This window comes from Vulpes lagopus, chromosome 8, assembly GCF_018345385.1.
Source record: "Vulpes lagopus strain Blue_001 chromosome 8, ASM1834538v1, whole genome shotgun sequence".
Classification (NCBI taxonomy): domain Eukaryota; kingdom Metazoa; phylum Chordata; class Mammalia; order Carnivora; family Canidae; genus Vulpes; species Vulpes lagopus.
Genome location: NC_054831.1, coordinates 105,190,220 through 105,314,696, shown reverse-complemented (window position 1 = coordinate 105,314,696; position 124,477 = coordinate 105,190,220). Strand labels below are relative to the sequence as shown.

General features: G+C 39.7%; 1 protein-coding gene across 3 annotated transcripts; it reads right to left on the bottom strand.

The window, feature by feature from the left end:
• Positions 1–16,209: 16,209 nt before the first annotated feature.
• Positions 16,210–112,326, bottom strand: TNPO1 (transportin 1). Of its 3 annotated transcripts, XM_041765831.1 has the most exons (26): positions 112,217–112,326; positions 111,855–112,078; positions 72,152–72,265; positions 69,711–69,786; positions 65,686–65,835; positions 61,933–62,039; positions 59,894–60,027; positions 53,727–53,808; positions 50,478–50,600; positions 48,312–48,430; positions 41,359–41,419; positions 40,576–40,744; positions 36,862–37,014; positions 35,896–36,121; positions 33,650–33,821; positions 32,140–32,226; positions 30,696–30,803; positions 30,403–30,561; positions 30,236–30,323; positions 27,761–27,859; positions 27,457–27,552; positions 24,531–24,606; positions 23,551–23,650; positions 21,302–21,376; positions 20,242–20,384; positions 16,210–17,850 (listed from the first exon to the last, which is right to left on the bottom strand). In XM_041765831.1, exons 2-25 carry the CDS (start codon positions 111,867–111,869, stop codon positions 20,277–20,279), a joined length of 2,697 nt encoding a protein of 898 aa, XP_041621765.1. In that variant the 5' UTR covers positions 111,870–112,078; positions 112,217–112,326; the 3' UTR covers positions 16,210–17,850; positions 20,242–20,276. The 3 variants fall into 3 exon arrangements, with proteins under 3 accessions (XP_041621765.1, XP_041621766.1, XP_041621767.1); XM_041765832.1 differs by lacking the exon at positions 112,217–112,326 and having other exon boundaries at positions 111,855–112,186; XM_041765833.1 differs by lacking the exons at positions 111,855–112,078; positions 112,217–112,326 and adding an exon at positions 72,379–72,539.
• Between the last annotated feature and the right edge of the window lie 12,151 nt (positions 112,327–124,477).

Sequence of the window (124,477 nt, the reverse complement as noted above, 5' to 3'; positions counted from 1 at the left end):
CAAGAATTTCTGTGAATAAAATTTCAAGGAATACGAGAGCAAGGGTGAACATCACAGAACACAAGCCAATCAGGCACCCGCAGTGAGAGATATCAGAGATACCAGAGTCAGACACACAATACATTCAGATATCGAAATGATCGGATAGTGAAATGAGTATGTTGAAAGGCAAAAACAACAACAACAACAACAACAACAACAAAAACTGATTGAAAATAATGAGCAAGGAATTAGAGACTATGTGAAATGACCAGATTTGAAAAAGAGTCAAGTAGAATTTTGGTCAAGACTATAATTATTAAAGCTTAAAACTCAATTGGAGGCTGGGGCAGGCGCCTGGTGGCTCACTCAGTTGAGCATACAACTCTTGGTTTTGGCTGAGGTCATGGTCTCAGGGACATGAGGTGGAGCCTCGCTTCGGGTTCCACGCTCAGCCTGGAGTCTTGCCCCTTCCCATCTTGATGTATGTGCTTTTTCTCTCTCTCTAAAATAAATAAATAAAACCTTTAAAAATTTTTTAGAAAAATATCAATGGGAGAATTAAATGGCCAATTAGACAGAACCAAAGGTAGAATTAGTGAATTGAAAGCTAAAGCTCTGAAGACATTGAGAAAGAGCTAAAATTGTAAAAGAATATTAAAAGATATAGATGATGGAGTATGTTCTGACAAACATTTAATGGCAGTTCCAGAAGTGAATAAGAGCTTTAAAAAATGAAAGTGAAGTTTCAATAATTTTAAGAGAATGGATTGGGGGTGGGTGAATGGGCAACGTGGGTGAAGGGGACTGGGAGACCTACATTTCCAGTTATGGAATGACTAAGTCAGGAGGGTGAAATCCTCAGCATAGGGAAGAGAGTCGAAGGTAGGAGAATAGTGTTGTGTGGGGACGGATGGCCGCTGTACGTGGGGAGAGCATGGCATAGCATATAGGGAATCTGAACCACCATGTTGCACATTGTGTGCCAGCTCTGCTTCAATAAAAATATAATAAAGTCATTCGTTTTAACAAAGAGAATGGATAAAAATTATTAGTAGATATTTATCTTCAGACCTAGCAAGTCCAGTGCATTACGAGCAGGATTCATTAAAAATATTTCCATGTGCAGATTCATCATGGTGAAAGGAGGCACCAAAGACAAAAAAAGACCTTAAAAACAGGAATAGATCACCTAGCCCACCACCTCTTTGCCTCAAAGGCATTTATACTGAAGATTGATGTTTTAACAGCAACAATGTAAGGCTCAAGAGGGTGAAAAAATACCTTCAATGTATGAAGAGGAAATAAATGTCAGTCTATAATTATCTACAAGGCCAAAATATACTTCAAGAAAGAAAACAAAATTAAGAGGTTTTTTGTCTTTTTTTTTTTTTCAGACAAGCAAAAATAGAGCTACTACAACTAAAGGAAATTCTAAAATATATACTTCAGGCATGTAAAAACTGACTTTAGGCAAAAGATTGGAAATGACAAGGAAAGATGATAAACCCAAAGAAAAGTAAAATATAAAAGTAAATATAATGTATACTTTATAGTTTTTTTTTAAAAGAGCAAGAGCTTAAGTAATATTCAATAATTGCACATAAGTGGGAGATGGTGAGGGCAGAGTGGGCAAGATCCTAAGGTCCTGGCACTGTTCCCCTCCACCTCAAAAATACTAGTTAATCATAGACAGCCTTGGATGACATATTAGGTATGCACATTAAAATAGCTGAAATCACCGTAAAAGAATGCAACTTTCAAACTAATAGGGAAAAAAGGGATTAAAGAAAGAAGAAAAATGTTTAATCAACACCCCCCCCAAAAAAAAAGTCAAGGAGAGAAAGAGTTGAGACAGATATAGAGATGAATCCACACACAGCAGTAATCATAATATATGCAAAAGGATTAAACTCTCATGAGACAAAAACTGTCAGACTGGATTTTAAAAGCAAATCCAATATGCTTTCAGATTGCCATTTTCTTTCCCTTTTTTTTAAGGTTTTATTTATTTATTCATGAGAGAGAGACAGAGAGAGAGAGACAGAGACACAGAGGGAGAGGCAGGTTCCATGCAGGGAGCCCAACGTGGGACTCGATCCCAGGACCCGGGGTCACAACCTGGGCTGACGCTCAACCACTGAGCCACCAGGCATCCCTCGATTGCCATTTTCAAGTGGTTCATATAAAGATAAAGAAAAGATTAACAAAAGAAGTGGGATGCCTGCGTGGCTCAGCGGTTGAGCGTCTGCCTTTGGCTCAGGGTGTGATCCTCCGCCTGGGTCTTTGCCTCTGTGTGTCTCTCATGAATAAATAAATAAAATAAATAAAAAAGAAACATAAGAAGAAAAAAGATGGAAAATATACATCAAGCCATACAAGCCAAAAGAAATGTAATTAATAAGTAAGTGTATTTACTTGCTTATTTAACAATTAAGTCAATCGTAATTTATTTATTCGTTAAAATCATAACATTTTAATGCCCCGGGCAATCCTGACGGCGTATGATTGACAGGACCTAAGGACCTAAGGACCTAAGGGCCTTTCTCCGACGTGGGGCAGCACTGCCGGCTGAGCCGTAGGAGCCCCGGGAGGCCAGCGGCCGTCGCAGGAGCCGCCGTCCTGTCCCCAGGGCTGTGACTCGGGCAAGCTCCCAGACGCGCACCGGAGGGCGGCAGCAGCACCCCAGGGGCCTGGGCCGGGGTCGCTCCCTGCTCCCGGGGCACTGCTTCTGACTGTCGGGCCTGCCGGGGACATCGTGCCCCTCTTTTGCCTGCGGGCCTAGGAGGAGGAGGTCGGGGTGACAGCAGCTTCTGAGCCGGGCCGATCCACCGCTGTGCGACAGCGTCTGGGGAGGGGACGTCCAGGTCCATAGAGCCCAGAACCTGGGAACCAGGAGCGCTGCCCTGGGGGCACCCGACTGCTGGGGGGACCGTCCCCACGGGCACAGGCGAGCGGGGCTGGGGGACCATCCCAGCAGGCACAGGTGACTGGGGCTGGGGTGACCGTCCCCACGGGCACAAGCAAGGGGGGCTGGGCGACCGCTGCTGCGGACACAGGCGGGCGGGGCTGGGGGACCGTCCCCACGGGCACAGGTGGGCAAGGATGGGGGACCATCCCCACGGGCACAGGTGACCGGGGCTGTGGGGACCATCCCCACGGGCACAGGCAGGTGGGGCTGCAGGACTGTCCCCAAGGGGAACAGGAGGGTGGAGCTGGGGGGACTTCACCCCGTGAGGAGGGCACCAGGTCGCTGAAGGGGGATGGACGGGGCGGCCCGGCTCCTCCTGGTCTCCTTACTGACGTACCGAGTGTAGGGCCCCACCTGCCCCCCTCTTCTGCGGCTCGTGGACCCAGGACACAGCAGCAGCGGTCACTTCCGACCTCAGGATGCAAGACAGCGGGTATGGATGACACTGGGGGTAAGAGAAAAAAAATCTGTTCAGAAATCCACTCGGGGGACGCCTGGGGGGCTCAGCTGTTGGGCATCTGCCTTCAGCCCAGGGGGTGATGCCGGAGTCCCAGAATCAAGTCCCACATCGGGCCTCCTGCTCAGGGGACAGCCTGCTTCTCCCCTTCTCTCCCCACTGGCTCCCTCTCACTATCTCAAATAAATAAATAAAATATTTTTTTAAAAAATCAATAAAATGGGACACCTGGGTGGCTCAGCAGTGGGTGTCTGCCTTCGGCCCGGGGCGTCTACTTCTCCCTCTGCCTGTGTCTCTGCCTCTGCCTCTGTGTGACTCTCGTGAATAAATAAAGTCTTAAAAAAAAAGAGAATAATCAATAAATGCTGAGATGAAGGAGTGAATTCTCATTAAAACAGAATATGTGCATAATTTCGTGCTATCGGCCCACAAGATATTTATCAGTTACAAAGGGAAAAATAGTGACTTGATGGTTGAGAAATAGAGCAAACATCACCTTAATTAAGAGATCAAAGTTGGTGCCCCTGGGTGGCTCAGTGGATTAACTGTGGGACTCTTGATTTCACCTCGGGCCATGACCTCAGGGTTGTGGGGTCAAGCCCCAGGTGGCCTAGCATGGAGCCTGCTTCAGATTGTCTCTCTCCCTCTGCCTCACCCCACCCACCCCCTGTCTCCACTCCCTCTCTCTCTTTAAAATATAAATAGATAGATAGATGGATAGATAGATAGATAGATAGATAGATATAGATAGTACAATTTTGTCGGCCACCAGTGATATATATAAAAGCACCCTAATGCTAAAAGTCCCAAATCTGAAAGCATCGTTTAAGCAAATCTGTAAGTTTCCTTGAATGTTTTTGTGTGCTCTCTAAAAAGAGAGAGAGAGAGAGAGATGAAAGTTGACATCACTAATAGCAGCACAAACTGGCATCTGCCAAAAATGCATATTTCTGAGTCCAGTAGTAAGGAAGCAGTAAATAAACCCAAATTGTGGGACATTTTATAAAATAATTGGTTTATCCTCTTCAAAAATGTCAATATCATGAAAGACCATGACTGTGGAGTGGTTCTCGATTAAAAACAGACACATACCTGCCTGACTATAAGGAGGGATACGGACATTTTATTTTGTTATAAATGACATTATTGGGACCATGGGTAAAACTGGAATCAGCATGCAAATTAGAATCTAAATTTGGTTACTTTCGTGTGGTCAGGCAAGAGCGTATTTTATGGGATACCTCCTGAAGTATGAACAGATAAGGCGACACCTGCAACTTACTCTCAAGTGTTTCAGGGGAGAAAGAAAGTACCAGTTACTATCATTGTGTAACCAATTACCCCCGCACCTAAAGACCCCAAACAACAATATTTCCCTGACGGAGTACCTTATGTTCACACAAAAACCTGTATGTGCAGGTTTAGAGCAGCCTCATTCGTCATTTCCAAAAATTGGAAATGACCAAGATGTTCCTCGACAAGGGAAGGAAAAAGTAAGCTGTCGCACGTTCATACAGAGGAATAACCCCTAAAACAACAAGAAATGAGCCCCCGATTCATGCAGTGTGGATAAATCCTAGAAGCATTTATCCAAAGTAAAAGAAGCCAGACTCAAGAGCTCTCCACTGCATGACTCATTTATAGGATGGTGCCGAAGAGGCAAGACTGTAAGGATGGAAAACACCGGAGGCGGCCAAGGCCTGAAGCGACAGAGCGTAGCTGTTTACAGGGACAGTTTTTGGAGTATTGAACTGTCCTGTCCCGCATAGTACAGGGTGGCAGAGAAATGATGTGCTACATTTGTCAAAATCCATAGGATGTTAACTGGAGGCAGTTGTTTTTTTAAAAAAAGACATTTACTTATTTATTCATGAGAGAGAGAGAGAGGCAGAGACCCAGGCAGAGGGAGAAGCAGGTTCCCTGCGGGGAGCCCGATGTGGGACTCAATCCCGGGACCCCAGGGTCACGGCCTGGGCCCAAGGCAGATGCTCAACCACTGAGCCCCCCAGATGCCCCCCTGGAGGCAGGTTTTTTAAAAAAGACGCAGATGGGCTCCCAGGTGCAGACAGACACACGTGGGCCTCCGTGTCTAAGCAGTAGGGTGAACACCAGGCAAGCTCGGGGTGGGGTGAGGACGCGGGCTCCCGCCGAGCCCAAGGCCGAGCCCCGAGAGCAGGGCAGGGAGTGCGAGCTGGTTTCTCGCCGTGGTCAGCAGTTCGGGTCGCGGATCCTGGAACCACTTTACGGGGTCAGGAGGCGAGGGAACCAGTGAGTGTGGCCCGCGTCGGCCGAGAGGTTTGGGCTCTCAGGGCAGCAGGTGCAAGGTGAGCGAGGCAGGGGTGCAAGCGCAGGCGGGGGCTGGATCGGATTAGAGTTGGAGGGACCCCTATACACCTGTGTTGGTTTAGGGGCCCCTGGGGGGCTGAGGGGAGCGTGTGCCTTGGGCCCAGGCCGTGACCCCGGGGCCCCAGGATCGAGTCCTGTGTTGGGCCCCCCGCAGGAGCCTGCATCTTCCTCTGCCTTGGTCTCTGGTTCTCTCTCTCTCTGTATTTCTCAGGAATAAATAAATATAATCTTTAAAAAAAATTGTTGATTTTTACCTACTGGCACGGAAATAAATGCAGGTAGGCACGTATGCGTGGGCTAGTGTGTATCCGTGGGTTCCTTGCCCTGCCCAGGGAGAGGACGCAGGGCACTCAGTACGCCCTGTACCCGGACCTGGGGGCTAAAGTCCCAATCGCCAATAAAGGGGGGGGCTCCTCAGGGAACCAGCTGAGCCTGGCAGGAGCAGGAAAACACAAGGTGAGCCCGGAGCATCACTTAGGGCCAGACGGGAGCAAGGGCTAAGGACAGAAACAAGAAAGGATGGGGGACACCTGTCAAAGCGTACAGACACCGAGCTAGCAGATCCCAGACGTCAAAGCTGGAACAATCTGAGCAACAAGCTACGGCGGCATTGGGCTGGGCCCCAGAGATGGACGAGCGTCTGGGGGTCCGTGTGGGTAGCAGCACACAGCCGAGCGAGGCGGGAGCACGCCTTGCGTGGGGGGCTCTCCCTGAGCACAGGGGGCTCCGCAGCCTCTGGGCCGTGAGGTGGGTTCCCTGGCTTGTGGACTCTGCACCCAGGCCCCGTTGGGGGGCACCGTGTGGCCCGACGTGGGAACACTGCCGCTCAGAAGCTCACACTCAGGAAGGGCAGGCAGCCTTCCAGATTCTCTCCCTGGAGGAGGACTGGGGGTGAACCGCAGGGGCGGAAAGCTGCTCCTGTGCCACCGGCCTAGCGCGGCCAGGCGTGGCCCCACCTGCTGGCAACCTCGGCCTCAAGCCTCCTCCAATGCACTTCAGGCCTAAAGGGACCTCAAGAGCATGGAAGTGTGTGTCCAGAACCTTCAAGAGAATGCACAAGGATTGACCAAAGCAGGAGGAGGCCTAACAAAAAGAAATTCTCCTAAAATCCTAAAGTTCAAGAAAAAAAAAAAAAGAACCACATTAACTCCTTCCGCCCCTCGTGTCCACAGCGAGCCTTAGAAGGGGGGGCAGGGTCTGCGCGGGGTCCGGCTGTGGCAAGGGGGTCGCGGTAGGAGACCACCAGCTAGCGGGCCCCGTGTCTGGGCCGGGGGATGCTGACCCGGCCTCGTGGAAGATGTGGGGGCACTGGGGCTGGGCCGCCAGTCCTCACGGCTCTTCGGTCCCTAAGGCCACGGCTCCAAGTGCCCCTGAAGCGCTGCCGGACACGTGGCTGCTTCCTCAGTGCCGGTCCGTTTCTGCTCTAAGAGGAGGATGCACGGTGGGTGGCCTGGGACGTGTCCTTGAGCCACATCCCTGGGCCCCCTGGAGAGCAGCCCCTGACCCGGCCTCCTGGCATCTGCCGTGGCTCTCTGGGCCCCGTGCTCCTGTGCTCCTGTGCACCTGTGCTCCTGTGCACCTGTGCACCTGTGCTCCTGTGCACCTGTAACAAATGTTGGCTGTTTCTGAGTTGTATGGAGATGGTTTTTCTGCAGGTGTCCTACTGCGACTGCCTTCCTGTGTTCAGGACTTTTTTTTTTTTAAGGTTTTATTTTATTATTTATAAAAATTTTATTTATTTATTCATGAGAGACAGAGACAGAGGCAGAGACACAGGCAGACGGAGAAGCACGCTCCAAGCAGGAAGCCTGATGCGGGACTCGATCCCAGGACCCCAGGGTCACGGCCTGAGCCAAAAGCAGATGCTCAAGCAGTGAGCTACCCAGGTGCCCTCTTTTTTATGTTTTTACGTTTTTATTTTTAAAAAAATATTTTATTTATTTATTCATGACAGACACAGAGATAGAGAGAGAGGCAGAGACACAGGCAGAGGGAGAAGCAGGCTCCACGCAGGGAGCCCGACATGGGACTCCATCCCGGGACCCCGGTGTCATGCCCTGGGCCGAAGGCAGGTGCTCCACCACTGAGCCCCCCAGGGATCCCCTTTTCTGACATTCCCAGGTTGCCCTTCCCACTGGCGGCATCCGGAGCCTGGCTCCCATCCCCAGAGAGGGCGCGGGGCAGCCGTGGCCCCACACTCACCCACGTGAGTGCACCTGCACGGGGAGCACCAGGTGCCCTGTCGAGCCCCGTCCACAGCTGGTTCATCCCATGGACGCCTACCGCCCTCCGCCTGCTTCCCCGCTGGCACTGCCTGATGGGTCTTTAGAATTTAAGAAAACCCTTTTTTTCTGTGAAAGGAGCTGCAAAGTTTCTTCCAAGTTTTTACTTTGTCATGTAGAGACTTTAAGGCTTTTTAAACTAATCTTTCGAGACTTTTAGGGAGTCCGACCTACAAACGCCTTCCCACACTAAGAGTATATATAGTCGTTAGTCTCGGTTTTCTTATTAGTGTTTTTAATGTAGAGCTATCTAGAATTTTCTTACTCAATATGAGGCAGGATTTTTTTTTTTTTTTTTGCAAATGTCTACCCAGTTTTGCTCAACAGTTGTCAAATAATCCATCTTTTTTTTTTTTTTTTTTCTCTTAAGTGTCATATACTAGTTTCATGTGTATTTAGAGGTTTCCAGATTTGGTTCTTTTGAGCTATTTTTTTAAAGGTCTTATTTGAAAGAGTGAGAGAGTGCACGAGCTGTGGCAGAGGGAGAAGCAGGCTCCCCCTGAGCCGGGAGCCTGACTCAGGACTCGATCCCAGGACCCTAGGATCCTGACCCGAAGGTGAAGGCAGACGCTTAACCCCTGAGCCACTTGGCAGCGAGGCCTGAGCCGCTGTCCTTGAAGTTCCACCTCTGCAGGTGTCATTAAAAAAAAAAAGAAGTAGGGATCCCTGGTGGCGCAGCGGTTTGGCGCCTGCCTTTGGCCCAGGGCGCGATCCTGGAGACCCGGGATCGAGTCCCACGTCGGGCTCCCGGTGCATGGAGCCTGCTTCTCCCTCTGCCTGTGTCTCTGCCTCTCTCTCTCTCTCTCTATCATAAAAAAAAAAATTTAAAAAAAAGAAGTGAGCGGCTTGGGATGGGCCCAGCCTCCTGGCACGGCCTGGCCTTGCTGGCACCTCCTGCTCCTTCACAGCAGCCCTGGGACGCTCCTGCCTTGAGACAAACCCCCGCTGCTCATCTTTTGGGCCAGTTTATTTGAACTTTAGACACACGAGCTGCTCATCGTCGGGGAAGCCCTGTTACCTCTGTGCTCTTGGAAAGCTCCCATGTTCCTTGAGCGACGTCAGGTTCCAAGAAGCGCAGCTGCTCGGGCACCAGGGCGGCCGGGGGCGCTCCCCGCTCCACCGCGGAGGACCTCAGCGTGGGGGTCTGGGGTCACCGCTGCCAGCTCTGCGCCTGCGGCCAGGTCGCCTCCCGGACCCCAGGGGCCTGCCCTCCACTCCCGCCCCCAGCCTCGTGTCCACAGGCCTGAGTTCCCCAAACCCAACCCGGTGGAGGAGCTCCCCCGCCCCCCCGCCCCCCGTCCGCGGGCCGGTCCGACCCCTCCCCTAAGGCACCTCCAGGAGCCCCCCGCGGTCCCCGGACGCACGCGGCCTGTGCCCGGCCTGGTGACGTCGCGGGTGACAGTCGCCCTACACGTGCCCCCACCGCCGCGAGGCCCGCCTGCCGCTTCCCTTGGCTTGCGCTCGGCGGGAGCGCCATGGGCTCCTCCTGCAGGCTCGGGCTCCACAGCCACCGTCTGCACTGTCCTCCCTGCCGCCACGGCCGCCCCCCACGGGCACCTGCACGGAAGGAGCCTGCGGCGCCCTCGGCAGCCGGGGGCGCGGGACACACGGCAGGGCGGGCTGGACACCGACAGAGGGAGCGGGCGTCACCCCGCGGCCCCCGCTCACCCCGCGGCCCCCGCTCACCCCGTGGTCCCGCATCACACCTCAGCCCCGTGTCACCCCGCGGCCCCGCGTCACACCTCAGCCCCGCGTCACCCTGCGGCCCCGATGTCACACCTCAGCCCCACGTCACCCCGCGGCCCCGCGTCACACCTCAGCCCCGTGTCACCCCGCGGCCCCGCGTCACACCTCAGCCCCGTGTCACCCCGCGGCCCCGCGTCACACCTCAGCCCCGTGTCACCCCGCGGCCCCGCGTCACACCTCAGCCCCACGTCACCCTGCGGCCCCGATGTCACACCTCAGCCCCACGTCACCCCGCGGCCCCGCGTCACACCTCAGCCCCGTGTCACCCCGCGGCCCCGCGTCACACCTCAGCCCCGTGTCACCTCGCGGCCCCGCGTCACACCTCAGCCCCACGTCACCCCGCGGCCCCGCGTCACACCTCAGCCCCACGTCACCCTGCGGCCCCCATGTCACACCTCAGCCCCACGTCACCCTGCGGCCCCCATGTCACACCTCAGCCCCGTGTCACCCCGCGGCCCCGCGTCACACCTCAGCCCCGTGTCACCCCGCGGCCCCGCGTCACACCTCAGCCCCACGTCACCCTGCGGCCCCCATGTCACACCTCAGCCCCACGTCACCCTGAGGCCCCCATGTCACACCTCAGCCCCGTGTCACCCCACGGCCCCGCGTCACACCTCAGCCCCACGTCACCCTGCGGCCCCCATGTCACACCTCAGCCCCGTGTCACCCCGCGGCCCGCGTCACACCTCAGCCCCACATCACCCTGTGGCCCCGTCACACCTCAGCCCCGTGTCACCCCGCGGCCCCGCGTCACCCTGTGGCCCCCGCGTCACACCTCAGCCCCACGTCACCCTGTGGCCCCCGCGTCACACCGCAGCCCCCGCATCACACCTCAGCCCCGTGTCATCCTGTGGCCCCCGCGTCACCCCGCGGCCCCCGCGTCACACCTCAGCCCCGCGTCACCCCGCGTCACACTTCAGCCCCTGCGTCACACCTCAGCCCCGCGTCACCCTGCAGCCCCCGCGTCACACCTCGGCCCCCGCGCCACACCTTGGTCCCCCCGCGGCCCCCGCGTCACCCCGCAGCCCCCAGCGCACGGAGGGCGCGGCCCTCGGCCCCCGGCCCCGCAGGTGCCCCGGAAGCCCCGGGGACCCGATGTCCCGCAGCAGGCGGCTGCCCGGCCGCGCCCGGTGTGCGTCCTCCTGGCGCCCAGGCCAGCGGCTCCCAGGACGAGGACGTGTCTCCCAGGAGGCAACGCGAACCCGGGGGGGGGGGGGGCGGGGGGCGGGGGGCCTCGAAGGAAACCGGGCCCGGGCCGGCGGCGGCTCCCCTCAGGCGCCCGCGGCCCAGGACCTGCGCAGGGAGTGAAAACATCAAGTCTGTATTTCAGTTTCCCTAAAATGTTAGACTTACCAAAAAAAAGAATTTTTTTTTTTTTTTTTTAAGCTTCGGGTACAACTTCTTTTTCGATTGATTGCCGCAAAAGTGGGGATCCTGAGAAATAATTCGGCGGCTTCGGGGCATCTTCGCCCACAACCCACGTCCTAGATTCCGGAATCTCTCTTGAAGATGTGGTTTGTATTTTAGAGTAAGATACCACCCAAATTTCAAAGCTGTTTTTCTTTTTTCTTCTTCTCTGCAACAGGACGGAGGTTCTAATATTCCATGAGCAGGTAACAAAAGGAAAGAAATCGGAGGAGCCTCATTTCCCTTAACTTTTTTTTTTTTTTTGGTTGCATTCATCTAATTTCAGGTTCCTCCCTTGTTCTGAGATGTCCTAAAATCTCAAATAAAAAAGACCACTCAACAGCTGTGCACACATTTCCCCTGAAATGTATTAATATGTTTAATTTGAATTAGTCACATGCAACTGTAATAACTGGATTACAACCTGAAGAGAAGACGGTCATATTAACTTCCAAATTCACAAGCCTGAATTTTTTGAAGGATAAATAGGGAGCCTTAATAGGACACACATTCATACACATTCATGCAATCTATCCGTACGCGGTTTTATGTATTCAGGACTTCGTCTTTCCTTTTACAGAGCAGTATTTTTCCCTCCTCGCCCACCAAGAACTGAACCGACAATCGGCTGTTTAGGAAACACACCACCGACAGCAGTTAAAGTAAAACATGGGGCAAATGTTCCTTTTTTTTTTTTTTTTTACATTATACAAATAAAAAAATAATTTAAAAATGGTTGTCAAACAGGAGCGTTCTATGTGTAAGCTAAGGAAAAGAAAAAAAAAAAAAAAAACCCCTCAAACAAAAACCCCAAACCCTCAAAACAACACAAGACTTATCAGGACCCAAAGTGGGGGGAGGAAAAGAAAGCTCATTTCCTTTCATTAAAAATCAGAGTGAAACATCTATAGTTAAACAACTTTATTAACATAGTCAAGCAGTGATTAACATTCACATCTATTATGTCACATCATACAAATGTAAATACAAAATTACTACAGTACAATATATATTCTCTGCATGATCCAAAATATTTGGTGGCCCCAAAAAACTCTCTTTAAAATTCAGCAGCTTATCAAAAATTAAAACCATATTCTATTTAAAATGAAGATCTGTTAGCACAGAGTTAGACTTCAAGAAATATCAATTTAGTACAGTTTGAGAAGTTGCAGGAGGATATATTTGAAGGACACATTCTAACATAGTGTGGCAGGTACAGGAAACATCAGATTTAAAGCTTTTAAGCATAACTCATACAACCTAAGTTGTCAGCAGAAAGATCCAGTTATTTATAACTAAAGCTAAAACTACTAAATTATTGCACCCAATGTTAACATGAATATTAATTGTAAAACTGCTTTAATAATATGAAGTGAAGTCATTAACCACGTTTAAACATCTCTTCTCACAGATGATAATCTATTAAGTAAAATTAATTACACAGTATTGTCTAATTATTATCTCCATAAAAATCATCCAATCTTAATTTGGTTATATATCCACATAGGAAAACATCAATAAGGTAATATGGGGAAAGTAGAGTGAAACCCCTTCAGGAGGCTGGTATTATTAGGAGGGGACAAACACTGCCTTATAGGCTAACCATGTTATAGTAGGCTTTGAGGAAGATAATTAGATTTGCAAAGTAGCTAATTCTGCGTAATACCAAGCCATAGTAAAAGGGGACTCTAAGGTAGATGAACAAAGATTGTAATGAGAGGGAAAATACTATTTTCCTAATTAGCGATACAATGCTTGGCAAATAGATTTGGTATGGTTTTAAAATGTACAAGAGGTGAAAAAAAATCACCATTTTAACTTCCCTCAAAATCATGCATACAGTTTTTTTTTTTTTTTAACACAATACATTCTGGGATACAAATCACAATAAACAGTTGCTATAATTTAAATGTATATCTTAAAATTAACATGTATAATAATTAGGCATAAAGAATCCTCTACATATAAGTAATACCAATGGGGGAAAGGTCTACATTAGACTGAAAAAATTAGTCACAAGTCACCTGGAAAGTGTACAAGTGAATGAAACTTTTATGCAAAATTTCAGAGGCATTAGAAATATCTCCGTATTTAACACAGTATGAAATGTATTAAGTAGGTATACAACGCTCTTGCACGGTTTAATTACTAGATGATATTGTTACACAGCGCTTTACTGATCTGATTTTTCATCTAGATTATCCCTTAATCTGAAGACCACAGTTTTAAGATTCCAATGCCTACACTTCAGTAACAGTACTAGTAGCAACAGTTAGTGTTTTCCCCCTTGTAATATTTGCAAAAGACAAAAACAAAAACTCAATAAGCAAAGCTGTGTGTGTTTTATTTAAAGTACTACTAAAGAAGGATTTAAGTTGCAGTTATGCATGGCACACTCTTCTCTTGGGAAGAATGTCTTTTGCACCGTTATCTGTTAATACATTCAATATGAATAATATAGATTAATTATATGAAGCAAAAAACCCACTTTTTTTTTCTTATGGCAAAGGGCTTAAGTTAAATTTAGACTAAAGGGCTTAAGAGATAATTAGTTTAATTCTTGCATTTCAGCTATGCAGGGTGATTTAATACAGGACAAAAAAAAAAAAAAATCCATTTCCCTAACTTAAAGGTTTGGAGAAAAGGAGGACCAAATTGAGCTCACTTTCAAGGTAAACCTGCATGCAAAAGGCTTGCCAGGAGGGGTCTATATCACCCTAGTCTGCTAGATAAGAACTGGAAAATCTGACTAAATGTAAAGATTCTTCATGAAATACACTAAGAAACAAAGGATGACGACCCCTTATAAGCATATGTCACCAAAGCAAAAAGGATACAAGAGTATTCACCTGAGATAAAACTTGTATCTGAATATTCCATAACTGAGTAGACAAAGCATTTCAATAGAGGAAAGTCAGTTGAAATTATTTTAAAATATACATCTGATCCTATTTTACAATATATGCAATTTAAGCAATTCAGATCAATGAAAAAGTCTTAACAAAAAAAATCACAGTGTTTATCAATATGTTAATTACAAAATGTATGCTACTTATTTCATTTTTAAGATGTAATGGCTTGGTTAAGTGTCTTAAAATCTATTCTTCTGGAACCTAACTTGCGTCACAAAATCAAGTAGCAATAATGTAAAGCATCAGAACTGGCTCTTAAAGATTATTTACATGTTGATTATTTGGGAAATAACCAACTAAAAAATATAAAAAAGTGATTTTTTTTTACACAGTATGAAGTTATTAAAGAGATTAGACAATACAAAAAGCAAAATTCTTTCCTGAATAAATGAATTCTGTGGCACTAAGTTCACGTGCTAATGGACTGACTACAACACTGAACTGCCAAACATGCATTTAAATTATATTAAATACACTTTCTGTTTCCAACTTAGGTTGATCAGCAGCTTTTGTTCTGTTAGAATCCTTCAAAGAGAGAAGCTCGAACAGGAAAAAGAAGGCATATATAAAACAGTAAACACTGACCTCCTGAGGTTCCTACAACATAAAAATATTCAAGTAGAAAATCTACATCACTTAGCAGCGGCTATTTCTGTAGTTGAGCACACTAACAGCACTTTAGTGTGTAAGGAGCAGATGAAGTAAGCCGTGCTTTAAGCATGCCAAGAGGCAGAAAACACTGGAATGTAACAAAGACAAACACAAGTTCATAGACATTCAGTCAACATTCAAAACTAGTAAGACTACACCACAAGAATTAAGTTGCTTTATATATATATCCCATGATGTATTTAGTTTTATCAGAATAATAAACGCTAAATCAGAGCTTACCTCAAAAGATAACTCAAATGGCTTCTGCAAATTCCTATGCTATACTATGCATCTGAAATATAAATTAGGAAGAAACAATAACCTGGGGGGAGGGGGAGGGGAGAAACACAAAACATCCAACCCCAATCAGGTTGCCAGTCGTATTTACTTATTAGTTTTACCGTCTATTTTTAAATTAAATTCCTTTTAATTTAAAAACAGGTTAAGGGACAAAAATGGGCACATTCTTGTGTTACATATCTGCTTAATTGGAAACCAATTCTTAACCGAATAGGTGACAAATTGCTTTTCAGTCAATATAAAATGGTCAATCACAGGTCCAGATACCTTTATTGAAGGTTGTTTTTATATGTTTGTCTTAGTCAAGTGTTTAGAGAAGACTTTTGCCATTTCTTTCAACTTAAATTTTACTTATTCCAGAATACTAAGATATCTCTCATGTTAAATTCTAAAAAATATTTGAAAAATTATAGCATATCACTAGGATTTAAGGATAAAACAGCTACTCTCATCAGGTTTTCAAGACTATGAAGCAAATTTTGAGCTCCCAGTGAAGCAAGGTACTAGAAAGCAAAATGCTACATACCCTTTGGATCCAACTTATAATTAAAAAAAAAAAAATTGGACATTATAAAATAGGATTTAATTTCAGGCTCTACAGACTGAAATTTGCAAAGCCAAAGTAGAGGAAAAAAAGTGAAAGAACATGTTTAAAAAAATACACACATATATACACACACACACACACACACAATAACAAAAACCTTTTCTGCATGCTACCATGCATCTGAAATTTTTTTGAAACGGTATTTTAAAATTCACACGCATACAGCTCAAACTTCGGTGCAATGGCTGTATCATTCAACACCTTTAGAAGAACAGAACCATGCAAAGAGGAGCAACTGCTTATAAAAATGGTTATTCAGGATTTATTCTGCAATGCAAAGGTGACAAACTAAAATATAAAAAGGTTGTTATGGCTTAACATTTTTGTTGCAGATTAAATATGCAGCATTGAAAAATGGAAAGGTGTGGCTTCATCTCTGACCAGCAGAGTTAAAAAGAAAAATCTCTCCATTTTCCTTCATCATCATGGGATACACTGTTCAGGCAATCCAAATTAATAAAGACTTGCACTTTCATATGGACACAAGATCAAGTGTACCAGTTAGGTTTTCACATTCACAGTATATAAGAAAATACACATGGAAGGAAAAGTAAAGGGTTAACTTAACAAGGATTTATTCACAGGAATACATGTAAGTAGAGAAAAATAACAGAAAAGCTAAACAAATGAAATGAAGAGGATCCAAACCAACTTTCACTCTGTAGCTTTTTACTTGCACCCTGTGTGCATATATATCTAGGGCACAGAGGGCCACCAACATGCGCCAATACAGTGTAGGAACCCTGCATTACATCCATTAACTTAAACATATCTTTAAGATCATGCTTTGAACAAAAAAAAGAAAGCTTAGAAGGCAATATGTTGAGTGGGAATAAACATTGAAATAGAGCAATCATGTCTTCAACTTCTACAATTGTCTTTATGTGCCAACTAACATTTATGCAGCCTCTTACAGATCTTTTACCATGTATTTTAAGGTTTAGAAGTTTCGATAAAATCACTAGTATATAACCATGCAGAAAGCACATCACACTGACAGCACAGAGGCAAGGATTTTGCACAGGTATATCAGCTTTCCACATTGTGCGGGTTACACACAATACAATATCAATCTTACTCCTAACAAGATCCTAAAAAGATATTTCAAGGCCTAGCTGTAAACTACAGTACTTTATATCTATATTCTTAATAAAAATAAAAAATCCACAAATCTTAAAAAGGAATTTTAAATGCAGGGCTATATTGAATTGGTAAACCGCAACACAAACTGGCGCAACAGAGGTAAATGAATACCAATCTCACTCTATGTGATGCAAGCATGCTACTTTCCCACTAATTTAAAGTACTTTCAATCACTATGAGCCAGAATGCATGCCTGAACCTTAAACTGCACTTTAAAAAAGAACATCTTGGCCTAGAAATTAAATCTAATGAAGTACAACCATCAAATTATATCCACTACATTAATGTTTTAATGCAAAATCAAGATGTCAATCTTTAGTCTGATACGCCCAACCCCATTTATTCCTCCCTCCCTGCCCACCCCACAAAGGTAAAAGGAGTGACTCATTTGGCATTTCACAGGGTGCTTCATTGTTTCAATTTGTTTCGTTTTATTTCCAACTTTTTGGGGGTACCTTAAATTGTAACTTCCAAGAACCTGCTTCTGCTATGGGTAGGCAAGCTGATTTTAATTCTATTAGCTTCATTTGTGTAGTTCTTCATCAGCATGCAAAAACAAGGCCCCAACATGTGGGAAAATTTATAAAAATTTTTAAATAATAATAAAAAAAAAGCTTCTTTACTGTTTGTAACCCCCATTCTTAGGTTTCCTTTATTGTGCGCTATAGAATTTTTCCTCTTTCTCATCCCTATGCATCATTTATGTGGTTCTTGTTTTGGTACAATTCCCCATAATATTGCAGGATGTACTGTTTTGTGAGTAGACTGAACAGGTTTTTTTTTTGTTTGTTTGTTTTGTTTTTTGTTTTTTGCTTCTTCACATCCAGTGCGGAGTTGTAATTGGAGACAGATTTCCACCCACAAAGGCTCCAGATGTTAAAACGTTTCCCAACATCGACTTAATACAGTGACGGCAACACCTCCCTCCCGCCCCTCCCAGTAGGGTTGGGATTGTACTGTATTCCCTACTGGTTTACCCTTCCCCCCTGTAAAGGGTAACATTTTCCCTGGGTGCAGAGGCTCCCTCATAGTCTCCAAGACTGAAGGACCTGTAAGAAAACAAAACAATTTTATATTTTAACATTTGTTTCTCTTAAAGCAAGTGAAACACAAGACTAATTAAGAATGCTATCTCTAACTAAAGAAAATGAGAAACGGGACAAACTGCCTAAGATCATGCCGGCAGTCACTGATAACCCATTTGGTACCTTCCCCTATGGTTTTCTCCCCCCCCCCCCTTTTTAAAAATATTTTATTTATTTATTTATGAGAAACATAGAGAAAGAGAGGCAGAGACACAGGCAGAGGGAGAAGCAGGCTCCATGCAGGGAGCCCGATGTGGGACTCGATCCCGGGTCTCTAGGATCATGCCCTGGGTCGAAGGTGGCACCAAACCGCTGAGCCACCCGGGCTGCCCTCCCCTATGGTTTTCAATGGCCATGGCATCAGATGTGAAAAGTGACACCACGCTAGGGACATGCAGAGAGAGGTGTGGAGCTCTACATCATATAGATGCAATTCCGGGGGATGCCTTGTAGGATGCTATCCATCTCGTTTTTTCTCCCCCTTTGCATGAGGAGCCTCGAATAGAATTGGTTACTCCTCACTTATTTAACAAGTTGCCGTACTTTTATCAAAATCAAAGAATGTTTTCTTTTTTAAAATAATCCTTTACTTGGTAAGAATGAAAACATTACCTTTTGGGGGGTTCACAATATGCCCAATATTAAGCAAACAAAAAATCTAATTCATAAAAAAATAAAGGAGCATTACTGTGTGTTGGCTGTCTGGTGAGTTCTAGTTTAGGAGGCACTAAAGGTGTTCACACTGCACTAAGGTCACTACATTCAGCAAAAAGTAAATTTTAACACCTGCCTTCTTGATATTTATTAATAATTCTTCGGATCCTATCCTAGTCAGCCATTTCCTATGCTCTCAGACCCGATTTTCCTGTTGAGGACTTTTTCAACACTAGCAGTTTTTTTTTTTTTTTAACACTAGCAGTTTTAATGGTAAGAAACACATTAAGAAATAAGATTCTAGGATATTGTAATCAGTGCCCGATAGTGGTCCTTTCACAACAAAAATCTACTAACCACTCATGCCAAACACTGGACATTTATGAAGACTGATATGAATTCACAGAGGACGATTAGCCCATCTGTGGAAAAGTGCAAGCAGCAACTTTTCTCTGCCTCTGAGAAAAAGAGTATAAAAAAGGAAGAGAAGATACTGATCCACTTTTATCTCTAATTAGCAAACTGGTAATTATTTTATACTTTGTCTTAGAACATGATCAACTTGGTACAGATCACGGAAGATAATAAAGCTGAAAGTGCTAATTGAAGATTCCACTCACTGTTCTATCTTTCAGGCCTTGATGTTGAGTCATTCTCATCTATTCCACTTTCATGATTTAACATAAAGACAATGAAGCACTATTCCCAAACGCCAAAGCCACAGACTCAAAACTACAGGGAAAAAACACATTCAGGGCTCTGAGATAGTCCAGGGGCTGCAAGTCCATTCTCACGGCCTTGTAGGTTACACAGCCTGGATGGGGAACTCTTTCCAGGGTTAAAAACTAGCTCTAAGTAAACAAGCAAGGGAACCAACAAAAATTCCAACTGAGAAGATAATTAAGTTTGGGGGACATCTGCTGGATGCACACCGAGTACACACTCTGGCCCTCCAGTCAAGTATGTCTCAGCTCATGTTCAGGACCTAAAGAAGTGTATCCCTGTTCACTGTACTGATCCGTATTCCTAACTAACGTTTATTGAGCTTACTTTACTAAGCTCAGTTTAGTAAAATAAATTTAGCAATATGCTAAATTCTGGCATCACATATAGTTCACTATTTACAAAATAGCTCAAAGAAGGAAGTGAAGCTAAGAGATCAGGACTGTTAGTTCAACTTCAGTACAGAAGAACCGAAGGAACAAGAGTCCATACGGACTTACCCCTCTACCACCCCAAATCCAAAAAGACTCATCCACTGTCCAGACAATTTTAAAATACTGTGCTGGCCGCATGGTAGATGCTCAATAACATAAAAACTGAAAAAAAAAATGAGTATTAAATATTTCTATCTACTGAGCCCCAAACTGTAGCAATACTAGTGGGCTCTTCCCTAAAGCTCACAACACAGAAGTCCTTGATACATCAGGGACTATAAATTCATGCTTCAAAATAATTTTTATCCCGCCGGTGAATTTGGGTGAAATCTTACAGGAGGAAAAAAAAAAAAAAAAAGATTAGTTTGTTTAGTTTCTAAAAAAAAAATTCTCTAGCCTTAAGTAATTTCAAATTTCAAGTCTAATATAGCATGAGATAGTTTTATTTAATATCTGTGGAAAACATATAGCTTTTATGCTGCTCAGTGATTTTAGATTGTAGTCTCTTCACCCTGAAAAACTCCACAAACTTCTTGCAACTTACCCCTAATTATGGGACTGCAGCTTAAGTGTATGACATTAAACACCATAAAAAGCTGCAAGACGCTCTTTTAAGGGAAGCGGAAACTGGTCAGAGAAACGCCTCCAATTTTCATCCCCAACTTGATTTTTAAATCCATGAAGGATCTGCAAAAAGTAAAAAGAAAAAATCGTTAATTTATCAGTAACAAGAGAAAAACAACAATTTGCATTGCTTCTTAAGTAAAACACTACTTATGGACTTTCTTTTTCTAAAGTTTTATCCCTTTTGAAACAATAATTCTCAAACTTTGTTGGATTCTATAACATTCTGTCCATGTCTTGCCTAAAAGCACCTCATAATATATCCTAAGCTTTGCTTTGAAAAGTTTAGAATTCAGCAAGGGTCCCACTAACAGGTGTATGCTAAGCAAACTCGGACCTAATAGTAATGAACAATGAACAAAACAGTACAGAATTCATCCAAGGCATAAAACTTCCATGCCACATTAAGTTTTTTCAAATTAGAAATATACAAAGCTTTAGGTGCATGTCTGCAACCACAGCTGACTAACTTCAGTATCAGAGAATTCAAGTGATTCACTTGATTTCTTATTTTGTGATAGATGAGTACTGGTTGGAGTTAATCCAAAGGGACGTGACTAAAACAAAGAACTAAACAGATTTGATCCCTGTGGATTTGATCCCTGTGGATCAAACAGATTTGATCTAAAGTGGAAACCACTTCAGATTTACTTTGTTCAACAGTTTACATTATACTCCAAATCTGAGTCAGCTGTCATTGAAAATATGTGCTATTTTGTCTAAGGTGTGATAATGGGACCACATGAATCCGTGGTATTGCCCGAGAAAAGATTTTTGAGGTGTGTGTGCTGCCGATACTGAGTCACTGCCGTACCTAAAGATCAAGCCAACTTCTTTGCCAAAAACAAAGGTTATATAGTCTACCAATATTGATTTGGAGAGTCTAAGTTTCATATGAGCTTTAAAAATAATTTACACTTTCCAACTAGGATTGTAATAGTCCCAATATGTTCATCATAAAGACTTTCTAGTTACCTTACCTTACAGAACATGTCTCTCAGATCATCTTTTGGGTTAATCCACGATGCAACAGCATCACAAAAAAATATAAAATCCTGTAACAAGCAGGAAACACACCTTAGGTTGTTATTAGTCAAAAACAGCAAAACGAATGAATTCATGACAGAATCCTGCCTCAAAAAAACTTAAAAAAAAAAAAAAATCAACTATGCTTAAGAATTTTAAAATAACGGTTGTCTTCATTGTTCCACCATCAAGGAACCTCTACTCATTCAGTTTATATTGGAATTTAATGCCCTTTTGTATTTCTTTTTACATCACAAAATCCCAATCTCGCAAGCATGTAGCACACCAACAGCGGACTGAAACTATCAAATGAGCAACTAACTTAAAAACCCTTCATATATTGAACACATAAATTCAATAATCTCACAGTTCTGACTGGCCTAGAAATAATTTTAAAGCTACCTAAGTATATTCCAAATAACCTTGATCTGAACTATGGGAATGAACAGATCTAAATTTCAAATGGAAACTTAAAAGGAAAAAAACTTAGAAGAAAAATTAATTATGTAGTTATAAATAATGCCTAATTCAACCCAACCCAGTGCAAACAAACGGGAACAAAAAATCCAATGTTCAATTACTAGAATAAATTGGGTTATTCTCACTACAAGAACAAGGAGACAACAGGTATATGCTTTAAATGTTTCGTTTAAGTATTTTTCAATCTTGACTATCATACTGAAACAGATCAAAAGAGCATTGAAGACATCGCTTATGTTCTGATGTCAACTACTTAAGATTTTACAAATGTTAAAGCGCTTTCTTAATTTTGAAATTTAGTGACTGAAGTATGTGCATAAAATATTGAAGCAAATAAAATTCCATGTGCCTGAAGTTCATGGTTCATTTGAATTATGATTGTCTTTCAAACATCAAAGTCTGATGTTAAAAATTTAACATGTGTACACATACATCTATAATTTGTGATTAAAAACATAACTAATAAAAAATAAAACTGAAGATATTTTCTTTTAACCACATTCAAATAAAAATATATAAAAAGCAGGTATTTCTAACCAACTCTTTAAGTGATTTAATGACCACACATATTATGTGTTCCTTTCACAGTCTTAATTCAAAAACAAACAAAATAATAAAATCCTGATGGGAAAAGGATTCTTCTTAATATAGTATACATTGTATCAGACAACTCTAAAAAAACACATTTAAGATGACAAAAAGTTCTTGAGTATTGAAAAAAACCAGAAAACTTAATGCCAGGAATGGGATTTTTGCAACTAGGGACTATTTCCAAAGATAGTTCCGGTTTAATACTAAGTTATTGTTTTACAAATGTGAAGTCGGTCAAAAGATTTTTTTCCACTTCTGATTTATAAGTTTTCAATGCCTAACACCACATTAATTTGAATCTTACAAGCCAGTAATTAATAATGTTTCTAAACCTGAATTAACAAATAACACAGTCACATTAACAGAAGAGGGGAGGTATCAAATGTATTAATTAAAAGATGTTTGTCTTGGAAATTAAAGGCTATTTTGCTGGAAACACCTCCCATACTTTCTTTTCCTTGCAATTCATCTGCTGAGCAGCCTGGGATACTTTAACCTAGAGTTCCACCGCCTGCATTTTATTTTGTTGATCTCGTACACATGGCGCCAATCAACATGTTCCTCTGTTTTGTGTGTCTTGCAAATTTCGTATCTGATACTTTTGCCAAATAATTTTTTTAAATGCTAAAAATGTCTAGATATTATATGAACTAAGAAATGAGGAATAAATCATAAGCCCTCCAAGTTAAAACAGTTTCAATGGCTAATTCAGTATTCTATTTTGTGCACTAATGAATTTCTAAGTAACAGAAAGTAACCTACTACTTGGGTCACTCTCTTTAGTGTAGATATCTGCAAATTCAACAAACTAATATTCAATGGAAGGAGGCGTGTGCAAAAAAAGATAATGGGGATGAAATATGCTCTGGTTTAATTTGAGACAAGAATAATAACTTTAGTATCCCAGTGCTATTTATTTCATGACAAAAAAAGTTTCAGGAAATCATAAACAAGCATTATCATCTCAAACTATTAGAAAATATACAACTTTTTAAGAACTTAATGTTTTTAGTGTCTTTGAAAAAATATGTAATATATGTGACATTTTCCTAATTAAAGTGTTTAAAAGTTCATGCTTTAAAATTTCATTATTTATAACATTAAAAGTCAGAAAATCTTTGTGACATCTTACTTGGATTACTCCACTGGGATTCACACTGATCATGGTACAAATCCCACGAAATGCTGAATCCTTTTCCTCATTGTCCCTTATGTTTCTGAGAGAGGTGCACCTATTAAATTATAGAACTGAGTTTAGCATTTAAGTAAAAAGCAGGTTCAATCACAATACTAATGGACAGTATTTAATGGAATAAGCACCACAGTATAGATAATGTTTAGAGTTAAGGAATTTTTCATCAAGTTCACATTTCTCATTCTTCCTGCATGTCTGGCCCATCTAATCTCAATGTAGTGGAAGCCTTGAAATTCACATTTTCTTATTAATAGATTGCATCTATAAAATGGACAGCTGATTTTAATCTATCTAAACTGTTAATGAGGCTGAGCCAAGAGTAGATTATGAATTTTTAAAACTGTATTATGACTTGTATTCCATTAAACACTACTAAAAATGACTTGAATTGAAAGATTATCAATTGAAAGAAGCAGAACATAGGATATACTGCCACAATATAAACTACTGTTATACAACTTATGGTGTAGATGTTTAACTTTACATTAACAAGCAAATAAGGCTTTTATACATAATGTAATTTAAACATGTATTTCTTAATGCAATCCAAGTTTTCAAATTAATTCTAAAAAAGAAACAATGCAAAAACCTAAATTTATAGAATTTGCATGCATCTTTATTTTACTGGTGGATATTTAAATGCTTTTCATGTATAATCAAGCTTTTTAACACAGCAAGCATGTGACAATCTTATCCCATGCATCAATTAGTCGTTAGCCACAACATAAAATAAATATACATGACGATGCTACTGAAAAACCTCACAAACCTGATAGGACAAGATTAGTCACATGGTTGGCAATGATTAAGGATTGTGATTTTTGTAACCAACTGAAAATATATCTAAAAGTGAGATAGAAAGAGAAAGAAAGAGTGAAGAAAAATGAATTAAAAAAAAAAGATTGAATAATACACACCAGGGTCTTATAAACTGCTGTAGCATGGGGGCCACCTCTTGAGGACAAACGTAACCAAGACGACCAATTGTTATTGCTAAGGTAACGCAATCACGGTTATACACCACCAAACGCCAACCAAGACATGAGCAAATGAGGGGGAAGGAGAAAAAATAAAGAAAAAACAACAAATAACTCAGAAACAGAAACCAACAGAATTTGTGTATGATAATAAACATAAGATTTCACCAGTGCTGTTTATTACCACCCCCTAAAATAAGGGGCAGCAACATATATGGCATACTCTTGGAAAAAGGAAAACAAAAGGAATTAAAAAAACTTTAAAGATTGAGAGAACACCAAAAACCATGATGAATTGCTTTTCTCGCTCAATCTAATATGAAAATACTGTTATTAAAAAGATGAGCGATTAAATGCATGGATTTAGAGATTTTCCATTCAGAACCAGTTGAATTTTCAGAATTTAATAATGAAATCTATGTTTTTTCCCCAAGAAATATTAGTAAATGTGAATGATTACATTTCTGAATTGTTTACTCAAACACAGTTCTCAGAAGTTAAAACAGTTAAAATTTCTTTACTTCTCTATGTCTTTTTAAATAAGTGATTTTCAATCTTTTAAAATCATCTAGGAATTTAATCCCAATTTAGGTTGTTTTGTTTGTTTGTTAACATTTCTAAAACAAACCAGTGGACTATCTGTTGCCTGATAGAAAAATCAACCATCAAATTTTAGGTGTTGTAGTATACACTGAATAAATCAATTGGTCAATCATTTGGTGCTGTGTCAAATTCCGTTCCAATAAACCTCTGATGGTGATGACCAATGGTAACAACTCAAATAGCCCACTAATTTCAAACCGTATTTGACATGAAGGAAATTTACAGTCCACTGTAATGACGTGATATGTGGACGGAACAAATAATCTGTCTTTGCTATAAAAGGCATAGCACAAAATAGATAATAAGACATTATACTGATCACATGCTAGTACTTTACTTAAAAAGAATTTCGAAGTGGGAATTACTCAAAACATATTCACCATCAAAATTCAGGAAGTTTTTAAACTTACGAAGAGCTAAAAGAAGTTGCAACTCAGAACTGCATTCTGCAATTCAAAGGTACATACATATAAATACATTTATACACAACGGGAAAAAAAATACAAACAGAAAACAAACCATAAGGTGCTTTAATGGTGTTCTCTCAAAAACTTACAGGTTAACCTTTCATAAAAAAAGGGTGGGGGGGAGGGGTAAAGAAAAATGTTTTAAGGATTACTTGAAGCAAACTACACAGATAATACTAAAATCCAGCAGATTCATATGAAGCAAGAGAAAGAAAACCTATGTTCAAAAGACACAAACTATGCAACATTCTCATTAAACAGGCAAGTATGAACAATCCAATGAAACATGCGATAAAGCAGATGATGGTCCATTGAGAAAGTTCAGTGTAGGATATACTAATTGGAAAAAGAGCAAATAACCGCATACACTAAGGAATTGGCTTTATGAAATATTAAGAAAATGTAGAGCTGCTAAAATCTACAGACATTAGCCGCTAACAATGATCTTATTTTAGTAATTAACACCCACCCCGCCTTTTGGATAAGGAAAAATGGAAACATTTTCTGCAGCCACTTGTGATAAGATTAATCCAGTGAATCCCAAGTGTTTTTTCAATCATATCAATTTAATCTGTCAACTTGATGGGCATTATCAACTACTTTTGATTTAGAGTAAAATCATACTTAGAATATAAACTTATAAATAAAGCCAATTTGTTAAAGGAACTGTATAACAAATTCACAAGCTGATATCCCACAAGAAACTTTAATATACATTACATTCAACATTTATTTGCAGTTATGCATTCACATTTAAAAATAAATAGGAAGTTTCTTTAGGTTCAACAGTAATTTTATAATGGCAAGTGTTCCAAATCTGAATGTCATGTATAGGTACTGCATTCTAAAGAGATAAAAACCTGACAAGATTTCATAACCATCCTAATACACAGATTTTTGTACTTTTCAGCAAGACAATCTAATTCACTTTATGATATAAACAGTACCCATACAGCCAAACAGCTATAAAACTGTTTCTTAATTCAAAGATTTCCTTCCATACCAATAAACATATCAACTTTAATCACTTTAAAAAACTTTCTATATTCAAAAAACATAAAATTAAAATGTCTTTGAAAACAAATTTTCTTATTTAAGAAATCTTATTTTAAACTTTATCCAGTATTTCAGTAAATCCCTGACTATATTTACTGGAATTCTCTTAGTTACATAAAGAAAAGGATGTGCCTGATTTGAAAACAAAATTCACATCTTTTATCATTATTAACAAAATTCAGGGAGGGTGGGAAGAAATCACCCTGAAATGTGTTCTATAGTATGGAAGGTACTCTTTAATATCAACATGCTCTCTATAAATGCAAAAGAGAAACAAGCCTCCTGAATAAAAATCCCACAAAATACTGCCTAAGTTCTCAATTTGAAGGAAAATATACAGTGAAATATGAAATACACATGCATTGTTAACCAATTATAGCCCCTATACTGATGTCTATTTTTGGTCACATTTTTGTAGATGAAAAAAATTACTTCCCAGCTGCCAGTTACTCTCTGAATTAACATAAAATTAAAATTCATATTGTTCAGTAGTTATTTTAGCTGGGGTCCATTCTAGGGAGTATTAAAACACATAGAAGAGAGGAACAGTGTTTTTTAAAGTCTCTGACAATTGGTAATGCAATACACTTAAAACAGTACATATCATTACTGAGAATCTCAAATAGCCGTTAATAATTAGCTGTGCTTCTATAGCTAGCTTTGCTTTGGTTTCTCTACGCATCTTAACCTTAAAAGGCAAATAGTTTTCTCTTCACCATAACAGTTCAGTCATGTGGTACCTGTATTCTCTAACAACGTCTTTGGTGTGTTGGGTCTGTTAATGATTTCTACAAGCTGGTGCAACACCATAGGAATATAAGGCTGCATCTCTATACCTAAATCACCCCAAAAGAGAAAACAAAGAAAGAAAAATTTCAATGTTAAAATATATCAACATAAAATACTTTTTTGTTGCCTTTATTAACTGTGATATGTTTATAAACATATGTAAATAACTCATTTAGATTAAAAAGAAAAAGCAATTACAAAAATACTAAGGAGTCTAAAAAACTACAGGGCATTTAAAGGGGAAAAAGATCTTACCCATTTGAATGGAGATTTCTCCAATTGCCCATGTGGCATTATTGCAGACTGAAATGAACTCTGGATTTAGGTTGGTTCCCAAAATAGGCATGAAATCAGCTAGAAAAAAAATTTTTTAACAACTATGTAGTAAACTTTTCAACAGCAGTGTATTGTGCTTTAAAGGAAATCTACTAGGTAGAAACTGAAATCTAGGCAAGAAACAGCAATTTTTAAAAGGTTTTCACAATATTTAAGAAAGTGAAAGAGGCCAATATCTGGCCACTGAACTTTTTATGAAGTAGACCAGGAAACATCAGCTTTGGTCTATTTTAGGTATCATTAAAACGAGTTGGTCAGAGTAATCACTCTTGGTTATCAGATGGAGAAAATTCAAATTAAAAATGAGGAAAACATGATACAACTTTCTTCAAAGCTAGTTTTTCACACACACAAATTTCTTAAAAAAAAAATAAATCAATGATTTTGGCTTTTAAAGTGACTTTTACCTTAGTGCTCAGATGGTGGTCTCTAAATATCATTTTCCACTTAAAAGGAATGAGGGCTTTAGGAGAAATGTCTCATTGCAGGCTCAAAGCAGGAAATGTACAAAACAAGCCTGGACTATTTTGTCATACCAGGAAGGACCAAGGAGCCAATTGGCTTAAGCTCCCACTGCCAGTGGTAGGACAATTTGAGCATCATGAATCCATACTGACACTCAAAAAGAACCAAACACAAACAAAAACTAAACTCTGAAACACAATATAGATACCTGTGGAAGATGCTGGGTATCATTTCATTATTTTGAAAACTGGTAAACAAAGAGAAAGAATCAAGTAATTATCCTGCCTCCCCTATATGGTTTGTACCTCACGGTAATAATACTGGTATGAAAAATGTCTTTATGTATTCTCACTGTTAAATCAATAATTAGAGTATTATCGTTTTTAAAAAAAACCCCAATAAGTTAGTAGACTTAAGCCAGGGTTTCTATATCCTCAGCAATACTAATAATTTGGTCCAGATCATTCTGCCATGGGGGGAGGGGGGCATATGGAGAGGGGAGGGTACTTTATCACTCATTGTCTGATGTTTAGCAACATTCTTTGCCTCCACCTACTAAATATGAGTAACACATCCCCAGGGTTAAGTAAAATGTCTCCAGACACTACCAAGTGTTTGGAGTTGAAGGTATCAAAATTGTCCCTGGTTGAGAAACTCTGATCTAGAAAATAATAACCATGGTTGATAACAAAGAGAGAGAGAGAGAGAGAGGTAACTAGACAGTGTACCTCCTGAAAAAGATACACATGGTTTATGAAGTCTTTAAAAAAAAAAAAATCCCTTCATAGAAGTTTAAATTCATAAAAACTAAATCATGTGGTAAATATTTATAAAATAGCTATTCATAAGAATTCACTAGTTTCATTCATAGTAGTACGTTTAAACATGAGGGTTTAATATAGCATAATTAATGTTATTATCCAAAGTTCAGAAATACACTTGTTAACTGAGAATTGGGTGAAATTGGTCAAAGGGTACAAACTTCCAATTATAAGTTTTAGAGATGCACTGTACAACATGATGATTGTAGTTAACGACATTTTATGTTTGAAAGTTGCTAAGAGAGATCTTAAAAGTTCTCTTAATAAGGAAAAAAATTCTTTTAAGTACATGAATTGATGAATGTTAGCTAAACTTACTGTCATTTTGCAATAGATACCTATATAAAATTATTATGTCATACACCCAAAACTTACACAATGTTGTATGTCAATCATATCTCAATAAAACTGGGGGCAGGGAGGGAAAGCTAAAACACCCAGAGTATACCTCTATCAAATGAAAAAACCATTTCAAGTCCATGTTTTAAACCATGGTCCACTAAACTGTGTATTGTAAGAAACTATCATCCAAAACATTGGGATATAGAAGTGAAAGAAAACAAAAACCCATTTAAATCCATGATTCTGATAGCAATTCACAGTTTACGTTATTCAAGGAATCCCTTAGTATCGTCACAAAAGGCTAAGACAAATGCTATACTATTAGAACAAAAACAAATCATTACTTTAAACTGTTTGAAGAGTTTCCTATGATGGCTGAAGAAGCACACTGGTTTATCATTACAAAGACTATTATTATTTCTGGGTACCTCTAACCCCCCAAAAAGAGGCTACTCAAAAATTACCAGGAAACTAGCATAAAGGTACCAAGGTTTGATAGGTGGCTTGTCCTTCACACTACAGTAATACTTTTCCAGCTTTTCTCCAGTCACATGAGTGAGTGCCTAATGAGCTGCTGGAGTGATAATGAATTCAGCAGAGCAAGGGGGTTCCTATCCTACCTGCTTCACTCGGGGCAGCTTTAAGTAGTAAAATGTACATTTATAAATGTTGGGATTCCAGGACATTTCAGTCTAAGGATACAGAAATATAATTGATGTAAAACTAATTTAAAAAAGTGCATCATGGCAGTAGGAAATACTCATACCTATACAAGGCTTAACATGCTGAAAGCAAGCTTTCGTCAGGTCACCTAATAGGGCGAAGGAACTCTGTCGAACTTCTGGCATTTTATCCTACAAGGAATAAGAAGAAATTAACCCAATGTGACACAGAGAATCCGGTTTTAATACATTTTAATTTAACAAGTCTCACCTGCATGCACTGATACATTAGTGTTAGAATGTTACTTCGGGCTACTAGCTGTTCAATGTTGCCTCCAAGTCCTTCAGCCAGGCCACTCAGTAAATCAAGAGCCACTATCATAAAATCTTTATCAGGAGCCTCATATTGATCTGGTTGAGCATTGTTCAGCTGAAATTAGACAAAGGGTTTAAAAAAAACTTACTTTGATCAGTTAAGTGAAAAGATTTGTATACATTATGTCTATCCTTAGAAAAATGTTTATGATGCCAAGGAGGGCAGGTATAAATAGTCTTTAAAAATACCATGGCTTGTGCAAGAGTCTTCTGTACTAGGTTTACGCAGCGCTGGTACACAGGTTCACAGTATGGAAGGAAACCAGACTGCAGGGCTGTGGCAACTGAAGATAGGCACTAGAAAAAAAAAAATCAGGTACAAATGTAAATTTCTGGTTATACGTAAAATGATGATAAATGCTTAAGAGTGTACTCAGTAAAATTCTGGTCATTTATGAGCTCGTTCTACTATTCTATAATAGGTCATCTTTGCAAACCTCTCCTCTTTGGATGCGACTCACTGTTGTTTAGTTTGCTGCTGGTAAGGGGAGATTTCCTCCAAGAAAAAAAGTTTCTGTAATGAATATTATCCTTAGAGAACCAGACTAAGTATTATGTATTCCTATTTTTTCCCTCAAATATAAGAGGTATTTGTTTATACTCTCAACCTGCTCAATGATGTAGGCGACTTTAATGGGCACCTTCTGAGCCCTGCCTGAAAATAAATCTATTTAATCAGAATGATCCTTGTTTTGTTGGGCCCAGAATTAGACAAAGCTCTTAGTTATGGAAGTTTTTACTTCGGCTACGGACAAACCATGGCATAAGTGGTGACCACTGAAATGACAGGGGAAAGAAGAATGATAATGACTGAAATGGCTCTACCAACACCAATTCATTTAAGTTATTACATTTGATTATGTAATAACATAACTGAATTACTTTCAGTTATTTGAATAACTTATCAAATATCAAGCCTCAACCTGGACAAAAAAGGGTAAGTCCCTCTTTATTAGCACCAAGGCTTGATGCTACTTCACATTTGACTGTATGTGTGTATTTACACAATAGGTATATAACACATAAAATAATTTGAACTATATTAATTATTGTGGCATAGTTATGTTTCCATATAAAGAAATGCGATTAAATATAGGATATTAATAGGCTAATACAGAAAGATCTCTAAGATATTTGATTACCAGTGAAGCAAAGCAATCAAGAAAACATGTAATATAATCCTGATGACCTTAAAAATACAAACCCAACCTAACACATCCATTATGGTTTTTCTATTTTACAGTATTTCTTAGTATGGATGTACCATAATTATATTTTTAAAAAAGATTTTATTTATTTATTCATGAGAGACACAGAGAGAGAGGCAGAGACACAGGCAGAGGGAGAAGCAGGCTTCCTGCGGGGAGCCCGATGTGGGACTAGATCCCAGGACCCTGGGGTCACAACCTGAGTCAAAGGCGGATGCCCACTGCTGAGCCACCCAGGCGTCCCTGGATGTCCCATAATTAAAGTAAGGGCAGTTAACATACTTATTCAGCATTTTAACAGGAATGCTTCAAAATGTACATCTATTAATATTTTACTTATCACACATACCCACATTTTATACTTACACAGGTGTTTCTGATTAAACACACTATTAGATTAATTAAAGGTTACCAGATTAGCATACCTCAAGTAAAGGGAAGAGATCTTTATCTTCATCCTTTAACATGTTCCATTTCTGGATCAGCGGAGGCATTAGCATCTGAATATATTCCTATTTATAATGATGAAAAAACACATAAAGCTCCACTATCATATGTAAATAAGTCCATTTTGGGTCTATGAAAATTAAAATCCGTTTAAAGTAATTGTGTAAAATCATTATGGAATGCATTTTAAGCCTCAGTCTGCTCCACTTAACACCTTAAAAAATTTTTTTTCTGCTTTTCATTTATATAACCTTGTTCTATTTTTAAGTCATCTTATACCCTTTTTTGAAATAAAATGTATACAAATGTACCACTACACAAAAATTATTTGGTCATAATCAGGGATAATTTGCTTAAGTTTTACTCTGATTTTTTTCTGTCCTGGGGCTTATAACATGTAGCATGGCCCTTGCTCTAGAATGTTATAAATGACAGATAAATTTAAAGAGGCATTTACAGAAGATTCACAATCATTTAAGTGTTTTTATTTAAACTTTAAAATCCACAAAATACTAAATAATAGTTGTGTAAACAAGAGGCACAGATTCCAAAGGGTTTAAGACATTCAGAAACACTCCCCACTCCCCTGCACACAACACAAAACCAACTAACATCAAAGCAAACCCACAAACCAAATGTCCTGTACCAAGTTTTAAGTATAAGTTATAAACACAATTTCTTAAGAATTTTCATATAGCAATCACAAATATGTATCTATTCTTCTGTTGGGAATTTCGAACTATACTGAAATTCTATTATTTAAGTCCTATTTAGACAAATGCAATTCTATCCTCCTCTTAACCCTACGGGAAACAGAATTTGAATCTTTAGCCATACATACTTCTTCCATACCACTATTTAGCATTTTTAACTTATCCCTATTTCTAATTGTTTTATCTTAGTATACGTTCTCCATACCTGTATGTTCCAGTGAGAAAACAAGTATGTCTAGATGTGGTATTCTAAAGCTTCAATATTTATGAAGTGGTAGATATAAAAATACTTGGAATTAAGTAAAAGCTGAAAGCCACAGTATAAGACCTCAATCCTTTCCTAGATAGTGTTGGTGCACTCATGTGATAGGATAGGATTTTCACACCAAGAATGTATTTACTTTTAATTATTTATTTTTTAAGATTTTATTTATTTATTCATGAGAGAGAGAGAGAGAGAGAGGGGCAGAGACACAGGCAGAGGGAGAAGCAGGCTCCATGCAGGGAGCGCAACGTGGGACTCGATCCCAGGTCTCCAGGATCACATCCCGGGCTGAAGGCGGCGCTAAACCGCTGGGCCACCTGGGCTGCCCACCTATTTACTTTTAATACCGTCTAGAAAGTAAATATACTTGCTGCCTTCTTCAGATACATTCTTAAAGTACAACACTAACTGTTCACATCTCCCCAATTGCATTTCCAGATATATGTTAATGTATTGATTTTAACTGTGGTACATATTTATTTTTTTAAATAGTTAATCACAGATACTCACTGGTTTGTTTAAATGATGTCCTACTGAATCTGCTAAAGTTCCTATGGCATCATAAAGAATGAGCAAGTTCTTATGCTGGTATTTACTAAATGCGAAGACCAAGGTATCAAGTATATAAGCAAGGTAAGGAACAAGTTCCGTACAAGCCTCCTCTTCTAAGGTAGCAAAGGCACTACAGTTAAAAAAAAAAAAAAAAAGAGAGAGAGAGAGAGAGAAAGAGATTATTACTGTTGTAGTTTATAATAGAGATAGAAAACTAAGTCTATAGTTTATAGAACATTTATTTACACTTTCCGTGCCTATCACCTTACTTCACCATACCAGAGGCTTATTTTTATTATTTCTTCCCCATTTCCTATCACTTCTTTCAAAAATGCTGGAACCTATGGGCATTTGCTTCACGGCAAAAGTAAAATCTGAAAGTGCTGTTGGTTCTTATGTTCAGTCATTCAATACATTTATTTGGTATTTACTTTTTATTTAGTCACTTAGTGCTGGGGCTATAGCAATGAGTAAAACAAGCTTAAAGGGAGCTTAAATTCTAGTGGCTGTTCCAAATTAATGAAAACAGAATTAAAACTTTACTTCTAATCACCATTCAGATTACACGCTAAGGGTCACAAAAGGACACAGAAACATTTTTAATTGTGTTTGAGGTGTATCAAACACAGTATCATGACCTCCTAAATGTTTGTTAGCAGGAGGGGGGAATGGGATGATGCAGGTGGTCAAAGGGCACACGTTTTCAGTTACAAGAATAAATTCTGAGGATCTAATGTACAGCACAGTGATTATAAATAATAATAGTGTTGTATACTTGAAAGTTGCTGAGAGTAGACCTTAACCATTCTCACCACACAAAGAAGACTTATGTCAACTCTGAGGTAATGGATGTGTTATCCTGATCTTGCCAATTGTTCCATAATGTGCATGTTTAGCAAGTCATCACATAGTACACTTTAAATATATGGATTATTTTTGTCAGTTTTTCCTTGGTAAAGGTTAAAAAATGTTGGTCTGAGTCCTACACTATACATTAGAATGCAGTGTGTTTGTGAGGACAAATCTGCCTCATTTATGGCTTATCTATTAAGACAAGTATACATGAAAGGCAAACACTCCTGAGTCTGAGGAATTAACTTCAATCTAGACCTAAATTTATCCGGACTCTAAGGTGTACCTGGCTTTTCATTTCTAAAATTAAGGTTTGTATTATTTTCTATTCTAACCACTCAGGAATTTTCTAAAATGATAGGCTTAAGCTATTTGTTAGTGAAAACCCTACCTTAAATTATAAACTATTTATTTCCTTTACAGCACTTGCCATGAATTATAATTATATGGATGTTTGGTATTCTATACTAGCCTCGAAGTTTAAAGATGGCAGGGACTGTAAACTCAGCACTTAATATATCCCTAGCAACTAATAGAGAGTTTAGAAAAGCAAAAACAAAAACCAACAACAAATGTGCAGGAAACCAAACATAGTCTGTATCCTTCTCTCGTTAAAAAAAAACAAAAGGTAGTACTATTAATCACCAGAGCCCCTTTAGTTCAACTTTCTTTTATTAAGAATGAGAATGCATCTAGATATTTTTGCTTCACATATGGTAAAGTACAATTCCACTTAAATTTATTCTCTTTTTCAACTATTTCTTATTAACAAAGTCAACCATAAAGCAATTCTCGTTAGAAAGTTAAGAGCTGTAAGTGTGTCAGGACTTTTCAGAACAGAAAGGTTTGTTCCAGAAAACTGGAATATTTATAGTAATGAAACTAACTGCTGATCTGATATAAAAACACAGCAGCAAACCCAAATGACAGAACAGCTGCTGGAGCAGATTCACTAAGTGACGGAGGACAAGTCACTGTGGGGCTTTCTAATGGAGTTGTGGTAGCTGGTTTTTACACTAATGATGTGAATTTGCTCAAACTTTGTTATCCCTTCAAAAGCGAGACTTCCACCGTCACTGCTCCGATGTCTGCAAGAATTAGGGTGGAAGAGAATTCTACTGTTACCATAGCCACTAAGAAAAAAAGAAATGAGTTGAAGGAACAGCAAAGACTGATGCATAGTTGACTCACATTTTGATTTACAGAATCATCAGATTAAAAAATACAGGTAATAAAAGCTCCATTAATGGTTTTAATACCAACATTCCACCACAAAGCTGAAAATTAATTTCTCACGGAAAATGTCCCCTCCCTTCCCCGCCACAATTAACAATGTTATGGATTTGTCCCACCTGCAGGCAGCTTCTTGTACTCTCTTGTTGCTGTCCAGGATTCGCTTTAGCAACTCTGTCATTAATGGCTTCAGGTACGTATCGGGGGGCTGGCTGACTACCCAGTGTGCATAGCGGCTAAGAGTCCAGCACGTTATGGAACGCACAAGAGCCTTTTTATCAGAGAGGCACTGAATAAGGTGAGGAATGAGCTCAGGCAGGTATGGAATCATGCCTTGCATACAACCTGGAAAAAAGGTAACAAATCTCTCAGAAAGTGCTAAAATTCGGTTAAAACAAAATTATTTCAGCTGAATACTAAATAAGCATATCCATAAAAAATATCCAGTCATCTCCACTGCAATAAATATAGTACAATAATCTGCTCCAAGTTAAAAAACAAAAAACAAAAAACAAAAAAAGCTAATTGCTCCTAAGTATCTTCTAGTAGGGTTGAGAAAGTTCACTTTACATCTGTTACACAAATAATGGCTTTCAAAAGTACCTACCAAATACTTCGATTTCTTGTATATACAAGCCTAACAGTCGAGACACATTAACCCTCTATAGAGGATGATGAGACTCTCCTACCTGGCTTTTATACTTAGCAAGGGAGAAAATTATTTTTCTAGCAATGGGGATGCTTCTGACATCAGTCCTCTCATTCTGTTCCCTTTATTGTAACAGGAGCATTTGTAAAATATCTGGGAGGGGTTATAAGTTAAGCCTATAGCTGTTTAATAAGAGTTAACTGGTTGAAGGTAAAAGCTTATCCTAAGATAGCTTTTGGATTCAAACATCTTTTTTTAAGGTTAGTGTAGATCATGGTGTCCTTTATTTCACATCAGCAACACCAAGAGAGCAAAAAAAGTATGTGAATTCCAAACTGAATGGTCTTTGCTTATCAGAATAACTACTCCTCAAAGCGGCCCATCTACATTAGGGTCCATCAAGGAGTTCACAGTTTAATTTTGACTTAAGACTTACCTTCAGCAATTGCTCCTAAAACCAAGATGCCGGATTCTTTAACAACCCATTCGTGATGAAAAAGCAACTCTTTCAAAAGGGGCAAAATATGTGGCAAAAGCTCATCACGATACACATTTGCAAGAACGTCTAGGGCAGCAGCAGAACATTTTCCTAAAGAAACATTTAATTCAGGAATATTACATTAAACTCTATTATCATGAGTATTTATTATATGTGTAACCGCCTTAATCATACATCTAAAGTTTAAAATAATTAAATAGCAGGTAGTCTGTCTCTATTAACAAGAAATACTTTTTTATGACCAAGAATTAGCAAACTAATTACGAAGATCTTCTACTCTGTATATGACTGCCACACAGGATTTATCTATCCAGAAAAACCGAAACAAATACTGTTCCACTCAATTTCATGCTTCTACAATATGATGTCCAATTCTACAAATCTGCAGTAAAATGTGTACATTTATTATTTCTACTTAATATTTCTTAGTGGTAGATCATTCAGGATCAAATACATAATGATTCAGGAGGAGGTTAAGCAAATAAATCTCACCAAGTCACCAACATGTGAAGCATAAAATATGCCAGAAAACATTCTTTCCAGACAAAGGAACCTATTAGCCATGGAACTAGGTATCAATTCAGATTGCATTTAATTAAAAAAAAAAAAAAAAAAAAAAAAAAATTAAAACCAAAAATATAGGTAAGTATAAAAATTTTCCCCAATGTGCTTAGACATACTAAATAGTTGGTCATGAATTGTTACACAGTATTAAAATTCATATTAAAAAAAATCCTTTTTGAAAAAAGGCTGTTAAACTAGAAGTGACACCTTACTCAAGAAGGGTCTTTGTTGTACTGCACGGTAAATCCATACAAATGAGTATTACATCGCCACAAAAGAGAAAGAAATCTTTTTTTAAAATTTTTTAAATTTTTAAAAAATTAATTTATTTATGATAGTCACACACAGAGAGAGAGAGAGAGAGAGAGAGGCAGAGACACAGGCAGAGGGAGAAGCAGGCTCCATGCACCGGGAGCCCGATGTGGGATTTGATCCCGGGTCTCCAGGATCGTGCCCTGGGCCAAAGGCAGGTGCTAAACCGCTGCGCCACCCAGGGATCCCCAAGAGAAAGAAATCTTTATGTACTAATACAGAAATGAGTTACATGATATATGGAAAACAACCAATAAGTACATTTAATCTCTAGAAAGTCAGTCTTTTCTCCAATAAAATAAAAACAAGGGTTTTTTTTTTTTTCCCTGCATGTTCTTGGAAAAACTTCTGGAAGGATATAAAAATGGGATGTGAAGAAGTAGTTCCCTTCCCCAATTCAACATATGTTATAGCTTGTGTAAAGTTAACTATGTTATAATCTTTTTTTAAAAAAAGATCTATTTGAGAGAGAGAGACAGAGCAGGAGGGGAGGGGAGAGGCAGAGGGAGAAGCAGACTCCCCGCCCAGCAGGGAGCCCAATGACGAGAGGCTTGATCCCAGGACCACAGGATCATGACCTGAGCCCAAGGCAGACACTAAACCACGGGGCCGTCCAGGCGCTCCCTGTACTGTAATCTTAACCCATCCTGTCTCCAGCCTCAAAGTAGGGACACCCTGGGAGAAGGTCCAGTAGCCCCACACAGCGCAGTTTTGCTTTTGATGGCTTTAGTTACCTTTGGTTAAGTGCAGTCTGGAAGCGGATGATCCTCCTGATACACCACCCGAAGGCTAATAGTAGCCTAATGTTCTCATCATGTCTATCTCATACCCCACCCCCAGCTCATCATGCAGACATTTATCATCTCATGGCATCACAAGAAGGGTGAATGTCGCACAGGAAGAAATCCTGAGAGACATTACATAATGTTTATTATGGTATGTTCAATTGCTCTACTTTATTATTAGTTATTGTTAATCTCTTACGGTACCTAGTTTATACATTAAATTTTATCATAGGTATGTATGTGTAAGAAAAAACCATACATACAGGGTTTGGTACTGTGTGTGATTTCAGGTACCCACTGTCTGCAGATAACAGGGGGCTGGCTCTGTGATCTGTGATAGCAGTGAAGACCTAGGGCTCTCTTACTTTGAGAGAGCTGGAATCCAAAGTTAAGTGTGCCATTAGTACTAGCCATGGTAACCAACCTTGGGCAAGTTTCTCTTTCTGCAGCTTCCTTACCAACCTAAGGCTGTTGTAAAGATTAAACGGGAGGTGCATGCCAAGTCCTTGGCTTAGTGCTGGGCACACTGGGCACTCTAAGGAACTGTTACAGGAAACTAAAGGGGCAAGAGGAATTAACGTTTAACCAAATGAATTACACAGTCCGGCCTGATGATTCATGTCCCTAACTGCTTTATCAGTTAACTAGGGGAATTCTGTTTCCCAGGGGACAACAGGCCATGTCTGAAAACACTGCTGGTTGTCACAACTGTGTGTGTTTGTGTGTGTCTGTGTGTGTGTGGTGCTGCTGGCATCTACTATAGAGTCATGGGTGCTGCTCAACATCCTACAATGTACATGACAGCCACCACAACATAGAATTATGTAGCAAAAGGTCAACTGTTGAAGGTTGAGAAACCCTAAATAGAGCAGCAAAGCTTTAAAAATCAGCACACAAACAAAAACAAAACATGCGTCTCAGTTCCTCATCTCATTAGACTGTGGCCTAGAATGCCAGTTCAACAGATACGATTTGCAGCTAAGGTTGAAAACAAGACATTTCTAAAAGCTTTTGAGTATGACAAAACAATTTATGTTATTTTAGATTTATCCTTGATGATCAACTAACACTCATGCAAATTATCATGAAAAATAAGTTTATGTTAAGAAAACAGGGGTAGCCTGTGTCCAGTGTTCCTGTTTCATAATGCCAAATAAAATGTATGGCCTTTTGAGAAATGGCAGTTTGAGGTAAGAATTCTTTAAGCAATAGAATGAACATTAAATATAAGAACAGGTCCACCAGGAAAATGCAAACCAAAACCACAAAAAGATAATCGTATCTACTAGAACTGCTATAATAAGATAATAGAAGTTGGCAGGCATATGGAGAAACTGGAACCCTAAGACAGTGTCGTAAGAACGTAAATGGTGGGGCCACTTTGGAAAACAGCCTAAACAGTTCCTCAAAAGTTTAAACCAAGACTTATCATATCCTACTCCTGTTTTATCTCCAAGAGAAGTGAAACCTATGTCCACACACAAACGTTACATAAATGTTCAAAGCATCATCACTCACAACAGCCAAAAGAGAGAAACAAATTGTTCACCAACTGATGAACAGATAAATAACATGTGGGATACCCATATAATGGATAATTTTTCCACACTACAAAGAAATGAAATATTGATATATACCGTAACCTGAACAAACACTGAAAACCTGCTAAGTGAAACAACAGAGTCATGAAGGACCACATATTGAAGGACTCCATGTACAGGCAATGTCCAGAATAGGCAAATCCAGAGAGACAGAACAGGTATTGGTAGTTGCTTTGGGCTGAGGGATTGGAAGAAAATGGGGAGTGACTACTAATAAAAACAGGGTTTCTTCCTAAGGTGATGAAATGTTCCAAATTTTATTGTGGTGATGGTTGTGTAACTATGAATATATGAAAAACTACTGATTTGTGCCGTTTCACGAGGGTACTACATGATATATGAGTTAGCTCTCAATAAAGCGGGCAACCGTATTTTTCCTTTTGACTTACTTAGATTCCAGTCAGAAATTGTATCATCATCATCAATTTCATCGTCATCATCATCTTCCTCTTCAATTCCATCTTCATCATGCTGCTGAGCCACTGTCCTTGATCGATGAAAACGTGGCCTTATATCCTGTTCGCTATCAGGAATTGTTTCATCTTCTTCAACATCACCCTGTTGTGTTTTGTTTTTTTTTAAAGAAAAGTTTTGATGGTATTAAAATGTTATAATAATATATACGTGAATAAAAGAATCAGAATACTGAGAGATGATGCCATGCAGATGAAGGTATATACACCTCTTCATTAAGAACCACTCCCCTCTGCAGAAAACAGTTCTTTATTAAGAGGAGAAGAAACTATTCTGTAACTCATGGTAGGTATCAGGCCTTTTAACTGTGTTATATGGCCTCCCATCAGCTAGTATAACCCAGAGTACCTGAATAAAATTCAGACTATATTTAATAAATTTTAAAATAAACTATAAATAATTTGAATCAACAGGAAATTGATGCTAACTCTGCCAGTGTCACCAGCTGGTTCCAATGAAGTTAGAATACACTAGCACCCAAATTCATTGTGTACTCCTATCTTTGAACTCTTTAGCATATTTTATACACATATACACACACACACACACACACACACACACATACACACATATATATATATAAATAAAAACCTTACTTACACAGGGTCTATTTTAAATGAATATTCTTAGTCAAATTCAAAGATTCTCTAAAGTCTAAAAAACAACCTTGCCTATTCACCAGAAAATAGTTTCCTTACCTTAAGTAGGATAATATCTATATCTGAGTACTTCATGCCATTCACTAATACAGGAATCAATCTATAAAGAAATAAAACCATGAAATATATAAAGATCTCCTAAGAATTATTAAAAAGTCTTAGTGAGGGATCCCTGGGTGGCGCAGCGCTTTGGCGCCTGCCTTTGGCCCAGGGCGCGATCCTGGAGACCCGGGATCGAATCCCACATCGGGCTCCCGGTGCATGGAGCCTGCTTCTCCCTCTGCCTGTGTCTCTGCCTCTCTGTCTCTCTTTCTGACTATCATAAATAAATAAAAATTAAAAAAAAAAAAAAAAAAAAGTCTTAGTGACCTTACGTATACTACTAACACCAAAGAGACAACCACCACTGCTAATCTGGTCTCAGACCATACCATATAATGTCTGCCCTTCCCAAATGATGAGTATTCCTAATACAAACCTGAGGCCTTTTACATGCTCATGCATGGGATCTACTGGATGGAATCTTAGTAGCTTGTCAACACTTAGAAATAAAACCAGTAGCAAAAAACTTACAATTTCTCCTCTAAGAATTTATCCTGAATATGCTAACACACATTCCCAATTCTTAAAGATTAATAATGTTCCTTGATGAAGTAACAAAACTGGAAACAATATGAATATCCATCATTTAGGGCTTCGTTAGAAATAGGTTAAAAATGAAACACATATAGCACGGTTCAATTGGAGTTAAACATGAGATTACCCATGTCATTACTTGTATAAACAGACTATATAGGAATGATATACAAAAAATACAAAAAAAAAAAAAAAAAGTATTTTTGGAGAGAGAACTGAATAGGCGAAAAAGGGATAAAATTAATCATGTATTTCAAAATATTGTGACATTTTTACAATGAGCCTACATTCAGTATTTGCACTCCTTTTAATGAGAGATGATAGTGTTTAAAATGTAAAATATATTAGGTCTAAAGTAATTTATCCTAAATAATAATGCAAAAATGAAAGAGCTTTATCAACAAAGGTTATTATAGTCTTCAATAAAGAACATAGGAAATTTTAATGTATTAAGAAATGAAGAACTTACATTTCCAATAAAAAATTATTGAAATTGGGATATCATATCCAATCTGAAGTATTAATGTAGTGATTAAGACACAATCAAGATGTCTGTAAACGTGGGATCCCAGGTATCTGGGATAGTTAAAAAAATTTACCAGTTTATGTAAGAAAAGGTCAAAATACTAACTTCAATTCCTTTTGTAGCTATGAGAATTTTAAACTTTGACTAGTTTCTTTTTATTTTCTTTTTTAAAGATTTTATTTATTTATTCATGGAAGACACACAGAGAGAGGCAGAGACACAGGCAGAGGGAGAAGCAGGCTCCATGCAGGGAGCCCGATGTGGGACTCGATCCTGGGTCTCCAGGATCACACGTCCTGGGCCGAAGGCGGCGCTAAACCGCTGCGCCACCAGGGCTGCCCCTGACTAGTTTCTTAAGTTTTGATGATTTCCTTTCTCACTGGCTCGTCACACACTTAAGAGTCTACTGGGGATAAAAAGTTACGAAAACACTTGGGAAGCATTTAAAAAGTTCACAGTTCTAGGGACGCTTGGGTGGCTCAGTCAGTTGAACGTCCAATTTTTGGTTCAGGCTCAGTTTATGATCTCAGGGCCAGGAGATCAAGTCCACGTACACCTCTGTGCTCAGTGCTCAACCTGAGTATGCTTGGGATTCTTTTCTCTCCCACGCTCCTACCCTGCCTCCGAGGGTACATATGTGCTCACATGCGCTCTGTCTATCAAAATAAATAAAATCTTAAAAAACAAACAAAAAAAGTCCACAGTTCTCTGGCTTCTGAATTCTACCTTTCACTGTTCGTGGTGGCTTGCGAAGTGTGAATAGACAAAAGAAGTTTATACTCATGACCACCAGCAGTGGGCTTATTAATAAGCACTTCCCTGAAAACCTATTGAGAAAGGTATTATGATCACCATTTTACAGAGGAGTCAACTAATGCTTAGAGAGGTTACATTATTTTCACAAGGTCATTAATTTTAAATAATGGGAAAGTCAGAATTCAAAATCAGGCTGGCCTAACACCAAAAATAATTTTCTTCCCCCATACCAGACATAAGAAACGCTCACTCTCTACATTCATGTGTTAGGCCTTTGTAGAGGCTTTATTCAAAGAGTTAAATCCTTTAATGTCAATTAAATAAATATATGTGCAATACCAACTGTGAGTACAACTCTGTCATCAAGGAGAGAATATTATAAACCCTTGTTAACTAAAGGAATAGTAATAGGGAAAAGAAAGCAGTGGGGTTTAAAATTCCCTAGAGATATATACATAAAAAAAGGGGGGGAGGGGGGACAGCGACACTTTTATGTTTAAAGTCCTTCTAAATTCTAAAATACAGATTAATAGTAATTTAACATTATAGCTAATATAACACGACTATATAAAATTTATAATAAAACCCAGTTTCATAAGCTATAGGCATTTTGCAGCTGAGTCAGATTCATTTCCATCACCAATAAAAAAAATCATTCATCTTTGGGACGCCTGGGTGGCTCAGCAGTTGAGCATCTGCCTTCAGCTCAGGGAGTGGCCCCAGGATCCTGAGATCGAGTCCTGTGTCGGCCTCCCCGCAGGGAGCCTGCTTCTCCCTCTGCCTGTTTCTCATGAATACCTACCTAAAATCTTTAAAGAAAAAATCATCGTTGGAACTTTGGGGAAATAGGGAGGACAGATGGCAGACTGTAAAGACAGTGAGCCCCCCCCCTTTTAAGATTTTTATTTTATTTATTCACAAGAGACACAGGGAGAGAAGCAGAGACACAGGCAGAGGGAGAAGCAGGCTCCATGCAGGGAGCCTGATGTGAGACTTGATTCCGGGACCCCGGGGTCATACCCTGAGACAAAGGCAGACGCTCAACACTGAGCCACCCAGGCGCCTCACCCTTTATTCCTTTTAAGATGGAAAAAATGGTAAAGTTATGGAGAAAGAAGTGAAAGATCACGTTCAAAGAGAGAATGTATCTATATTTGATAGAGTGAGGTCCCTGAAGAAAAGATTATGCTATCCAAGACCATCAGGAGAAAGACTGGTTAGGTGAAGACAACCCACGTGAAAATCTATCTTTAAGTTGTGGGGCAAGATGAAGGGTCATTTATTTTCCCTATAAAGCAGAAGTGCTCAGGATGAAAGAAGAGAATTCAGAAGAACAATGAAGGTTTGAACAGTTGCTCTAGTGAATGGAAGATAAAAGAGGATCTGAAAAAAGAAAAGTTGGCAGCGTGAAGAGTCCACCTGACAGTAAAAACCATGGATTTCTATAGCCATCAATTCTCCTGGTGGTGTAATTTTCCCAAAAACACAAGACAAGAAGCAAAGACAGTTTTTAGAGCAGAGCAGGGGAGATGCAGGGTAGCTGGAAGTTTATGGTCAGTAGAGTTGACCTGTGGATTATGATGTCTGTGCCAGAGAAAGAAAGAACGAAAAAATGTGCAGGAAATAAGGGAATGCTAAGCTGGTCAAGAAAATGAAGCTGGAAACTGAGATATGGAAATTAACTCTGACCATGTGGCAATGTGCCACATGTCTGATGAATTCCAATCTTGTATGGCAGTTTATTATTTTTAGGTCTAATTGCCTCATGTAACCAATGGGAAAAAAAAAGAGAGAAATTTTTTCCCTTTCTTTTTAAAAGTAAGCTCTAGGGCAGCCCGGGTGGCTCAGCGGTTTAGCGCCACCTTCAGCCCAGGGTGTGATCCTGGAGTCCTGGGATCGAGTCTCACGGTGGGCTCCCTGCATGGAGCCTGCTTCTCCCTCTGCCTGTGTCCCTGCCTCTCTCTGTGTGCCTCTCATGAATAAATAGATAAATCTTTAAAAATAAATAAATAAATAAAAGCTCAATCCCCAACATGGGGCTTGAAATCACAACCCTGAGATCAAGAGTCGCATGTTTTACCAAATGAGCCAGGTAGGAGTCCCAACAGGAAGAGAATTTTTAATGCAACATCATGGGAAGGCAATAATGTTAACTGCAACCATGAATGTATCCTGAGACCTAAAATATGGACTAGGCATTAGGTTACTTATTTTATGTGGATTAATCCATTTAACAGTGTCAGGAGATACTATTGCATAAGAATAAAGGTGAGGAAAAGCCAAAATAACTGGGATAAAAAAAGAAATGAAGACTTGCTCTACCAGATAGGAAAATATATATGATTAAATATTTAATAATCAAAAGATAATAGTGGCTAAAAAAGAAAGAAAACAAAGAAAAGACCCAAGAGCCCAGAAACAAGTAAAAAAAAATTTTTTTTAAAAAGATTTTATTCATTTATTTATGAGACAGAGAGAGGCAGAGACACAGGCAGAGGGAGAAGCAAGCAGGCTCCCTGCAGGGAGCCCAATGCTGGGACGCCAGGATTGTGCCCTGAGCCGAAGGCAGACACTCAACTGCTGTGCCACCGAGGTGCCCCCAGATAAAAGAACTTACCATCATCCCTTGTCACTTTGGTGCTTTGTATGTGAGTTCACACTAATAAGATAGTTCTCACTACATATACAATTTTTACTCCTAAGCAAATAGTTTTTGCTCATAATAAAAACGAGTCTAGTTAACAATACTAAGAAAAACTAGTATCTTTTATTATATTTTCTATCTTAGCATCAGATCAATGCTGATATTCTCCAGTTCTCAAAATATATTATTCAAATGAAAAATGAAAGCCTTGTTTAATATAAAAATGGATCCCAAACCAATGGTTTGGAAGACATATAAATAAAAGCCAGTTATCACGGACTTGGGTTATTTAATGTCAGCAATAATTAGCACAGCAAAATGATTGAGTTCTGCTCTTATAACCTGCTACCAAGTTCTTGCTTGCTTTAAAGATATTTAGGTTTTATTAGTGTAATGACCGAGTAGGAGCATGAAGCTAAAATTGCAAATTATCAAGTACTTCCTAATGTTATAGCTTGGGTTTAAATTAACAGAATTTCTTCAGTTTATGTGAATCAATGTTTATATGACTTTTAGAGTCATACAGTCCTATAGTAAGAATCCAGCATATAGGGGTGCCTGGATGGCTCAGTCAGTTAAGCGGCTGCCCTTAGCTCAGGTCATGCATGATCCCAGGGTCCTGGGGTCGAGCCCTGCATTGGGCTCCCTGCTTGATGGGCAAGCCTGCTTCTCCCTCTCCACTGCTGTGTTCTCTTGTAGATAGATATCCAGCATATTATAAAAGTGGCATAAGTTAGGGAGAAAAAATTAATATATGGATTTCCTAAAGAGAGAAAATCCATTTAGCACAACACCTGGCACTTTATTCCCAAATAAACTCCAGAGAGTAGAACAAAATAGAGAAGCAACTGCTGCTTTCTGGGTGGAAAAAAGATTTACTGAAAAAGAACTTTATGGACATGAAAATGAGATCATCCAAGCAATGTAAACATCTGAAAAAATGTGACCCCACCAATATTGTAACAAACTAAACAAGCGGCTTTGGTTTTTGCTCATCCAGATGGCTAAGACTGCATGCAATAGGCTGGGACACTGGTGCTGACTTTACCACACAACAATTTGAAGTATTTATGCCCCTATGACCTTGGTAAAATTCACTTGTAAAGCTTTCTACCTGAGGGGCACCTGGGTGGTCATGGTCTCAGGGTTGTGAGGTTGAGCCCCGGGTCAGGCTCCACGCTGGCCATGAAGTCAGCCTCAGAGTCTCTCCCTCTCCCTCTGCCCTTCCCCACTGTCTTTCTCTTTCTTCCTCTCTAATGAGATTTCTACCTGAAAGAAGTAACCACTTATGGACAAAGAAAGATGCTGACTCGACCATTATTTATGATTTAAAAAAAGGGCAAACAATTTAAATATTCAATAACAGAAGAGTCAATTAATATACATACATAGTATGCACACCATGAGGGAAAAGTACTCAAAATTTAAAAAATGATGATACAGAGGAAATTGCATAAAACAGAACTGAAAAGAATAAAAAAAATAGTATAATCAAAATTTTAAGCACTAAATACAGCTAGACACCACATGAAGTACTTTTTACAGACTATTACATTTAATTCCATCCCCAATACTCTGAATAAATGGTATTTGGTGTATGGCACTAACACAGAAAAAAAAAATCAAAGACAACATATCAAAACTACTCATACTGATCACTCAGGGTGGTGAAAATTATTATTATTATTTTTTAAAGATTTTATTTATTTGAGAGAGAGCACAGTGGGGACAGAGGGAGAAGCAGACTGCCCACTCAACAGGCTGCCATGGGGCTCAATCCCAGGGTCATGACCTGAGTGAGCTAAAAGCAGACACTGAAACAACTGAGCCACCTGGGTACTCCTGAAAATTTCCAATTTTAATGTTTTTCTACGAGGCTGTATTTATTTTAAAAAGAAAAAAGTAAGCATTACTTTTAGAAGTAATTTTAATATATGTATCAAATCATTATGTTGTACACCTAAAACCAACACAATGTTTTATGTCAATTATATCTCAATAAAATTGGAAAAAAGTATTTTTTAAAACCCGATGTAACAGCATTACAAATGGGCTTAATAACAGGCTAATAAAAAAAACTAGAAAACATCTATAACTATTGGAAAATCAGTTTTTGAGGGGGAAAAAAAAACCCCATCAGAGTCCAGTCAAATTGAAATAATTAAAAAAGAACTGTGCCATGAATTATCCAAAATTATGATTTAGAATAAACCATCTGTAGTTAAAAAAAAAAAAAAACACCGAAAACAAAAAACAATGGCTTCCTGAAAAATCTCTTTAGTTATAACCAAGTTATGCCAAGTAAAATTAAGTCTGACTTTTTAGAACTTCATTCCCTGATGGCAGAAGAATGTCATCTAAAAAATGTAAAAATGAGCAATTACTGTTAATTTTAAGAACAAGGTACCATGCAAAAGAAGGAACACTTACTTAGGAAGATGCCTGACAAGTACATCTTTGCATATGGGTTGCTCAGCCAAAGTGAGCCAGAATTCACAAGCTTCTAAAGCCACATTTTCATCTTGATCTTGTGTCCTCTGTAGCATGTACTGAAAACAAAGAATTAATGTTAATCAATTTAAGTTATAAAACTAAAATAAACCTAATTATTTTTTTAGCAAGTTAAAGGTCCTCTGCTACTGCCTTAACTTTACAGTGATTCTCAACCCAGGGTTTGGATTTTTCAAAAAGTTTCCGAGTCAACTCTAAAATGCAGCCAAACTTAACCACCACTTTAGAATGCTGCCTAATGAAAAGTGTTCAAATCACGAAAGGTGTATCTGCTTCTATACAGGTGTATTTTATGAAACCCTTGAGATTTTAAACCTGTATTAATTAAAAATTGTCTTCTTAGAAAGATCAAAATAAAAAACTCCATTATATCTTTCTTTAAAATGAAGAATCTTTTAATAACATAACTCAAGCTGTCTCTTGTATATATTTTCACATATGTAAAGTGATATACTATACAAATACAAAAGTAAATTTTTTAATATTTAGAAGGAAGTAGGGACATTTCCTAGTGCAACTGTAGTTTCCAACACGCCAAACCAAATTCACTCTTAATTGTAGGAATAACTGATCTTAAATTTACCCAAAGGCAGCGCCTACCCCTCTTAAAAAAAAACAAAACAAAAACAAACTTTGTGTTAAAACAAATAAATCTAATCAAAGGCACACATATGTTTTTCCAATGTACCCAAGCCTGGAAATGAGGTCAAGTGTTGCATGAAGTCTTTGTATTTATCCTTTGCCTGATTAAAAATTTGCCATCTCATGTGGCAAAATGTGGCAACGCAACAGTCGTGATAGGCCAGCCGCTATTACATTCCACGCGGTGTCCTACTACCTAGCTGAGTATTGCTAACTAACTGTGGCCCTGTAAGTTAGGCTCCCAGCTGTGACTCGACCCCAGCAAATGCTAAAACTTTCTGGTTAGCTCCAACTTGCACTGAACTTTCAACCAACTCAACCTGATTCTTCTAAGCACTTCAGGGAGAACAGGTTCATCACTTATTCCCACCTAATCCTGCTGCCTATCTTTACCTCTACAATGATCTTTCCTTAGGTTTTGGAAAAGGAGTTGCTGTACACTGTAGATGCTGGCCTTTTTCTTACAAGTGTCAGACCCCATTCTTTAAAAAAAGATCTTCCTTCTGCATACCATATAAATCTCTCAAAGTGAAAAAAGGATCTACACCTTATTATTTAGGGGCTCCTGGGTGGCTCAGTTGGTTAAGTGTCTCCCTTCAGCTCAGGTCATGATCCCGAGTCCCAGGATCAAGCCCCACATTGGGCTCCCTGCTTAGTGGGGAGCCTGCTTCTCCCTCTGCCTCTCACCCTGCTCGTGCTCTCTCTCTCATAAATAAAATCTTAAAAAAAAAAACAACACCACCATATTATTTAATACACTTGCAAGCTATATACTAATGTACAACTATAGCCAGTAATATAAAAATTAGGTCATACAATTTGATTCTAGCAGGACTATTGTCCAAACAAGTTTTGTTCTAATAATAATTTTATTTTGTTACTATGTATTACTTCCTTTAAATATGGTTAACTCTTGATCAACGTATACTCAGAATTTCCTAGTAAAATTATTTTAATTGCAGAGGGACTGAAACAGTCTTTTAATATCTAAATGGTTTGCTGGAACTAACTATAACAATTATGTATTTTCGTCTCAGAAATTTCACTTTTACCATAAATCGTTAAGTGGGTCAGATCAATATTACCAGCAATGGATGGAAAGCAAACACTTAACTTTAATTCCAAACTCTAAAGACATAAGAATGTGCCACTTAATTTAACAGTTTTAGTGATCATTTGGTCTAACACATATCTAATTAACATAGAAATATTTAAATTATTTTGTGTTCTTCTGGTTAACAGCTCTTTTCCTTTAAGTAAATTTCCCTCTTTATAAACCTCTTTAATCTCATGAAAGTCACCATATTTTTAAGACCATTATGAAGTGTTTTTCAGTTATCTGCCGACAAATGTCTTAAATAAATCTAACATTATACATTTTGTTCCCAAGATTTTTCTTGGGGGGGAAAAAGGAGGAATGAGCTTTTAAGTCCCCTGTATTACCTCAACTATGTTATGCATGTGAGGAAGCAGGCGATCCATTCGAACTTCAAGCAACATCACAAGTGCCCGGCACACATTTTTCCGTACCTCTGGTTCTTCATCACCAGCCAAAGCAAAGAGATTCTATTGCATAAGAAACATTGTTTTCTAGTTAAGCATCCAGTATATTAGAAAGGTTTATACATAACAACCAGTCATCTGTAAGTAACATTTAAAGAAACTCTAAGATAAGGTACAAATAAAGACTGAATCAACTGAACTGCAATATTAAGTTGTAAAAACAATTAAATGTAGGATGGTAATTGCCAGAAACTGTGATTTTGATAAAATGATCTAACGCCATTCTTTTGGAAACAATGATTGGCTGTGTTTTAAGATAACTTTTAGTTTGTGAGAATAAAATAGTGTCATTAGGACACGGGGCATTCATCTAGCTCACCCAGAGGATAATCTTTAAGACACAATTTGATTTTCCTTCAGAGGAACTGTCAAGAGATTATTTCTACCAATCCTGAGTCTTAAGGTAGTAACAGGTGTAAGTTCTTAAGAAGCATCAACAATGGAGAAATAGCCTTAACCCCAAACTGCTGCTCATCACCAAGTCAACTACTGAGGAAACAGCAAAAGCAGCCACTGGTCTCAAGCTGTTCTTAACAAGCTTGTCACCAAGGTTATGGGGAAAAAAAGCCTGAATAAACAACAGGCTATTTCATTTCATCTTCAAGACATTATTATTCAATTTTACAGATAAAGTAAGTTTAGAAGTTATGTAACTTGCTAGGCAGGGGGAATCTGAATATGGTTTTCATGGAATTTTAGGTCCACACTCATTTCACTGTACCAACTAGCCTCCACTAGGAGAACAAGTTGTCTTTTGTACGGGTTGCAAAATGGACATGTGAGAAGAAAAAACAGCCTTCCCCCTCTCATTTCTGAATTTTTCTTTAACTGCACAGACTTCAAAGTAGTAAAAAGATCATTAAAAAGATAGGAAAAATCCAATGTGTCCCATCTCAAAAATCACAGACCATCTCCAAATAGATGAACCTGAAATCTTATTACAAGGGAGGTAAGACAATGGAGAAATTCAAGTATCAAATGTGACAGCATGTGAAGTATTGTGGCAAAATTTTAAAAACTTCACTTCCCCAAGTCCTGCCTCTGCATCTGACACTCTGTACTTCCTTTTTAAATCATGTTTTATATGCACATTCTTTATTTAATCTGATGTCTTTGTCTTAAGTACAATATCTATCTTTGCCAAGGTAGGTCTTAGCCACTGTTAGTAACCAATACACTTTTCATTCAATATTGTCAGACTCAGCAGACTTAATATTTGCCCCTGAGGAAAAAAAAATAATTAAAGAAATAAACGATTCATTTAGCAAATGGGTTGAGGGCCTACGATGTGTCTGGAGGTTTGCTCCTCCTATAGGATGGAAAACTGCTCAAATCTTTAAGGATTACCAAGAAGCAAAGAAGTGTTAACATGGTATTTAACACCAATGGGAATATTTTAAAATGTTGGTAAACGTTTCTGCTCCACTTGCTAAGTGCTAAAGTTCATGTGGAATGCAAAAGCTTTCAGAAGAGAATTTTATTTCTTTTATTCTAAATTATATTTCTGTGTAAGATTTTGGTATATCTATCCTTGTTCCCTTTTTAAGCTGTGAAATACTAAGAAGAGCTACTACTAAAATTACGAATTCTAAAAATAATAATAGCTGTAGCTAACCTGTACACTTGCTTATTCTGTAGCAGGCATTGTTCTAATTTAGTTACAGCAAATATCTTTTTAACAATCCAAGAGGTAGATCTATTATTAGCCTCATTATACAGATGATGAAACTGAAAACATCAGTTAAATTATGTGCCCAAGGTTAACGGCTGTAGGGCTGAGCTTTATTTGAACTCAGGTAGTCTTATTCTAAGACCTCTAACATTATCCACTACCCTCTACATCAAAGTGTAGGCATAAAATTTATGTATCCCTAGCACCAAGCACAGTGTCTGATTCAGAGTATGACTCAGTAAATATACACTGAAGACTCATGTTTTAGTTTCAACTTTTAAATGGCTAGAGGATCTTTATGGCTACTACTCCTAGTCTACCAGTAAGAAATGCTCAGAAAGAAGCTGGTCAATTTAAGTTTTGAGGAAAAATTATGACAGCATCCCCCCCTTTTCTCTTAATTGTCCCAACAAGAATACTAGCAGGATGGCCTCCAAAATTTTTAAGAAGAACTGGGGCTGGGGAGTGGGGAGTGTGTGCATAGGATGGCTTAGTCAGTGAGACTATTGATTCTGGCTCATGTCATCATCTCATGGGTGTAAGATCAAGCCCTACATTGGGCTCCACACTCAGAGGAAGTTTGCTTGAGATTCTTGCCCCCTCCTCCAACCCAAGCTGGCTCTCTAAAAATAAATAAATAGATAAGTCTTAAAAGAAAAAAAAAAGCTGAAGGAATAGACTTTCATTTAATGAAAATATAAGTGAAGTGCTTAGAGAATTTTAATGACTTGTTCACAGGACGCCTGGGTGGCTCAGTGGTTGAGCGTCTGCCTTAAGCTCAGGGCGTGACCCCGGGGTCCTGTGATCCGAGTCCCACATCAGGCTCCCTGCATAGAGCCTGCTCTCCCTCTGCCTATGGCTCTGCCTCTCTGTGTCTCTCATGAATAAATAAAATCTTAAACAACAACAACAACAACAACAAAACCAACCTGTTTACGATTGCTGTTACCAGGTAGTAGTAGCTCTGAAGAATTCTACTGCTTAGGGTTTATGGCAAGAAAAACATGCTTACGTTGTCTTTCTGCTTTTAGGTATAAAGTATAAGGTATAAAAGGGTCTTCAGAAACACTTGCTGAGATTTAAGAGTCAATTTTTTCCTGACACCTCTAATTCTACAATGGTTTAGTCTGTGCCTTCAGATTCTTTGTTAAGATTATTCAGACTCACTGATGTTTTATATTTCAAATACTAAAGTGAACTGGGAGATTCAGTTTATATTTGGAATTTGAATAGTATATTCAAATAAAAAAATATCTAGTCAAGATATTAAACACCCACATACCATAATCAATGTTTGTATTGTACATTAAAAAGTTTAACAGAAGGAAAATGTTTTAATATAAGTCAACAAAAGTCACAAAGTCTACACTATATCCAATTTTAATACTACCAGAAATAATTTAACATCTAACTTTCCTAAAAGCAAAGGGGGTGGGGGGGAGGGAGACAAATCTTACCTCAATAAAAGAATCAATGTGCAACATCAGAGCTTGAGTCCTACTGATGATAAACTGATTGACACATGCAACAGCATGAGACCTAGAAACAAAATTTAAAATTTAACACATGCACACTGCAGCTTTTTTCTATTTACAGAAGACTAACAGGAACTTAAAATACTCCTCCATAAAATAATTATGGTGTATATATAGCTATAAATATATGTATTCGTATTCGTACATATGTACATATATATATATACACAAATACATAACCTTAAAAGAATAAACTTTGTATATTCAACACAGAATATGAATATTAAGTGAAAAACACAGGTTCTAGAACATTGTTAGTACTTCTCTGAAAGTACAATGTGTCAGAAAGGACACTGCACATTTTTAATAGTGGATACCTCTGAAGAGTGGGAAGGCGGATGGAAACATAATGGAAATTTATTTTATATACGTACAGATTTTAACATAGTGGGTTTATATTTATTCCTTTTAAAACTGAAAATGAGAAAAACTCTCCGATCTTTATGTTTAGATCTAGCCAACTCAACTCCACAGCAATTCCTAATGGCACCACCTTTAAAAACACACCCATAACCCAATCACTTCTTACCAACCTAATTTTTTCCCTAGTCCAAGCTATAATTTCCTACTAGGATTACTCCAACGGGCTCTAACTGGCTAACTTCTGCTATACCAAACCCTACCACAACCTTTTAGATACACATGAATATCACATCACACCATTGTTCAGATTACTCCAAAAAACAAACAAAAACCCCCACCACAATCTACTTTTCTTTTTTTTCCCACAATCTACTTTTCCTACAGAAACTCAGATGGCAAATATTCTAAGAGCTCTGTGGCACTTCATCCCCCATTCCCCAAACACAACCTTTTAAAATATAAAATCACTCTTAGCTCCTATTATGGGCTGAATTTGGCCCCATGGGTCACAGTTTGCAGACTACAGACCTAGACATTCCATTATAATGTGGTTACTCTGCTCTCCTAAACTTCATTTCTTACTGTACTATAAAGCTTTCTTCTTTTGTCACTGTAAAAGGCTTGTCCCCAACTCCAGAGCCTTTATACTTGCTGTTCCCTGTTTTAAATGTCCTTCTCCTTGACCTTTAGAAGATGTGCTACTTTACTTTGTTCAGGGTCTCTGCACATGCTACCTTTACAGAAAACCTATGTACGATACCTGTGAATCACAGTCTAACCCCTTAGTCTCATTACTTTCCCACAGTATTCATCATGGAATTTTATCGTCTGTCCTGTTTGCCTCTTCTGATAACCCAAGAGAAAAAGACAAAAAGGTACCACAGCTAGCCAATAAACCTATGACAAGATGTTCAACATGACTAATGACAGAGAAGTAAACCACTGAATTAATAACAAAACACAATTTTTAATCTATTTGACTGGCAAAAACTAAAATATATGACAATACTAAAGGCTGAATGTGTGCATCCCGAGAATCTTGTGCTTTGTTAATAGTATTATTTGATGCAACCGCTCTGGACAATTCTGGTGGTTCTCTCCTTGTTATTTGCCTTATGTCCCAGAAGCTCCTCCCCCAAAATTTTATGTCTTCCTAGAGAAACTCTTGCAAATAGACCAAAGAAGACAACCAAATAAATGCTTTCAGCACCACTATCCACAAGAGCAAATACCTGGAAGCCACCCAAAGGCCAGAAGGGGAGAGGAGGGTTGAGGAAGAGCATGAGTAAATAGTGTAATCGTCATGCCTAGTAGTATGCCATAGTCAAAACAAATGAGCTATAATGACAAAATATGGATGAATCTTAGCAACATAATATTAAATTTAAGAAGTCAGATCAAATTCAGTAAAATATTTTTTATAAAGTTAAAAACAAAGGCATACATACCCTTTATATCTATATGCAATAAACTTATTTTTTAGCAATGTAAGAGAAGGAAAAAGTTGGGATTAGATGTGGGTTATGGTCCTCAAGACCTCAGCTCTTGTTCAGGGTGGCAGATTTGAGTGCTTATTGTTAAAAATAATAAGTAATTGAAGACTAAATGGAAGTGGGCCACAATGACAATGTTATGAGCTAAAAATCATAACCCAGGGATCCCTGGGTGGCGCAGCGGTTTGGCACCTGCCTTTGGCCCGGGGCGCGATCCTGGAGACCCGGGATCGAATCCCACGTCAGGCTCCCGGTGCATGGAGCCTGTTTCTCCCTCTGCCTGTCTCTGCCTCTCTCTCTCTCTCTCTGTGACTATCATGAATAAATAAATAAAATCTTAAAAAAATAAAAAATAAAAAATAAAAAAAAAAATAAAAATCATAACCCAGGCAGCCTGGGTGGCTCAACGGTTTAGCGCCTGCCTTCATCCCAGAGCGTGACCCTGGGAACTCCGGATCGAGTCCTACGTCAGGCTCCCTGCATGGAGCCTGCTTCTCCCTCCACCTGTGCCTCTGCCTCTCTGTCTCCTCTCTGTGTACTCTCATGAATAAATAATAAAATCTTTAAAAAAATAAAAAATAAAAATCAAAAAAAAAAATAATAAAAAAATAAAAAAATAAAAAAAATAAAAATCATAACCCAACTTTGTGTACCTGTGGTACGATTTAAAAAATAAAATAGTTCTGATTTTTCAATAGGTCATTCCTTTGCCTCATTCTATATTCTTAAAATTCATGAGTGAGCTATTCAACATAGTATTAGAAGTCCTAGCCTCAGCAATCAGGCAACAAAAACAAATAAAAGGCATTCAAATTGGCAAAGAAGAAGTCGAACTCTCCCTCTTTGCAGATGACATGATACTGTACATAGAAAACCCAAAAGACTCCAACCCAAGATTGCTAGAATTCATACAGCAATTCGGCTGTGTGGCAGGATACAAAATCAATGCCCAGAAATCAGGAGCATTTCTATACACTAACAAGAAAGAGAAATTAAGGAGTCAATCCCATTTACAATTGGACCCAAAAGCATAAGATACCCAGGAATAAACCTAACCAAAGAGGTAAAGGATCTATACCCTAAAAACTACAGAACACTTGTGAAAGAAATGGAGGAAGACACAAAGAGATGGAAAAATATTCCATGCTCATGGATTGGAGGAATTAATATTGTGAAAATGTCAATGCTACCCAGGGCAATTTACACGTTTAATGCAATCCCTATCAAAATACCATGGACTTTCTTCAGAGAGTTGGAACAAATCAACTAATATTCGACAAAGCAGGAAAGACTATCCACTGGAAAAAGGACAGTCTCTTCAATAAATGGTGCTGGGAAAATTGGACATCCATATGCAGAAGAATGAAACTAGACCATTCTCTTACACCAGACACAAAGATACACTCAAAATGGATGAAAGATCTATATGTGAGACAAGATTCCATCAAAATCCTAGAGGAGAACACAGGCAACACCCTTTTTGAACTTGGCCACAGCAACTTCTTGCAAGATACATACATCCAGGAAGGCAAGAGAAACAAAAGCAAAAATGAAGTATCGGGACTTCATCAGGATCAAAAGCTTCTGCACAGCAAGAGAAACAGTCAACAAAACTAAAAGACAACCTATAGAACGTGAGAAGATATTTGCAAATGACGTATCAGATCAAGGGCTAGTTTCCAAGATCTATAAAGAACTTATTAAACTCAACACCAAAGAAACAAACAACCCAATCATGAAATGGGGCAGAAGACATGAACAGACATTTCACAGAGGAAGACACAGACATGGCCAACAAGCACAGGAGAACATGCTCCGCATCACCGGCCATCAGGGAAATACACATCAAAACCACAATGAGATCCCACCTCACCCCAGTGAGAATGGGGAAAAGTAACAAGGCAGGAAACCACTAATGTTGGAGAGGATGTGGAGAAAGGAGAACCCTCTTGCACTGTTGGTGGGAATGTGAACTGGTGCGGCCACTCTGGAAAACTGTGTGGAGGTTCCTCAAAGAGTTAAAAATAGATCTGCCCTACGACCCAGCAATTGCACTGCTGGGGATTTACCCCAAAGATACAGATGCAATGAAATGCCGGAACACCTGCAACCCACTGTTCATAGCAGCAATGTCCACAATAGCCAAACTGTGGAAGGAGCCTCGGTGCCCATTGACAGATGATGGGTAAAGAAGCTGTGGTCTATGTATACAATGGAATATTCCTCAGCCATTAGAAACGACAAATCCCCACCATTTGCTTCGACGTGGATGGACCTGGAGAGTATTATGTGGAGTGAAATAAGTCAATCGGAAAGAGACAAACATTATATGGTCTCATTCATTTGAGGAATATAAAAATTAGTGAAAGGGAATAAAGGGAAAGGAGAGAAAAATGAGTGAAAATATCAGTGAGGGTGACAAAACATGAGAGACTCCTAACTCTGGGAAATGAACAAGGGGTAGTGAAAGGGGAGGTGGGCAGGGGGGTTGGGGTGACTGGGTGATGGGCACTGAGGGGGGCACTTGGCGGGATAAGCACTGGGTGTCATGCTAAATGTTGGCAAATTGAACTCCAATAAAAAAAATTAAAAAAAAAGTTCAGCAGCGATTTTGAGATGAAAGAACAGGTTTACTTTTAATACTAAGAACTGGTCACCAAAAATTGAATTTCTCAGAAATATGCAAATTACACTTTCTTTCATCACCTTAATTCAAAGATTAAATGACAACTTCCTAGGGAACATGAACTCTATCTAGTTAACTATTTTAGAAAGAGTAACATTTTATTTTGGAAATGTTACTATTTACTTCAATGACACTACCATAAATGACCAGCTATTAAGTTCCTTCTCTGAGAACCACACTGTATTAAGTACTACTTAAGATGAAAAGTAACTAAAATAAAATTGAGAAAAAAAGAAAAAGAGCTGAAGAGAGGATTTAAGCAAGAAAAAGATTCTTGATTACCCTCTGTTCACACTTTTGAAATCATAATCCTTTGAATACAGCTTGGAATCTGGGAGTAAGCTCCAAAGGACATCTAAACTAACAGTTAATGGCGTATGCATTTAGGTTCCTGCTTGTTGGCTATCCTTAAAACTGCCTCTAGGATTCTGCACAACTTCTACTTTAAATAGTAATATGGTTTTTGATTATTCTACATAAAAGCACAAAGCACTGACAACTGGAAACAACAAAATCAAAGCAACAATCAAGAGCAATGACTCAAAAAAAAAAAAAAGAGCAATGACTCTTTCACAATAACAAAAAAGACAAGTTAGATTAAAATATGTTAATTGGAGAGGAGGGAAAAAACATACGGCACAGTTGGGGGAACTTCTGGTGAAGTAACAGGAGTCTTACATACTTTGATAGTGTGAAAGCATTATCGTAATTATAGTTTGATAGGATAATAGATGATAATCAAATTGGCCAAAGGTTAATTATTTAAATATAATATTTTAACAACTATATGCTAGGCACTATTCAAGAAACTACAAATATAGAGGAAAACAAAACAGGCCACGGTTAATTTCTGGCCAAGCAGGCCTACTGGTTTCAGAGTGTATTCAAAAATCGTCCACCTTCATGCTCAAAACATTAACTAGATGTAAGACTCTTAATCTAGAGCAGCCCTGGTGGCTCAGCAGTTTAGCACCGCCTTCAGCCCATGGCGTGATCCTGGGGTCCCGGGATCGGGTCCCGCGTTGGGCTCCCTGTGTGGAGCCTGCTTCTCCCTCTGCCTGTGTCTCTGCTTCTGCCTCTCTCTCTCTTTCAGGCATAAATAATAAATAAAATCTTAAACAAAAACAAAAACCTCTTCATCTACAATTACTAAATAATCCAGATGTCATACTGGAGCAATTTTGAACACAGTTGCAAATGAAGGTATCTGTACATGGCAAGATCCATAAATTAAAAACAACACAACCACCACAAAACACTATGAATTTCAGCCTTGTTACATAAAGGACCTGAAACGCATGCCTGTTAATCATTAACAAATGTCATTAACCATCTAGAAGGTAGAGAACTACTGTATACAATGAAAATTTCATCAGAAAAAGTTAATGTTTCATGGTTTTGCTATTAAAAGAATAAATTTCAACTACTGAAGTTCACCTTTGTAGAATATCAGTATCTTTTGCCACTCACAAATGTATTAGGTAATGCAAACTAAAGTGGTCAGGCTTAGAGTTTACAAATTAATTTAATATTGGCTACATAGATACCTTATTTTTGGACTACTGTGCTTGAAGAACTGCAAAAATTTGGGGATCATGATGTTGAGAGGACGATCTAACACATCACTATCTAAAATCTCAGCAGAATCTTCACAGATCTTCTGAAGGGCACCAAACGCTCCCTGTGGAAGACATTTATATTATTAGGATTAATTAAAAAAGAAACCATTTTAAAAGGAAATTGAGGAATATTGACTCATTTGTATGAATTAATGTTCCCAGCCCACATAAAATACTGCCTCATAAAGTCCATAAATTTAGTCATCAATTTTAAGACAGAAATCATTATGCCACTGAGTTATCTAAAATCTCAGTTTATATATATTAGTACATTTTTAGCATTTAATGGCTTAAAATTAGAGAATATTCTGGTTGGCAGAGACTGCAATAAATATTATCTAATTCAAAAAGTTAACTTCTCCTAAAATATTCTTATCAATTTTAAGTCAGAAAGAAATCTTAAAATCATTTAAAAAATTCCTTATATGTAAAACATTAGCTGGATAATGGTGACAAAATCCGTAAGAAGGGCAGAAAATTCAAATTACCAACTACTTCCCTACAACCATTTTTACACCAAAGGGGCCAACCCAGAGCTCCTATATATAATATGCAACCTACTAATTACCTCAAACATCTAATTTACTGTTTATAATTCCATCAGCAGCAGAAACCTAGTGCTTATTTTCATGGTACAGTTAGCTGAAGAATACTTTAAGATATGACTTATTAGAAGCTCCATAATTTCATGTTTACTGCAGTTTTAATTTTTTGTAATTCTTGATAAATACTTGTTTTTTTTTAAATTTTGACCTCCTTTCATGTTATTACCACTATACCAAAGCACAATTTAAATTTTATTCAATTCTTCTTACTTGATGGCTGAACATATTATTTTAGTTTTTCTGTAATCTTAGTGTATTTCTAAAGGCATTATTGGAAAATGTATATATGAGAAAAGATTTTTTTTTTAGGGAAGGAGAAGTGTGATTTTAGTTTTTTATTTTATTTATTTTTGGTTTTTTTTTAAGGATTATTTATTTATTCAGAGACACAGAGAGAGAAAGAGAGAGAGGCAGAGAGACACAGGCAGAGGGAGAAGCAGGATCCATGCAGGAAGCCCGACATGGGACTTGATCCAGGGTCTCCAAGATCACGCCCTGGGCTGCAGGCCGCGCTAAACCGCTGCGCCACTGGGGCTGCCCGAGAAGTGTGATTTTAAAGACTCCTTTTGGGGCAGCCTGGGTGGCCCAGTGGTTTAGTGCTGCCTTCAGCGCGGGTCCTGATCCTGGAGACCTGGGATTGAGTCCCGCATCGGGCTCCCTGCATGGAGCCTGCTTCTCCCTCTGCCTGTGTGTCTCTGACCCTCTCTGTGTCTCTCATGAATAAATAAATAAAATCTTAAAAAAAAAAAAAAAAAAAAGAAAGAAAGAAAAAGACCCATCTGATTTTTTTTTTGTTAGGTTATTTCTTTAAAGAGGCAAAAAATACTAAAATGGTTTCCATTCAAAACAGATTTCTAAACAAACTAGAGGCCTGCTAATCAAAGAGATTCTTAAAAATACTCAGTAACAAGTGAGAACTCCATACAGACTCCCTTTTCCACATGGAAAGGTTACCACTTATCAGTGGCAAACAGAAGATCATAATTACTACATGATTAAAACTAGATTACATACACTTTAGCCATGTCATAAAGTATGAGGAACAAAAACAATTTAGGGAAGGCAAAAAAGTACTCATGGTTGGTAAATTTAAGCCTATCTTCGAAAAATACCACATTAATGGATTAACTGATTGTAATTCTTTGTAGCAATTATAGTAAAGAGGTTTTATGAATTAACAATCCTTATAGAAAACAGGGAAGATAAATGGTCACTAACGTAAATAAGAATGACTTGAGGCTTCTGCTTCTAAGTTTTTAAGTGGTAGGTCTCAGAGGAATTATATTTTGGAAGGTTACAAATATACAACATGACGAGAAAAAAAGAGAAGAGTAAGTATGTTAAAGAAGCAAATTTCTTTACCTCACAAGTGTTGTAATCTTCAGAATCCAATAGGCTACAGAGTTTTGGTAGGAGGTCAGGCCAATTCTGCAATTCTCCCTTGGAGGCTATGGTTGTAATCAAAATACCTTGAAAGAAAACACGTTATCTTTAGGAAATCTTATGTTAGAAACTATCACAGGAATGCACACACGTGCGTGCACACACATTCATTTAAATGGTCCAACAAATCAGCCCAGGACCTCCAAAACATGTAAATAAAAGCATTCACCAAGGACCCCCTTTTGGCCATAGCACGTTGGTTGAAAAAACCACAGCATAAATCAGGTTTCTAATCTTGTTTTCCAACATTTTAGAAATGTTGTATTTTTAACAATTATCTGTTTAAAAAGACTACAACTTGCTCTTTTCCAACAACAATAACAACAATAGTCCCATTCATTAAAATTACAGCTGACCCTTGAATAATGGGGAGGGGGCATATAGAGGCTGGCCCCACCTCAGTCGAAAATCCACACGTTAACTGCTGACTCCTCAAAACTTAATAGCTGACTGGAAATCTTAGGGATAAGATAACATGGCCGATGAACATATTTTCGATTAACGTATACTTTATGTATTATATTTATTATATACGGTTTTTACAGTAAAGCTAAAGAAAATGTTATATAAGCAGACCCACACAGTTCAAGGGTCAGAAGTGTTACATACAGAAGAGTAGAAAGAAAATGGACCAAAACATTAATAGTGCTTATCACTGGGTGATGAGTAGGAGTCTGTCAGTTGCTAACAAAAATACATAAAGCTAAAATCAGCTGTCTGACCTAAGCTAGGATCACCGCCAAAACCATGGCAGGGAGAGTGAAAGCAGATGAGCCATTATCTGATGATAATTCCGTGTGCAACAATCCTTCTGGTGGTGGTGGTGGTGGTGTAAAGACCCACACAACTCCTCCACTAGTTCCCACTGACAGGATCAAGGATGAATCACTGGCAAGGTGATCTTGGATCCAAGAGGCTGAGGGGCACATGCTCACTGATCATGTCACACTCCCACTGGATTGTTTCAAGTGTGTTGTGTAGTTGAGTTGTGGCAGTTAATGAATTTGCAAATGTATGAATACATAACACAAAAGTTTTGCGTTTATACAAACAGTAATAACGCAAAGGGTTTGTGTTAGTATTTTCCTCTGCCTTAGCAAATTCAACATGAGTAAGATAAAACAGTTTGATGATTACAGATCATTTAGTACCATAATTAAGATCTATATAAACTCTTATATAGTAGGCAAATTATATGTACTCTAAAATACTAATTTATAAAAGCGGGGAAAAAAAGTGTTCTCTTTTGAGAATTGTGAGATATCCAAACACAATGCTTGGCATATAGTATACAGTAAATAATCAATGATTATTACTAAGCAGCGAATCCTGCTTATGTATAAATTACCTTAGAATTTTCCATAGTTAGTTTTGAGAAAGTTGCTCCCAGTGGCAAAGAACTAAAAAAATGTAAAGTTGTTGGCCAATGTGTACTACGCACTAGAAAAAAATCTTAACTATATGGTAAGGGTCAATGGACTGATAGCATTTTTAAGATATACCCCTTAGAACAGTCTTCTAGTAAGATAAAAAAGCACTGATGCTAAAGATAGAGCTACTCCTTCCTGCCAATTATTCTTTCCTAAAGTTAAAATTTCTAAGAATTGGGGGCGGGGGCGGGGAAGAAAGGTCTGGACTACCTAAACAAAGAATGTCTTAAAATAAGCAGTAATAAAAATTAAATGCCAAGCTATAATTTGTCACTAACAGACTGCTGACATTCTTCTGAAGAGCACTAGAGAATGTTAATACACCAACAAATTCAAATGTAACTGTCCCATATAATTTCATCCACTCCAAAAAAAATTTAAGATTTTATTTATTCGAGAGACAGAAGAGGGAGGGAGAGGGAGAGAGACAGAGAGAGAGGCAGAAACACAGGCAGAGGAACCCGATGTGGGACTGGATCCTGGGACTCCAGGATCACGCCCTGGGCCAAAGGCAGGCGCTAAACCGCTGAGCCACCCAGGGATCCCTTTTCTTCTTTTTTTCAAAGGTAGGCTCCATGTCCAGGGAGCTCACAACCCTGAGATCAAGATCTGAACTGAAATCAAGAGTCAGATGCTTAACCAATTGAGCCTCCCAGGTGCCCCTCCCCAAAGACCTTTGACTACCTAATATACCTGCAAAAAGTGAAAAATTGTAATTCTGTGCACACAACAAAGATGAGAGTGAAAAATCAGTGTGCTCAGCAATACCCACTAAAATTTTAAATATTTAAACACCACACTCTGACCCAGTAATGTCACTTCTAGGAATTCCACAGCAGCTTTCCCTTATTATATAAACACACATAAAGGATAGTCACTAAAATAGTAAAATTACAAACCGACCATATATTCTTCAACAGGAGAATTTGTCTAATGGCTTACCACACAGTCAAGGAAATGTAGTCTTTTCAAATAAACTCCCTAATATGTACAGGTAAGATTAAAAATTTATATCGATGTGTCTGGCACACATTCACCATTCTTTCTCCCCACTGCCAAGAATGGCAGTGCATTAGGAAGGTATGTGCAGGTTCACAGAATGAACCAGGAATTCCCTTTCCTTAAATCACAAATGCCCTCCCCTCCGTTCATCCCATTTAAAATCGATCGATGTTAGTGGGCAGCGCGGGTGGCTCAGCGGTTTAGCGCCGCCTTCAGCCTGGGGCATGATCCTGGGGACCTGGAACCGAGTTCCACGTCGGGTTCCCTGCATCAAGCCTGCTTCTCCCTCCACCTGTGTCTCTGACTCTCTCTGTGTATCTCTCAGGAATAAGTAAATATTTAAAAAAATAAATAAATCAGTGTTAGTTAACAGCAGTTTAAGACGTGTGTATTTTGAGAGATGTCATAGAGCCTTTGCAATGTAAGATGAAGTGGGTCCTTTTCAAGCCCACCATGAGATAGAAAAATACAGAAGTGAGGAACTCTCAATGAAAATGACTGAATCCTTATGGATGTTCTTAACTGACTCAACCAGTCTGCCAGATTAACACAAGTGTTCTGGGTCCCCATAAAATTTAGCTGCGTAAAGTCCCATGGTGTACTAAAGGCTGTCCATTCGTAGGCCACTTGATTTCAACTGCCTATCTCTGCTTCCACAAAGAGGAATTACCAACAGTCAGTTGTGTTGACTCCCAAAGCTATTTATACCAGCTATCATAATTAACCATTTTAATTCAATATTACATAAACCGATAGTAGTTTTTACTCAAGTTGAACACTGAGAAGTCTCAAAATTTGCTGTTAGATATAGACAAGGCAAATACTAAAAACAAGGGTAGGAGATAGTGAAACCTAAGATCCTATTCTCCAGTTGTTTTACAAAGTTTTCTTTCCAGGTAAAGAAAGTGAAACTGGAAAATTATATCCCATGCATTACACAAGGAAGTCAGATAATGGGGAACTCAAAGGCAGTAATCCTAAATTAGTATCATCTGTTAATGCCCCACTTTAATAAACATTGATTAAGCGACTATCAGTGACTCTAGACTCACTAATTATGGGATTTCACTACAATAACGAGTATTATTTCCATTTATTTAAAAGTGGCAATGAAAAAGTCCCCCCTTCAAAATCCAACATGAAAGGGATGACAAAAGTTCCTAGGAGAATAATCTATCATCTCAAAAAACCACCCAGTTAAAAACAGGATAAGCCATACCACTCTAACACTGTAACTTACCTACGGTGGCTCTAATCAGAGGAGAGGAGTCGCCAATATTGTTTAAACATTCACTCTTAATGAAGTCTGTTACACCATTTGGGAAGTTCTGAAAATGTGCTTTCACGTTATTCTTCAATATGAGACCACTCAATGATCTCGTGGGTTCATCTGTAATAAAATAATACTACTGAGTTTTAAAGTAGTTTTCAAAGTGTAGTTAACGTTTCAAATACTTCTATCAAAGAATTGATTGCAACATTCCAGTAATTTTGCGATAACCAGGAAAAAAAAAAGTATCACAAATGATTATCAAAAGATTAGCTCCATGATTTGTAGTTCAGGGTTTCTCAACCTTGGCTTTACTGACATTTTAGGTCAGATAATTCTCTGTTGGGTATTGTTCTGTGCACGCCATAAGATGTTTAGCAGTACCCCTGGCCATAGATGCCAGTATCACCTTCCTAAGTTGTGACAACAAAAATGTTTCTAGATAGTGTCCGGATTGCTGGAGGGGTGGGGCAGGTGGCAAGGGGAGGGGGGCCAAATTGCACCTGGTTGAGAACCACTGACTTAGTTTAAGAGTTAATTTAGTTTATATATGGCCACTGTACTCAAGCTTTATTGGAACCTGATATATACATCAAATTACAGATCTGAAAGTATTAGTGACTAAAAGTATCCTATTAAAAAAATTAACTGGACAAAGAATATACGGGATCACCTTCATATAAAAATAAATGGCGTTCATTTATATCATGTTTTTCACTTGACTCTGAGCTAAAAAAAAAAAAAGGGTAAAACAATTTTAAAATTTCCAGAAAAACAGAATTTACATAAAAAAATTCAGTCCATAGACGGGTGTTAACAAATTTTTAAGAACTTTAATAATACCAGTAGAATGTAACTGATGCTTTACCGATTGATATCACCCCAATATAACAGTTAATATCTTCTGAATGTTTATTAGGTACTGAACACTGCTAAGTGCATTCTAACTAGTGTGCTTTTAATCTTCACAACCTCTTGAGACAGGAGTTATTATCCCCACTGCACAAATGAACAAACCAACGGCTCTGCCAAAGTCACACAAGGCTATTAAGTGGGGAAGCCAAAATATGAACCTCAGGAGTCTGGCTCAAGCCTACACTTGGTGCATTCTACAGTATCGCCACCCTCCACAAAGGACTAGAAGACATGAAGAGCTGGAGCGGTGAACGGAATAGGCTTTATAGCACTACTCTTTTTACAAACCCTATTAAAAAAGAAAAAAAAAAAAAAGATACTCCCAGCCTGTTCTAGTTTGCAGTATGTTCCTAGAATCTGATTGGTACTGAATCATTTAAGGGTGAAACATACAGAGACACAAGAGGATACCAAAGTTTCTCTGTACATAAACCCTACTGGGGCCACCACAACAACATACCCTAAAACCTTTTATGTCACTGTCTAAAAACGGTTTCAATTACAACCCATCCCAATGAGTAACTGAAAATGAAACAAAAACAGTTCTAAGTTCTCTTGCAAGTTTAAAACTACCATAAAATAAATAAGTAACCAGTTATTTAAGTAATAATCCTATTTTCTTAAGTTAGCCTTTACTAATTCACTCATACAATTTTATTTTAAATGGTACGTGTTTAAAAGATACACACTGTTTTTACAATAAATGCTATGAGATGAAGACTTAATAAGTCACAATACAAAACAGAAGTGGCTTAAAATAAAAAATATCAATTATTTTATATTAAAATATTTGTTGTAGTTATGAAATATCCTGCCGTAAATCCAAGAAGCCACCAGTCCACCAATTCTTTTTTTAAAAAAAGGTTAAGGCTAATTTACTTTATTGGACCTCAATTTGCTATCTCTGAGATCTCTTCCAGATCTAAAATTTTATTCCATGATTCAGTGTAAACAAATTCATAAGAGGGGATGGCGAAGATATTACTAAATAAGCATTTCTATCTAAAGATGTCATTTACGTTCCCACACTAATATGACGACCCCAATGCCAGTTTTAATAGAAAACTAGACACAGTAAATTTGTGTTCCAAATATATTAACTCTCATACTAATGCTAAGCTCCTACTATGTCCTTTGAGAAATAATGACTAATGACTTAGAGGTAGTTACACCCAACCTCTTGCTATTTGAATTCAAAAATACTTCTGACTTACTCTGACATTCCCAAAACCCTTTAAGAAAGAATAAAGCAGTCTAACAATCTTTAACATTTGGAACTTAGGATGTGCACACTGACCACAGAGTAGATGGTTTGGTGAAAGTAAGTTTAAAATTTCCAAGTCAAACAATTAGGTTAGAAAAACTCATTTACTAAATACCAAAATTTTAAAAAAAGGAGTAAACACTAATTTGATTATAAACTAGTATGTGGGAAAAATAATCTCCGTATTAAGAAACAAAGTATCAAGTATATTTAACAAACAAGGAATATTAATTGCTCAATTTAAATATACGCTGAAGAAACTCCTCGTTTCTTAAAACCTAGATTTAGGTTTAATCCCATCATCAAAAATTAAAATCCCTAAAATTAACTAGAATTTTAAAAATTAAAAACAAATCACAGTACTGTATAAATCACCAAAATCTGAATAAATACAAGATCAGTGAGGGGCGCCTGGGTGGTTCACTCAGTTGAACTGCTGACTCTTGATTTTGGCTCGGGTCATTATCTCAGGGTCCTGGAATAGAGCCCTGGGTGGTCAGCTGAGAGCCTCCTTAAGGATTCTCTTTCCCCCTCTCGTTTGCCCCTCCCTCCACTCATGCGCCTACACTCTCTAAAATAAACGAAATAATCTTTAAAAAAAAAATTAGTGTGATTTTACTACACATGAAGGCCCTTAAACCCCTAGAGCCTTGGAGTTGAACCCTTACGATGGTCTGGTAGTCTAATGCAGGCATTATGTAGCTGAAAAAAAGCAAGACAGTTGAATCAGCATCTGTGTCTAAGACTAACTTCCCAACTCCCAAGTGCCCTGATTTTTTTTCTTTCTTTTCTTCTTCAAAAAAAAACAAAAAAAAACAAAAACAAAAACAAAACAAAAAACAAAAAAACCCAACCAAACAAACAAACAAAACTAATTGCTCCACGGCTTCTAAAACACCCATCACTGAACAGGGTATAGTGTTTTCATTTAGAGTCCAATCAATTGCTCAATCGTATTTTTGTGCCTTTTGGGTGTCTGACAATGTTCCAGGAAGGGAATCTTCAATACTCAAATAATACTATGAAGAACACCTCTCACTACAATAGAAGTTCCATGAGGGCAAAGATTCTTATTTTGCTTACTTTTATTGTCCCTAAGCCTGGACACGAAGTGGTACTCAATAGTATTTGTGAAACGAATAAAGTCTACTGGGACACATGACCTGTATCAGAAACAATCAAATGACCATTATCATTTAAAAAAATAAAACTAATTTAAAAATAAATAAAATAAAACTAGTTTTCAGGCTCTGAATTGCGATAAAAGTAATTTAAACTTGACTCTGTTGTTTTCATTATACTGTTCAGTATACGGTTAGAAAGTTAAGTCACAAAAGGTTATGAAGAGAATGACTCCAGTTTTAGTTAGATTTTAAAAATAGTATACAGCCATAGAAGACTGTAGGATTAATCAAGAGTAATATAATAAATCTCTCTGGGTGATAGGACTATAAGTCATTTTGGTTATATGAACTTTTGATGGTTTTCTACGAATCCACATACATTCGGTTATTTAGTAAATCCTACATTCAATCGGTATATTAAATTTATGACATTCATGTACAAGAATTCAAGCTAAAACACCAAAGCCAACTTTGCAACACCCTTTCATTCACAAAATACAAGGCAACTTATTATAAAAACACCCACCTAACAACCTAATGCTTATTAGACATCTAAATACTTTGCTCATTCCACAATGTAAAGCAGTGGTTACTACAAAATGCAAGCCTTTGATATGAGTATCACTCAGCCTATTTTAACAGGTCTTGAAGATCTTTCCAAGTAGTTTTTAATCAATACAAACCTTACTTACCTTCAGACTTTAATTTTGTAAGAACAAAAATCAAGTAGTTGTTAAAATCTGGATATTGATTGAGTTGTTCCAGTTTCTAAAACAAACAGTTGTTAAGGAAACTTCTCATTGTAATCTAAGGAAAAAAAATCAAGTGTTTTTAATGTAAAATCAAGAATCTTCTTTTGTGTCATTTTTAACCTTGCACTTTTTTCTTGAGAAGAATAAAGTTATTAAAACCATCAATACATTATTCCAAGAACACACTAATGGTTATGTTAAATCTCTTAGGTGCTTTATGACCGAAGAGTAAACTTAGTACCTGTATCAATAATTATATTCAATAAAACATAAGTTTCACCTTCAGAAGGCTCAACATAGCAAAAAAATTATCAAAACAGAATTTGTGATTTGAACTTTAAAAACCTTAATCAGAAAGGTACTTAGATACAAAAATGATGACAAAAATGAAAAGCATTCCAAAGAAATGAAAACAGGTCTTTAAAAATCACTTAGGGAAATCAACTTTATAAAATGGCTTTTTATACTTAAACTGAATATAAAATGTCACTTATACACAAGTCTGTGTATCAAGTCCTATTACATAAGGTCAGTATGAAATTACTGAACTGCAATATTTCTACAATTGTCCCCCCTCCCCAAGATCTAACATTTCTAGGGACTTAAGTCTGCAGGTATTTCATTCTGTTGGCAGTCAACAGTGACATAAATGTTGTATCCTATCTTTCTTCACGGCCTCTTAACCTCTAATACTCTTCTTAATAATACTCGTAATTGGGTTTTACTAGACAGAAGTATTCAAATGTCTTTACTCAGATCAAGTTGTTTTGTTCTGAAATTAAAACCATGGTGCAAAACTCTTAGGTATCAGCTATTGCTCACTAGAATACCCTCAACAGTTAGTGGTGAGAAGGTAAATTAACTAGTTAAAGGGCGGTCTCTAAAAAATTTCCAAAGTGTTTCCTTGCTCAAGTAAAACCCAGCGGTCTCTTTCTTTAGCGAATGGCCAAGATCGAAAAGCCGATGCGCTAATTTTTCATCAACATCTCCTCGTAAGATTTACCTTCTTGCAACTTAGGCTGGATCTACCCTTATTATTAAGTCTCAAGCCCATACAAAAACGACAATGCAATAAACGCTTTCCTTAGGACACACAAAAGAACAAGGTCATCCATCACCAGGCACTTTGAGAATATAAAGCAAAGCTTATTATTATTATTTTTTTTTAAATACGGTTTGCCTACTGAAGTTTAATTTGTTCCTTATGCTCCAGGCACACAGAACGGACTGCAAACATGGATGGTCTGCCCCAGCGCAGTACTAGGCGTGTAAAAGGTATTTAATAAGCACGTACCGAAACAGGGAATAATCCTCTATAGCGCTACGGATGGGATTGCAAGGTTGGTCCCGGGCTTGGCTAAGTGGAGAATTAACTGTGCCGTACGATCACCTGCGAGTCCACCAAGTACCATCAACTGGTCTCATCCCCTCGGCCACAGCCACGGCGGGCGAGGCCCGGGCCTGCACCCCGCGGGCTTGGAGGACGCTCGGAGCTCCGGGCCTCCGCTCCGAGGTCCTGCCCCCGGGGTGCTGCGCCCCCCCGAGGTCCTGCACCCCGTGGTCCTGCCTGCCCCCGAGGTCTTGCAACCCCAGGTCCTGCACCCCCAGGTCCTGCCCCCGGGGTCCTGCCCCTCCCAAGGTCTTGCCCCCGGGGTCCTGCCGCCCGGAATTGCCCACGCGGGGCGAGCCGAGCGGCCACGTGCCTCCGCCCCAGGCCGGGGTGCAGCAGGGCCGGGCCGCGCTCCCCGCCCCCCCTCGTCCTCCTCCTCCTCGGCGGCTCCGCGGGCTGCCCGGGGCGCCCACCTACCGGCTCCGCGGGGTCGCTGGGGGCTAACAATAGAGACCACAGGGGTCTCTGCGGAAAACCGCAGACGTTAAGAGTCTTGTTTTTGTCTTAAATTTCTGTAGCCGGGGCGCGGGGGCCAGGCGGGCGCGAGTCCTGCTGCCCGCGCCGCAACAGGTGCGAGGCCGGGCCCCCCGCCTCCGCGCCGCCGGGGCCTCGGGGACCTCGGGGACCTCGGGGGCCTCGGGGGCCTCCGGGGCCGGGCGGCGGCGGCGCGGGGCCGGCTCCACCCCGGGAGCCCCGGAGCCCCAGGCCGCCCCCCCCGCGCCCCGGGGCAGGCCGGCGGGCGCACGTGCGGCGGGGGCGCGGGCGGGCAGGCGGGGGCGCGGGGCGCGGGGGCGCGGGCGGGCAGGCGGGGGCGCGGGGCGCGGGGGCGCGGGCGGGCCGGCGGGCCGCGTGCGCGGAGGGCGGAGGGATCCGGGCGCGGCGGCGGCGGCGGCGGCGGCGGCGGCGGCGGGAGGGCGGGGGGAGGGGCGGCGGCCCGGCGGCGGGGCCCGCGCGGGCGGCGGCGGCGGCGGGGAGGCCTCGCGAAGGATACTTGTTGCACGGTCCTCTGGATGGTGGTGTCCGGGGACTGCGACTCCTTGAGCAGCTGCAGGATCTGCTGCAGCCCCTGCTCGTCGGGCTTCCACTCGTACTCCATCTTGGTTTGCTGCAAAGAAAGCCAGACAGGAAGCGCCGGCGGCCGTGAGTCCCGCGCGCAGGCCCCGCGCCCCCCCGCGCCCCCGCCCCGCCGCGACCCCGCCGCGCCCCGCCGCCGCGCACCTGCCGGGGGCGCCCGGGGAGCCTCGGACGGCGAAGGCCGGGGACGGGCCCTCGCAGCTCGGCCGCCAACGTCCGCGTCCGCTGCCGCCGCGGCCGCCGAGCAGGAGCCGACCAGACTGAGTCACCGCGAATTTGCAATCTGGCCCCTAGATCCGCTCCCGGGAGCCCCCTGGGTCCTAGTGCCGCGCGGCTTCCGCCCGCCCGCCGCCCAGCGACGCTAGGGCGCGGGGCCAGGCCCGGCTGCTCGGCCCCCCCTGCCCCCCTCGGCCCCCCCCCCCCCGCGGGACACCTACAGAGGTCGGACTCGGGGCACTAGTCACTCCGAGTCCCCAGGGCGAGCAGTGGAGAACCACTGACATGGGGGGGGAGGCCTGATCACTACCCCCGACAACTCCATACTAGGGGGAAAAAATCATAAAGTTTACATTTCAGTTTTAGATAGAAACACTGACATGGGGAGGGGGAAAGCCTGATCATTCCCCGACAGCTCCAGACTAGGGGAAGAAAAAATCATAACGTTTACATTTCAGTTTTAGATCGAACCACTGACATGGGGGGGGGGGAAGCCTGATCATTCCCCCTGACAGCTCCATACTAGGGGAAAAAAAATGATAAAGTTTACATTTCAGTTTTAGATAGAACCACTGACACTGGGGGGGGGGGGGGGGGGGAGGCCTGATCATTCCCCCTGACAGCTCCATACTAGGGGAAAAAAAAATCATAAAGTTTACATTTCAGTTTTAGATCGAACCACTGACATGGTGGGGGGGAAACCTGATCATTCCCCCTGACAGCTCCATACTAGGGGAAAAAAATGATAAAGTTTACATTTCAGTTTTAGATAGAACCACTGACATGGGGGGGGGGGGAGCCTGACCATTCCCCCTGACAGCTCCAGACTAGGAAAAAAAAATGATAAAGTTTACATTTCAGTTTTAGATAGAACCACTGACATGGGGGGGGGGGGGGGCGGGGAGGCCTGATCACTCCCCCGGACAGCTCCATACTAGGAGGAAAAAAATCATAAAGTTTACATTTCAGTTTTAGATGCATAGCTCCAATATGTAGTCTCCACTATCTGAAATGTATTTCAATCACAGTCCACACCGCAATAAACACAAAAGGTTGCATTTACATCTGCACAACGGGACTGAAAAAAAAACTGCGTTCTCGTATAGACTCCTGATTCCTGAACTTGTAAGTGAAATAGATTCTGTCTGAAATACCACATCTCACAACTGAAGACTTTGGGGTGAAGGAAAAGCAAGAAAAACGTGATTTTGTAAGTGGATCGTGCTGAATTCTGTTAAAGCGCTGTCACAGACCTCTCCTGATTTCCCTCCAGGCCCAACCTGGGCAGGTGTTACCGGCCCCCATGTGCCAACCAGGGCTCAGAAAGATCGGAGAAAATTACCACCGTTAATTAGCCAAGGCTGGGCCCAGCGCAGGTTTCTCAGGCTAGGAAGAGCTGTGTCGACTACAATCAGTTCAAACTATTCTACCAATGACACAGTTTCAATAGAACTAGAGGCTGAAAACACAACTTCAGTATCAAGCATGAATTATTTGTAAAGACCAAATTGAGTATGATGAAAGACAGGATATTACACATGGCTTTATTACTACCTGATGGTTTGACAGATGAAATTAGTCCCTTCCTAGTAGGAGGCACTTCCTAGCAGGGGTTAAAATTACCTGACCTTACCGCATGTCTCTAGTTAGCACTGTTTTTCTTTCTTTCCTTATTTTTAAACCTTTCCTCTCTCCTTCTTCCACCTTGTTTTCTGGGTAATACCCTGTAACGCAGCTTTGCTCATTCCTAAATGACCCAAAGTGAATACCACCCCCCCACCAATAATTATCTAGACGTATCTGTTAATATTGTAGCATTTTTATTCCACTCTTCGTTCTGTGTGCTCATATGTACACTATATTTTATAATAATGGGATTGTCCTGTTTTTTTTTGCCCAACTTCAGGTATCATTATTTATTGAAAGTGTTTTTTAAAAACAGGATAATCTTCTCTTGTACTGCTGTGACAGAATTTAAATACACTTTGACGTATACACAACCTGTACAAATCATATGCATGCGACTAAATGGATTTTCACAAACCGAAGATGCCTCTGTAACCAATGCCCACACCAAAATATAAATCATTACCAGTACCAAATTTTCCACTGTAACCACTTCTCAGTTATCCAAAGTAATCCCTCTTATTAATATCTATCATTACAGATCTCTCATTCCCTCTTAGTACTTCGGAAACTTGTCTAAAATTACAAAAGTTGTAACAAACCAAACAACATGGTTGTACACATAGAGTTAATTCAATCCTACCTCCAAGCTTATGTCCATCACAGAATGTTTTAAATTTGATAAGAATCTTGCTACACCTTTCTCTATTCTCAAACATACATATAGTTCTGGTTTGGTTTTGTTTAAGATCATACTATAAACTACACTCTGTTAATGCTACAACCTGTAAAACATAATAGACCATCATTCCCAGCTAACATATATATTTAAATCACTTTTCAATAGTCGCATATCCATCATTAGAATGGATAAAACATAGTTTTGTTCAACCACTTCTTGATGGGCTTCTGGGATGCTTCTACTTTTTTTTTTTTTTTTTCACCACAACGAACAGGTCACAGAAAAACATTCTTGCACTAATGTGTCTACAAAGTAGTAGCAACCCAGTGGGATTATTAGGCCAAAAGTATGCACGCTTAAAACTTTCTAACAGTTATTACCAAATTACTTTCTAAAAACAGTTACGCAATTCACACTCACCAACAATATGAATGTTTCCTTTGCCAGCATATTCTTTTAATTTTTGTGACTCTAATGGGTAAAAATTTAATTGCTCCTAATACAAGAGTAGGGAACATGGGTGGTTAACAGGAGAGAACCTAAAAATCTGAACTTTAGTTACGAGTTGGAGCTGCTACCATGCACATCACACCAGTGGAAGTGCCATCTGGATAACCTACTTAACTCCTTAGCTGCCCTCTTGAATAAAGTGAAGTTGGCGCCAATAGCGGTCAGTCCCAAAGACATCTTTAGCACACCTGTCCTGATGAGGAGTGCCCCATAATATCATTATCACACTTCTATCCCTGGACCCAAGTAAGTAGAATTTTTTTCCCCAAAGTTTAGTATTAAGAACATTTAATTTGATTAGCCTATGATGATGGGATAGATAGAACAAAGATAAACCATTCCCTTAGACCTCACTCAGGTTGTTGGGAACAGATTCTCAAAAATATTTGGTAACTGCTAGCTAAGAGATGTCAGGTCATTCTGAACTTCTAAATGCTGTTTTTTTCTTACTGTGGTAAAATATACATAATATAGAATTTAGCATTTTAACCATTTCAAGTGTACAGTTTAATGGTATTTCAGTACATCCTCATTGTGCAATCAGCACCATCCCAGTTCTCCAGAACTTGCCACATTTTAACAGCCATTAAAATTAGGAGGAATCTTCTGCTAGGGTAGCCAGAGGGACCACAGGGTAATTTGGATAACATCTGAAGTACTGCAAGCTAACCAAGGACACCAGAATTCCAAGGCGGGACTCATTATTTAAATAGTAAACTACATCTATAATAAATAGAATATCAAGATTAACACTGGATGTTCTTGAAGTAATTACTATCTTTTTACATGTGGAAGACTCAGATCTAAATGTTTCAAAAAAGGAAAGTAGTACTTCAAGTTTTTCTCTTTTAGAGTTTGCAAATCATGCTGGTTGGTCCATGGCATTCCATGGTGAACACCCCTCAACCAAAGGCATTTCATCAGCCAAGACAGTTAATGTGAATTCGCTGAATAGAAGATGACACCAGGATAAAAAGTTGCCTGCTAAGTCACCGTACAATACCATTTGGGGCCTTCAGCAAACTGAAGAGTTCCAAACTGTTAAGAATTTGCATGTTCATAAAAAGTTCGAATTTGCCAGAGTTAAAAATCATGTGAGGTAAAGACACTAGTTGAAAAAAGTAAAAATAAATCTAGTTTCTTCCCTGTTGGAGGGGTTGTAATATTGTTTAAAAAGCAGATGGGAGGTCTGGACTCAGCCAACCTAAGTTTAAGTCCTAATTCTTCCACTTGGTAGCTATGAAAACCTGGACAAGTTAATTCATCTCACTGAGCTTCAGTTTCTCGACTATAAAATGAGACCGTATCAGCTCTGTGGTAGGAGAGCTGCTGTACCTGCCTGGCATATGGTATGGTTGGAAATGTAGTAGTTTTAATTGTCACATTATTGGTTTCCTACTGCCTGCAAGATACAATCTAACTTCTTTTTCAAGGAAGAGGCCATTCACGACCTGGTCCATCACCTCTAGAAACAGCTCTTGTGATTTAACCTCAAGCTTTATGCTCCACCAATACCAACTGAGCCTCTGAATAGGATTTCCTGACTGGAAGGTTCTCTACATGTGACCCTTTTGCAAACTCCTCACTCTTCAGAGCTACGCTCATAGATTCAATTTCTAAATATTTATTGAGAGTCTTCTTTGGCATCATTTTTGATACTGGATACTATTTTTCTTCCATGATATCCCCACAAGACTTTTTTTTTTATCCCCACAAGACTTACATGTTTTTTTTCATTTCAAATTTAAAGTTTATAGATATTTTCATTTCAGAAACTATCATATTATAATTATTTCCAGCTCTTAGCAATATATCGTGTTCCCTGAGAAGAGAGACAGTGTCTTTCTGCCTTCTTTGCCTAGCAGAGTCTGATTCAATAAATATTTGTTGAATAAATATTATTGCTGCTGCCATTAATTCAACTGAATTTTGAACTGAGCAACTACCATGTGCTCAATGAGCAACAAAGATTCAAAGATAAGTAAAATATTGTTCTTGCCCCCACTAAGCTCTCCTTTAATGAGAGAGACAGATGCGTGGTCTATGAATGAAGAATATGAAAAAGGTGTGATAGGAAGGGAGAGGAACACGAATATACTCTGCCAGGAAAGAGAAAAGTGCTTTATCCCTCTTTGGTTCAGAGCTTTTTCTTCCCCTTCTAATTTCAATTACATTCAAAAAAAAAATTTACTGAGCAGTCAGCTGTTTCCACCTATACGGTAAGTTACTTTGATGTGAAAAATGTTGCCTTGCTTGACAGGGTTTCCCCAAATGGTGAACCACTCCAAACAAAACAAGGCATACTCTTCCTTCAATAGCAGTTTTATTCCTGGAAAACTCAGCATTTAATTAAAATCCTGCAAAAAATTCCATGTGCATATGTAAAATCATGTTAGGCTCTAGTTGACATTTTTTCACCCATGTGACCATCAAAAGTCACTCAGGGCTTAAGATGATTCTTACCGGTGACCACCCAGAACCCCTCAGCCCCACCCACTAAATGCCAAGAGCACTTCACCAATTCTAGCAACCCCCCCCCCCCCCCCCCCCCCCCGCCGCCCAGGTCCAGATAGCAGCACTATGGTAGAACAAGTACAAGGGCTGGGAGGGACATTAAACTTACCCATCTAGGAGGTCAGGAAAGAACCTCCTTGAAGAAGTGACTCTTTACCTGAGAATCTAACAGCAATTACCAAAAAGTGGAAGTGAGAGGAGTGCAGCGGCTAGGAGGACCCTGCAGACCCTGTTGGAATGCATCCTGAGCGTCACAGAAAGCTTGTGGAAGGGGTTATAAACTAATAGAGGACATGATCAAATAAAAGTATGGAAGAGAATTACTCTTCCTAGGAAGCAGAAATGAGAAAGGAGAAAATATTGTGCTGTTCAGTATTATGTTAATTTTCACAAGCATAATATTTTCATAACAAAAAATGATTTATACATAAAACCCATCAGACTGCAGTGTGGGAAATCAGTGGAGGGGCAGGAGGGCACAGAAGACCTAACTGCATTCTGAATTTAAAATGGAGTTCTAGAAGCCTGGGTGGCTCAGCTGACTCTTGAATTTGGCTCGGGTCAAGAGATCAAGCCCTGCATCAGGCCCCATGCTGGGTGTGGAGCCTGCTTAAGATTCTCTCTCTCCCCTCCTTCTGCCCCTCCTCCTCCCCAGTCAAGCTCTCTCGCTCTCTATAGATAGATAAAATGGAGCTACAATTTCAGAGTTGTGAGTTAGAGCCCCACACTGGGTGCAGAGACTACTTTAATAAATAAACTTAAAATAAAATGGAGTTCCAGTTAGGGGAAGGCCTGTCGTCTTTCACAGACAGCCAAAATACTATAAAAAACATCTGGTACTTAAATATTAAAGGGATAAACACATCTATTATTTGTCAATAGTAACAATAGCTAATGTTTTTGAGTCCCAGGCAGTGTCCTAAGCACTTACACATGCTATGTTAACTAATTTATTCCTCAGAACTCTATGATGTATTAAGATTACATATACTGGGACACCTGGGTGGCTCAGTCAGTCAGTTAAGTGTCTGCCTTCATCTCAGGTCATGATCCCAGGGTCCTGGGATGGAGCCCTGCATCAGGCTCCTGCCTGTCTCAATGGGGAGCCTGTTTCTCCCTCACCCTCCGGCTCATGCTCTATCTCTTTGTCTCCTTATCTCTCTCTCTCTCAAATAAACAAATAAATAATAAAATAATCTATATTTTGCAGATAAGTATATTGAGGCACCAGGCAGTGAAGTTGCTTGCACAAGTTTACTTACATAACATAATAAATGAAGCCCTGATTCAAATCCAACTGATATGGCTCCAGAGTCCAACCTCTAAGCCTCTGATATACTGCTTTTTTCACAGAAATATCAATGTCTGTAAACTGGGAAACTAATCATAAATAAGACCATTTGTATTTTAAAGAAATAACAAGTATTTGTTACCTTTATAGTGAGGTAACAAAGTAAAAGTCAAATTTCACTATTGTAAAATAAAGCAGTATGTATACTGGGAACATATAAAAATGAGATATTTCAATAGCTCTGAGTACATGCATTCAAGACATTCAAAATTGAATTTTTATAGCATTCCTTGTTGAAACTAGGTGGCTAGTATTATCTTCATTTGACAAACAGATAAAACAAAATACGGCTTTTGTCATTTGCTGAATGTGAATCAGATTTGTAGACTCTCAAAGTCAATGTCTCTTATACTGGCTTTTTACAAAAAGATGCTATGATGAACAGGGAAGAAAAAAATCAGAGCTACACGAAGGGCTAAAAAGAGATTCTTATGTCTTTTAAAGTTACTTAATAAAACTTTAAGGAGAAATTGAATCAAAGTTCAGTTTGATGAGAAATAGAATGAAAAGAAAAAAGGCAAGGTTTAAAGGTAGCTGATTATTAAGAACTTAAAAAAAATGAGGTATTTTAATGTCAAAGAATCAAAATGTCAACAGGCTTGTTAAATTATAGCTATCAGTGAAACTGGAAAGGTTTTTAAGAGATTCTATAAAGTAATCAGAGATTAAGGCTCAAGAACAAAAAGTAGGAAAAGCAAAACCCAACTGTTCAGCTCAACCTACTCGAACGGAGCTCAAATAGATTAAAGGGGAGGGATCACAGCATATGAACCCTCTGCTGTTACAAGGTGCGAGGCACATAATAGGTGATTAGGGTGAATGATTTAGTTCACCACTTGGAAGAATTATGCTAAGAGGTTAAAATTATAATCCTTAGGCATTACAATTTATTAATATCTAAAAGCAAAAAAGATTAACAACAACAACAACAAAAAGAAAATGGAAAAAGGGACTAAGGAAAATTTAAATAAATATATTCTTTCAGTGCTCTTCCAGGAGGACCTTCAAAGATGACTAGGCCTATGTGACTCAAATACTCAAGTATAGAAATATTCAAAAAAATTTTTTTAAAAAGAGAGTCTAGTATCAAAGTGAGCAGTTTTGTCTTTTTAAAAAGATTTTACTTATTTATTCATGAGAGACACAGAGAGAGAGGCAGAAACATAGGCAGAAGGAGAAGCAGGTTCCCTGTAGGAGACCTGACACGGGACGTGATGCCAGGACCCCAGGATCATGATCTGAACTGAAGGCAGACGCTCAACCATTGAGCCACCCAGGTGCCCCAAAGTGAGCAGGTTTTAAGAAGGAAAACTTGATTTCACAACACAATCCACCTACAACCAGGTACTTCCCATATACTACAGCTCATTTAATATTCAGTGCAGCAGTATGAGGTAGATATTAACTCTATTTTATATTAACTGAGGTTGAGAGAGGTTAAGTACTTTCCTGGCCAGTGTGGGGGCAGATGGGGCACTCAAAACCAAATCTGTGTGATTTCAGAGTCTGGACTGTGCCTAGTAATAACAGCAACCCTGTTATCATTTACGGAGTACTTCTATGTGCCAGTTACTACACTAAGTGCTTTAAATGCATGAGATCACTGAATTCCATGAGTAGGGACTATTATTATTTTATAGAAGAGAAACAGCCTTAAAACAAGTAGTGCGTCCAAAGTCACAGAGGTCATAATGAACAAAGGCAGGACCTAAGCCCAGATGTACCTGACTTCAGAGCCTGTCCACTGAACCATGCTGTTGTATTATTCTCATTGTGCCACTTTGATGAACATGTGACTAACCATTAACAGAACTCTTGGGTAGACTTCTTGAGTAGACTTCTTTTCCTCTCTATTCCATGCATGACCAAAATTTCAATAGCTCTCTTGATGAGTATCTGCTTTCTTCAGTTCTGGTGTGATAACTGCACCTTGCTTTTCAGAGTTTAAACTTTTCTTATTTTTTAAAGTTTCATTTATTTAAGTAGTCTCTACACCCAGCATGGGGCTTGAACTCATAATCATATGAGATCAAGTTAGACACTCTTCCAAATGAGCCAGTGAGTCACCCCAGAGAGTTTAAACTTTTCATTTCAATCAAATAAAAGACAGCAGTAATACTTTCCATACATTCCCTTAACTTTTGGTCACATTATTTTCATCAGCTTAAGATAGGATGTTATATTTTATGTGAGACTCATGGTAACTATAGAGGAAAAATCTGATAAGATTATGAGAAAGGAATTAAAGCATACCAATACAAAAAGCCATCAAATCATAAAGGAAGATAGCAAGATGAGAAGAAAAAAACAACCTTAAACCAGTCAAAAAAATATTGAAATGGCAATAATATGTCCTTACCTATCAGTAATTACTTTAAATATAAATGGATTACATTCTCTAATCAAAAGACAACGGGAGAACAGAGTAAGAAACAAGATCCAACAATGCGGTGCCTATTAGAGATTCACTTTAGCTTTAAGGACACACACAGATTGAGATCGAAGAGAGACTGCAAAGGGTATTTCAAGTAAACGGTAACAAAAACAAAGCAGGGTAGCAATACTTAGATCAGACAAAATAGACTTTAAACTAAAAATGGTCTAAACAGACCAAGAAGTTCACTATATTAATATAAAAAGGCCAATCCATTAAGAAGTTACATATTTACTGTAAATATTTATGCATCCAACATCAAAAGCACTTAAATATATAATGTAAATACTAACAGAAGTAGAAGGAGAAATGAACAGCAATACAAAAATAGTTGGGGACTGTTAACATCCCATTCTCAACAATGGATAGATCATCCAGACAGAAAATCAATAAGGAAGCAGTGGACTTGAACAATATGATAAAGCAAATGGACCTAACACACATTTCATCCAACAGAACAGAATACACATTTTCTCAAGAACACACTGAAAACTTTCTATGACAGATAATGTGTTAGTGAAATGAAATAAGTCTCAACAAATTCAAGATAGAAATTTTATCAAGTACCTTTTCTGACCACAATGGTGAAACTAGAAATCAGTAATAGGAAGAAAGATGGAAAATTCACAAGTCCATGGAAATTAAAGCAACACACACCTGAACAACCACTGGATCAAAGAAGAAAGCAAAAGAGAAATAAAAAATATCTTAAGACAAATGAAAAGGGAAATCTAATATCTCAAAAGTTAAGAATGCAGCAAAAGCAGTTCTAAGAGGAAAGTTTATAGCCATAAGCACACTCATCTATCAAGAAAATATATCAAACGTAACTTTATACTTCAAAGAAGTAGAAAAAGAACAAAGTAAGGCCAAAGTTAGAAAAAGGAAGGAAATAATGAGAGCAGAAATAAATGAAATAGAGATTAAGAAAACAATAGAAAAACCAACAAAACTAAGAGTTTATTCTTTGGAAAGATAAAACTGACAAACCCTTAACTAGAATAAGGAAAAAAAATAGAGGAACCAAATACATAAAACTATAAATGAAAGAGGAGGTATTACAACTGATACTCCAGAAATTCAAAGCATCATAAGAGACTACCATGAACATTCTATACCAACAAACTGGACAAGCTGGAAGTAATGGATAAATCCCTAGAAAATATAAACCTACCAAATTGAATCATGAAGAAAGAAAATCTACACAGACTTAATAGTGAGTAAGGAGATGAAATCAAGTTAAATTCCAATAAAGAAAAGCTTAGGACCAGATGGTTTCACTAGTGAAGTCTATCAGACATTTAAAGAAAAATTAATGTCAAATCTTTAAAACAAAACAAAAAAAGATTTAAAAAAATCAGGAACAAAATCGGGGCAACCATTCTCACCATTCCTATTAAACACAGTACTGGAAGTCTTAGCTAAAGCAATCGGGAAATAAAGTAAAATAAAATAAAATAAAATAAAATAAAATAAAATAAAATAAAATTAAATTAAATTAAATTAAATTAAATTAAAATATATCCAAGTAAGAGTGGAAGAAGTAAAATAGTCTCTATTCACAGAAGACATAATCTTATACTTAAAAAAATCCTAAAAACTTTGTTAAAAAAAAAACTAATAAATGAATTCAGGAAAGTTGCAGGATATAAAATCAAAATACAAAAAACAGCTGTATTTCTATACAAGAACACTAAATCATCTGAAAAAGAAATTAACAATTCCTTTTACAACATCAAAAAGAATAAAATAATTAGGAATAAACTTAATTAAGTGAAAAATCTGTACTTTGAAAAGAACTCTGATGCACCCGAAGACACTGATGAACAAAACTGAAGAAGACATAAACAAATGGGAAGATATCCTAAGTTTATGGATTGGAAGAATTGATATTACTAAGGTGTTATGCCACCCAAAGCAATCCAGAGATAATGCAATCTCTATCAAGATTCTAATGGCATTTTTTTACAGAAATAGAAAAATGAATCCTAAAATTTGTATGGAATCAAAAAGACTTTGAATAGTCAAAGCAATCCTAAGAAAAAAGAACAAGCTAGAAGTATCATGCTTCCTGATTTCAAAGTATACTACCAAGCTATAGCAATCCAAACAGTATGGAGCTGGCAGAAACACAGACTTTTGGAACAGAACTGAGAGCCTAGGAACAAACCTACCCACGTACAGTCAACTAATATTTGACAAGGAGGTCAAGAATACTCAATGGGTAAAAGACAGTCTCTTTAATAAATGGTGTTGGGATAACTGGGTACTTACAAGCAAAAGACTGATATTGGCCCCCTATCTTACACTACTAAAAAATTAACTCATAAAGGATCAAAGAAAGACTTGGACGTAAGACCTGAAACCAAGGAACTCCTAGAAGAAAAAACAGGGAAAAAGCTTCTTGACATTGGTCTTGGCAATGATCTCATGGGTATGACAACAAAAGCACAAGCACCAAAAACAAATATAAACAGTGGGACTACATCAAACTGCACAACTTCCACACAGCAAAGGAGATTGCCATCAAAATGAAAAAGCAAGCTACAGAATGGGAGAAAGTTTTACAAACCATTATCTACCAAGCAGTTAATATCCAAAAGATAAAAGAAATTCATAACATCTTAACAGCAAAGAACCCAAATGATTTGATCAAAAAATGGGCAAAGTACCTGAATATACATTTTTCCAAAGAAGATATTCAAATGGCCAATAAAAAGATGCCAACATCACTAACGCAAACCAAAACCACAATAACATAATGCCTCAAACCTGTTAGAATGGCTATTATCAAAAAGAACAGAGATAATAAGTGCTGGCAAGGATGTGGGGAAGAGGGAACTAATACTGATGGGAACGTAAATTGGCGCAGCCACTATGGAAAAACAGGATGGAAGTTCCTCAAAAGTTTAAAAATAGAACTACTATGTGATCCAGCAATTCCACTCCTGCATATTTATCAGAATGAAATTAAATCACTATGTTGAATAGATAACTGGGGCCTCATGTTCACTGCAGCATGACTTAGAATAGCCAACACATGGAAATACATTTATGTCCATCAACAGATATATGGATAAAGAAAATGTGATACACAGTTGACCCTTAAACAACACATTGGGTCTGAACTGAATGGGTTCACTTAGATGCAAAAAGTTTTTTTTGATGCAAATACTAAAAATGTATTTTCTTAGTAACACTTTCTTTTCTCTAGATTTGAGGATAAAGTATGTAATATATATAAGATATAAAATACGTATTAATTTTTTTTTCTGTAATTGGTAAGGCTTCTGGTCAACAGTAGGCAATTGGTAATTAAGTTTTAGGGGAGTTAAAATTATTTATGGAATTGGAACTGCACAGTGGTCAGTACGACTAACCTCCATGTTAACTGTATTTATATATATATATATAAAATGTAATATTATTTAATATTAAAAAAGAAGGAAATCCTGACATTTGTGACAATATGGATAAAACTTTGGGGCTTTATGGAAAGTGAAATAAGTTAGAAAGACAAAAGCTTTATGAACCACATATTTGAGAAATAAAGAGAATTCCAAAGTCATAGAAAGGAGATTGGTGGTTGCCGGGGTAAAAATCGGGAGGGGAAATGGATGAAGAGAGTCAAAGGATAACAAACTTCCAGTTATAAGCTGATTAAGTTCTGGGATGTAATGTATAGAATGGTGACTATAGCTACAATATTGTATATTTGAAAGTTGCTAAAAGAGTATAAGAGAAAGTTTTACTAAAAGAGTAAATCTTAAAAATTCTCATAAAAATAGTAATAATTAAAAAAAACTGTATGTGAGATTATGGATATGTTAACTAACTTCACTGTGGTAATCATTTTACTATCTATACATTATATAAAATCATTATGTTGTACATCTTAAATTTCCACAATGTCCTATATGTCAATTATATCTCAATAGGTTAAAACATTTTTTTAAATACCTAAGTGGATAAGAAAATTTTACTACCATTTCCTCCCCCCCGCCCCCCCAAGAAAGACCTGGGTTTGGAATGGAGGCCTTCCTATTCTTATTTATCTATTTATTTATTTATTCATGAGCGACACACACAGAGAGAGGGAGACAGGCAGAGACACAGGCAGAGGGAGAGGCAGGCTCCATGCAGGGAGCCCGACGTGGGACTCGATCTCAGGTCTCCAAAATTCCGCCTTGGGCTGCAGGCGGTGCTAAACCGCTGCGCCACAGGGGCTGCCCTAGGCCTTTCTATTCTTGTTCCAATGTTTCTTCTACTCTAAACTGTTCCTTTTAATTTATGGCTCATAATATATGTACGTATAATTTTTTTTTAATTTTTTTTTTTTTAGTTTTATTTATTTATGATAGTCACAGAGAGAGAGAGAGAGGCAGAGACACAGGCAGAGGGATAAGCAGGCTCCATGCACCGGGAGCCCGACGTGGGATTCGATCCCGGGTCTCCAGGATCGCGCCCTGGGCCAAAGGCAGGCGCCAAACCGCTGCGCCACCCAGGGATCCCCTATGTACATATAATTAAAAGAGTAGCTTGTTTTTAAATAACAGTGTGAACATATATGCAAGATGGAAAAGAATCTGTACGCACTTTAGCAAGGCTATGATAGCTCTCAGTAAAATCCTGGTATTGAACGATTTAAAATATATTAGCACCAGGCAAGTTACTGGTTGTAACTACATTTATTATATTTAAGGAACTGATAAAAAAAAGGGGCTATGATGCAAACAGTCAAACACTCTTCTGTGTAACACATCTGAAATTATAAAGTCAATACAAGGTGTGAGTATTTTAGAATCTATGTGTTTATAAAGTAAGACACTGATTGTACAATTGATAGAAATCTAAGTTGATAATTTTTAGGAAAATTAGCACCTTAGGACAACCATTACAGATCATTTTGGTAACTACAAGTATACCGTTTCACTGTGGTTAGATTGCTTCTGAAGTGACAGGGCCCTTAGATTTTCTCATTCATGTCTATATCCTTGATTGTTATGGTGAATGAACTGGCTCACTATTTCACATTTTCAAGTGTAAAGAGAAAAAGGAACAGAGCACTATGCTCACTGGCCAGGGCTTAACTGGAAAAGGGTTAGAGTGCCTTCGCCAATAAAATTTAGAAAGGTAATAAATGGTAAGCAGTTAGTAGGCTGATCTAATCATTAGTTTTTATCTAATCTTTGTTCATTGAAATCTTTCTCATACATAACAGGCACATATCATTCTTATTTAAGGCAGAGACAGGAGAAATAATTTATGAAAGGAAATCAATTTTTGCAATTTTAGCTCCTAAGATGAATACTGTTCTATGCTATTTATTGTTAGTAGGCTGGAAGATAAAGGAAGCATGGGTTCCAGAATCATACGTACAAGAGTTCAAACCTCAGTTCTCTCAATTGTCTTTCTGAGAGAAGTAGCTGAACTTTCTAATCCACAGTTTAGTTGTCTGTGAAACGGGCTGAAGAGAAGATTAAATGAGAATGCAAAATGCTGCAATAGTAGGTACTTGAGTATGAACACTGAGTAATGTTCATTCCTTTTGCACTTCACCTCCCATTAAAATTATCACTAAAACAGATTTACCAATAGCAGTTAGTGCCACCAGACACCATTAAGACGAGGATGAAATTATTATTATTTTTTTAAGATTTTATTTTTAAGTAATCTTCACACCCAACTCAGAGCCCAAACTCACAACTCTGACATCAAGAGTTGCATGTTCCACTGACTGAGCCAGCCAGGCACCCAAAGATGAGATTATTTTTGCATGATCAAAGGATATGCAATGAAATAGGCTGCGTGACTTGCCATTTAAATGAGGTGATAGTCTAAAGAAATAAAAATCAAAACAGAAATATTGAAGGAATAAGAACAAAGTATCAGAAATCAAATGTTAAATAATTAAATTAGATATGAATGTAATCAATCTGAAAATTTTCTTTTTTTTTCTTATTTATTTATGATAGTCACAGAGAGAGAGAGAGAGAGAGAGAGAGAGAGAGAGGCAGAGACACAGGCAGAGGGAGAAGCAGGCTCCATGCACCGGGAGCCCGACGCGGGATTCGATCCCGGGTCTCCAGGATCGCGCCCTGGGCCAAAGGCAGGCGCCGAACCGTTGTGCCACCCAGGGATCCCCAATCTGAAAATTTTCTAAGGGCAAAAATTAAGTAGCTGACTGAGAGTATTCTTCACAGTATGTAGAGATGGGAAAAGAACATCACAAAACAAATTCTGTAGAGGTAGTCCACAAATGGAAAAAAATATCAAGAAATAATGTATGACAGATGGTACAATACAACTAACCATTTAGCATAAAAAACAACAGCATATATTTTGTGAGTGTTCAAGTCTGTTTTTCTCTTACTATGACAAAGAGACTCAACTAAGATTGAGGCATAAAAACATTAATGACTATGGGGATCCCTGGGTGGCTCAGTGGTTTAGCACCTGCCTTCAGCCCAGGGTGTGATCCTGGGGTCCCGAGATCGAGTCCCGCGTCGGGCTCCCCGCATGGAGCCTGCTTCTCCTTCTCTTTGCCTGTATCTCTGTCTCTCTTTCTCTCTGTGTGTGTAGCTCATGAATAAATAAATAAAATCTTAAAAAAATATATCCTTTAAAAAACATTAATGACTATAAAACCGAGAATGAAATATGAGATGGTAAGGAACTCCCTGGACACAAAGAATAATGCTAATCTACTATACGTACCAAGTGTTCAGCTTGTAAGAAATATACACTTAAAATGGAATCTTGGCTCAAAAAGTTCATTGTCCTCTTCCAAATAGAGATACTGAATTATTAGCCAACTGATTTATCATGTCCTTATCACCATTTCAACCCTTTCAGCCCATGAAACTGGAATTCATCAACTTTAACTGAACTTAGAGAATGGCAATCGTAACATCTTATCTTCAGAATGAAAACATTAGACAACATCTATCCAATCCTTCTATTTAAAAAAAGAAGGGGGTGGAATCAAGACTCAGAAACATTACAAATGAATTAAGAGGAAGAATCTGACTTCAACTTTTAAAACACAGAAGATTCAGTTCTATATTATTAAAAGTTCTATATTATTAAATTCTTTACCCCTTTTGTTTTTTCATAGTACACTAATTTTCTGAAATTTTCTACTAATAAACCCAAAGCTTTTTCTACAGGGAACTGGGTAGTTCAGAGCCCATGCCTCAGTGTTCGGTCTAATGGCAAGGCCGATACTTTGTGAGTGCATCTCCTAACTGATGACACCAAGCTTGGGTGACCTGACCCTCCATATGATGAATCCTGGCATGAAAAAAATGAGCTGGGATCCTGGGTGGCGCAGCGGTTTAGCACCTGCCTTTGGTCCAGGGCGCGATCCTGGAGACCCGAGATCGAATCCCATGTTGGGCTCCCGGTGCATGGAGCCTGCTTCTCCCTCTGCCTATGTCTCTGCCTCTCTCTCTCTCTCTATGACTATCATAAATAAATAAAAATTAAAAAAAAAAGAAAAAAATGAGCTAAATCAACTGGATTTCCCCTCTCAGAAATATGAATAGAAAGTACTAGGATCATTTACCATTTGCCAGCTCTCAAAGAAGATGCTAGAATGTGATGATGTGGCAGGCAGGGGGGTCATCATTAGACTGTCCATGCAAGACAAAGGCGTAGAGATTCTAAGGGAGCAGAGAGGAGAATGGACGGCACTGAGAGAAGCAGGGAAGCACAGAGCAAGATTACATGGTCCACCAGATGGAGAGCAACTACTCCTGGGAGCCGCCTTGCTTCCTGATGGCCTTCTACTTCCACAAATAACTTAAGATAAACCTGTCCCTTTCTCTTAAGACAATCTGAATGTGTTCCTCTTCCTTGGAACCAAAAGAACTTAATTATAAAAGAAATATTAAGTGACTCATATAATCATGAGATTACATATGTTAAGTGTTATATCATAACAAACTATTCCCAAACTGTTTTTAAGCAGCAAGAAGTAAACTTTTTAGGGAGTTCTCTAGGAACAGTAAGGACTGGTAAAATGAAGCTGATGACTTTTGTGGAAATCAACTTCCTTATTAGCCTGAACAACGAGAGTAAACCTGAACGCTCACACGGAGGTCTCTGAGGGATATGGAGTATAATGAATATACCCAAATGGGTATAGAATAAATGGAGTAGAAGAGAGAAAACCAAGAATAAAGCCAGCTGCCAGTTCAGGTGTACATCCTCTTTACTCATCTACTTCTACCTTTCCCCTGCCTTTTCCGAATTATACCATTTTGATTTTGAACACTGGCAATCACTGTCTCTGCTGCCATCAAGGGGGAAAAAAAAGCCTCATAATATGTTTCGCTAACACCTCATGCCTGTGAGAGATGTACCCTTACTATGACGTTAGCTTTCAAGTGATACCGGCTTCCCCAGACTAGGGCAGTCCACATGTCGAAGAACCTACAATATCCCTTACACATTTCCAGGAGGCATTACAATGTACAAATATGTGGATAAACACATGACTTATTTGAACAAATATAAAAGGGAGCTCCTAGCATATCACAACAATAGAAAGTTAGATGATGCAACAAGAGAGCAATATATTAATTATCTAGAAAACTATTTTAGAACCAATTGATAACACATGAAACGAAATTCACAAAATACAAGAGCAAACATGGGAAAATACTGAACCTTGTTAGTAATAAAAAAATATAACAATGAAGTAATATTTTTAGACTAATTAGCAAAGATAATTTTATAACAATAATACCCTATGCGGCTGAAGATATATCTTTGAATCAACTACAACAAATTGCTGAAGGTAAACTAATACAACCCATCGGAAACCAACTCAGCAACTGTATCAAGAGCCATAAGCATTTTTATACCCTTTGTCCTCATGATTACACTTCTTAGACTGTATGCTAAGAATCCGAAGTAGAGGGGAAAAAACTGCTATTCTCAAAGATTTTAACCTGGGATTATTTCTAATACATCAATAACTATATGGATAAACATTCAACTACTGGGTTACTATGTAGTCATTCAAAAAGATGGTTAATTTCTGTAATGACATGGAAAATGTTTATGGTTAGAAAGTGAAAAAAATGATAAAAAGTTGCATGTAGAGAACAATTACAAAGAAGTAAAACATATGTATAAAATAAAGACAGAATTGTTAAATGAAAAAGACTAGAAGGAAACAATGAAAAGCTAGCACTGGATTAGTGTTAAGATTATGGGACATTTTGGTTTTTAAAAAATTTTCAATACTGCAGTTATATTACCCTGAAAATAAAAATAAGTAATAAAAATCTCCAAATGTGTAATTGTTTGAAGTCATAAATAGGACAGGGAAAAATACCTGAGAATGTTCATAATAATGACAGAATCATTAAAAAGTTTAAATTACACCTTTTTTACTTGTTAAAAAGGTGTGAAATATAGGTTAGAAAGTTTTATGTGAAAATGCTTAAAGGTTATGGCACTTAAAGGGTTAAATTTTAGTTATAGAAAATTGAAGTACTTGCAGAAGTTTTTCCCAGATTATGCCATGAGTAAACACAATGATATAAAAGAGGATACTGGAAATAAAAAATCTTTATAGCAATGGAAAAAAACTCAGTTTCTGCAAAGCAAAAGAATCATACCAAAGAAGGTGTTTTATACTCCCAGAGACCTAGTCTCAGAGAAAGAATGGAAGTTTTACTTTTACTTAGATAATGGTAATTACTATAGTTTCTATATTTGATTAGTTTTTTAGATTATAGTTTATCATACACATGGAAAAATTAATGTTATGATGACAAATTAATATTACGATTTATTTAATGTTTAAATGAAATACTAAGTAAAGATATACAGAAAAGTTAGACTACTACAAAATTTAAAACAAGAATACCAAAATTTTGTTTAAAATAAAGGGAATGCCTGGGTGGCTCAGTGGTTTAGTGCCTTGCCGTGTACGATCCGCAAGTCCCAGGCTCAGGGCGTGATCCTGGAGTCTCAGGATCAAGTCCCACATCAGGCTCCCACATGGAGCCTGCTTCTCCCTCTGCCTGTGTCTCTGCCTCTCTCTCTTTCTGTGTCTCTCAGGAATAAATAAATAAAATCTTAAAAAAAAAAATTCAGGGCTCCTGGCTGGCTCATTCAGTAGAGCATGCGATGCTTGATCTCAGGGTCATGAGTTCAAACGTCATGTTGGGCCTGGAGACTACTTAAAAAAAAAAAATTCAATCACCTCTCATTAAGTTCATAATTTTCCAAAACACTGGCACATAATTCCAGAAGTATCGTTTAAGAAAAAAAAAATCAATAAGTAGCTTGATTAAACCCTATGCAGAATGAGAAGAAAAAAATTCCATGAAAATGTAAAAGCCAAAAGCAAATTAAAATAAATTTTAGCTTAGAAAAGAGGGTATATAATTCTTCTACAATAGTTGTTAAGACTTGTGGCAATGCATTCTACAGATTTTCTCAGTAATCATAAGTACAAATATTAAAGCAAAACTTACTAATGTATGTTAAGAAAATTTCAACTGCAGAAATAAATGAGTACATACTACAAATAATTTAAATTTGCTATTTAATATATACTAAACAAAGGTTAGAGTTCTGGTTCTTTTCATTTTGCTAATCAATCATTGTGTCATATACTATTTTACTCTTTAAGAAAATAACTCATAAATCATTTAAAATGAAAACATTTAGAAAATAGTAAATAAAAACTAAGATAAAAAAACATTGTTAGAATCATCAGTGGAATCTTCTTAATATATTGTTCTGCCTAAGGAAGTCAGTGTAATAACTAAGAAGGGATGGAAAACAAATATGTTTATAAATCATCTTAACTTGAAGTCAATGGTATAGTTCTATGCACCAATGTGGTTTATGAGAGAGACATCGTCCACGAACATAACACTTGTAGTTGGTAGTCACAGGAGTCTAATGAAATGTCTCAAAAGCACCCATTATTTCTATTATACTAAACTGATTCTTAGAAAAATAAATAAATTCATTTATTATAAAAAAAGCTTTTCCTACCTCTTTTTCTTAGAGTCTGGTTGGGTGCAAAGAAAGCAAATCTTTAAGTCACATGAAATATTTCAATTAAAAAAATTTCATACAGCAAGTAATCCATATTGTTTACAGTTCATAAAAGACATATCTCCAGTCAACTCTTCATTATGCTTTCTTACAGGAATAGTACACATACTCAAGAAGGAAGGAACTCCAAAAATTAAATCCATAAGCAAACATTCATTAAGCACTGATACATGCAGGATTTTAGAGCTAGAAACTGCAAACGCAAATTCCTAAGATTTCTTTATGTTATTTAGGCCAACAATTCGTGTTATGAGGCATTTGAGGAACATGACTGAAAACATCTGAGATGTCTAGGAGCTTGTATTTCCAAGACTCAGAAAATGATCATTTCACCTGAAATCACAATTTTGCACTGACTGCCAAGCAATTGAAACTCTACTAGGATCTCATGGGAGTATGAATGTTATCAGTCCTGTTTTACAGATAATTTAAAAATTGCCTGCCGTGTACGATCCGCAAGTCCCAACACCAAAACACAAGCCTCTAGCCGTCTAGGATGAAAGGGGAAAGTAAAGCTGGCATTTTCATTAGAGTCTTTTCCTCTTCATGCTTCAGCCTTGTACTCCTCTACTGGCTTGGACGCTTCCCCATCAAATTCCTACACTTACTCTTCAACCACCCTACCACGCTCTTGAATCTGAGCTTATATTTGCTCTAAAACAAGACTCCTGAAAAACCTCTTCCCTTCACAGTTTTTCCAGTTTGATCCTTGACTTTAGGAAGGATGAAGTGTCATCCATCCCCATCCGGGAGAAGGATGGGCGGCCTGACACTTGAACCACGGCCACAGCCTCTCTGGAGCCACCAACTCCGGGTAACTTCATGGAGCTTTTGGACAAACTGCTTCCAGCCATGGGTCTTTAAGTCTTCGGTGTTGTGAAGAGCCAAAATAGCACCAGGACAGAAGGAGCGTCAGAGACCTGGGGTGCTTGTCCCAGTTCTACTCTACAGGAAGACTGACCGGCTGACAATCCTGCACAAATCGCTTGAGTCATTTGGCTCATTCCCTTAGCTATAAAGCAACCAACGACCCTGGTCCTCTCAGCTTCCAGAAGTGAACCATTTTGCTGATTATAAACAGTCTGGTCATATTCCACACACAAAAGCCAGCCTTTCCTCTTTACACTTGCTACTGGAGTTCTCCAAGCCTCCAGTGAGATTTGGATTCAATTCAACTGTTCTAATGTAGTTACGGGACCTACTAAGTTGCACGTCATTTGATTCTTTCTGCAAATGCGGAGCTCTTGTGCCGGGCTTAGGTCACTTCTTACAGAAGTCACATTCAATAGCAAGAACAATCTTTTTTTTTTTTTTTTTTTAAAGAGTTTATTTATTCATGAGAGAGACAGAGAGAGAGGCAGAGACACAGGCAGAGGGAGAAGCAGGCTCCATGCAGGGTGCCCGATGCGGGACTCGATCCCAGGACCCGGGGATTATGCCCTGAGCCAAAACCAGACACCCAACCGCTGAGCCTCCTAGGCATCCAGAGCAAGAACAATCTTTAGTTGAAAACGTTATTTATCATAAGTTGGATTTCTATCCAACAAAAGTCTTTACCCATTATCCCTTTAAAATTATGTAAGAGAGGAGCACCTGGGGGCTCAGATGGTTGTGTGTCTGCCTTAGGCTCAGGTCATGAGCCTAGAGTCCTGGGATCGAGCCTCATGTAGGGCTTCCTGCTCAGTGGGGGTCTGTTTCTCCCTCTCCTTCTGCCCCTCCCTCAGCTCGTACCCCCGCCCCCGTCTCAAATGAATAAATAAAAAATATTTTTTAAAGAATGGTGTAGGAGAAACTATGTAAAGCATTATTCAACTAAAAATCCAACGGAGTGGGGCTGCCTAGGTGGCTCAGTCAGCTGGGCTTCCAACTCTTGGTTTTGGCTCATGTCCTGATCTCAGGGTCATGAGATGGCCCTGTGATGGCTGGGCTCCGAACTCAGAGTAGGGTCTGCCTGGGATTCTTTCCCCCTCCTCCTCCATCCTCCTCTGCACCTCCTCCTACCCCCTGCCCCTTCATGCTTGTGCTCTCTTTCAAACAAAGAAAGAAAGAAAGAAAGAAAGAAAGAAAGAAAGAAAGAAAAATCCAATGGAGCATTCTAATTCCTATTCTGGTTTCAATGATTCACTGTTTAATGCTTTTTTTCCCAAAATTAAGTCTCATAAGATTTTCTAATAAAGGTCTGACATGCAGCATTTTAGGAGCTTAAATAAACTCTTTTTTGAAAGACAGAGCCTAGAAAATTACAATCATCCTTTCGTTATATGGATCATTGCTGGGCAGCCTCGGTGGCGCAGCGGTTTAGCGCCGCCTTCAGCCCAGGGCCTGATCCTGGAGACACAGGATTGTGTCCCACATCGGGGTTCCTGCATGGAGCCTGCTTCTCCCTCTGCCCCTCCCACTGCTCATGCATGCTCTTTCGTTCTAAAATAAATAAATAAATAAATAAATAAATAAATAAATAAATAAATCTTTATTTAACAAAAAGAATGTTTACTGAATGAGTGACAAAACTATAATATTGACTGTAAAAAAATGAAAATTTCTGAATTTGATAACTATATGTGGTTTCAGAAGATAATATCCTGGCTCTTAAGATACACATGCTAAAGTATTTAAGGGGTAAAGAGACAAGACTTAGGAAACCTACTCTCAAATGATAAAAAATATAACTGTGTGTAGGAGTAGGTGGAAAGAATGTGGCAAAATGTAAACAATTGGTGAATCCAAGTAAGGTATACATGGGAATTGTCTGAATTATTCTCACCATCTTCCTAAGTTTAAAATTATTTTAAAATATTATCTTAAAAAAAAAAGCTTTGACTCCATTCCCTACTCAATTTTTGTACTTCCTTCTGTTCACAGAAACATCTTGAAAGTTGTATACAGTCACCACGTCCCCATCTTTACGGCACTCCAGTGAGACTGAGATTTCCTTGCTGCCAAACCGAATGATTTCTTCTTGGCCTTACCACAATTCCTCCACAGTGCTGAACACAGGCAACCACTCTTTTCCTTTCTAGCCTCACATCTTCCTGGTTTTCTTTTATTTCGCTGGCTGCTCTGTGTCAGTCTCCTCTGCTGGCTCTCCTGCCCCTACATATCCTAGCTCCCTTTCTTTTCTCGGTCTATATAATCTCATCTAGTCTGTGCCATTGAATAGCACTCTGAACTCCAGGCTCAGGCACCAACACTTTATAAGACATATTCATTTGTTTGTGAAATGGGCATCTTAAACTTTGCTGGCTAAACCACAACCCTTGATACTTTTCCTCATCCCATTTTATCTGCTTCTCTTCCAATTGCCTAGGCCACTAAGGTTCACGTAGTTGTTCAGGGCAAAATGCTAAGGGGTCACCCTTGACCTCCTTTATGTTCTACATCCAAAACACCAGCCAGTGCTATCAAAGCATATCCTAAAACATACTCTGAATCTGACCAATTCTCATCCCTTCCAGCCTACCCTAGTCTAGGTATATAAAACATGCTAGCATGGCAATGGTCTACTACAATGGGTTCCCTTGCCTTTCTGTTTCATTCCCCTAACAGCCTATTCTCTGAGATGAAGTAGCAAAAATGATAATATTGAAGCTGCAATTAAATCAAGTCTTCTGACCATCAAAATTTTCCAATAGTTTCTCATCGCACTTAAAATAAAACCTCATATCCTTAGCACAGCCTACAAAATTGTACCTAATCTTAGCTCCCATCTCTCTCTGAACTAATCTCCTAGCAGTTTCAAATCCTTTTTCACTATGTTCCATGCTGATTTTCTCACAGCTCCTTGATGTTATGCTTATTCCCACCTAAGACTCTTTACTTTTGCTTTCCTCAAATATTCATATTGCTCACTCCTTTTCTTCATTCAGATTGCTTGCCAAATACGGTATTTAAGAAAGGCAATGTTTTCTTCCCTTTCCCTACATCCCACTACTACTTCCTCTTACTGCTTTAGTTAGTGCCTATTTCTTTTCCCCAAATGAAAAAGTGACGTGTGGCTGCTTCTCACTGTATAAAAAAAGGAAACAATATGGATGAAATTCTAGCTCCCTTCAAGTATCTCTCCTAATCCTGGTCTCCTCCCCAAAGGTACTCTAATACTGATTGGATACATAAGTTGATAAAGCAGTTTTTTTTTTTTTGTCTACATTTAAATAGTATGTTTCTGTAGAAACAATGTTTTATTTCTGTTTTATAAAAACTCTTTTCAGGTGTGCCTGGCTGGCTGGCTGGTTTACTAGGTAAGCGCATAGGACTCTTGATCTTGGGGTCATGAGTTCAAGCCCTGCATTGGGTACAGAGATTACTTAAAATAAATTTTAGCTTAGAAAAGAGGGTATATAATTCTTCTACAATAGTTGTTAAGACTTGTGGCAATGCATTCTACAGATTTTCTCAGTAATCATAAGTACAAATATTAAAGCAAAACTTACTAATGTATGTTAAGAAAATTTCAACTGCAGAAATAAATGAGTACATACTACAAATAATTTAAATTTGCTATTTAATATATACTAAACAAAGGTTAGAGTTCTGGTTCTTTTCATTTTGCTAATCAATCATTGTGTCATATACTATTTTACTCTTTAAGAAAATAACTCATAAATCATTTAAAATGAAAACATTTAGAAAATAGTAAATAAAAACTAAGATAAAAAAACATTGTTAGAATCATCAGTGGAATCTTCTTAATATATTGTTCTGCCTAAGGAAGTCAGTGTAATAACTAAGAAGGGATGGAAAACAAATATGTTTATAAATCATCTTAACTTGAAGTCAATGGTATAGTTCTATGCACCAATGTGGTTTATGAGAGAGACATCGTCCACGAACATAACACTTGTAGTTGGTAGTCACAGGAGTCTAATGAAATGTCTCAAAAGCACCCATTATTTCTATTATACTAAACTGATTCTTAGAAAAATAAATAAATTCATTTATTATAAAAAAAGCTTTTCCTACCTCTTTTTCTTAGAGTCTGGTTGGGTGCAAAGAAAGCAAATCTTTAAGTCACATGAAATATTTCAATTAAAAAAATTTCATACAGCAAGTAATCCATATTGTTTACAGTTCATAAAAGACATATCTCCAGTCAACTCTTCATTATGCTTTCTTACAGGAATAGTACACATACTCAAGAAGGAAGGAACTCCAAAAATTAAATCCATAAGCAAACATTCATTAAGCACTGATACATGCAGGATTTTAGAGCTAGAAACTGCAAACGCAAATTCCTAAGATTTCTTTATGTTATTTAGGCCAACAATTCGTGTTATGAGGCATTTGAGGAACATGACTGAAAACATCTGAGATGTCTAGGAGCTTGTATTTCCAAGACTCAGAAAATGATCATTTCACCTGAAATCACAATTTTGCACTGACTGCCAAGCAATTGAAACTCTACTAGGATCTCATGGGAGTATGAATGTTATCAGTCCTGTTTTACAGATAATTTAAAAATTGCCTGCCGTGTACGATCCGCAAGTCCCAACACCAAAACACAAGCCTCTAGCCGTCTAGGATGAAAGGGGAAAGTAAAGCTGGCATTTTCATTAGAGTCTTTTCCTCTTCATGCTTCAGCCTTGTACTCCTCTACTGGCTTGGACGCTTCCCCATCAAATTCCTACACTTACTCTTCAACCACCCTACCACGCTCTTGAATCTGAGCTTATATTTGCTCTAAAACAAGACTCCTGAAAAACCTCTTCCCTTCACAGTTTTTCCAGTTTGATCCTTGACTTTAGGAAGGATGAAGTGTCATCCATCCCCATCCGGGAGAAGGATGGGCGGCCTGACACTTGAACCACGGCCACAGCCTCTCTGGAGCCACCAACTCCGGGTAACTTCATGGAGCTTTTGGACAAACTGCTTCCAGCCATGGGTCTTTAAGTCTTCGGTGTTGTGAAGAGCCAAAATAGCACCAGGACAGAAGGAGCGTCAGAGACCTGGGGTGCTTGTCCCAGTTCTACTCTACAGGAAGACTGACCGGCTGACAATCCTGCACAAATCGCTTGAGTCATTTGGCTCATTCCCTTAGCTATAAAGCAACCAACGACCCTGGTCCTCTCAGCTTCCAGAAGTGAACCATTTTGCTGATTATAAACAGTCTGGTCATATTCCACACACAAAAGCCAGCCTTTCCTCTTTACACTTGCTACTGGAGTTCTCCAAGCCTCCAGTGAGATTTGGATTCAATTCAACTGTTCTAATGTAGTTACGGGACCTACTAAGTTGCACGTCATTTGATTCTTTCTGCAAATGCGGAGCTCTTGTGCCGGGCTTAGGTCACTTCTTACAGAAGTCACATTCAATAGCAAGAACAATCTTTTTTTTTTTTTTTTTTAAAGAGTTTATTTATTCATGAGAGAGACAGAGAGAGAGGCAGAGACACAGGCAGAGGGAGAAGCAGGCTCCATGCAGGGTGCCCGATGCGGGACTCGATCCCAGGACCCGGGGATTATGCCCTGAGCCAAAACCAGACACCCAACCGCTGAGCCTCCTAGGCATCCAGAGCAAGAACAATCTTTAGTTGAAAACGTTATTTATCATAAGTTGGATTTCTATCCAACAAAAGTCTTTACCCATTATCCCTTTAAAATTATGTAAGAGAGGAGCACCTGGGGGCTCAGATGGTTGTGTGTCTGCCTTAGGCTCAGGTCATGAGCCTAGAGTCCTGGGATCGAGCCTCATGTAGGGCTTCCTGCTCAGTGGGGGTCTGTTTCTCCCTCTCCTTCTGCCCCTCCCTCAGCTCGTACCCCCGCCCCCGTCTCAAATGAATAAATAAAAAATATTTTTTAAAGAATGGTGTAGGAGAAACTATGTAAAGCATTATTCAACTAAAAATCCAACGGAGTGGGGCTGCCTAGGTGGCTCAGTCAGCTGGGCTTCCAACTCTTGGTTTTGGCTCATGTCCTGATCTCAGGGTCATGAGATGGCCCTGTGATGGCTGGGCTCCGAACTCAGAGTAGGGTCTGCCTGGGATTCTTTCCCCCTCCTCCTCCATCCTCCTCTGCACCTCCTCCTACCCCCTGCCCCTTCATGCTTGTGCTCTCTTTCAAACAAAGAAAGAAAGAAAGAAAGAAAGAAAGAAAGAAAGAAAGAAAAATCCAATGGAGCATTCTAATTCCTATTCTGGTTTCAATGATTCACTGTTTAATGCTTTTTTTCCCAAAATTAAGTCTCATAAGATTTTCTAATAAAGGTCTGACATGCAGCATTTTAGGAGCTTAAATAAACTCTTTTTTGAAAGACAGAGCCTAGAAAATTACAATCATCCTTTCGTTATATGGATCATTGCTGGGCAGCCTCGGTGGCGCAGCGGTTTAGCGCCGCCTTCAGCCCAGGGCCTGATCCTGGAGACACAGGATTGTGTCCCACATCGGGGTTCCTGCATGGAGCCTGCTTCTCCCTCTGCCCCTCCCACTGCTCATGCATGCTCTTTCGTTCTAAAATAAATAAATAAATAAATAAATCTTTATTTAACAAAAAGAATGTTACTGAATGAGTGACAAAACTATAATATTGACTGTAAAAAAATGAAAATTTCTGAATTTGATAACTATATGTGGTTTCAGAAGATAATATCCTGGCTCTTAAGATACTCATGCTAAAGTATTTAAGGGGTAAAGAGACAAGACTTAGGAAACCTACTCTCAAATGATAAAAAATATAACTGTGTGTAGGAGTAGGTGGAAAGAATGTGGCAAAATGTAAACAATTGGTGAATCCAAGTAAGGTATACATGGGAATTGTCTGAATTATTCTCACCATCTTCCTAAGTTTAAAATTATTTTAAAATATTATCTTAAAAAAAAAAGCTTTGACTCCATTCCCTACTCAATTTTTGTACTTCCTTCTGTTCACAGAAACATCTTGAAAGTTGTATACAGTCACCACGTCCCCATCTTTACGGCACTCCAGTGAGACTGAGATTTCCTTGCTGCCAAACCGAATGATTTCTTCTTGGCCTTACCACAATTCCTCCACAGTGCTGAACACAGGCAACCACTCTTTTCCTTTCTAGCCTCACATCTTCCTGGTTTTCTTTTTATTTCGCTGGCTGCTCTGTGTCAGTCTCCTCTGCTGGCTCTCCTGCCCCTACATATCCTAGCTCCCTTTCTTTTCTCGGTCTATATAATCTCATCTAGTCTGTGCCATTGAATAGCACTCTGAACTCCAGGCTCAGGCACCAACACTTTATAAGACATATTCATTTGTTTGTGAAATGGGCATCTTAAACTTTGCTGGCTAAACCACAACCCTTGATACTTTTCCTCATCCCATTTTATCTGCTTCTCTTCCAATTGCCTAGGCCACTAAGGTTCACGTAGTTGTTCAGGGCAAAATGCTAAGGGGTCACCCTTGACCTCCTTTATGTTCTACATCCAAAACACCAGCCAGTGCTATCAAAGCATATCCTAAAACATACTCTGAATCTGACCAATTCTCATCCCTTCCAGCCTACCCTAGTCTAGGTATATAAAACATGCTAGCATGGCAATGGTCTACTACAATGGGTTCCCTTGCCTTTCTGTTTCATTCCCCTAACAGCCTATTCTCTGAGATGAAGTAGCAAAAATGATAATATTGAAGCTGCAATTAAATCAAGTCTTCTGACCATCAAAATTTTCCAATAGTTTCTCATCGCACTTAAAATAAAACCTCATATCCTTAGCACAGCCTACAAAATTGTACCTAATCTTAGCTCCCATCTCTCTCTGAACTAATCTCCTAGCAGTTTCAAATCCTTTTTCACTATGTTCCATGCTGATTTTCTCACAGCTCCTTGATGTTATGCTTATTCCCACCTAAGACTCTTTACTTTTGCTTTCCTCAAATATTCATATTGCTCACTCCTTTTCTTCATTCAGATTGCTTGCCAAATACGGTATTTAAGAAAGGCAATGTTTTCTTCCCTTTCCCTACATCCCACTACTACTTCCTCTTACTGCTTTAGTTAGTGCCTATTTCTTTTCCCCAAATGAAAAAGTGACGTGTGGCTGCTTCTCACTGTATAAAAAAAGGAAACAATATGGATGAAATTCTAGCTCCCTTCAAGTATCTCTCCTAATCCTGGTCTCCTCCCCAAAGGTACTCTAATACTGATTGGATACATAAGTTGATAAAGCAGTTTTTTTTTTTTTGTCTACATTTAAATAGTATGTTTCTGTAGAAACAATGTTTTATTTCTGTTTTATAAAAACTCTTTTCAGGTGTGCCTGGCTGGCTGGCTGGTTTACTAGGTAAGCGCATAGGACTCTTGATCTTGGGGTCATGAGTTCAAGCCCTGCATTGGGTACAGAGATTACTTAAAATAAATTTTTAAAAAAACTTCTTTCAAAATATGCCTTAGCTTTCCTATTCATTATATATAGTTCTATTTCATTATTTATTGCAGTATGAGTTATTGAATACTTAACCTATTTATAATTTTATACCATTACAAGCAATTCACTCATTTAACAAATATTTGCTGAATGCCTAACTACATTCTAGTTCTAGTTGCTGCAGATAGAGCAATAAACAAAACAAAGATCTCTGCCCTCTTGGAGCTTACATTTGTGTGGGATGAGAAAGACAATAAACAGAATATACAATGCAAACTGTGTCTGCAAACAGCCAAATAGTAAGTATTCTATGTTTTGCAGACCACATGTCTCCTATATATTGTCTCTTTTTGTTTTACAACCCTTTAAAAGGTAAGAACTGCTCTTAGCTCACAGGCTGTACAAAAATAGGCCAGAGGGCAGTGGGGGCTCTAGCTTGCTGACCCTGATATAGCACTGTAAAAGGTGGTATGCACTATGCAAAAAATTAAAAAAGAATCCAGGATAAGAGGGATGGGAGAGGGTAGGATGCAGTATTAAGAAGGGTGGTTAGAGGAGGTAAGATCTGAACAAAGATCAGAAGGTAAGGCCAGTGAGCCAAGTAGATATTTGGAAAGTAGATTCCAGACAGCTGAACTAGCTGAAGCAAAGATCCTAAAGTAGGAGCATGACTGATGTTTCTGATACAAGGAGGACAGTGAGCAAGGAGGGAAGCGGTAGTAGGGAAGCAGAGGTTCCATATGGTAGTAGGAAATAAGGTCAAGGAGGTAAGGAGAAAGGGGAGTGGGGCTGGCACATTATATAGAGCCTAATGGGCCACTCATCGTAAGGACTAGATTTTCCCTGAATCAAAAGGAGAGCCAATGCAGTGCTCTGAACAAAGAAGTGGCAGGGACTGTCTTAATTTGTAAAAGGCTAGTTCTCACTACTACATGGAGAAAAGGCTGTTGGGAAGGACTAGGGTAGAATGAGGAGACCAGACAGTAACCTATTTAAACAGTATTCATGACAGTAGTAGCTTGGATCAAGATGGTAGTAGTGGAGAAGGTGAGGCACCCTATAATTCTGGATGCATTTTGATGTGTAGAAAAAATAGGTTGTCCTGAAAGCATGGATTTGAGGAATTGTTAAGAAAAAGCAAAGTCAGGGATAACTCTTAAGATTTTAGCCTGTGCCGCTAGGAGAATGGAGTTGCCACTGACAGAAATGGGGAAAGTCTATGTGTAGAGTAGGTATTGGGGAGGAAGTTTAGGAGTTTAGTTTTGGTCATGCTGAGTTTTATGTAAATCATTAGACATTCAGGCAGAGAGGTTGAGTGGGCACTTGAACATCTGAGACTGGAATTAGGGAGAAGAGCTGAAGATCTAAATTTGGGCACTGCTGGCATTTAGATGGTATTTAAAGCCACGAGACTGAATAAAATTACCTATCAAGTGAGTACTGTTAGGAAAAACAAAGAACAGAAAACAAAAAGCAAGGACTGTGAGAAAAGGAACGCAGAATTTCAAGAGGCCAGGACAGAGGAAGAAGATAAGCAGGGGTGTGTGGTGTACTGGAAAGCAAAGACGTGGTTCAAGGATAAGGGAATAAGCAGCTCTGTCAAATGCTGCTGATAGGCCAGTAAGATGAACAGAATCAATGGCATATGGCATTTGATAGGATGGAAGGTACGGGAGAACATGAGTTGCTTTGGTGGGATTGGTGCAGAGAAAAGCCTGATTGCAGTGGGTTCAGCACACTACATGGGAGGAAAAAAATTTGGTATTACCAAGTACAGACAAGTCTTTTGAGGAATAATGCTGCAAAAGGAAACCTAAAAAAACAAACAAAACCAAAACAAAACAAAAAAACAGGGAAAAGTTGATGAGAAGTGATTTGAGTTTTTTGTTTTAAATAATGGGAAAAATAATAGCACATCTGTTTGCTGATAGAGATAATTCAATAAAGGAAAAGAATGATGTGGAAGGAGAGAAGCTGAATCAATGCCCTTGAGCCCAGGAGAGGATGGGATCTAGTACAAAAGCAGACACAAGAACATGAACAGTGAACCTAAGCAAGCAGGACGACAGCATGTATTGACACAGAGGCTGGGAGATACACAAGATGCTGGGAATCTGTGGAAGTTCTCTGATTGCTTCCATTTTCTCAGCAAGGTCAGGAGCTAAAAGTGAGGATGGGAAAAGAGATACCAGAGGTTTGAAGAAGAGAGGATAGGAAGTAGTCACGCAGGAACGGGAGGATGAACAGATTAATACAGTACAACAACAGGCAGCACTTAGGGCCCCCTTGAGGAGCATGGTCAGGCACGGGGGTGTGTTTGCCCGGCTATACCAAGTTACAGAAAAGCAAGTATGAAGCAGAGAATTGGTCTTAACTGGGCTGTGCTTCTATCAAACAAGCAAAGAGCAAGGAAGTGGATCCAAAGGAGTTGATGAAAATGATTAACCATGAAATCTCAGCTGAGTTAGGAAAGGGAGTGAAAATATCAAGGTCAGTGGCAGGGAAACCAGAGCAGGATCAATGCATTGGAGATTCCACTGGGGTCAAAAGATGGTTGGTGCTGAAATCCTGGAAGGAGTGAACTACGAAAATAGAAAGTGAGATCACAGAGTAGAACACACAAAACTGTAACTACAGCAGGACTGCAAGAGGGCAGGACTATGGGAGTGAGGGCCTGAGACGGAGTAGACAGATGCCGGAGGCAAGGTTGAGGGGGCCAGGGCACTGAACACATCAGTTAGTGTCCTCCTTCCCTTCTGTTATAAAGACTGGGGTAGTACTGGAGACAGGGGCAATGGGCCTGGAGCTAAAGTAAGCACGGGGAACGAAGAGGAATGACCTGGAAGTCCCTGGTAGCAATTACGCTATGACTAGTTGGTAACAAATGGATCACAGACGCTGAGGATTTTTGGGGCAGCGGGGTGTGGCGGGGTGGGGGGGTGGGAGAACAGTCCAAGAGCAACCAGGAGGTGACAGCAGATGCTTTTCCCACCTCCAGGAAGAGTGACAAGGAGAGCTACAGAAAAGAACAACAGTGCAAAAGGCAGGTTTCCAGGAGAGCAAGAAAGTGATGTTTACGAATAGGCCGAGGTCGGACTCTGCAGATGATGCCAATTCCAGCGGGCACAGTGGAAGGCTATGAAGAGTTAGAAGGGTTTTGGTTGCCTAAGATTCATTTATTTATTTGAGGGGGGACAGCGGCGAGGGACATAAAGAATCCTCAAGCCAGCCGACTCACTGCTGAGCGTGGAGCCCAACACAGGGCTCGATCTCAGGACCCTGAGATCACGACCTGAGTCGTAACCAAGAGTCAGACGCTTATCTGACTGAGCCACCCAGGAGCCTCTGTTTTTTGGTTTTGCTTTTTTTTTTTTTTTTTTTAGACAAATATGGACCCTTTTATGAACTGGAGTGTAGGCGATGAAAGGCGACCTGGAAGTCTGCCGACAGCCACCCGCGGACCCATAGGGCTCCTCGTACACCCACACGCTTCTCCAAGAAATGGAAATCGTGGGTCAAAAGGTTTTTGCTTTAAAATGAAAATGGCAAAAAAAAAAAAAAAAGAAAAAAAAAGAAAATGGCTCCACTGATTTATTCAATGTATGAGTTTCGGTACAACCTTGCCAACACTTGCTAGCAAAACTTTTCCACTTTTGCCAGGATGATGGGAAACAATATTTCACTGTTTTACTCTGCACTTCCCTACTGGCGGGGCAGGGCACTATTTCATGTTGGCTTTCCTCTTCTGTGAAATTGGTTGGCCATTTAAGAAATTGAGTTGTCTTTTCTTAATGGTTTATAGCGCTTAGAAAGAAACTGTTTTTCTATTTTATTCCACTCGTAATGATTCACACAAATCAATGTCGTAAATTTCTTGTTTCCAGATCTTCCAATGGCTCATGCTAGGCCTGGCAGGTTATCTCTCCCGCAAATCTCTACTATCTACTAGAGATAATTAAGGCCCACCAGTCCCATTGGTCAAACCCCTTAATTTCCATACTGTCCAGGACTACTTGTGACTGTATTTGAGATGTATGGCTCACAAAGCAGAAAATGTTTACTACCTCAATCCTTTACAGAAAAACGTTGTGGACCCGTACTCTGTACCTTTTAGGGCCCCTGAATTATTGGGAGATTAGGGACCACAGTAGGTCCTTATCTTTGCTGACATAGCTCTGAAGTGCTGCTCCTAATCCCCTGAAATGCTGGAGCCATTTCTCCCATTCTTTGTGTGGAACCTACTACTAGACCCGCTGGATGCTCCACAGATGCAGATCGTAAAAGCTGTAACTACACTTTGTTGTACTGTTTTGTTTACTTCTCTCTCCAGTAGTATATACATTTCCTAATGAAAAGGGTCAGTCCCAGCACTAATGTTTAGTGAATGAATAAATGGCACCTAAAATAAATTCTTCATAATTTGCCATCTTTCTCATCATTTTCCTGTTTTCCTATGCTCCAGCCAAAACTATTGTTATTTTTACTTAAGTATTTTTCAAAATACTTACATTGTTTCATTGTTTTAAATAAATTGAGGAACAATGAAACAATTTATTTCAAAATACTTACATACAAAATACATTGTTTTTAACGGCAGCATATTATTATTTTTTTACTATTTACAGTTTGGGTGGATACCATCTATTTCTAATCATTCATTTGCATCTATTTAGGATGTTCACAATTTGATAAAGTATTTCTCTGCTTTAATTTCTTCCTTAGTAAAGACAAAAGCAATGAAATCTTGGTCTTTCTGAGATGATCCTTTTTATCTATGGCAGCAACTTCTGCATCTGAGGATTAAGGGGCTCCGCCGAGTATTATTTTACTAGTGACTTCAGAGTGCTTCAAAGTCAACTAAAAAATCCAATTGAATCTTTTCTCCTTTAGTTTTCAGTATATAATTAATTTCCCATAGCTTGTGGGTAGTCTTATTCTCCTTAACTGGTATATCTGTTAATTTTTTTTTTTTTTTGGTTATTTCTCTATTAAGACCTTAGCTAACTTTGGCAAGGGTTTTACTAAATGTACTTTTCAATTTGGTTCTGTAATAGGCCATTGTCACTTCTTATACAGATCCCCCAAATTTGATGGATTTTTTTTCTACCCTATCTGTGCTGAGGTAGTTACACTACCTCACGGTAAGAGGGTTTTACCACAAATACTTTTTGCATTCATTTTAGAAACCAGTTTTATATATTCATTACCAATCACCTCTTATTCAGGTAAGGATATTTTATCCTTTTGTAAAATATATGCAGATACTTAAGCCCTGTCTGGTTTAACTCTGTAACTTGCTCACTCATTACTTCCAGGTCAAGTTTTACTGTCTTCATAATGTGGTCTATGATCTACAATTAGTAGATCCACTAAATTACAGTAAACTATAAGATTCATTATAAGGTTCTGTATTTATTAGACGTATACGCATTCATTATAAGATTCTGACATGTATATTACATGAAATTTTACAAATAAGGATGTAAGCTTTGCTATCAGGCAAATCTAGGTTCAGATTCAGCCTGGAACACTCTGAGTCTATGGGCAAAGTATATACAGGTGTGTGTGTGTGTGTATGAATACACACACACACACACACACACACACACACACATATGTAGTTTCCTCCCATGCAGAACACAGGGCTATGATAAAAAGCACAATGTATGTAAAGTAACAATGTACGAAAATACCAGAAATCATGCCTCGTATATCATGCAGAAAAAATGTTAATTCACTCCTTCTTCCTTCCCATCTCGAGCAATAATAAGGGCAATAAATGCTGTGTTCCTCAGTTTATTTTACACCCATTATTAAATTCCCTTAAGTAAAAGCAATATGGCAACATGTACCATGAGCTTTGATACTCCAATCTAATATTTCCACTTTGGAGAATCTATCCTAATAATCCAAAACACAGAAGTTGTTTCATCTACAAGGATGTTCACTATAGTGTTTCTTAGAACTGAAAAGAAAGAAAGAAAGAAATAAAAAAGAAAAAAGAAAGAAAGAAAGAAAGAAGAAAGAAAAAGAAAGAAAGAAACTTGCTAACTGTCCAATAGGAAAATGTTTAATTATGAGAAAGCCACATTATGTGGTCATTTAAAAAGATGCTGACCAAATAATTAATAGCATGAGAAAATGCTTATGATGTTAAGTGAAAAAAGCAGAATGTAAAGTTGTTCGTACGGCAAAATCTCAACTATGTATAAATCAAATAAACTGAGAAAAAGTATCGTAAGGAAATGTATCAATGGGTTTACAGTAGTTACCTCATAGTGTAAATATTAGTGATTATAATTTTATAAGTTGTTTTCTAAAACATCAATGATCATGATGATGATGATCGCATTTATTATTTATGGAGTGTTTACTACATCAGGCTCCGTTCTAAACATACTATATTAACTCATTTAATATATTTAATTAATATATTTAATATCAATATCAAAAAATTGATATTTAATATCAATTTAATATCATTTAATATCAATTAACTCATTTAACTCAAAGAATTATGAGATGAGAAAATCTGAGGCACAGTGAGATTAAGTAACTTGCCCAAGTTCACACACTATTTCAGCAGGTACCCTGATTTGAATCCAAGAAGTCTGGCTCGAGAGCTCCTATTCCCAACTGCAACATTCAATGATTTGCTTTGCTTTACAATTTTAACCATTAACAAGACATATGTCAACTCAAATCTTGCTACCAGCTTTCTTTTAGCTTTAGGCATTCTTTCAGGGCTGAATTCAAGAATTTGCTCTGCCATCAGGGGCCATTTTGGAATAAGACATGGCCACCATTCCTCTATGGGTTGTATCTACTCTAGAAAATTCCAAGACAAATCTGCATCCCTATTTCCAGTTCCAGTATCTCATTTAACTATTCTTAGTCATTACACCTACTTTCAATAGTTCAAAGAATTCTAGTGAGGAGGTCCAGAGGTAACCAAAGGTGGCTTCTGGAAACTCTCCTACACCGACACCCATCCACATGACTACAAGTCTAGTTACCACCCTCACAAACATCTGTCCTCCATCATCAAGTCCACCCTGCAACCCAGGAGACACCCCTCACCTGCCAACTCTCAATGGCTATCTACTACCATGGCACTGGGTGAATGGGGCCAACTAAGAAAGACTTCCCAACATTTGGGGATTTTTTTTTTTTTTGCCTCTGATCCCTATTTTTGAAGATGGCATTATTCTCAATTGTTTTTGAAAACAATCATCAGTTAATCAATCACTTTGATTGCTTCAGCTTTCTCAACCTTTTGCTGGTAAACCAAATTGGTTTCTCTGGAACAAGACCTTTTTGGCACCAATATATATTCGATTTATTAATCCCAGGAAGGAATATTCACAACTTAGGCCCTGAGCAATAAAAGTAACTCCCACTTATTGGTCCGCTCCTCTCTGCGGTTCAAACTTGATAAACTTCATGACATATGTCACTTGTTTTGCCTTCCTTTATTAACCAGGTTTCTTAAAAACAGTATTTGCAGAATCCAACACAGATAAAAGTGATTCTTCTAAAGATAGTACATTTACATTTCAATGCAGTTCATTTACAGTATTTAGGAAAACTGAGTTCATGTGCAGGCTTTAAACATTATATATAAAAAAGAAAAACTAGTCATAAAAATAATGAATACAGTGTCACTTGTTGATAATGGAAATATTTACAACTGGAATCATCTGTATCTTTACCAAAATCTTATCCTGCTCATAATATACAATGGTAGTAAGCTCGATTACTTTACAAGATTTTTATAGGTAGTTCAGTGGGAGGAATTTTAATAATTCCCTGAAAACCTAGGGCAGAACTATAACACATCAAGGCTGAAGATCAAGGTGGGGGTCCCTTTTAGGAAAAAGAAAACTGGAGTACTAATAGTTCATCAGGCTAACATTAAATTAGGTGAAGTAAGAACTGGATTGTTGAACTGTGAGGCATTTATGACTACATATGCAGTAAGAGTAAAAAAAAAAATCTGCGCCTTCCAAGTAATATTCCCTCTTTTGCCGCTGCAAGTTTTCAACCTGGTGAAGCGGTCCTCTAAGACGGTGTGCAGGCAAGGGTGAAAGTAGAAAACAAAACTGCTTCCCCCCAAAACCAAAACACTTCCGTTTCACTAAGCATAACCTATTTGCCACTCTAATAGGAAAGGTCTCATGTAGCAGGGAAACTTGGAATCCAAAAGGAACTCCTGCTATCCTAAAAAAATGAGGAGGTCAGGACAGCCGTCTTACAACCTCAGATTTCCAAAGAGCTGTTGGTCCATACAACCTCTTTAAAAAGCAAAAACAAACAAACAAAAAAAACCCCAAAACGAAACAAAACAAAACAACCAGCATGTTTCTTTCTTTCTTTCTTTTTAGGCTGAAAAATAAAGTCCCATTTATAAACTCATCATTGTTTCTAGGCAGGATTGTGATTAAGTTTCTTAATGACACAACTGTCACAATCAATGTGTGCACAAGCTGCCAAGTTTAAATTCCTACGTCTGCTGATGGAGCCAACCGGTGCGCGGCTTGGTTAGGGTACCGGACTTAGGCTGCGAGCGCTCCGGCCCAGCCGGCCCAGCGGGCGGGCTTCTGACAGGCCCGAGGCCAAGAGGCGGTCACTCCGAAGGGAAGAAAGCCGTTTCCGCGTGAGTGCGGGCTGGCCGGTCGGCTCGCAGCCGGGCCCCGGGAAGCTCGCGTGGAGGAGGTGCAGCCGGGGGCGCGCGGGCCGTGCAAACCGCGCGGGGGGAGCCGCCGCCCGGTCCCCGGGGAGGCCCGCACATGGGCCCCACAGGTGCGTGCGGGCCCCGGCCGCTCACCTAGCGGGGCGCCCCCGCCGCCCGCCCCCCCGCGCCCCAGCCCTGACCCCAGGCCCCCCCCCGCGACCCAACTCCGACCCCGGGCCTCCCGCGACCCGACCCCGGCCCCCCCGCGACCCGACCCCGACCCCGGGCCCCCCGCGCCCCAGCCCCGACCCCGGGACCCCCGCGACCCGACCCCGACCCCGACCCCGGGCCCCCCGCGCCCCAGCCCCGACCCCGGGCCCCCCACGACCCGACCCTGGGCCCCCGGCGCCCCAGCCCCGACCCCCCCCGCGCCCCAGCCCCGACCCCGACCCCGGGCCCCCCCGCGACCCGACCCCGACCCCGGGCCCCCTGCGCCCCAGCCCCGACCCCGGGCCCCCCGCGACCCGACCCCGACCCCGGGCCCCCTGCGCCCCAGCCCCGACCTCGGGCCCCCGCGCCCCAGCCCGGACCCCGGGCCCCCGCGCCCCAGCCCCGACCCCGGGCCCCCCGCGCCCCAGCCCCGACCCCGGGCCCCCCGCGACCCGACCCCGACCCCGGGCCCCCCGCGACCCGACCCCGACCCCGGGCCCCCTGCGCCCCAGCCCCGACCTCGGACCCCCGCGCCCCAGCCCCGACCCCGGGTCCCCCGCGCCCCAGCCCCGACCCCGGGCCCCCCGCGCCCCAGCCCCGACCCCGGGCCCCCCGCGACCCGACCCCGACCCCGGGCCCCTGCGCCCCAGCCCGGACCTCGGACCCCCGCGCCCCAGCCCCGACCCCGGGCCCCCCGCGCCCCAGCCCCGACCCCCGGCCCCCCGCGACCCGAGCCCGACCCCGGGCCCCTGCGCCCCAGCCGCCCCCCCGACCACCCCCGCGACCTGCCCAGACCCCGGGGCCCCCGACCCGACCCGGCCCCGCCCCCCGCGCCCCGCAGGCCCTCCCGCAGCTGTTGGCCGAGGAAGCGCGCCGCCGCCGGGCTCCAAACGGCCGGGAGGGCGGCGGGTCGGGCGCGTCTCCCCCGGGGCTCCGCCCGGGCCTCCGCCGCCGCCGCGCTCCCGCGGGGCCGCCTCCGCGTCGCCACCTACCCGGTCCCACACCATCCCAGAGGCCTCCGGCGCTCGGGCCCTCTGCCGAAGCCGCCGCCTCCCGTCCGGCCCGAGATGGCTGCGGAACAAAGGGAAGGTGGGCGCCGGCGAGCGCGGGGCCGATGGGCCGGGGGGCGGGGCCGCCTCGGGGACCGCGGAGGTCGCCTAGCAACGGCGGCGCGGCGCGGGCGGCCGCGGGCCTGGGGACCTGCCCACCTGCCCACCTGCCCACCTGCGGACCTGCGGGACCTGCGGGGCCTGCCCACCTGCGGGGCCTAGACCTGAGGACCTGCCCACTTGCGGGCCTCCTGACCTCCTGACCTGCGGGGCCTGGGGACCTGCCCTCCTGCCCACCTGCCCACCTGCCCACCTGCGGACCTGCGGGACCTGCGGGGCCTGCCCACCTGCGGGGCCTAGACCTGAGGACCTGCCCACTTGCGGGCCTCCTGACCTCCTGACCTGCGGGGCCTGGGGACCTGCCCACCTGCCCACCTGCCCACCTGCGGACCTGCGGACCTGCGGGACCTGCGGGGCCTGCCCACCTGCGGGGCCTAGACCTGCGGACCCGCGGGACCTGCAGACCTGCTGACCTGCCAATCTGCGGACCTGCGAAGCCTGGACCTGCTGGACCTGCTGGACCTGCGGTCCTGTGGGGCCTGGACATGCAGGGCCTGCTGACCTGCCCGGCCTGCGTACCTGCGGGGTCTGCTGACCTGCGGGCCTGGGCCTGCCGGGCCTGCGTACCTGCGGGGCTTGCGTACCTGCGCCCAGCAGCACGCAACCTCGGTGGCTCGAGCCCCACTGCCCCGCACTGCGCCCGGAGGCTTCCCGCAAATGGCCCTGCGAGTGCGGGCGCTTCGGGGCCGTGCAGGGCCTGCTGGGGTGACGCCCCTACCCCCGAACCTCTGTTCCCCAGGTGACAGCCCGCCCCGGGAGCCTGCGAACCGAGCAGGCCGCGCGCCCCCGGAGCAGGTTCCCACGCCGCCCGCTGAGGCCGCCTGGAGCTGGGCCCCGTCTGGCGCCAACCGCTGTGTTGGGAAAACTGCAGCCCCGCTCAGGCCGCCTTGCACCTGTCCCGGTGTACAGGCACAGAGAACCAGCTGCTTGCTCTTAGAAATAACAGGCCCTCCTCTCGGTTAGCTGCCATTGCGGCAAATTAAAACGCCTTCTGTTTTCTAAACAGAACATAATTCACAACGGGAGAGGTAGGTATTTTTATACTCAGGTATAGTAATGGTGAGGAATCGATAAATAACAGTTCCCCTCCCCGCATTATTCTTACCCATAAGTTTACCATCGATGAATATTTTAAATTTGCATAGCTGGATAATCATCACAGCCTATGGTGATGAAGCCGCTGAGAATTCTCTTCCCCATAAGATCAGCGGGTGTAAAATGCCTGCAGTTTCAGCTATCCTACTGGCCGGTGCTGTATATATTATGTTTCAAAAATGTGTAGCAGTTGTTGCCTTCCAGGTTTATTCTAAGCAAGATTATAGTACCAATACTACAAAGTTTTGAAAATTTATATATCAATATAAAATAGCTTCACTGTTAACAAACTTGCTAGTGATGTTCACTTGCAATAAGTTATTTTACAAAACAATTGATTTCACTTATATTTGAGTATAGGACTATATCATTAGGAAATGGAACATAATAAGAAAAATATTTTAAATAACTAGAATTCTCGTCATTATGAACCCACCTACTACTGTTTGGTAGGTGTTTCCTACTGTTAATTTGATAGCACTTGGATACGGGAGCACACAGCAAGACGAGGTCTCCCAATAGGAAGAGATTACAAGAAAAAAAAAAACACTTAATGTAAACCTTCCGAAATGGTAGTTTAGTGTATCTGCAAGAACATTTGTCCAGAATCTGTATATTTACCCAAATAACAAAAAGGGCTGATTTCTGCATGTGAAAAGTCCCATTGTGGGACGTTTTGGGACATCGGGGGAGCCTGGATCTGTACAAATCAGGGGATGTGTGGTATCTGTATTTTACTTTGCTAAAGAAAAATAATAGGAATACCTTCTAAATGTAAAGGTTCAACAAATAATGATGGATGTAAAGAACTCCTGACAAAGCAAATAGGAATTCACCTGAATAATATTTTATTATATATAGTAATTGAAATTAACTTTAAAAAGTGAAGTATTGTTTGGTGTATGTAAGAGGATTTATTGACCAAAATCTTTTGAATAAAAAAGTATTGATTCTCAAATGTTGTGAATTTGAGACTAAGCAAATTAATATCCATACTTATATGCAATTTAAATGAAAGTGAATTAAAAATTTAGTATGAAACAGTTCGGCTTTGAATGGAAGATATTCTTATACATATAGCCTTTTTGTTTTTACCTTCTAGGTTAAATTAAAAATACATGTTTTAGGGATCCCTGGGTGGCGCAGCGGTTTGGCGCCGGCCTTTGGCCCAGGGCGCGATCCTGGAAACCCCGGATCGAATCCCACATCAGGCTCCCGGTGCATGGAGCCTGCCTTCTCCCTCTGCCTGTGTCTCTGCACCCCGCCCCCTCTCTCTGTGACTATCATAAATAAATAAAAAAATTAAAAAAAATACATGTTTTAAACAGTAGATCTTCTTACCATTAGCAAGGATTTATTAACATGGCTGGTTTTTACTTTTTCTGTTTTTGTTTACCATTTACACAGTTTGCACATGACATAGTAGCTATCCAGTCATATTTTCTCTTTATACCCAAACACAAAACAGCATAGCTCCTGTAATAAAACTTTGTCAGTATTTTTAATTTCATAGAGTTAAGTTAAAAATAGCAAATAACTTAGATTTTAACCCCCCAAACCTACTACAGATACTCTATATTTAAAATTTCTGTATTAATTCTTAGGTGAAAAAATTGAAGAAGATAAAAATGAAAGAATGGTAGAAATTACAAAATAGCATTAGGAGAGAAACATACCTCTAAGCTTTACCCTTGGAAGAAAAAGATGCTTACTTGCTCAGATGTAGCATTGTCAAAACAAGCAAAAACTGGGAGGCATCTGTATGCAGATGCTAGCTTTACCTCTTATGAATGCTTCCCGTTCAGCCTTTCTGAGCTTCACTTGTCTTAAACGGGATTAAATAAGATAAAGTATATTAAGAGCTCATTAGCAGAGTGCCTGGCAGACAGAGGGCAATAAAATATAGTATTACTAGGTATTAATACATATAAAAGAACAGATGTTTAAGAAGGAGAAATGGTGATTGAAAAAAAATTATAGGTTTGGAAACCTAAAAATTGTTAAATATTTTTAATAGGCAGTTGTTTGTGAACATATAGAAACACAGTAAAAGAAGTGAAATAATACAGGCAATCTTCTAAAATAGAATACCTCTGAGAAATTGTCCCACTGTATACTTCTGGAAAGATGTAGGAATTCTCATTATAACCTTCAATACTAAACAATTTAAGGAATTGCCTTCCATTGAAATATCTTCAGATTGGCATTAAGGAAAAAAAATTTCTAAAAGTAATTATTTAGGAGAATTTAATTCAAATTTTGAAAGAGGACAGTTATGGTCGATACTTAAAAGTGTGTAAATAATCTAGAGATACTTTTCGTTTAAAGCAAACCACTATACTGTTTGAATGTACAAAAAGGATAAATTAGAGAGTTATTATCATCTGGGAAAGGATTAACTTCTAAGTTCCTTTAACTATTAATGTCTCTGTGATTAAAACATGATTTTTTTAAAAAACATGATTCTATTTATAAAAAAGTCTACTTAGACTTCTACTTCTGGGAAGATAGAGTAGACCTACTTTTCCCTATTCTCCCAGTAAGTACAATTACAAGCCCCTAAACATTACATATAAAACAAACATAAGAAGACCCTGAAATATAGAGAAGACAGACCAGCAAGGATCTCAAGATCCAAGGAATGACAGGATAGTTAGTTCCCTGGGTTTTTTGTTTGTTCTTTGTTTTTGTTTCTTTTTTTGCCTCCTATATCCCAAACTTGAAACTGAAGGATCTCGCAGCCTGAAAATGCCAATGGTTCAGACAAAAAAATAATCCCCAACAAAATACCGCTCTGTTAAGTTGAAGAATCAGAAAAGAGGCAGTATAACAGACAGAAACCACCACCGACAACAACAGCAACAAACCATTTAGACAAAACTGATAAAACTAAAGAAAAGCAGAAACCACAGGAAAAAATCGTAACTGCTTCTCCTCATCCCCCACTCAAGTCAGCAAAGGCCTAGTGGAAGGCCTAGACTTCCACCCTCAGCAGACTGTAACAAGGTGCCCAACCCCATCTCCCATCCTATGAGGGTCAGAGAAGTTAAGTGGGGAGCCGAAACTTTCATCCCCACTGGCCAATGATGAGAGAAAGAGAGACTTTCATCTTCCGTGTCAATGGAGGCCAAGTGAGGAACTTAGACTACTCTCCAACCTGGCAGTAATGAGGTGGTGTCTGTTCCCAACCCCGACTTCCTCTAACAGCCAAAACAGAATATTTAAATAAGATCCAGTCTTGTAACATAATACCCCAAATGTTGAGGTTTCAGTTGAAAATTGCTCATCATATCAAAAACCAAAAAGATCTCAAACTGCACAAGAACCACTGATAGATGACAAAAAACAAGACAACAGAGATGTTAGAATTATCTGACATTTATTTTTTTTTTATTTTTTTTTTAATTTTTATTTATTTATTTATGATAGTCACAGAGAGAGAGAGAGAGGCAGAGACACAGGCAGAGGGAGAAGCAGGCTCCATGCACCGGTAGCCCGACGTGGGATTCGATCCCGGGTCTCCAGGATCGCGCCCTGGGCCAAAGGCCGGCGCCAAACCGCTGCGCCACCCAGGGATCCCTGACATTTCTTTAAAGCAGAAATAAAACGCTTAAAACAAAGGTTAAAAATAGAAAGTCTCAGCAAAGAAATAGAAGATGTAAAGAATAGCTGAATCAAATTTTAGAACTAAAACAATAATCAAAATAAAAAAAATGGATGGTTTCAACAACACAATGGAGAAGATAGGAAAGAGTCAGTGAAACTGTAGATAGAGCCATTAAAAATGACCCAATTTAACAATGGAGAGAAAATAAATTGAAAAAAATAAATGAATAGAGTCTCATGGAATTAACAAAAGGTCAAACATGTCCTCAGAGTCCTGGAAGGAGAAAAGAAAGAGGGTGACACTAAAAAATAAAGAAATGATAGCTGCAAACTTCAGAAATTTGACAAAAGATGTAAACCTACAGACTTGAGAAGTTAAGCAGAGTTCCAACAACGATGCCAAAACAATAAATGGGGAAAGATAGTTTTCAACAAATAGTCCTAAGACAACTGAGTATCCACATGCAAAAGGATAAAGTTGGCTCTCTACCTCATATAATATACAAAAATGAACTCACAGTGAATTATAGAACTAAATGTAAGAGCTAAAACTGTAAAATTCTTAGACGAAAACATGAAAGTAAGTATTTCCTTCAGTTAGGAAAACCAAAGACAAGTTAGATATAACACCAAGAGCACATACAACAAAAGAAAAAACTAGATAATTGGACTTTGTCAAAATTTAAAATGTTTGTGCTTCAAAGGATACTGTCAAGAAAGGAAGTAAAAAGGCTATCCAAGGAATGAGAAAAAAATATTTGCAAATAATCTGCCAGATAAGGGACTTGTGTCTGGAGTAAAGAATTTTTACATCTCAGTAATAAAAAAGATTAATAACCAAATTAAAAAATGGGCAAAGGATCTGTATTTCTCCAAAGAAGATATACAAATGGCTGATATATATGGGAAAAAGATGCTCAAAATAAGTAGCTTTTAGGGAAATGCAAGTTAAAATAATGAGGTACCACTTCACACCCACGACGGTAGCTATAATAAGAGGGACAGCTTATACCACATATTGCCAAAACTGTGGAGAAATTGGAAGTCTCACACATTGCTGGTGGGGATGTAAATGTTCCAGCTGCTATGGAAAACAGTTCGGCATTTCTTCAAACAATTAAACATAGCAATTCCACTCCTAATGGAAATGAAAACAGATATCTACACAAAACTTGTGCACAAATATTCACAGTAGCATTATTTATAGGAGCCAAACAGTGGAAACAACTCAAATGTCCATCAATGGATGAATGAATAGATGAAATATATCCATATATGGAATATCAATTGGTACTGAAAAGGAATAAAGTACTAATACAATACATGCTACCTTGAAAACATGTCTAGTGAAAAGATCCATACAAAAGACCATATCTATCTATCTATCTATCTATCTATCTATCTATCTATCTATCATCTATCTATCATCTATCTAGAATAGGCAAATCTACAGAGACAGAAAGTAGATGTGTGGTTTCCAAATAATAGAAGAGAGAAAATAGTGACTACCAATAGATACAGAATTTCTGTTAGGGGTGATGAAAGCAGTTTATTATTTATTTATTTATTTAATAAATTTATTTTTTATTGGTGTTCAATTTGCCAACATATAGCATAACACCCAGTGCTCATCCCGTCAAGTGCCCCCCTCAGTGCCCGTCACCCAGTCACCCCCATTCCCCGCCCACCTCCCCTTCCACCACCCCTAGTTCGTTTCCCAGAGTTAGGAGTCTTTCATGTTCTGTCTCCCTTTCTGATATTTCCCACTCGTTTTTCTCCTTTCCCCTTTATTCCCTTTCACTATTTTTTATATTCCCCAAATGAATGAGACCATATAATGTTTGTCCTTCTCCAATTGACTTACTTCACTCAGCATAATACCCTCCAGTTCCATCCACGTTGAAGCAAATGGTGGGTATTTGTCGTTTCTAATGGCTGAGTAATATTCCATTGTATACATAAACCACATCTTCTTTATCCATTCATCTTTCGATGGACACCGAGGCTCCTTCCACAGTGTGGCTGTTGTGGACATTGCTGCTATGAACAGTGGGTGCAGGTGTCCCGGCGTTTCCCTGCATCTGAATCTTTGGGGTAAATCCCCAGCAGTGCAATTGCTGGGTCGTAGGGCAGATCTATTTTTAACTCTTTAGGAACCTCCACACAGTTTTCCAGAGTGGCTGCACCAGTTCACATTCCCACCAACAGTGCAGAGGGTTCCCCTTTCTCCACATCCTCTCCAACATTTGTGGTTTCCTGTCTTGTTAATTTTCCCCATTCTCACTGGGGTGAGGTGGGATCTCATTGTGGTTTTGATGTGTATTTCCCTGATGGCCGATGATGCGGAGCATTTTCTCATGTGCTTGTTGGCCATGTCTATGTCTTCCTCTGTGAGATTTCTGTTCATGTCTTTTGTCCATTTCATGACTGGATTGTTTGTTTCTTTGGTGTTGAGTTTAATAAGTTCTTTATAGATTTTGGAAACTAGCCCTTTATCTGATATGTCATTTGCAAATATCTTCTCCCATTCTGTAGGTTGTCTTTTAGTTTTGTTGACTGTATCCTTTGCTGTGCAAAAGCTTCTTATCTTGATGAAGTCCCAATAGTTCATTTTTGCTTTTGTTTCTCTTGCCTTCGTGGATGTATCTTGTAAGAAGTTACTGTGGCCGAGTTCAAAAAGGGTGTTGCCTGTGTTCTCCTCTAGGATTTTGATGGAATCTTGTCTCACATTTAGATCTTTCATCCATTTTGAATTTATCTTTGTGTATGGTGCAAGAGAGTGGTCCAGTTTCATTCTTCTGCATGTGGATGTCCAATTTTCCCAGCACCATTTATTGAAGAGACTGTCTTTTTTCCAGTGGATAGTCAATGAAAGCAGTTTAAAATTAGATAGTGGAGGTTGTTCTAGCTTGTGAATATACTGAAGACCTCTTTCTGGTACATTTTAAAAGGGCAAATTTTATAGTACATAAATTATATCTCAATGCAATTATTATTTTAAAAAATGCAATTATTCTTGCTTGTGATTGTTCTAGCTTGTGAATATACTGAAGACCTCTTTCTGGTACATTTTAAAAGGGCAAATTTTATAGTACATAAATTATATCTCAATGCAATTATTATTTTAAAAAATAAACAGTGGGCAAGACCCACTGTTCAACTTCTGAAAACTAAAAATAAAGGAAAAAAGCTTTAAAGACAAGGAATAAGAAATGACATTTTACCTATAAGGGAAAAGCCATTTGAATGACAATGATTTCACAACAGAAATCATGGGGTCCTGGGACACCTAGGTGGCTCAGTTGGTTAAGCATCTGCCTTTAATTCAGGTCATGACCTCAGGGTACTGTGATTAGAGCCCCACGTGGGCTCCACCCTCACTGGGGAGTCTGCTTCTCCCTCTTCCTCAGCTCCCCCCCCCATTCATGCTCACATACTCTCTCTCAAATAAATAAAATCTGTAAAAAAAAAAAAAATCATGGAGTCCAAAAGGAAATAACAGTATGTTTTTCAAGTGTGGAGATGAAGGAACTATCAACCCAGAATCCTATATCTGGCAAAAATATCCTTTGGGATTGAAAGGAAATCGTAACATATTCAGAAGAAGGAAAAGTAAAAGATTTTTGTACCTAGCTGACTTTTCATAAAAGAATGGCTAAAGGAAGGTCTCTAAACAAAAGGGAAATTATAAAATAAAGAATATAGGAACACTAGGAAGGAAGACTAAGGTAAACAAAAATATGAGTAAATATTATAGGTTTCCCTTCTCTGTTTTTTTTAAAGACTTATTTTTATTTTATAGAAAGAAAAAGCGCATGTGAGTCGGGGGAGGGAGAGGGAGAAAAGCAGACTCCCTACCGAGCTCGGAGCTCCATGTGGGGCTGGATGCGAGGCTCAGTCTCCCAGACCTGAGATCATGACCTGAGTGTAAATTAAGAGTCCAGCACTTAACCGACTGTGCCACCCACGCACCCCTTCCTTTTCCTCTTGAGTTTTCCAAATTATGTATGATAAATATGGTAAAAGATGCTCAAAATAAGTAGCTTTTAGGGAAATGCAAGTTAAAGCAAAAATAATGTCTAATGTGATTCTAAATGTATGAAGAGGAAATATTTAATACAATTATAGTATTAAGTGGAGAAGGTAAAGAGACGTAAAAGGAGTTGAGGGTCCTACACTTTACTTGAACTAGTAAAATGACACTACCAGTATATTGGGATAACATACATTCATAATATTTATTATGTATATAACACATAAAGTATATATAACTTTAACTATATATGTACATATATATAATGTCTTATCTAGGGCAACTAGTCAAAAAAGTGATGTAGAGATACACTCAAAAACATAGATAAATCAATATGGAGTTCAAAAACTGTGCAAATAACCCATAGAAAGGCAGAATAACAAAAATAAAAAATAGAACAAGCAGAAAACAGAAGGTAAAGGAACAGACTTAAAGCCCTTACACAGCAATAATTACATTAAACATAAATGGTGTATAAATGTCATTGTATTTTGGTTGACAGAATGGATCAAAATTTGAGCCACGTATATGTTGTCTACAAGAGGCTCATTTAAAATATATTGATAAGAGCAGGCTGAAAGTAGCTGGAAATAATAAAGAGCAGAAGTCACTGAAATTGAAAACAAAAACGACAGAAAAATCAATGAAATAAAACGCTTCTTGGGGGAAAATCAGTAAAACTGATAAAACTCTAGCAAGACTGAGAGAAAAGAAAAAAGACACAAAGAGTACGCGCTCCCTCTCTCTCTCAAATAAAAAAAATAAAATCTTTAAAAACATACATACAAAAATTAAAAACTAGTCAACATCATCAGCCACCAGAGAAATGCAAATTAAACCACAAGAGATGAGCTATCCCTATCCACCTATCTGAATGGCCAGTGAAAAAAGAAAAAGAAGGCAACACTACCCAAATTTGGTGAAGAGTCAAAGAAACTCACTCACCCGTTGCTGCTGGGAATGTAAAGCGGAATAGCCACCCTGGAAAATAGTTTTGCACTTTCCTAAAAAAACTAAACATGCAATTACCATACAATCCAGCAATTGCACTTTTGAGTATTTCTTCCAGAAAAATGAAACCTTATTTTGACACAAAGCCTGTATGTTTACAGCAGCTTTATTTGTAACAGCCCCAAACTAGAACCAATGCAGATGTTCTTCGGTGGACAAATGGTTATCACGGGATACCTCTCAGCAATAAAAAGAAACAGACCATTGACACACACACCAACCTGGATGGATTTCCAGAGAATACTGAGTGAAGCAGGCCTATGCCCCGGGTGTCTTCGGCAAAGGCCACTCAAGCCTTCTCTCTCTCTCTCTCCTTCTCCATTGGATCCAAAACGTTTCCTAATTTAAATGGGCAATGGTTTTCCTAGGTGTCAGCGTGGTGGGGTCCTACATTAAGAGAAAATGCAAAATTCCATCAATTCAAAAGTAATTCTAGGGTTGGAGAGCGAGTGCATTTGCCTATCTTTCGTCAGAGAAACACAGCCTTCGTTTGGGTGGTCCCGGAAAGGAGATGCAGATGCTGGACAGACCGGGTGCTCCCTCCATGCAGCTGGGTGCTGCAGGGCGCCACTGCCCAGCTCTGATCTCCCTATGATAAACTAGGAGTAGGGTTCAGGGTGTCGCATCGTGCTGCTGGGAAGGCGCCTGTAAGTGTCCTGACCCCAGATTTCTGGTCATTCTGTGGTCTTATGCAAGCAATGACCAAGTGTGTACGGATTCGAGTCCGTAGCCAGCAACAGAAAACTCGCAACAAGGTAGAAACGCGTCTCTGGAGTAAACCGTCAGTAGTTCGCCGCTGGTCTGGAAGGTTCAGAAGGACCAGGGACGGAGGCTCTTGTGTCCCACTGCTTTTCCATCCTCGGCATGAAGCTCTCTTCTCGTGGTCCAGCGTGAGCTCCCAGGTTTTGCCTTAGGGATTTACAGTCACATCCCAGCCACTGGGAAGGAGGGAAAAAATAAGGTGTGGTGCAAGGGCCTTCTTTTGGGAAAGCTGCACACACCACTTTCAATTATCATCAGCTAGAATTTTGTCACTCTTCCCATGTCACTCGCCTAGTTTAGCGGCTAGGCCTCACGCCACTCCCAAAGGAAAGTCCAAGTTTGCCCCTCACTCCTCTCCAAGGCGCATCTCTCAGAAACTGCCTTCTGTCATTTTTACTGGGAACCTCCCAATGGCCTCCATAGCTCCCGGGATGGAATCCTTACCATAGCTCCGACACCCTACACCATCTGGCCTTGGCCTGAGTCCCGATCGCAGCTCCCACGGCCCGCTCCCGCTGACCTGACTGCAGCCACGCTGCTCCCACCTCTGGCTCTCCACCCTGCTGCGTTCTCCGCTGGATTTTGCTGTCCCCCAGGACCTACCACTGGTCTCTCTCTCACCTACTCAGTTCGCAAACATCTGGCTGGAGATTTTTTTTTTTTTTTCCAGGTGATGTGTTTATTGATAGAAATGGCTGGAGATTTCTTAACCAACCCATCAGCGCTCTATCTGCTGGCCATGAAATCTCATCCATTGCGCTTACCGGTATCTAACGTCAGGCCCTGCATTTGCTCGAGGAGGTCCAACTCTGCATTAAAATGCCGACTTCATTAGAACAGGAACGTCGGTCTTTCGTATCAACAAGCACATCCTCAGCATTAAAATCAAGTACTAAATAAACAGTATTAAGTGAGTGGATGAAGGGATGACTAGCTCGGCCCAGGAGCGCTGGCAGTGCTGTCTCCGGCGTTGGCCCTCCGTCTTACTCATGTCCTTGCCACGACCTCCTGCAAGGGGCTGCACACTCCAGGCCCTTGGAGGTTAATGCCTGCCCTGAGCAGAACGCAGGGTGGCTTACTCCTACCTTCCCTAATGTTGTTTGGATAACTTGGAGAGCTAGCCTCCCCTCCTTCTCCTCTGGCACATGGATGATGCCACCTTAGAGAACCACATCCTTTTGCTCTATAAATTTGTGGATTAAGGTCAGAACTTGGCAGAGAATAGCTGTGTAGCAGCAGATCGTGCTCTCCAGGAGTAAATTTCCTTGAGCAGGACTCTACGCGATGTAGGGAGGGGCTTGCTTCATTTCTCCACCTCAAGGTGCCTTCTCATTCTGGGGGAATCTTTGCTGTACCCCCTCTACCTTCTAACGCCTGCTGAAGCTAGCTAGCTGTGAAGAGACTCCAACTCCCTGGCTTTATTTCCATGCTCCCTAAGCAACTTTCTGATCATAACTTAGCTTTCCACACAAATTTGATTAATGGAGAAAAAAAAAAAAACCATTCTGGGCATGTTGGGACATTCACTGACATTCTGATTCTTAATGCATATGTCTCCCTGCATTTGGTTAATGGGAGTTTGCTCCTGAGAAGCAGACCTACCGCTGGATTGAGAGTTTTGCCAGGTGACCCCTGACTTTGCTGGGCACCTTTTCTTAGAAGAGCAGTCACAACTCCTAACTTTGGGTCATGGCAACCCTATCAATACCCGGTCAAGGTAAAGGGCCTGTGTGAGGCCCTGTCTAGGAGAATAGCTCTGCTTCCTCTGTAACATTTTTAGGCTTATTTTTATCTTCAACTTGCAAAACTTTTTTAAAAAAGATTTTATTTATTTATCTGAGAGTGAGCATGAGCACACACGAGTGGGGGTGGGGGGACAAAAGGAGAGGGAGAAGCAGAAGCAGATTTCCTACTGAGTGTGGAGGCCGACACAGGGTTT

What these genes read in the sequence shown, in the direction of transcription:
- TNPO1 (XM_041765831.1), bottom strand. An exon ending in TACAAAATTAAAGTCTGAAG is followed by an intron (nt 65,836 to 69,710) that starts GTAAGTAAGGTT and finishes ATTTTATTACAG; the next exon opens with ATGAACCCACGAGATCATTG. An exon ending in TGAGAGACATGTTCTGTAAG is followed by an intron (nt 20,385 to 21,301) that starts GTAAGGTAACTA and finishes TACTTTTTGCAG; the next exon opens with ATCCTTCATGGATTTAAAAA.